The sequence below is a fragment of the Apteryx rowi genome, unplaced genomic scaffold (assembly GCF_003343035.1).
Source record: "Apteryx rowi isolate R43461 unplaced genomic scaffold, aptRow1 scaffold_5, whole genome shotgun sequence".
Lineage (NCBI taxonomy): Eukaryota > Metazoa > Chordata > Aves > Apterygiformes > Apterygidae > Apteryx > Apteryx rowi.
This window is the reverse complement of record NW_020450760.1, coordinates 283,011-408,327: the sequence shown is the minus strand read 5'-3', so window position 1 is coordinate 408,327 and position 125,317 is coordinate 283,011. Positions and strand designations below refer to the sequence as shown.

At 42.2% G+C, this 125,317-nt stretch overlaps 1 protein-coding gene across 1 annotated transcript; it reads left to right on the top strand.

The window, feature by feature from the left end:
* Positions 1–31,862: 31,862 nt before the first annotated feature.
* On the top strand, positions 31,863–97,408 carry KIF26A (kinesin family member 26A). The gene is made up of 13 exons (XM_026079581.1): positions 31,863–32,243; positions 49,690–49,856; positions 70,540–70,723; positions 81,704–81,913; positions 83,788–83,881; positions 84,364–84,626; positions 84,872–85,055; positions 85,351–85,510; positions 87,205–87,367; positions 87,935–91,319; positions 95,470–95,660; positions 96,511–96,661; positions 97,233–97,408. The coding sequence occupies exons 1-13, from the start codon at positions 31,878–31,880 to the stop codon at positions 97,406–97,408; spliced, it is 5,694 nt and encodes a 1,897-aa protein (XP_025935366.1). The 5' UTR covers positions 31,863–31,877.
* The last annotated feature ends 27,909 nt before the right edge of the window (positions 97,409–125,317 follow it).

Sequence of the window (125,317 nt, the reverse complement as noted above, 5' to 3'; positions counted from 1 at the left end):
GGGGGGCAGAGCGACTCAGCGGCGCATCCGCGCTGCTGTAGGAGCAGAGCGTGGCCGCGAAGGGGGCGATTTCCAGGCCAGAGGGGGGTTCTGCAGAAGTCCAAGGATTTCCCCTTCCAGGCTTTATCAAAACGAAACCGCGCTGTTGCAAGCTCCCCCTCGGTGTAGTCACCGGCTGCCAAAATAGTTCAGAGGGAAGCAGCGACTGGGCAAGATGAGCGGGACGGGATTAAGCGCGGTGCGGGTGCCGTCCAGGACACGCGCTGCGCCGAGCGCGGAGCCGCTCAACTCGCGCAAGGAGCTCGGGCGCCCGAGCAGCTCCTTATCCGGCGCTGCAGGAGCTGCTCTCGGTGGCCTTTGCTTCGGAGCCCTAGTGACACAGTTTCGGAGGCTGCAGCTGGGCTTTGCAGCACATTCATTCCTTTTATTACAAGCTGTCAGTAGCTGCGGCTCAGCTCCTCCTTCCAGGGAGGCCATAAAATGCGGCTGAAAATCACACACTCGCGTTTGGGACGTGCCTGCTTTCTGTCCCTGGAAGATGCTTTGAGAAGGATGGTTTCGCTGGGCTTTCGCCGTCTGGATGTTTGAGTATTCCTCACTGCCCCGTGAGCTAATTCCCGCCCTTGGTCCCACTCGCGTAAGCCGGGGCTGCATCGTTTTCCTTGCGTTTGTGCCTTGCGTTGGGCACTCACACGTAACTGCTAGTGAATGGATAAAATGCGTGAGCACCCCAGAGGTTTCACTTAGCATATGGGCAGCTTTATTTGTATTATCTGCACAGTTTTTCTTTATGTGTTTCTTTTCTGTATATCAGAGCTCTTTATTGTTACTTCCAGTCTTTCTTGCTTTAGTAAGAGCATGTGAAACAAAATTCTTAAAAGATGATACAGGTGAAAAAATGCACTGTCTGGATGCACTAGGCAGCTTACGAGATCATAAAGATTAGCTGACAGGGCAAAATGCAACAGAAAGTTGCGGTGATTCTGTTTCACGGCTCGCAAAATGTGTGCTAGGTTTTTGATAACATTTGGAAGTAACATATTGTTTTCTAAACAATGCTTATCTGGATGTTTGCAAGAATGGGGGGGAGGGTCTGAAGAGGAAACCAAACCCTATTGACCTTCATTTTCATTCAAAGAGTTCCTGTATGATCTACAGAATTCCCACTGAATCTAAATATAGTTTTGTTTGGAAGCGCATTGTGGAGCGGTGTCAGAAGGCACAGTGAGGTTTGTATTTTCAGGCCTGATCCAAACTCCTTTGAAATCCACAAGAGTTTTTCTCTTGACCTACTAGGTCTGGAGTGAGTTCTTATTTCTGCAGTGTGAAAGGTCACGTATCTCATCTCACTGAAGTCAGAACGGTTGGACCTTTTGTTTTCTGGGTTGCCATGAGCGGTGGAAAGAAGCTGAATTTCCCATTGGGAAGCGTGTGTGATATGCCCCTCAGCGCGGAGCGCACAACCCTGTTCTTATCCTCATGTGGGTCTTGGCCTCAATGGAAAGAATAGTGTCCTATCTGCAAGAGGATCTTTGTCATGGGAAAAAAGGCAGCGGTACAGGAGAGTTGGCAGGCCTTGCCCAGGTGTGCGGGTGAGGAGACCTGTGAGCAAAGGCCTGTTTGTGTGGTCTCGTTTCTGCAAGTCCCAGGGGGCTTCCTTGATAAGCACTTGATGATGGGTAAATTAAGCCTCCTTTTCTGCAGGGTTTCAAAGCATGCCTAGAGAAGTAATAAAATAGTAGTCATCACGGTGTCAAAACCTTGACAAAGTTGATCACAGGGTAATAGATACCTGGAGTTTACTTGCTGAGTAGCATACAGTAGAGTTAGGAGATAATTGATTTCTTTTTTTAATACATTTTCAAATAGTTGTGATACTCCTAGCCTAATTGCAAGGTCAAAACCCACTAGTCCTAGTGTAGTGAGCAGCTCTTCGGGAAAGAAGATGCAATAAACAGTCCTACTTATTGCCTTCGGAGTGCGAAGTAAGTTAGCAGGAGATAAGAGTCAGTAGTTCAGATACTCAGCTGCTGTGAATTGGCATTGCAGGGAGAATCTGATGCAATATGCTGGCAGGTTGAGCACTATGTAACGTTTGTGCCAGAAAGGCAGCTTGCGTTTTTCTTTCTTTCTTTCTTTCTTGTTTAATTATATAACAAGACATTTGAAAAAGCAGCTCCCCTCTGTAAGAGTTTCATGCCCATAAAGTAAAAGCCAACTTATAAGTTGTTCTAATGTACTGTCAAGCCAAGTGGCTAGTGGATGAGTAAACACCAGAAAGGCTACTGCTTGGAGTATGCTGCACGCTCAAAGGATTTGTATGTCCTTTGCCATAATAATTAAGGGATCTTTCAGCGTAGATTCAGAAAGATTTCCACACCTGGTTTAAAACTCTTTGGAAAGGTGGGTGGGTGCCTCGGAGATGAAAGAAGGGCTAGTTTCCTGCTGTTGATATCTTTACTGATGAAAGAGAGAAGTTGTATTCTTCTGCGTGGGGCAGCTGACAAGGGATTGAATTCCCATTAGAATAAAAAGCCAACATATTGTTTGTTGTCTGCAAGGATAACAAATCTAATTGCTCGAGAGGGCTATGATTCATGCAGTTTATGTGTTGCTGTCCTTTCAATTAAACTTATTTAAAATATATAAATAATTTGAAGTTTCGGTACTCAGATGATGTGCATTGATTACAGAAGGCTGTTAGTTGTTTGTGTCTGTGTAAAGTTCTCCAAATTTCTTTTGACTGCTGATATAAAGATACACCTCTTTGCTTATGTTAAAACTCTTGAATAAGGCTCCTTAATACAAGATTTACTGCACCCTACACTGTCAATTCCCTTCTCTTTACTGTTGTTGTCTTTACAGTTTGCTGCCACAGTGAGGCCTGTATGTGAAGCAAAATGTAATTTTAATCAAGCAAGGGTGGAAACAAGTAAAGTTTGATCTGAAATAGTACAGATGAGCATTTCCTATTGCAGTATCAGCATCAGTTACTGGATCATGTATTGAAATAGTGGAGGGGGAAAAAAAAAAAGGTGTCTTGATTTATTGCTAATTAAAAGTTTTGTATTTGTCTTGCAGGCTGTATGCCTGGGGAATCGGTAATGGGATATGGGATCTCCTACCTCTGGGGTTCTGGCTGGAGCTGAGAGCTGGTTGTTAGCGCCTGGAAGTTGCTCCTGTTTGGCAGCTGTTGGGTGATCCATGTGAAATGAGTTGGTGGTCCCCGTCTCGCTCCCAGTTGGCAAACAGCCTTGTCGCAAAACCACGACGACAATTATCACTAATTGGCATCATTGTTGGCAGTTTCACAAGAGAGGCTGAGGACTGAATGGGAATGTAGATTAAATTAGTAATAATAATACTTAGCACCTAAAATCTTCACAGTACTTCACAAATGCTAATTAATTAATTTGCGCAATGCCTCTGTACAGTAAGCCCAAACATGCTCTCATTTCTAAAGAGGTGTGTGTCTCAGAAAAAAAGGGGACAGGCAGGGACTGTCCTACACAAAAGATGTATTTTTGCAGCTGCATCTTTGGAACTAAACTCTGCAGTCCCTCTAGTGCAGGCACACCCATAAAGATATACGGCTACTTTAAGATGTTTTTAGCTAATCCTTAATGAGCAGAGGAGAAAGCTCTCTTGGCATGGGGAATGTGCACCTGATATATCCACAGAAGGGTTTTCTACTGGTGTAGCTATTTTGGCTTAAACAAAAAATCATACCCACTTATTTTGTAATAAAAGCATTTTTTTTATCAGTACTAGAAAGAGGCCAAGATCAGAAAGTTCACTTTGCAAGTGATAAAAATTGAAGAACATGTTTCTTCCAGCTCAGGAGTTCAAATATCTAATTTCACCAGCCCAATTCTTTGTGTTGTACCTATGACCAAGGCAGACAGGTGACAGATGCAGCATTATGGGGCAAAACCAAGCATATTGTATTATAACCTGAGTTCAGCTGAGTTCTTGCTGTCCTCGATTTTGGGAGCTGCTTTTCTTCACTGCTTTTTTTTTTTCCTATCACATCATCTTCACTGTGCCTTGCACGAGGGACACCACTGAAAGGAGATGAGGCTTCCAGGGAACTGGAGAAACAAAGGAGTGAGTGTGTGCGCTCTTTCTTGCTGATGGCATGTGCCATGATCTGAGGGTGGGCATGGAGAATGCTTTTCCTCTGATTTCTAGAAAACAGAGTATTCCTCCTATTCCCAGTTGACCCACTAAGTGGTGGTTGTGTATAAAGAGATCTCCTGCCAATCCTGACCTGTGGAGAGTCTGGGTACTTAGGACAGGTCGTTCTATTAGTTGCTAACGAACCATGAATCATTTGAGGGAGCCAAGCAAGTAGCAGCCTGCTGTGTTCTTGGCAGCTCTTCCTCCTTGTGAGGTAGGTCAGCTCTGTGTTATACCAGCTAGAGCTGGAAGAAGCCTGGCTTTTCCGGAAAATGGGGAGGATAGTGTTGGCTTTAGACATACTGTTGGCGTCGACTGGTGCAGAACGTGTCTCGACTTTACAGATGTTGTGAAGTGCCACGCATTACCCATAGACTGTGTAACCTCCCACTTAAATCAGGCTGCCTTAGGCTGTGGATGGGTTGATTTGAGAGGATACTGATGATTACTGGGCCTGGGTCTGAGAAGAGTGGGAGGAAAGTACCTCTTCCTTGTTTGGTGGGCAGTGTTAATGTCCGGTTATCAAGGAACTGCACTGAAACTAATGCTACTCCACATTTCCAGTCTTTCGTAGAGGTCAGTGGTTGCCTCCCCTCTGGAGTTTGGTACAGGTTTGGCCATCCCTGCTCTTGTCTGAATTGAACTCCTACCCCACACATTTCTTACCAAAGGGATGGTCTCTTGGTGCACCTGCATGTGCCATTGATTGCATCACCTGAAAGGGAGATGAAGAACAAGGTTTTGGGCATGGCATGCTCTTTCCCATGGGTTTCACATGTATGTTAAATAGTCCCCCCATGCTTCCATGAGCAGCAGAACTAAAGGAAGCATGCTTTAGGTGGATGAACAATTTGTTCACCTCCTTTGTCCTCCCTATCCCACCGCATTAGTCCCAGATGTCCCCCGTTTGTCCCCCAATAAGAGACAGCATGTTCTCRGGGTCAGTAAGAGCTACACACGTGCTGTTTGGCTGACAGTAAGCTAATACTCACTGGCTGTCCAGCTTTGGCAAAACAACTACTAATGGCTGGGTCCTGCCCAGCTGCTCTCACTGCCAGTTTCTGGATGATGTAGGAACTTACTCTGAGCCTTCTGCCTCAACTTCAGACGGTTCAAAAGCTGTTAAAGAGGGCTGGCAGCAAGAAGGACAAAGGAGGGCAATACAGTCCTCATTGCTTTAGAAAACCGGGCTAAAAGGATAGGACCGAGGACTGCAGTCTTAATGAGTGAGGGCTCTGGAGGGCCAGGTGCGCTTTGTTATTCCCACCTATTCCCTGCTCTGAGCTCGGATGTGGATTTCAGGTACGTGTGCAGTCTAATAAAGGGGCTAGCGACAACCCTGCATCAAATGTGTTGGCATGAGCAGTTCACTTGTTTCAGCCAACGCGGCAGTCCCCATGCTGTATGATAGGCTGCGCGACCTCATTGTAATGAGTTTGCTTTAGACATTTAGGATTTTCAAGCATGCCCTTTTAAAAGACAGGTGAGCAGGATTATCTTGCAGTACAGATGCCTGAGGCAACAGACCTTCTCACTGGGGGATCTGAAGTGGGGGAGCTGGGGTTGTGCAATTAGCTGAAGGTGCTGTGGTCTGCCGGGTAGCTGAGAGTAATTAGTATTGCTCTGGCTCTTTCTGTAGCTAATTCCTTCAGCACCCTGGCCTATTAGGGAAAAGGGAGGAAACACAAACCATTTGAAAATCCCAGGGGGTGGAAAAGAGCATCTGCTCCTAACATCTGAGGTTACTTTGAACCTGTTGAAAGATGTAGTAGTTGCTTTATTGTTTTTGCCAAGAGTTTCAACCTACAGTGATCCCAACCTCTGACTTGTTAAGAGCGAGGCTGTGGGAGGCACTAGTCATCCTCCTCACCCCCAGCCCGCAGCAGCTGATCGTGATGGGCTCTCTTGGCCTCACAGTGCCGTGGTTTGGAGCGGGAATGGCTGAAACCGCCAAGAGATTTTTCTTTCCCGAGACCGGGATCGCCCACGACTTATGCAGTTGCTGCATGGGTCTGCCACTGCTTGGCTGCCTCGCAAAAACTGCACTGTGTGAGTCTGAATCCTTTTTCGCACTGTGAAGGCGCTGACGTAGCGAGGAGCCAGCTAGCGCCTGACTGTTCAGCTGGTGATGAACATTTTGTCCTCAATAGAGAGCAGAGACATTGCTTCGCCCTGTCCAGAGGAGGAGAATCTTCTGTCTGGAACTGCCTGTGTGTCTGAAATGAAATATTTTTCCATAAGGATGCTGTTGCCTTTCTGCTGCCTGGGAATTGGATTACCTTCCTGATCTAGATCTATTTGGATATTGCTCATATTGAGTGCAGCAGACAGCTGTCTATTTGGGAGTATCATATCCTCGGTTTTTTATTTACCAAAAATCTATGGAATTTGATTTGTCTGAATACTCTCCGTGTCCTCTGACCTCAGACCTGCAGCACTGGAATAACTGTTTCATACTTATGTTGCCAATATATCCTAAAATGGAAGGTGTTTGGGGGAAGGCAGGAGTCTTCTGTCTGCATTGGCTGGGCCCGTGATCAGGAAAAGGCTGGTTTCTGTCACAAGTGTCTACTAATTTTGTAAGGTCTTTCAGAGGAGTAGCTAAGGAGAGAAAAGTTGGGCTTTACTTTGAGAGCTACCGYATCTCCCACTGGCTTTGTCAACGGGAAGAGCAGTGTCCCATTAAGACACTGGTTAAGAATGCAGGACCTGAATTTAATCCCTAGATCTGTCAAAGACTTTGTGTGTGAATTTGGGCAAGTGGCTTAATATCTGTGTGCTTATTTCCTCCTTTGTCCAACAAAGATAAAATCCATCCGTCCTTTGTCCGTTTCCAGTGAAAACTTATTTTGTGTGGTGGGGACTCTCTTGCTATCCATTTGTACAGCACTGAGCATCATGGACTGCTGATATTAGTTGGGCTGTCTGACTGCTGGGGACCTCAGATAATCCATGAAAATAGAAATAGCCCCAAAAATCTGTTGGTTAGCAAAGAGGGGTGTGGTGAGGCAGTGGAAGGGGCTGGGGTACTGCAGAGGGTGTCCAGGCGATGTGGAGCTTGCGCAACGAGCAGGTTTGTGACTAGCCCAGGAGGGTAGATGAGAGCCGTAAGGATCATATCTAGAAGGGACTCATTGCACACCGTGCCGTGAGGTCGTGTGGCGAAACTAGAAAGCTGCGTGGTGGCAGCGTGGCGGGTCCTCGCAGTAAATCAGGAACTCCTGAGTGCCTTCAGTCCCTCATGCTGCCGTTGAAATTTATGCCGAAGTTTGCTACTTTTTTTTTTTCATTAAATATGTATTATTTTTAAATGGAAAAAAAGGGAAAAATTTGCAGAGAAAGCTGAAAGCAAAGCATTCAAACGATTATCTCAAGCAAGGCGAGGATGTCACTTTGCAGCAGTAATACATTCTTCTTTAAGGTATGTGAAAGTGAATGTAAACTTTTGGTGTATAGTTATTTTGACTGAATTCTTTGCTTTGAAGCTGCATGAACGTCCAAGTGCCAAGGCGTCCAAGTGGCAGATGTTCATTTTCATGCTGGAAAAAGAATGTTTAACCCATACAAATATAACCATCTATTCTAGGCAGCTTAATACTGCTGTGGCATGTTTGTTTTCTCACTGAGAGTCTGGCTGTAGTGCGTGTATCACCCTAATGTACGGTGAATCAGCGAAATCCCAACGCTTGCTCACAAAAAAGGCTTAGGCACACACAATTATCCTTCTGTCTGGGTCCGGCCTTAAAATGAGCCTTTGATCCGCGCCCCTGGAATTTGGCAGGGAGCTCCGAGTTTCGGCTGGGGACAGGGGGAATTGCCATATGTCAATACCTGCGCGGGGTCGATTGCAATGCCGGACGGCTGTGGGAAAATGATCAATTTTCATTTAGCTCTTAGCAAATCTTCTCCTAATGCTGCTGAGGGATTTTGCGCTGCTCGGTGAACAGGATGGGAAGTTTTGCCGGAACAAAACGGGAACGTGATACCTCTAGCTAGGCCGAGCGTCGACTGGTTTGCAGCGTTAACTGTGCAAGTGAAGCATTAGCCCCAGTTTTCGCAGCATTCAAAAGATTACACTTAAATGTGTTTCCTGTTTTACCGCATCATGCGATTTGTTACAGCATGGTTTGTGTCACCATCCATGTGTATATATTGATCAGTGGCGATTATACTGTAAATGGGTAGCATTTGGCTTTGTGTTTTAATAGTCTTTTGGGAAGTCAGATGTGTTCAGTTTGTATGTACTCTTTTCGTTGCATGGTGTTGTGCCTGTTGTATTGTGTGTTGTATATGTATTTACTCTTGTTAGCATCGTTGCTCCTGGACCTCAGAGTTCAGCAGTTTCTTTCACCATAAAATGTAGCTTTATCAAGTAAAATTTTTGGCAGGGGTGGACTGCTTGTGCCTCTTACATGACTCTTGAGCAGTTCAGACGCAGCAGCTGTGCCCGGGCTGCATCACACAGCCCTTGGCAGAGCTGTGCTGCCGAGTTTTCTGCGTCTCCGTGCAAGGAAGCGATCCTGTGGGGTTGCGGACGTCAATGGCACAGGGTTGCCCTGTTACTCAGCCGATTCCCGTCCCAAGAAAGAGCAGCTGTCAGAAATATGAAGACATATAAGTGGCTTGTATGATCAGGAAATCTGGCCATCCTTGTTTCAGTTAATTTACTACTTTTGGGTCCTTCTGCACTGCTTGGTTTGGTATGGTATGGTGAAAGCATTCAAGCTCTTTCTGCTGTAGGGCTTGGGCCTTCTCTGAGTACTGGTGCTGGGACAGACCCTATCTTTAGCACCAAATTGGCTGGCATGACTAGTGTAAAAGCAATTGCTTGTATCTGCTGCCTAACTGCAGCTGGCTATAGCGAACAGCAGCCCAGTTTCCAGGAGAAAAATGGCCCAGAGCCAAACCTAATAAATGCGTTTAGTGCTCTCCCCGTGGGGGCTTTAGTAGGCCTTGGTGTTGAGTTGGCTCCAGAAGCCAAGAGCTTGCAGCACCAGGCCTGGGCGGCCAGTTGCCCAACCCAGACTGGGTTTATCCTGCACAGTTTGTTTCATGAAAATAGATGATTTTCAGCAGCAATAAATAGTGAAAGTCAGACGGAGGTGGCCTGTTTTCAGCAGCTGAAGTCTGACCTATGATGCTAGATCACCTGGCATCCACATGATTGAAGGAAGTGTGTGGAGATAGTTGAGTGAGTTAATCCCAGGTGGCCAGGGCAAAGGGGATTTTGCTTCCCATGTGGAGAGTACGCTTAGGATAACTGTAAGGAACATGCCAACCTTTGCCCGTGTTGCACTGTGTTGTATTGACAGAGCAGCAGAGATGTGCTGGTGTTTGGCCTGGCATTAGAAAAAGGGAAGTTTTGGTTGACTTGGATATTACTTGAGAAGTGTCAGCTGTGTTGGGATATTGCCTCAGTTTTGTGTTAAACACACATACATGTGTCTGTGGAGAGAGCTGGCTGCTCTGACTGTGGGAACTAGGACTCCAGGGAGGGAGAGGAAGCCGAGCTGGACCTCTGATGAGACCCTCCCGCTGTCCACATGTGCCCTAAAGTTGAGTGCCTTCGGGGGAAGAGAAGTGTTCTTATACCGCTGCCTGGCCCTGGGCCGTCTGGTTTCAAGGAAAGAGTCATAAGTGATGAGGAACAAGTTTGCTCTGCATTCCTGGTAGGAATCCACAGCGGCCTTTGAAGGATGGAGGCGCAGGTGCGTTGCGTTTCCCACCCTCCTTTCAGGGCAATGCCCCTGCTCCTTCACCAAGCTGCAGGCAAGTAGATGGTTTATCCCAAATATCACTTTTAAGATGAGATGTCTTTTAGCCTTGATATGAGCTATGAGTGTTGCAGAATTTCTGTAAACTAAAATATCTTGAAATCTATGTTGTGGATGAAACACGGGTCAGCATTTTCTTGTAGCTTGCAATTAAATATAAAGTTAAAACTAGACCTAGAATCTCCAGTTAAAATGCTCAGGTGTTAGTGTAGCTTCATAACTGTGAACACAAAAGTCAGCTATTTCACTCTCTTTTGCAGAAGATTTTGTTGCAAAGGAGAATGCATTTGACATTCCTCCAACAAGCTCTCACAAGGGTAATTTTGTGTGGATGATTGAGTGGCATGGAAACACTAAGATATTGTCCTTTTGTGGGTTTTGTAAAGAGGAGATAGAGTTGAAGTAATTTATAATATGCATGGAGTCTCAGCAGTCTGCTGAGAGAGCTTCCTTCAGCAATTACCTATAAGAATAAAATAAAAAGCATTTATTATTGATATTCACATTCCACATATTAAAAAGTATTTCTTCTGATATTGTTAATTTTTTATTTGTAGGCTCCAAAGGAGTGTAGAGTAAGACAAATGTGGAGAGGGAAGAAAAATATATGACTTAATGTATGAAGTTTACATATTTTTGGTTTGATGGATTTATGGTTTTTAATTACACCTTCATGTCTTGCATTGGGATCCCTCCCTGGGGGCCCTTTCTGAATTTCATGCTTGTGCTCTTATAAATATGAGATGCTTTAACCTGCAGCCTTGTGTATTCTTACTGCCATTTGACTGACCTCTGGTGAAGCTGCTTTTTATTCAAGAGCTTAAAGTTTGAGACTTTAACAAAGAGCTAAATGGCTAGAAAACTTTTTTTTGATTTGAAGAGTTTCTTGGGCTGATGTGTTGTACATGTGAAATATAGACTGGGAATAGCTTTTGCTGCTTTTTGGCATGAAAGGATGGGCTTTGCGCTTGGCATTTGCCAGTTTGCTCACGAGTGTGTGTAAATTGGAGCAGCACCTTGGCTGCTCTTAGCCTGCGGCCTCGCTGGCTCCCCGTGGGCTGTTTGGCAGTGGAGAATAGCCGTGTCTTTGGTAACAACCCTTCGGGGAGCCATGACTGGCTTTAGGGAAGAATATTTTCAACAATACATAGTCCTGAATCTGGCTCTACATCTTTACTTCTGTCTTCTGTTACATATGGCAGTTGATTTTCATTTCACAACAGTTTGCATCATGGTTCATTTATTGAAAGTGGAATCGAAAACCCATGTTAACAGGTGGAAAATGAAGGCTGTTGGCTCTGTGTAGTTTCAGTTGATTTACACTGGTGAAATGGGAGGAAATCAGACTTGCAGAACTCAATCCAGGAGTGTATTTCAAATCTCTCTCTGCGTAGGTGTAGCGTTACCTCTATGTGCTTTTTTCCAGCACATCCTCTTAATTTTTCCATTCACTGGGAATATGATCACCTGCTTGTGGAAAAAATTATAATGCCAGGGTCTGTTTGGTATAGCTAAGACATAGCTTATCCAAATCTAACAGCGGTTTATCTATGAAGCATACAACCCAGACTGATAATACTCAAACTTTCCAAAAGAAATTTGCCTTTGGACTGATGCCAAGCTTGAATATTCGGCCCAACCTGTGGCATTTGCAAACAGCTGAAATGAGAGAGAGTGAGTGCCTTTTGGTGCCTCCCTCTGGGAAGGCAGTAAAAGGACACCTGAAGAGCAGAGTTTGTGCTGTGCCAGTGGCATGGTGTTTGAGCCCCTTCTCTGAGATTTGTGCTGTATATCCTTCTACTGTCCTGGCCATGGCTGTTACTAAGTACACACAGTCCAGGAGCAAAATAGCTCTGATGTGTACTGCAAGAATTTAGTTGGGCTGCAGCATCTTGCTGACAAATCTTTTGATGACATGAAAGATATGTTATAGATGGGGCGGGCTTTTCTGACCTGCCCCAAGTTCTTCACCAAGCTTTTTATTACTGTGGGAGGGCTTGCCGCTTCTGGCATTGGGTGCAATGGAAAGTGTGTAAAGTAGACAGTTGAACTGTAAACACTTGACCCTGGGAAGTGAACACAAATGAGAACACAGGAGCCTTGTTTTCTGAGGTGATGCACTGGAATATCTGTATTTTTCTGTTTTCTTTTTGTAGCTTCCATTTTAATTCCCCTTGCTAGTCCAGGTTCCGTCTGATTTTCTTTCCCCGTGCCACTGGAGTGACAGCCCTGCTTGCCGGTGTTTGAACTAGTCCAGGTCATCCCCTCTGCTTTCCAAAGGCTGTACTCCTGCTTTCTTTGGAAGCAGTGAAAGGTCTGGTGCAGCAGGTCATCTCGTTAAGCATAACAGTACAGAAGCAGCTCATCCACATCTGAGGAAGTAGACTGAAAAATGTCTATGATTGTTCGACATGAAAAAATGTAAACCTACTGAGTGAAAAATCAGCTTCTTTCTTCGCCTCAACAGGATTCTTTAAGTCTTTGCAGGAGCACAAGAGTTAAGGTAATCCTGATCTCGCAGAGGTCTTAACCCAGGAGTCTTGTAGCTTGGTGGAGTACGATACAGGAGTGAAATCAGTGTGAGATTAGAATAAGCTTCATTATCTTCAAAGAATGTTTACTTAATGGTTTGGGAATCTCTGTGTTTGTAGGTAGAGGTAGGAAATGTCCTCAGGCAGGTGCTGATAGCATTAAACAGACCGCTAGTGTTGCTCCTAGAGCCTCCTTACTTGCGCGTGTGATTCTCCCACCCGGGTGCCTGCTGGGCCAACGCTGCCTTGTGCTTTTATACACCCTCTCCAGCGGTCTTTAAGAGATTGCCAGGGTGATTTTGGACAGCAAGGGCTGAACCCAAGCAATATCCTTGTAGCTCTTATGTTGTTTCTTCCATGTCTTGGCAACTCTGGCCTTTACAGGGTAATTATGTGGACAGTCTTCAGCCTCTGGCTTGTTTTCTTCATTGTTTTCCTGTAATTTTCTTCCAAATTCCTGTTAATTCTCAGGGAAGATGTACTTGCAGGATAGCTTCTGGAAGCATACCCTGAGTTAGTCTCCTCTAGAGTCTGTCTATGGGATGAGATGAATGGTAAGGGAGAAGGAGGTCGCTACCCTGCTTTCTGGTGGTGGGTTATTAGTGGCATGTCCCGCAGGGCAGCGCGGGGGGTGTCACCACGTGGTGCTGGTTTTGCGGGGAGGCACTTTCTGGCAGAGAACGGAGGCACGGCGATAACGGCCTCCATCCAAAACACTACCTGGCTAACAACCTGAGGAATCAACCTCTACAGATCTCAGGGCAGTATCATTTGTATTTTTCTTATAAAAATACATCTATAAATTTTCCTTAAGATGGTGGTTAGAGAAATTTTAGAAGTGCCCAATCACAGACAAGTTTGGTTAGTTTAAAATCTAAAGAGGTGAGCAGTGTTCTCTAACCTTGGATGTTTTATCTATCATTTGTAATCACATGGAGGACAATAAGCAGTTGGTTTGGATTTTTGGAGGATTCTCATGTGGGACTTGGTGCTTTTCTGTTTTTTCCATCTGTAGAGTTCCTTTTGATGGCAGTGAAGTTGCTTCTGATCTGCAGTACAAAGGGCAATTTGATGTATAGGCTGCTATGTAAAAACTGCAGTAAATTTCATTTGGAACCAATTGGGAGGTATAAACATGTTCCACATGCAAGTGTTTAGCTATTCCATTTTTCTCATGAAAACATTCGTGTAAAAACAGTCTTTAAAGCAAATTTATGCTTTCTTTGCATTTTTGGTGGAAGGCGGAGCATCAATGCAGCGTTCCAGACAAAGATATTTTTGTTCCAGGCTGCTTTGAATGCTTGTTTGATGCTGAGTCTTTGTTCAATCCAGTCCTATGTCATTAATGACTCTGGAGTAACTAGGTATGCAGAGCTGGAGGAAATCCTGTTTTCTATGTTCCTATTCTAAGAGAGCCTCAGTAGGGATAACAATAATGCCACTTAGTGAGGTAATGTGTAAACATAGTAACAAATAAAAACGTGCTTACTCCTTACCAAAGCAGAAAAATAGCTTATGAAGCATGATGTTTTCTTTGATATGTGTAGATAATCTGACCTGCTTCAGTCTGTGGAAAAAGACATTAGCTAAGGGAGCCAAAACAGTGTCTTGCAAAGAACCTGTCCCTCTGGTTGTAAAGGAGTTGTCAGCGAATGGTAACGAGAATTAAAAAGAAGTAGGAGCCCAGTCATAACCCAGTGAAGTTAGTTGAAAGGCTTTCCTTGACTTCAGTGGTCAGTTGATTCCTGTTTGAGGTTGAGGGTTGCGTAGCTCAGTTCGGTGTGTTGTCGCGAGTCCAAGCAAGGCTGCCGCTTCCAGTGAAAGCGGTGGGTGGTGTGCGGTAAAACTGGTGAAACCTTGGGTTTGTATCTGTCTTCTTGATGTTCCTCTCAAGATGCTGTGGGAAAGAGAAAATGAAGGTGTCCCCTGTTTTTTTCCTTCCCTTTGCTGAATGAAGCAATCTTTAAGAAGGACCAACATTCTCATAGAGGGTCAAATTCTTTTATTGAGTTCTTAAGGAAGTCAAAGCTTGGATTTAAAGCTTTTGATCTTGGTAAGTAGATGGACAGCAAGTAGAAAAATGGGATGAAATTTTGTAGCAATTCTGGGAAACTATTGACATTTTTGAAAAAAAAATATTTTTTTTCTTCAGCCAGCTTCCTTAGGAGCATGTGTGAGTGGAGTGAAACATCCCGATACCAGCCTACTGGTACTGTTTGTGCTGTGGACTTCCCTAGGGACCTAGCGCAAGCCAGCTAGCRTTACATTTTTTTAGATGTACTTACTCCATTTAGTGTACTCATTTTGCTCAGCATGCCTTTACAGACCGGTGAATTGCATGCATGTATGTCATAGCTCTCCTGTTGGCCTTCCTTATATATGCACTGTTTTTATGTGTATTACTGTGGTGCATACACTTAAAAATTATGTTGTTAGTCTCCCTGTACTATCATTGTTTTTGACTGTTAAACAGCAGTGATCACTTTTCTTTGAATGAGTAGGCAGCCATACTTGTGTCATGTTTTAAGAACACTTGGAAGATATAAACCTCTTTAAGTGGTGTGATTTATCTTGTTTTGCTTTATTTGATTCCTTAAATGTCAAACACTTTTAAAAGTTCCTAAGGTTTGCCTCTTTTCTTTGGGAAATGTTTGTTGAAGAGAAGCCAGCTGGTGTGCGGAAAGCGTTGCTCTCTGAAGATTTGGGTGTGTAATGAGTTAGCTGGGGAGAGAGCAGTGACAGTTGCCCTTGGCTTTTCCTCTTGTTTTTGTTTTTTTTTCTTCCCCCTAAAAGTTGCCACCTTGCTCTGTCGGTTCAGTGCCGCAACACGTTTACCCGTGAAATGCCCTTCAGGGAGCAAAAGATACTCGAGGAACAAGAGAAGATCCCGTGTGAAGAGTTGGCTGGCATTTGGTTGACCTATGCTGACGAGTCCCTACATAGTCCTGATTCCTGCCCCGTTGAAAGAGGCTCTGATGCACAGAGCTGCCATGTGGTGACCCCGTTCCAGTGCATGGGGGTGCGTGGGCATGTGCCCTCCCGCCTCTTCCAGGGGTGCAGCTACCTCCAACATTTTTTCTCTCCTCCTGCGCTTTTGGCGGGAGATAGCTCCACCAGGAGACCTTGGTGGGAGGGAGCCCCTGATGGTGGGAGGGAGGTGGGTTGGCCACGTTTGTGGAGGAGAAGGTCGTGTTGGCTCCCTTACGCAAAAGTGCTTCATAGTGGAGTATTTAGAGTGAGGAAGTGAAGGGGTGCATATGCATTTGGCATCACACGCTTTTAACTGCCTGGTGGAAAGTGCAAACGGGAGGTGACTTTGTAATGTGGATTTGAAGCATCTCCCTCCCTCGGATCCTCATAAGTACATGGCTCCAAAGATGTAGGAGGGAGGGAATCTACCCATTAACAGCTGCTTTCCAGAAACACTTGAGATTAGAGTCTAATGAGTATGTATCACCCCTAGTGTATCTTGCTTGTTTCAGGTTATATTGTGATGGCAGTCCCGATCGTTATCTCATATTAATTTTCTAGAGCGTGGTGTGTGTGGATACACCTACTGCACTCAGAGATTTCACTGCAAGATTAGAGACATGTTTAGGAAATTAGTAATGAGAGAAAAACGTGTAATTAAAAATGATTTCAGTTTGGAAGCTCATCCATCTTCAGCCAGCTTGCTTGAGTAAAAGAGTCTTACACAATGCTTAGCGGTGGGAAAACACACTTGGCTTTCTACATTTTAAACAGGAAGGAACTCTTTAAATGAAAGACTTAACAATAGTAATCAGGGCATTTGCTTGGGAACACTGGATTGCATATTGTAGCTGCACAGTGTTGAGGTAACCTGAACTGTATAAAGCTAAGACAGATCTTCTTATATTTGTTTTCTTTTAATGATGTCTCCAGACAGAAGAAATTTTATTTCTGACTTTTTCAGACCCTTTAAAAAAGTAATTGGGTTCTTGTTCTGAAAATAGCACTCACATTTTGAGATAGTCAAATTTACATATGCTGAGTATTGGTCATAGTGTTATGAGGTTGCACAGTTAGCAATTTATTTGTTTCCTGAGATGTGCAGCTTTATGTGAAATGTCTTAAATTCAGAGGCTGCACCAGAATTTTAGCTCTTCATTCCCAATGACCATTATAAAATTGCCATATGCCTAAAAATGTGCTCAGCACAACTGTGATTGTTCAGACTCTGAATTTCCTCTCATTTTACGATGGGATCTTTAGTTTAAAATAAAATTATTCTTCTTCAGCAGTAGGAGAAACACCATTTGGTTATATATGGTTCATTATAAAATGCGGTAACTTGAAGCATTTCAAACAGTGCACATGCTTTATTTGAGTTTTTATGCCGTTTTTGGTGAACAGTTAACGGTAACATGTTGTCATTTTTGTTATGTTATGTCCATAAACTCGGTTATCTTTCTCTTTGGTCCAACTTATAAACACATAGAAAACCTAAGCAGATGTCGGAGCAATAACCAGGTGTACATTGTAGTACTTTGCAAAGTTTTAATTGCTGCAGGGATATTCTCTAGTTAATGGATCTGTTCATTAAGTGTTTCTATCTGTTGTGTCTTATACAGGAGCTTTTTTTAAACGTGGTAYTTTCAGGCTAAATCTGGCTATTTAGTCTAGGGACAGCCTCTGCGTAACCTTGCAGAGGGAAGTACTTTTTGGCTGCAATGCCCATAGCAGTGTAGCTGCAGAACTGCTGAATCGCATGTTGTGCAGTGCTCTGTGTAATTTGGGATTTTGATAAACTTATTGAATTTTTTAGGTTTGTAAGTTTGGCAGGTGGTGGCCTGAGTCCCAGTTGGGCCTTTGAATAGTACCAGTATATAAATATTTACTCTTGCCTCTGTAGTCACTTCGGCATAAGGCCAAGCACAGAAAGGGCGGCCTCGTGGTGTGCAGGATGTCTCTGGCTTCGGCTGCAGAGTCGGAGCAGACGCTTCTTTCTGCCTTTGGGTGCCTGTTGATTGTGGCCACTGTGTGTCCATCTTTGAGGAACATCAGCTGTTGTTTTCTGGGTGGTGGGATGGTGGGCCAGAAGGGTATGGCTGGGATGACTTAGCAAAGACCTGCAGTTCTCGCCAGTGGTTGGAGTGGGGAGCCTTGAGGTTGGTGGCCAAGTGACACCTCTTGTCTGGGAGCTGGAAGCTGGCTTCTGTGGTGGAGAGCACCAGCAGATCCTTGGTGTTCCCTGTACCACTCGTCCACCAAGAATTGGCTTTCCTTGAAGGGGTGCGAGGGTGGCTCAGTCTCCCGTGATGGTCGCTTTGGGGACTGCACTGCCAAATGCGGTGTGCGCCCTGTGCTTACTGCCCAGAACAACCACGTGGTAGGAAGAGAAGACTCCTGGGTTCGTGTCCCTTTGCTGCACCGTGGATTTGGACCTAGGCCAGGCCATGGAGCCAGGGCTGGGTCTTTTATGAGTGATATTATGTATTGATGGAATAAAGAGAAAATCTTTTCCTCGGAATTAAATAATTGCTTCCTTGATTAAAGGACCCAACATCTGGCTCTTGTGCTCCGTGTATTTTGTCATGTAGATGTAACTGTTTGCTTTGTTCCTTGCAGTAATGTTAACTTATTAATGTATGAAGCTGTTTCCAGGTCAGTGGAAAACCACATATAAATCTTTATTACATGTACTTGATTGTCTTTAACTCTTTATAAGATATAATTAGTGTCCGGTAATCATATTGTGGTACTGCTGCTGTGATTACACTGGTAGTTACTGTGCAGCGCAGTTCTAGTTTTATAGAGTGAAGCTAATGTTAGCTTGATTAAAATAAAGGATAAACATCAGCCTGTGTTGTTGGCCAGTAAATTTTCTCACCTTTCAGCTGCTTGGTTTCATTGCCTCCTGCAGTTCCGAGATGTGACTGTCTGCCAAGGAGCGGGCTGTGATTAAAAAGCAGTGATTTTTAATACGTGATGCTTCAGGGTGAAGTGCAGACACTTTCAATAATGGTGTCTGCGGTGGGAGGGGAGAAGTGGATTACAGCAGGGTCTTCAAGGACAGTGACTTGGCCCAAGTGTGAGTGCCTAGATATGTTTTGATCCTATTGTAATGAATAGCTGCTGGTTCCTGTTGTTGTTTCTGTTTTGATTGAGTGCCCAGCCTACGTATGGCGGAGATAGGATGTTAGGGCAGGGAAAGGAAGTAACCGTCAAAAGTGCATCTCCCTTAGGAAAGCAAGAATGTGAAGGCATGGTAGAATTGGGGTTTAAAAGCACTTATTTTTCTTTGGTTTTCATAGCGTGCTGACTGTATACAATTTTCCGCATGCTGGGTAATGGAAAGTTGGCCCCAGAGGAAGTCACTTTGTAAGTCAAGTTTGGGATTATAAAATCAATCACTGTTGGGTCACTAATTGGTGTGGAAGATAGGAATTTCCTATACAGTATGATAAGTTCGTTGGCTTTTTGGCAGTGTGTGCAGTGAGCTGTTTAGCCAAGGATATTCTTTCCTGGTTCTGTTGTTAACTCAGGAAAAGCATCAGGTCATTTATAGTTACACCCAGCTCGCTGGTAGTAGTGAGGAGGAGGGGGAAGCTCCATGTCGTATAGAAACTGCATGTGTTTTATGAAGTTTGTTTTCATCCCTCTGTGGCATGAGAGCGAAGCTTGGCAGCCACATGGTAATAGGGAAGATGGATTGCTCTTGGTGCTAAGCATCTCGCATCTCTGAGTTTATGTCAACACACGCATTCTTCCAGCAGCAGCATCTGGCTCGTTGGCAGGATCTGCGGACAGTTGTTCGGATCGCTCTGGAGGTGCCTCTGGCTGTCATGCGGCTGCTGGCTCGGCCGAGCTACTTTGTTATTCTAGCTGGTCCCGTCCTTATTTATTTATTTTTGGGCTTACCTTTGATTGTGATGAATTGCTTCTGCGATTGTGGTCTTGAACAAATCCTGCTGAACTTTTTCATGCAGGGACTTCCATGAAATGCTGATGTGAATTTGTAGCAGTGTCGAGCTGCTGATTGGAGCTGGAGCGGTAACATCCCAGGCTGTGCCTTCTGTGCAGGTTTTCCCTGTGAATCACGGCAGCAGTCTTGTGAAGCAAAACACACATTTTTGAGCATATCCTGCATAATGAATTTCTCTGAGACTAGAACTGCAAGCATAAATCAGATTTTACTGGTACAGAGTGAGTGTCCGGGATGGTGCTGTCTCGTGAGCTGAGAGTCCTGGAATCAGCCACTCCGATTTCTCAAATTGATCAGAGACAGTAAAGTTTCTGGCGCAGCTGATATAAACTGGCGCCGGAGCAAAGCGTAGTGCGTGTCAGCTCTGGATTTACATCATCCGAAGTGCTGTCCCTCTATGTTTGATTGTATGTTTTTGTTCATATACTTGTACTTTAAAAACATGATTCTTTCGGAAGTAGAGTGGCTTTGGAAGATATGCACATCAAATGAAAGTGAGTGTTTCTTAAAATGCTACATCTGTTTTCATTAAATAAGTCTATGGGGGTCAACTTCTTCTCGTTGAAATTAGCAGGTCTGTGATCTGCAGGAGGCCGGACAAGACAGTTATTTTTGTTGACCTTAAACTCTAATGATCTGTAGAACCGCTTCAGCACCATCTGCAGTTGGAGCTGTTTGACTTGCTGTCAAATTTTAAAGTATGTTAGCAAGGCACGATTGCACACAATTTCCTTTTTTTTTTAAATGTGTATTTACATTTATAATAGCAATATAAAAGCAGTAAGAAACACTGGATGACATGCTTTTTTTTTTCCTTAATGATTTACTGCAAATTTGACACAATGTTACCTAGTGCCACAAAGCTTCATTTTTAAAGTGAGAAGAAATTTCCATATTAATTTAGCTCATCACCTAATAACTACAGACGTGTTTTTCATGGACACTTTATGCAATGAAGAGACAAGGAGGTGAAAGAAGAATGCTCATTGTTGATTTGAAGCTAGGAGTGGAGATGCTGAAGCTCAGAGGGTGAAATATTGACTTTGTACTCAGTCTGAATTTTGCCATGGATGCCTTTAGGGCCAGAATGTCACCCAGGGGCTGTAGTTTCTCTTTGTAGAAGAACCCTTTCCTCCTCAGTAACTTGTCCTTTTCCAGCAGGTGAGGAGACAGCCTCTTTTCCAAGGTCACAGAACACAAAATAAAAACAACCTCTTTTGTAGTAACTTCAATTGCACGGAGACATAAATGTATGCTATGATGTTAGGCATTGTCTGCATTTGTGGAACTTCTATAGAAGTAACAATAGATACCATAAACGTTTAAAAGCCCTGTAAGGGTGAGGAGTAGAGTGAGCCAGAGCCTTTCATCTCTCAGTTGCTGGTTTTAATAGGATCTGGCTTGAAGGATGTTGAAAGTTGTTGCCAGGTATTTGATTGCTCCCCATCTCAGGAGATGAGGCTTTTTTGTGAGGAGGCTGAAAGAGTTTACAGAGGTGTTTTAGCAAGCCATCTCTGGGCATGCCTACGTGTATGGGTGTTAAAGGAGATACAAGCTCACTCTGACCATGTTTATAATGTGTTTATGCTCTGTGTTGTAGCTGAGCCTATTAATCGTATTAGCATGGCTTTCAAGATGCTCTGAGCATGGGTAGAGTGGGTCTGTGTCTGCCCGTGGGCATAACCCCGTTGATTTATGTTGGTAGAAGAGAGACCTTAGGCAAGGGGAGTTGCTGCTCTTTGATTACACCAGCCCTGTGCGTGGGGAGAGGTTGCACAACGTGCGGGTTTCACGGGACCACTGCAGGGCTTCTCGCTGTTCCTGCAATAACTGCTGCGCGGGGGCATTAATCACAGGGCTGTCACTGTCCCGCGCACACCTATGTGACCGGCTGCGCTGACACAGGAGAGCAGCTTAAAAAAGGCAATATTTTGCTTGATATTTAGGTTGCCTAGAGAATGTTTGAGGCCTTTGTGTACATCCTGGTCAAGTATTTTAAGGATTCAAGGCTGGTTATCTGGTTTATTGTGCACAGTTCCCTCCTTTCTTCACCTGCTGGGGAAAGGAGCAAAGCAAATGACTGACCTGACATAGGACTATTAGGAATTGGTTGTTTAGTAGAAAAGGGCTTTCTAATATTGTTCAGGTAAATAGCTGATGAAGAACAATAGGAACAACAACAAAAGCAACAAGAATATCTTACTACTAATAATCTTGTTCTTACTATGACACTGCTACCACCATCACAGGAGCCTGGTTCATGGTCCATGCTGCACAAGCTCAGGAGAAAAAAAAGGTGATCTTTGTCTAAAGAGTTTATCATCTAAAGAAAATATTGAAATAGGAGAAGCATGTAAATAAAGTATTGTCATAGAACACACTGAGCTGCTTTAAGTTTTGGAAAATCTTTAAGTAACTAGTCCTTATCATTCTTTGTTTAGTGTATACATTTCAGTGTTTGATATCTCTGTCCATTTGTCATTGTGTGGGTGTCTGGGGGAAACCTTGTTTTTTTGTTTCTTTTTTGTTTTTTGGGGATTTTTTTTTTTTTTTTTTTTTTTTTAATTTTTTTTTACTCCTGAAAACCTGATTGACATATCTCTGGGTCAGAGGAGCAACAGGTTGAATGGGCAAATTTTTATGAAGAGGCTGTGAAGTTTGTTGATAGCTGGGTCTCTAGAAGCATCTGGGCAGATAAGCCTGCAGATAGCTATGGATTCATTTTTCTCATGCTACCCTGTTATCAGCATTTCTGGTATACCATCAACAACCCTGAGATGTCTTCCACTTGTAATCTCGTCTGGCTAGTTTGCATTCCTTCACAGCTCTTTTCAGTTGACTTTGCAATGAGTTCTTTTGAACCTTTGGAAGGAGATAATCTGGTTACTGTGATGCGGCTAGTGCTCACTATTTTTTTTTTTCCCAATTCTCATTTCTGAGATTTTCATCAGTCTTGATTATTATCTTTAATTCTAGAAAGTCATGGACAGATGGGAGTGGTTGGGACTAACGCCATCTAATTTAGGTACCTCACTTAGATTCCTAAAATCATCCTCTGAACCTGTAGGGAACAATTCCATCCTTTTAATCTGTAACAGTAGATTGAAAGACAAATATATTAGGTTATCATAAAGAATGTTTGGGGGATAATGATGATGGGCTATGAGTATTTGGCAAAAGAGGAATTATTTGAGGTGGTACTACTAGGGCAAGAGGACAAGAGTTAATACAGAAATGATGCAGGTTGGAAAACTTGCTGGGATTAAGACAATGTAGATCACTGAACAGTCATTAAGGAAAACATATTTTCTATTTTCTTTGTCCGTCTGTGACACTTGAATCAAAGCAACAAGTCAGTCTGCGAGTATGTTACTCATCTTTCCAAACACTAGGATCAGAGGAATGTAGGGCTGGAAAGGACCTTCAGACCTTCAAAAGGTAGTCCAGTTTCCCCCAATGAGATGGGATCACCTATCTCCAGATCACTTCCCACGGACGTTTCTCACCTGCTCTTGAGAACCTGCAGCGAAGGAAGGAGATTTCGCAACATCCTTCTTTAACCCTTACCAGTATTTACACATCTTTGAAAGTTTTTCATTGTACTTCACCTAAGGTGTTCTTGCTGAAAAATAGTATGATTTCTTCTTTTTCTTTCCAAAGCAGACACAGAGAGGAATTGGTCACCAATCTCTTTATAACTACCTTTTGTGTACTGGAGGAGTCTTCTCAAGTCTCCTCGCAATCTTCTGTCTTCTAAACTAAACAAACCACAATCCTTTAAACTTCCTAAATCATTGCTTTCTAAACTGCTTATTTTCCTCTACACATTCTCCAAATGGTCTGTCTGCATCTCCTATTTGGATGGCTGAGATCATACTTCATCACTAATGAGATTTCGTAGGAGGACTATTTGATGCTTTGGGCAGTGTCCCCCACCTGTAGATTCCCCCTGAGGAGCTGCCTATATACCTTTCCTTTCTAATGCGAGATGGGGCCCGCAGTATGGGGTCAGCTACTTCTGTGCATCAGCCTCTTAACTGAAACCAAAGGAGAACTTTGCTTCTCTTTCCAACACATGGTTATGGTGAAGGCCTGAATTTACTTGCTGAAGTTCCTCTGCTGCGGAGTAGGATAAAAAAGAAACTGGAATCCAGCTTAACGCAGATGCTGTGGGATGAACAGATTAGAGAGAGAGGTGGTGTCTCATACATGTGCCACCGAGTAGGCAAAGAACTGCACCAAACTGTTGAAAGCCAATGTGTGACCTGCTTGTGACTGAGGAGTTAGAAATACCCATCATTTCTTTTCTATCCAACCCTATTTAGAAGGTTTCTTTTTTTTTTTTTTCTTCTTCTTCTTTTTCCTCATTTTTAATTCCAAGCAAGGAAGAAAAGGAAGAATTCTAACCCACTACAGTACTCTCTAAATTCAGATGCAAGCCCAAGACTTTTCAGCCAACAAGTCAGTTTTTGGTGAAGCAATTAAACTGAAGCAGTGGCATTTTAATTAAGATGAAGAATAAATGTAATCCACTTTGTTCTTGGGGACAGACTGCCTGGTGTGCTAACTATGCACTATATGCAGCAATTTGTAGCTTGTAGGAGGAATACACAAAGGGCAGCCCTTTGGTTCTAAAAGCTATGTCATTACTTTATGGTCCTCAAGTATTCATTTACTAAACAAATAATTGATAAAATGAACAAGTGAAAGAGACACTGAGAGGGTGTGATCCAATGCCAAGCATTGGTCTTCACAGTTGATTTTAAATCTGCATTATGCTAATGGTGTTCATTTGGAAAATGTGTCCACTCCCTAACTTCTGCTGCTGGGCATTTTTTTAAATTGGATTCAGATGGTTGGACTGAAACAGTTCTAGGGTTTATATACAGATGTCCTGAGTGCTCCAAGTGCTTTTTTCCCAGAGAGTCCTATCCAATTTTTCTAAGCTAATGCTACTTTCGCTGAGGCTGGGATCCAAGCTTTCTTGAACTCCTACGTTTGTTAAGAATCTGTCTGATACAAATGGGCACCGTTTTGCTGAAACAAATGCAGTTATAACCATCTAAACATGCTGAAGGTCTTGTCTGGAGCATTACTCCCCTCCTGGTTCACTGGGCGGTCTGAGCTGGGTTGTTGGTCTCTGGCCAGAGCTCGTCTATGAAGGAGTCTGTCTCTCAAGGCTTACCATAACAACTGTGATTCTGAAAAGAGGGGCTATTGCCTGAATAAATGTAATAATAAAAGCTGCCTTTTGTTCCTGATAAAATGATCTTAAGAGGTGATGGTTTTGAGGCATTTTGACAAAGCAACATATCCTGTACATAGTGGATGCTGCTATCAGATTGTCATGCTGATGCTGAAATCCAGGGCTACTGTATCATTCAAGCAGCTTAACTGAAGTTGGACTGTATGTGCAGTAGGTGGCATTCGATGTGATGAAGGTGTTCAAGACATCAGTTTCCAGAACAGTCATTCTAGCACTTGTCATAAGCACTGAATTTGCTTTAAAGAGGAAAAAAGAGTAGTAACTTTTCATGCAGTCTAAGCAGGGTTTCTGTAATCTGAGTTACCATGCTCATAGGCTAATCAGAGTTTAAACTCCAGCTTCAAAGGAGGAAATAATTAAAGATGGAACGCTATTCATCTTTTATTTGAAAGTGTCTAATTTCTATCAAAATTTTTTATCTAATTGTGTTTCTAAAAGGGATATGCAAACAAAAGCTTTTCAGACACCAAAGTATTGTGTGATGATGGCTTTGCAACTATTTCCCCAAACAGTTATTGCTATGCAAAATGATAATACTGTGATGAAGGCTGAAAAAAAGAGAGAAAGAATAACATAATGGGTATTGGAAGACCATGTTTTCATATGAACAAAATCAGTACTGAATCTGCATTGTGAAGTTACAGTAAGCTACAGAACCAAGAGAAAAATTAAAGGATTACTTAAACTCAACGATAAACATGCAAATTAAAAGTCATCATTTTTAAATGAAGTCAGACACTATTAAAATAAGCACAAAATTACATACTAGTTTGTATGTGTGGTTTATAGAATATACAGAATGTTAAAATTGAATCAAATTAAGAAAAACATTTTCCAAATGCAAGTAAAATATCTGTTTAATTAGATCGTAAAGAAAGGAGATTAAAAGTAATATTTTGTAATACAGTAATTACTATTTTTCAGAAGTAGTCAGGTTCCTGTGTGTTGATCTAAATTTAAACACGATAGCAGATCTCTTCGGAGTCCTTTGTTTTGTTTGTGCCTTTAATTATTTTAAATCACTCCCATTACCTTTATTTTGCTTCCTTTACGCCGAGCACGCTGCACGGCTGTTTGCGCCGCCGCTCTGCCTGCTCACGCACGCAGATCTCGGAGATCAGCTCCTACGCTCTGGTTCTGCGAGGTTAAAAGCCAAATCATTGCAGGGGACTATAGGGCGAGATAAGAGGAAAGGCCGCTGAAACCGTGGGGAGGTAGGCTGAGGTGCTGATGGGAGCCTGAGATGTAAATAAACCAGATTGCTCTCATTTCCTCTTTCCACTGTATTATGCATTCCAATAGCACTATTCATCTTTATGACAGACACCTATTGCTTTAACTTTACTGCGGGCCACTGAAGTACATTAAAGTGGGCAGGAAATGGAAATAAATAGAGTTCAGCGGAGGCTTCAGAATAACTAAACACACTGCAGTCATTTTTAGTGTGGGGTCATGTGTTTTTTAGCAGATCTGTCCCATTTCCTCACTTTTGTTTTAAAGCTGGGTGCTATTTAAAAGAGATGCGACATACTTTTAAAATAAGTAAGAAAATGTGCTTAGATATTTTTTTTGACTCTTTGGGTTGCCAAAGATGAAAAGCAATTGGCTTGTGTCTCAGCTGGGGTGTTAAGGGGGGATGTGTCTGTGTGCTTTAATTCAAGATGTGGCTAGAAACAGAGTAATGGGCTTCGGGAGCTGGAGAAATTTTACTAGCCAACAGCATGGGAGGAGGACCACAGGTTTTTGGCTTAAATTAATTTTCTGCTTAAAGGTAGTAAAACATTCCAGCAAGGAGGCCAGATGGAATTTGGCCTTAAAAATGCATCTATTTGTTTTCTAATTCATGCCCATTTTGCCCGCCGTGAAAACGTGCAGTGCTCTGCTGCTTGTTCAGAGGGCTGTTTCCAAGCCCAGTTAAGTTACGATTGCAAGTTCCAGCTACTCTTAGACTTTTAAAAAGATGGGACTTCTCGTGAATTCGATTTCTGTGAAAGCTTTGCATGTTTGTCTTTCCCTGATTGTTTATATTCTGATAAGATATAGGTCAATAACTGAATGAATTTACAACATGGATTACTTGAAGACATTTAGCGCATATTTTTACTCCCTTGAGATAGTTAACTATATGGCAACTTCTTTCCCTGATTACACTGAATGGTCTCTGCTTTTGCTGAGTACGATGTTCTCTTTTTCTTTTCCTTTTCTGACAGTGACTAGACAGTTGAAAGCAAGCATCAGCCTTCAAAGTATTTGTCAGTATAGAAGATATTAGTGGATATTCCACAATGTCATGTAGGATAAAAACTAATTTGTAAGCAGCACAGCAGAAATCTGGAAAGACAATTAAGACAAAAAATCATTAACATTGATCCTTTTGTGCTGGGAAAGTACATTCCTTTCTCCCAAAGCATCCTGTAAAAATGTTGTGTACCTAGGTCCTGGTTTAAGGAAATATTTCAGTGTAACATTTAGCATTTCTTTCATTCTTTTTAATTATGTTTATATCAAGAATTTCATTTAATTCAGAATACTGCTCCAGCTATACTTGCATTGCACAAACTAGTACCAGGCAGAATTGCAGGTAATTACTGGGGATGGCTGTTGGCAGTTTGACTTTTCATCATTTGTTCGTCATCGTTTGTTCGCACTCTGTGGATAGTTCCTCGCTGAAAGGATTAGGTTACAGATGGGTGGGTATTACTTCAGTGACTTCTTAAGTGAGAATCCAGATGCGTTTCTCCGTCCTCTCCTGTTGCTGAGCTTGGGAGTTAGCAGTCGATAGCTGCAGGTAAGATTAAAGTTTATATCTTTATTTCTCTTTTGCAGTGGAGATGCTCTCACTTAGTCCCTGTTAACTAAGCAAAAGATCTAACTGAAAACCTTTAAATACTTGGGAATTTACAAATAGAGACAAAACTTCCAGAAAATCTAAGTTTTGTTCTTTAAGTGCACGTCAGAAGAGTTCAGCTCCATCAGGGTGCTTTGGTGTTGCTCCCTTTCACAAACCTGGCTATTATTTTGGTGCCTAAACTGGATCGGGGCATTTCTGAGATACTGGTCTTTGGGCACGTCGCAGTTGGCTTCAGTATGCCTGCAGTTTCAAGGGCAACTGTCTCAGGTCATAATATTTTACCGTGGTGAAATGTAGGGTTTTGCTCGAGTGCCCCACAAGCAGCACATCAGTGTTAACTAAGTAGCGGGAAAACTGACTTCATCCATGCCAGATTTCACTGGGAGGAAAGGCAGCCGCTAAGTTACATATCGGATAGAGACGTGTGAATTAAAATGACCCGTTTCTTCTTTTGGTTATAAGTTGCTGGATGTGTTTTCAAATTTGAGCTGGTTGTTTTCCCACTGGGGGTTTCAGAGGAAAAGCCTGAAGGCAAACTCCAGGCCGACTGCTGCCCGTACTGAACTCGGTGGCTGTTTTGCCATATGTTCAGTGGGAGCACAGCCCTTCTTTTCCAAGCTTGCCACCTTCCCTGGGCCAGCGTGGGTCTGCGTGCTCCTACTTGTGCGAGTCGTTTGCACGCGCGGGTGTAATCTCCCAGGGGTTTGCGAGGTTTCTTGTGCCTGTAAGAAGCACTTGCTGAAAAGGCTGGTAAAATCAGGTGTTTCTGAAAACTCTTGCTCACGTACGTAGAGATCATCGCTCGTCTTGGCCTTGTGCTGGGCTCTCTAGTGCAGTTGTCCCTGGTGGGACTGTAGATTTTACTCTTAACAGTTTGCAGTGTTTGAATATCTTAAAATTTGTACGCCACTAACAAGCTGAGGGTGAAATTAGRGTTTTGGTTTCTGCAGCAAGAGGGAAGCTCTCAGTGTTACTGCGCCGCAGCGTTTTGCTCGTCCCGCCGTTCGGAAGGCAGGAATAGCATTTGGAAAGTAGGTGTGACGAGCACAGCATGGTTGAGTTATGCCGTAAAGGAATAAAGGGATCTTCCTCCTTGCAGCACAATAGACTGCAGTGGTTTTGGAGTGCTGCGTTGAATAAAGGCTTGCACGTAGTATGTCTAATTTTAGCAGAAGTGCCAACCCCCCTAGCGACTTGCGTACCCGCCTTGCCCCTCTGTTAGCAGAGCCGGAGCAAGGATCCCTTTAACCTCTTCCCCCCTCCCTCATGTGCGGGTAACACATTTGGTCACTTGCTTTTATTTCTCCCCCCGGTAAAACATGAGAGCGTAACTTCCACCCCAGGCTTGTTAGAGAGCGAGGCCGCCGAAACAGGGGTTTCCCGGCACCCGGCATCGCCACCGGGTAGTAAAACCTCTTTAATGGGGCTGGCTTTAACTTTTAAGTTACGGTTAATGTTTTTAACAGTACCTTGTGTTTCCTCTGCCCTTCACGCCCAGCCATTAGCCAGGTGTTTTTGTTGCACAGAGTGGAAAAATAAAAGTAATCTAACGGCCCAGCTGGTCCCTTGGTGAGGAGCTGGAGGGGAATGGCCACAGATACAAACAAGTGATCACAGCAGTGGGATGAGTGGCTTAAATGGCTTCTTGTAACTGCCTGGCAAAATACAAGCGCTGGAAATGATTTTTTTTTTTTTTTAAATGAAAAGGTTTAAATCTGAAATACAATGTGCTTACATGATTTTTTTCTGTGAAATTTTTAAGTAAATATTTTTCTCCCTTTAACATGGTATCCTCTCAGTTTCCTTATCTGCAATATGGGCCTGACTCTGGTCTATCTTACGCTGTAAACTGTGTTTATGGAACTAGAATTGGGGTCATTTTTTTAAATTTTCTTTACATCAAAAGAAGTCGTTTCTTTTAAATGAGAAGCTTGCTTCACCTAGTAATTCAGTTTAATTGCTTATTTGAAACTTTCGACATTTGATAGCAATTTAAGCATTGCCAGATGAGCCTCATGCAGTCGGGACCCGCAGGTGCTTCCTTCTGTGCCCAGCTTCAATCAAAGGAATGAGCCCCGTGATGGGCCTGGCTGTGGCCAGGGTGGTACGGCCCTGGGCACGGGAAAGGGGCGTTTTGGGGGGCTGTTTGAATAGATGCTGTGTGTCAGCATCTGCAAGAWTTTGCTCAGAGGGTTCTCTCTTGGAAAGGCTTCTGTGGACTGCAGCGCTATTTGTTTTTCTTGGGAGATAGACTGCATGGTCTTTGTTTTGCCTGAGGCTTAATAGTGCTTGCAGCACTGCAACTTTATATTTTTCCGTCTAACTAATACCACTTTCTCCTAAGAGGCTAGTGGGTTAGAAAAAGGTTTCTAGAATGCTATTTTTGCCTGACTAATATTCATTCATTTAGTAGTATTGTCTTCGGTGAGATTTGGAGGGAAAGAACTTTTGTGCTTAGGACTATAAGCAAATGCTACAACTTCAAAAACAGTTTACCAGGGTCTAAACCTCAATAAAGAGAAAAGAGACAAAAATTAAACTGTGCCTTTCATTTGAGTCTGTAAACCAGTTCACTAATGTGAATGCAACTTACTGTTCAGTCAGCAGCAGGAGTAGCTTTCTTTCACCTCAGAAGTGACCTTTTTTAAAAGTCATTAAATAGACATTAATTTAGACTATTGTTAAAAAAGCAACTTTTGTCAATAGTTTTTGGCTGGTGGAGTGATGTGATGCTGGAGGTACTCATAAAGGTTTCTGTCAACACAGTACTGTATTTGGGGAGGTCAGTTTAAGAAGCTATTGCAGGAGTAGTCCAGGAGCTGAAAATGAAATAAAGTCCATGCTTCCGCTGGAGAAGTTAAGCAATGTTTTAGGACTTTCTGAATTGAGAGCAAAGGGAAATAGCACAGTTGAAAGAGAATAACAAGCAAAGCCAAAGTACCAGCGCCAAGACTTCTTAAAAGAGTTTTATTGATGTGTGTTATAATTAAAACCAGAATTAGTTAGTTTTCTAATAGGATACTCATTTCCTAGAGAGCAATTGCAGTTTGGCATAAAGTAATACACTTTTTAAAATGAGTGCTGATCTGGGGATACCCTGAGCGTGTGTAGTATGGCTGCCATACTAGCTTTGCCTGCCCTCATTATTAACAAGCAAACTAAATATTTTCACTTAAAATAATTAAACAAATAAACCTTTTGGCTGCACTGTGATTTCATTAAAACCTTAATTGTTTGGAGAGCTCAACAAGAGTGTGTGAAGTTGGTTGGTTTTACTGCCTGGCATTAGTCTTGATAGCAGATTTACAACACAGCTGGATTTAATCTCTTGACTAATCTCTACAGTAGCTGGTTGGGGATGGGAAGGCATTTGTGTGTTTTAGGAGATGGGTAACTCTATCTCTGAACTGGAAACACAGTGCTGGGTTTTAAAGTGTCTGGGCAGCCTTAAAATGGACTAGCCAGGGGGAGGGGAAGAAAAATTGCTTTGTGGAAACAAAATAGGTGTTGCTTTTAAATCAGCTTCTTGGTGTGCACATTGTCACACCTTCACACATGGCTGCAGGCTCAAATCTATTTCTCATCAAAGCAACTGTAGCGGAAGGGAATATTGCCACCATCTGGGTTGCAGAGATCAGAAATAACGGCCTTGCTAGCAGAGGAGCCAGCTGTGGGCAGTACCATGTAAACTGTTTCTCATGCCACTTGATTAGTCTCCTCTGAGGGTGAGGACAACGAAAGGTTTACCAGGTCATGCACTAATTTTTTTGAATACTCTGAGGTCTAATATTCCTGGATTTAAAATGGTGGTATGCGTTTGAAATGCGTTATGATATTTGTAGGGTCAGCATCAGCACTAACATTGTCCCTGTGCACGAGAAACACGGGCACATGTGATGTCTCAAAAGGAGAGTTAATTAGACGAATAAGTAGTTAGCAAGCGCACCACAAGCCCCACTGTGAAATTCTGCTGATAATTTTCATGCTGGGCCTCATACAAATGAGGCTGCTTATGATTTATTAATCAGCTGTGACCTGTGAATCTTTTGGGGTATTCAGAGAAACCTGAGAGTTACCAGGATAGCTTTCAAGGACTTTGGTGGGTGAAGAGCAAGTCACAGAGAACTTTTTCTTCTTTCTCTTTCTTTCTTTCTACTCAATATTGTTTTTTCTTCTGCTTCCCCCCCTTCTTTAGGACCCACGATTATCAGCTTTAATTTTTGACAAGCTTCAAGTGCCTGACTATTTACAGAAAAACAGGAATGAAGGAGAGAGCAGATGTGAAACTTGTGCCACTCACTTGAACCAGCTGAAGCAGGAAGCCATTCAGATGGTCCACACCCTCAGCCAAGCCAGCCACCCYGAAATGCCCGACCTGCCGCCGGGCGCCGCCGCGGTGACCAGCATGGTGCCCCGCATGGTCGCCGTCTCTTCCCAGAGAGACCTGCCGCTCATTGCTGGGCCAGTGGGCAGACAGTCTGGAAAATCACCAAATCTCTTCTCTGGGACAGAGAGAAAGAAGGGACTCGGATGGCCTCAAGGTGCGGGCAGTTTTCCAAACTCCAGTGTTCAAGTCACAGTGGCCCCCAGCGGTCTCAGCGGTGCTCTGAGCTCCGTGACCATCCAAGCTCAGCAGTACCTGGAGGGCATGTGGAGCATCTCCAGGGTGAACAGCTTCCTGCCTCAGGCTTGTCTAGTAAGTAGCCATATGTACGTGTGYGTGTGTATACTGAGAGGTAAAGATAAAATTTATATGTGTACATATATATCTTAGCAGGAATCAGCTAATCTCTTTTAAACCACGTTTCAAGAACTGAGGAGTTGAAAAAGCGCTTTGAATGATGTTCTCTCAGATGTCACGGAGAATTTGCTTTCTTATCTCAGGTGGTGAGATCCTTCCCTCAGATGTCTTTGTACCTGTTTTAGCTTCATGTATGCAGGTGATGTTGTTTGGCTGTCACATACCTGATGACCACTTCAGAAAACATAAAAGGCCAGGTTTGTCACATGAAACTCTGGGAGCTGCTTGGAAGGTATATCAAAGATGAACTCGACCCTCAAGTCTAATGCTGAATTTCTAAGGCTGTATTGAATTTGGTGGATTCTGTTGGTATACTGTGATAGAGAAATTTAATCTTCAGGTTAAATGTGTTGCAAAACAGTTGGCTCTAAAGAAGAAGGATGTTCAAAAGGTTACTACAAACGGCATATCTCTGTAAATGCCATTGCAGTTAGATTGCAAGTGTTGTGGATATTGGATCAGTGTATTCTGTATTCATCGTATGCTTTAAAAACAGATCATCCCTGCGGGGAAGCAAAAAGCTTTATAGAGGAGCATGTTACCTTAAGAAGCAAGTTCATTACAGATTTGTGATTTTCCAGATCTTTGGAAGGCTGCTAGGAAGAAGAAGATATAGTGATCCTTTTTGACTAAGACTTTTTCCTAAACTGCTTTCCCATGACAGTGAAGAGGGAGTGTGAAGAAACACTGCACTGCTGCCGTTGCTGACATTCAGATGACATGTACAAATAGAAGTTCTCTGCTTGTCATTAAAAGACATTTGTAATACATTTTGCAACACCAGGGACATTGGTGCTAGGCAGCTTTAAATTTGACATAAATGCCTTATATACAGTTTCATATACCTAAAATTGCTTCATAGCTTTGAGCTGACTGAGCTCCAAGATCGTCTGAGATATTTAAGAGTGCTGTTGTGTAACACTACTGCTCCAGGATGGCGGTTGTGTTTGCTTCCAGTAAAGGCTTGGAGAACTGATTCCTCCTTCCGGTACTTCTCGCTTGTATGGAAATATGTGAATGCACACGTATCCCACCTCTGAAGGATCCCCACTTAAATCCAGTGTATCTTCACAGATGTCGCATTGCTCTCTGATCATATTACATTGAGAAAAAGGAGGAAAAAATGGTCAATTCAACTCTTCATAGTATTTGGGGAACGGCTACAATGAGTGGTGTTCTGTAAAATGCTACTCCATACATTAGGCATCACTCTGGCCCATGTAAAGCATGTGACGTTATGGTATTTTTAAAATTCTGTGTATATCACAGAAACAGAAGAAATTGGAAAGTTACTGGCTTAAAAAGCCTGCACTCTCTGGAAGCAGTATTTCCATTTCCCTGCTCAGTCCTTGTCTGCCCTTACTCTTGTCTTAAATATTTCACTAGCACCCAGCTCCAGATTTCTTCCTGCTTAACCATACTGACTGATAGATGTGGTTTCCCCTAACCACTGCATTATTCTATGATAAACCCTGTATTTAACCCCTGTGAAGAAAAACCACATGTGTATAATGCAACAGAGCTTAAGTGTGATCTAGAAACGGGCAAAAATCAGTAGCTTGGAAAACAGTGACCTTTAATTAAGGACAAACACCTTTAGACTGTGAGTGTTGGAGACTGCTTGGGTGTGATCCAGTTAGCTGCAAGGACGATGTAGATTTAGAAACAGTTTCTGGAGAGAAGCTAGGATTTTTATTTATTTATTTATTTTTTTAAGTCCAAATGTGGTTATTAAAGACTGGTGGGCAGAATTCTGTTTTCTGTGCCTCTTTGAATTGTCTTACTGCCTTTTTATATTATTGGGAACCTCATGTCTGATGAAGCTATTTGGGTAAGGCAGAACATGCCCCCCTGCCCAACACTTTTCCCATGAGGAATCACAGGTGTCAGAGGAATCAGGCCTGGGAGGGATTTCAGGGACTGGCTAGTCTAGCCCTTGCCTAGGCTGGCATCCACTGCAGGACATTCTTGTCCAAAGCTTGTCTCAGCTCACCTCACAGTTTTGCAAAGATTGAATTTTCACAACTTCTGCTGGTTGTCAGTTCGGATGTTAAACTTCCTTTCTCATTAGAAAGGTTTTCTTGATTTCTTTTTTTTTTTCTTTTTTAACCTGATCTCCAGTGCTGTAATTTAAACCCGTTATTCCAGTTGTCAGTTGGTGGACACAGAGAAGAGTTTATTCTGTTCCTCTTAATAGCTATACTTTATGTATTCAAAGTTGGTTATCATGTTTCTCTTTAGTCTCTTCTATATTTAAAAAAAAAAACAACCAACAACTAAACCTTCAGCCTTTCCTTGTTGGTCATGGTTTCTAGACTTATGATCAGTCTTGTAATTTTCTCTAAATTGTCATTTGTTGGCACATATCCATCTAAATAGCAGTGCCCCAAATTGGATATATTGTTCCAGATGAGGCATCACCAAAATGAAGAGGTTGGTGGACACCCAGAGAGAGTTCTGAGTTGTTCTTCAGACTCTGGCATTTCACTGGAATCAAAGAAAACCTCAGTGTTGCAGTTGTGGAGCAAATCTTCAAAATACAGCACCAGTGTAGCTAGTAGAAGACATAAGCTGGTCTATTTATTTCCATTCATGCTTACATACATGATTTTGGCCATTCTTTCTTCAAGTTGCAGATAGGATTTAAGTTTAAGATTAACCCTGGAGAGGGCTGTGGAAGATGCATGTATTTGGAGGTGTCCTTCCTTAGCAATCTGTCTCCTCTTCTTGTGGGGCAGGGCTGGTCTGCCTTGAAGAATTCTGGAGCAAGGGAAACAAAAGTGGTAAAAAGGATAACACTGAATCACAAAGAACATTATGTATTACGTGTAATGTGATTGTGTCTTGGGAGTCCTCAGCCCCTTTTAAGCAAGATACTGCAGACAAAAATGATGGCCCCTGCCCCAGGGAGTTTATACTCTCAGTTGTGATGTTAGGTATTTTGACTACTCTGTAAAAACTGCTGTTTCATTCAAAATCTATAACTGTCCCTTGTTTTCATATGAGAGAGTTCTTTTCAAAACAAGTGTTGAATAACAGTTTCCTACCAAGGAGTTCAAGTACTTCACATCTCAGTGATTTAACTCCGTGCTGCGTATGAAGTAAGCATGACTCATCTTCTAAAGACTGGAAGGCAGACGCAGATAAAGGCTGGGATTCGTCTCATCTATTTTTAGCTGCCAAAAAGACAGATGTTTATTTGAAGGTAATTACCCAGGCTTCCTTTATAGCTACGGGAGAGCAACAGGCACCTCCACAAGGCACTGCATCCTTCTTATCGGAGACGTCTGTCTTGGCTCGACTTGTCTGCCGAAGGTGCTGTTGCTGCGTTGGTGCCGGTGGAGCCTGGGTGGGCGAAGCGGGGCAAGCCCTGCTCTCCGGCAGCCGGTGCTGGGCGGCGCGGCCGCCCCGAGCTGCCTCCCTGTGGACTCGCAGAGGGCACAGAGCACCGCCGTGTGCGACTGCCATGCCGCAGAGGACCCAGCACGTGCAACCATTTCTCCAGGGTCCATATTTTTTATTTATGGATGGTTTTAACAGTGAAGGTGGTGGAATTGTTTGCAGATAGAAAAAAATGACCAGATTTCTGCTTTTTTCATTTTCCTCCCCAAGCTCGCATGTATTACCTCCTAATGCCACTCAGGATTGCAAAGTCACTGCTGGGCTGAATGCTGGTCAGGAGCGCAGAACATCGTACATTTTTGATACATGTTTGGAGCTCAAGACTGAAAATCCATTATATAGATTATACATTTTTGGAACAGGAACGTGTCTTTGAAGTGTAGTGTGGGTGCTGCTCAAACCAAAATAATAACTGTGGGCTTCAGGAGCCATTAAGAGGAACAATAATTAAGCATCTGGAGGAAGGTCCAGGGAGGGGAAGAACTAGGATCACAACCAAGATGCAAAAGGTGAAGAGCGTAATCAGCTACTTTACTCAAGTGGCCTGTCGTGAAAAATTACTAAGAATAATAACCAGCAGCACTGATAAGTAGTTTGATCAGACAGTGAATGCTGTGAAGGGAAGAGAGCTGATATAACTCTTGTGTAAGACAACTGATTTGTAGTGGAGCACTGACAACTTTAATTAATAAATAGTTTTTTATATCGATGCTTTTAATTCTAGACCTGACAACTGAATGTAAGGTTACTACTCAAATGAAACACAACATGTGGTAGCAGTGCTCAGCATTACCACTCAGTTTAATACAGAAACAGAGAGTTACAAGGGGAATTTAGACTTCTTAGTTACACCGGAATTTGGCTGAGATGTTAAAAATTAAAATCATTGAAAACACATTGTACACATATTAGAAGTATCTGCATGTGTTGCTTATTGTGGAGAAAAGAGGTCCAACAGTATGTTTTCAATTAACTGTGTTATGTAGTATATAATACTGCATACTAATAAAAGTGGTAATGTAGCCATCCCATGTGCCGGAAAAACGCTGCAGTGAAATAGAGCTTGTTTTGCAAATTGCTTTCTCTTTCATCTTATGCAAAATGAAATCCCTGGCACACTATTTTTCTAATTCACATATAAACAAATGGTATTGGTTATAAGGCAAAATATTGTGGCTCCTTAGCTCTTTACCAGTTTCTAAGTTGCTTTAAAATATTAAAGAATGTGCTGTTAGGAAATTGGAAAAGTTGGAATACTAGAAAAAATTACTTAAGTAAAACTTTTAAARCATATGTATCTAAAATTTATAAATTTATCAGCATTCCAATGTATGTCCCTTAGATTATTCACAAACTTTAAGTTACGTGTACATTTATGGCCTGATTTGGGGGGGGAGGGCAGGGTGAGGACCACAGTACATGTAAACTGGTGTGTATGCTCTGAAATTAAAAGTGTTATGTTCATTTATTTTTATGTGCAAAATCTTTGAAAGTTATTTTAGTCACAATTCGAAGTATCCTGTTGTTCTTAGGAATAAGTCTTCTACTTATCCTAATGTAATCCAGATGGATTTATCTGAGGGTACAGTTCAGCCCATGTTAACTTTCTCCAAATCTGCTTTGTTTGTTTATAAAGAGGATGACTTATATTTTGCTTAGAAGATATAATAAAAATGCTGACTGTGGAAAACAGAAGAATGACAGAAGTTACTTTCCAGCATTTACCTTTTTCCATTGATAAATGTCACACAAAATGGATTTTTAAATTCATTTTTAGAATCTTTCTTGATAGCTTTCTCAGTGACCTTTTATTAGTAGAGTGCGAGAAATGTACTTGAGGATCTTGTAACGAAACAAATTAAATGCGGTGCTTTGGCCATTAATCTCATCCATGAGTCAGTTGGATGACTGAGCACTGGGACATTTCTGTGACTCCACGTATAAAGCCTTGGCTTTGCAGAAGTCAGTAGCAAACCCAGGACTGTCAGTGGGGCCGGGACTCCACAGAGGCTTTTCTGTTTTCCCTTTAGCTTTAGCTGCATTGCTGTTGCCTTGCATAGCGCTGTGCTGCCTTAGCAAATACAGAGGAGAGGGGCGATGAGGGGAGCGGTGCTGATGCCAGTGCCTTGCGTTCAGACTTATCAGTGAGACCCTGCCCCAGCCACCGCATTAGCAGATGAGATTATGAAGCCTGCAATGAAGCAAGGTTACAACTTCAGCCTTAAACATGCACATAAAAACATAGCCCTACATTTTGTTTAATTGCTAAAAACTCCATGCTCTTTTTACTTTTTAAAAATCTTTTTAATTGCCCCCAGTGCAGGATTCTGACAACGAAAATGTTTTTTTTTTTTTTTTTTTAAGTAAAACCCATGTATCACAGTGAGCTGGGCTAAAATGGTAAGAGTTGTTTTAAGGGGCATTGGCAACAAGATGGAAATGAATATTTTCTTAGGTGAGGGTGTGGATTTTATCTCTTTATGTCGTGTATTTGACACTTCTGCCACAGTGTCAGTTTTACCATTGTGGGACAGGGTATGGATAAGGAGTATCCTCAGGATTCAGACCCTCTTGTGGCTCAAATTACCACCTGAAAACACAGTTCTTCTGATCCTTCGCTCCTCGAGGCTAAGCAGTTATTATTATAGCTCTCGCAGGGAAACAAGTCCGTACTAGCCTTTGTTGACAACTGAAGTCAACAAGCAATAATAAAGAATGTTGGCCCAGACTTCACCTGTACTCATCAAGGGTAGATTTAAGACAAGCAGACTTTAGAGGTTATTTGCAAATGATAATCTGTCGAATTTACCTTTGTCGTGTCTCATCTTCTCTCAAGGCCTGTTACTGAGGCTAATTGCCTTCAAAACTTCCAGAAATGCTTAGTGTAACTTCCTGAGCAATGCCCTGAAAATACCATGGGAGTGCAAATTTTCCTGTACAAAGTAGCAGGGGGAGGTAGGTCCACAGGTCTTTCTCTCATCCAGCAAATACTTCATAACATACCCTTTAAGATAGAAAATCTCCTTCTTTTTTTTTTACTCCAAATATTTAATTTTTCTACTGTCCCTCTTGAACTGGTTTCTTTGTGATGGTCTTGCCTGTTCACCCAATTCGCTTCAGTTTCCTTACTTCCTGCTAGTCCATTTATGCTATGCATATGCTCCATTCTGAACTCTCCAGCGAACTAGTTGTTAATCAGCGCACCCCACTTTTTTCCCCTTTTGGAAAYTGCTGTATAAGAAAGGCTCTTAGTTTTTGCCTGGACCTCAGAAGTGTCATCAGACATTTGAGAAAGACTCTTTTTTTGTGTATCTAATCCAGAAATGCTTTCATAAGATCACCACTGCTCTGCACTGGCAACCGTGGGTGTTGCTGGTGGACTCCAGCAGAATAATGCCTTGTGATTTCAGAAGTGAGTGCAGCAGAAAACCAGACAGATGAGCTCACTTGGTTATGTGAAGGCTGGTGGAGGAAAAGTCTTTCACAACAGTCCTGTGTATACCAAATGGAAAGAATTGATTTACGTGGCTGCACTTGAAGTGAGCATTTCCCAGTTGTCCTACCTGGGTAAAATGGGATTGACCATCACACATTTTTTGGAAAGCACTTTGAATTTAATATTTGCTAGGTAGGCTGAGTACTAGAATGGTGGCACGTCCAGATAGTGGGACTYGAGGTAGTCAGAAGAGTAGACTGGGTGCAGTGTGACCATTGCCAGATGCATCTCCCATGGTCTTGTGGCATGAGTGGCTGTGCACGTGGCAAATATTGATGCTCCTTGTTATTGGAACTAGAATCATCAGTGAGTGTAGCTTTTGAAAGGAAGTTTAAAAAGCATCAATAGAAAATGTATCTATATTTCTGTTTCAGCACTTGGGTGAGAATTTATGATGTATAGATGGAGTTCATAGATGTTTCAAGCATTTCATATGTGGGTATTTAATGGAAATGGATTGCCACTTTACTGAACATAGTATCAAATCAACTCTGTTAATTGAAAAAGATTTTTCACATTATTGCTAATGATGTGGCACAGTTTTGTTAGAGATGGTGCATAAAGTACTGCTAGTTGAAATGGCATTAATGTATGCATTTAAATTCCTTTTTTTCATTTATGTGCACTATTGATTTTATTTCATTGTTGGAAAGGTAATGGATTTATAATTAGAATACAGTCACCGTAATCAATGATGAGATTATTAAACTTATAAATAGAACTTTAAGACTACGATGAGGTAATTTCCCAGTATAACGAAGGATCAATAATTAGAGGTTTGCTTTGAATCTTAAAGTAGTACTTGTAAGATTCAAGTATAAAACACTTTTAGGGAAGTGAGTCTATATAAATTGTTATATAAACTGATGTTGTGGTTAGGCATTTTTCAAACTTGTCAATTAAGCTATTTCCAAAGTATTTATTTTTCTTTTGAGTTTGGTGCTTTCAAGGGTTTTTCCAGCTTTTTAGCTACTGAAGGTGCCCTGAGTGCTTGTGAGTTAATACCCCTAGGTTTGTATAGCTGCCACAGTCCCAAATTTGGGTGAGTTTGTTCTTTTCTGATCATCTTATCTGAGGGAAGCATTTAATGGTGCCGTAGGCAGGAGGCCACCGATGGATTTTTTTGGTGCTGTTGAGGAAAGGTAATGGATCTGCCATCCAGAACCTCCCCTTCCACTTCTCAAACTCACAAAGATAAAGTCAGGCAAGGCTGGTGTAAGAGGTAAGATAGATAGTGGAAGGATGAAGAAGGGGAGAGTGGACCCATGTAATGACTGGCTTGGGAAGAGCCTAAGTTTACCCTGTCCATGCGGAGTAGCAGTGTGAGAATCCCCTTCATGCTCTGACCAACCTCTCCTGATGACTTTGAAATACTCACAAGGGCCTRTGGGAATACCCCAATCTCCTGTTACTATGTTAAGCTAAAACTCTAGCACAGAGATCTGGTGGGAATGATAAGAACATAAGAAACATCCTCCTGGGTCTGAGCTGCAGTCCATCTAGCCCAGGGCTGTGTCTCCAGCAGTGGAAGTTGGAGATGCTGTCAAGGGAGAGCCCTGGAGCCTGGCCACTCTCTGCAGTCTGCTCATATTCCCCAGCACTGACAATTGGGGGGGTGAGGAAGCACATCCCCATCTATTCCCTTTAGTATCTGTTTTATGGACCTGCGGTCCATGGATTTGTCTAGTTGCTTTTTGACCTGGCTGATACTCTTTGCCTCTACAACCTCCTCTATCAGCGAGTTCCAGAAGTTCACTACCCCAGTGCAAGGAAGTACTTAGTTTCTTTCATTTCTTTTAAACTAATACCCTGTTAGTTTCACTGAATATTCCCTAGCCCTTATATTGCAGGTTTGGTGAAAAGCAGTTCTGCATTCAGCTTATCTACCACCCTCATGACTTTGTAAACCTCCGTCAGATGCCCCTCAGCCTTCTCCTCTCCAAACCAGAGCCCCAGCTTTTTTTGTCCCTCCCCATAAGGCAGCTGCTCCATCCCCTTGATCATTTTACTTGCTTGTCTCTGTTGTTTCCCTCTCCACTACCTCCGTCTTGAGATGCAGGACTAGAACTGCACTGGTACTCAGTATGTGAACATCCTTCTTGTTCTCAGTCCCTGCCTCATGATGCCCAAGATTTGTTTGGTGTTGTTGGCTGCTGCCACCTGTTGAACTGATGATTTCAGAGAACTGTCAGTGACTCTTAGATCTTTCCTGAGTTGTAACTGCCAGTTCCAAGTTCAGCAGCATTTAGGTGTGGTTTAGATTATTTTTCCCTAAATACATAATCTTTATCTATGTTGAACCTTGAGTGGGCACTTCTTTGCCCACTCAAGTTTGGGAAGTTCTTCTGGAATTCCTCATCATTGGAATGGCATTCGACTACTTTAAAGAGCTTTGGGACATCCGCAAACTTGGAGATTTCATTCCAGTCACAGTGAATCATGACTGCTATGTGACTTTTGGGTGGGGAGTAAACAGCAGGTCAGCAGTGAACAGCAGCAAGGGAAAAGGAGTAGCACAGCACAGCTCCTTCCCTATATTGGAAGCTCGGTGTCCTTCAACAATTATCAATGGTCTGAACTGTCCCAGACTTACACTGCTCCATGAGTTCACCTATCATTGAGCCTTGCTCTGTAGATCTGGGTGTATTAAAGATGCAGTTCACGCTTCATATAACTAGGGCTTATACCATTTCAAGCAAGATACTAGTCAAGGGGTACCTTGCACTTGGTAGCTGACAGGCAAATTGGTCCCAAAGGGTGTTCTCTTTAAAGTAGTTACATTTAATATACAGGCATTTGAAATAGAAATTAGGTATGACAGTCTCCATCCACCTTTGCCTTTTATTTGCTGGCATTATATTACAACCATTATAATATAATAATTATAATAAAATTATAATAACAAGGACCTGTAATCCTTGGGAATGTGATTAGCCCATTTTGCAGAATGGAGAAAGCAAGGCACAGTGAGATTTTAACTGAGTTGCCTAAAGCTGTAGAGAAATTTTGTTGCTGTCAGGAAGATGACACAAGCTCTCCTCATTCAAAGCTCTGTACATGTCCACTGTTTGTCTTTTGTTCGAAGACACATCTGGCCATTGGAAACTGTCCTAATGGAAAAGCATTTGTCTCCTCGTAGGAAAACAAATCCTAAGCTGATGGAAATTTGCATTATTATGAGCTTGTTAATGAATTCCTTTGCCTGCTCATATCAGGGTTTGACAAAAAGCAGGGATTCAACTGTATATTTGCCGTTTGATTAAACAGTTCATTTTTAATTTTGACCACAATGGTAAATTGAAACACCCTAAGCAGTAAACAGCTATATTTTTTGGCTCTGGCTTTGGAGGCTGTAACTATTGTAATACATGTCAGCGGGGAGGGTTTAGAGCAACATTTTCTGATGCTTGCCTGGAGGCATTAGAAGAAACAGTTCCTCTACTCGGGCTGTTTTCAATACACAGCACATAAAAAGTCATGATTTGAGAGTGCTTGTGTGTGGCAGGAACTACTTTTTTTTTGATACCCCTTTTTCATGTTACCCTGACTTTCCAGCTGGTGGGTTTACATGTGCAGCGGGGAGGGTGAAGTTTGTGTGATTAGTGGTCAGATAGCTGTGAGGGAGAAGAGACGGAGCATCACTTGCTTCCTCTTTGGTGTTGCTGTCCCGAGTGGCTGAAATGTGAAGTCGTCTGTGTTGGTACAGAAGCTCTGGATGGCGAAACCTGCTGAATCAGAGAGGACAGGGTCACTGTAAGGGTGTGAAATGGCAGCAAAGGGGCAGCAGGTTCATTGCTGCCCCACGGCATCTTTGCGCTCTCCAGAGCCCTGGCTGCAGAGTCTTCCCRGTGCAGGAATCTGGGCAGACTGGAGGAGGGAACAGGCACGTCGGAGATGAAGAAGGCCTGACCAAGACCTGCCAGTAAATCTCTTGGGGACTGAGGAGCAGAAAGTAGGGGAGATCTGAGAGCTGTTCTCCTCTGGTCCGGAGTGAGATCAGTAGTCCCTTGACAGGGAGGAACAAGCTGCCTCTTCTCTGTCCTTGTACCGCCCTGGATATCAGTGCTGGCTGCAACGGGCTGCAAATGCCGTGCAGTTTAAGAATAAGGCCCAATCTGTGCATGCTGCACATACTGCTTGTGATTTTTGGTGGTGAAGATCCAAACCTTTAACCTGTGTTAGTAACCCACATATTAATCCAAAAAGCRAGGGCCCTGAGATTGCCTGTGAATCTCCTCTGTGGCATTCATTCCTGCCTGAGATAGCAGGCTGGCCCTYGATTCTTCTTTAATTTTACCTTTCTGCGGCTTTCTCCTTCTGCCACATTTTCAGAGTTTGGCAATATGCCAGGCATTAGCAACTCTCTTAGCTGAAACCTTGTTTTGGGGGAAAAGGATATAATGCTCTGCATTTGGTTCACATTTAACATGTGATGCACGTAAAAGTCTGAAACTACAGGTTTAGGTGCAGATTACTAGAAATGGTATTCTTGTTACCACATTGCAGCTGCAGGTTATAAAGTGACTACAGTAGTGTATTTTAGTTATAAAATGCCCTAATATTTTATAATGAGCCCCAGCAGAAACATTGTCAAGTGGTAGTAAAAAGTTTATCCAGAACATGTTTCAGTTCAGCCTGGTCTATAATGCCCTGTTAACTTTACATAATGCTATTCAGTGTGAGAGGGAGACGTTTAACGTAGAAGATGTATGCAGGATTTCATCCACGCTTGGGGAAAAGGAGGGTTGTTAGTGTGAGCTTTATGCAGGTAGAGATTTAAATCGTATTTGTTCCAGTTAGCAGGAGCAGGTCATAGAGTTTTAGCATGAATCATTTAGGGGGAAAATTATTTATTGTTATATAATATACAAACAGTAGCTTTAATGTATTCTAAAATTGTTGCACCAAGCAATTTTTATCATTTAATTATCTGTGACGTTCTAGTTTGAAAATGAACAATGGTAAGTTAGAGCAAATCCTCAAAATTTTGTATTGCTGCCTGCTAGTCATAATGGTACTTAAAAAAAAAAAAAAAAAAAAAAAAAAGAGCCCCAGTACAGGCTCTAGCAAGACTTGGTCTTGCTAGAGCTCTACATGCAAGTCACTACTGAAGTTCTGCTGAATGCTTTCATTATGGGACCATGTGTAGGAAACAAATCATACTGAATTCTCACTAATTATGTGGATGTGTATCAGACACATGGATGTAACTTCATGGATGTTAGTGGAAACGGGAATAAAGTGCTGATGCTTTTGCAATTTTCTCCATTCCCTCTTCTCTGAAGCTGTTCTTGATACTTATGTTTAGCCATCATATCCGATTACTTTCTTTCGCAACTCTTGCAACTTTCTTGTTTTTTTTCCTTATGGTTTTTTTTTACCATCACAGTGCTATTCAGGGATTGATTTATTTTTCTCCATGCAGGTTTTTATATTCCAATTTTTTTTTTCTTGCTTGTCACCAAGCTCATGTTTTGCATGAACTACAGGGGCAAGGTGGCAGCGCTAGCCTGGCTTTTTTGGCTCCCTGCACAAAGGTCAATGTCCAGAGAGTAGAAATATTCAGGAAGCTGGAAACATTATGGCTTAATTTTTGGCTTTGGACATCAAACTTGTTAAGAGCTTGTTAGGGTTGTAATTGCCCTTTAGGAAGGGAATGGTCTGATAGAGCATTGTGTACCTGGAGATTTCATCTATGGCAAATTTATTGACAATGTAATTTGGGACAAGCCCGACTTGTCCAACCTGTGCAGATGTTTCCTGCCGCTCGGTCACAGTGGGGAGTCCGCGCGGTGGGATTCAGGGATGGGGCAGGGCGAGCTCCTGGCTTTTTYGTTTCGCACCTCCCGGCATCCCTATGCAGTGAGGGGATGTAGGGCACTGTCGGCTTCTCCTGGGATGGCGGAGGTGAGGCCTTAAAAAGCAGTTCTGGAAATTTGCCCTTTGAGGATTAACTGGTTTCCAGAGGGTTAATGACTTCTACTCCCCCCCCCTTTTTCTTAGAAAATTAAGAACCATTAATCTCCGCATGCGGAGGCCTATGACATTTAAAATATTCAGTGCAGTCAGTAACACTTCATAATGACAAGGCTGTGATTTCTGTATTTGATCATGAGTGATTTATGAAAATACAGTAAACAGCGAAGCAYGGTTCCCTCTCAGGAGCCTACTGGCATCTTCTCCCTGTGCTGACTTGCGTGCTTTAAAAAAAAAAAGGTCCTGCAAAGTTGCTCCTGTTCCTCTGGAGGGTTACGTTTTCTACGCGCAAGCCCCAGAAGAACACAGTGTAGACTGAGATGAGGGAAGCGCATGAGGTAATTCCTGCATTTAATTTAAAAACAAAGCCCCTTCGTCTTATTCTTAACCCTTCAGGAGCTGTGAGTGAAGCAAGCTGAAACTGCTGTGTGACAAACCGGAGCGTACAGGAGGGTCCCACCATGTGTGTTTAGTTTTCCTACCTCAGGGCAAATGACTTGGACCTGGCAAATTTCCTCATACCTGAACTGGCTTTTCTTGAACCAGTAGCAGTTCTGGTCGGCGGCTGCGAAGACGGACGTATGTGTGGAGCCGTCTTTCTCAATGCTTTTGTTTCCTCCCTGTTTTTCTCTCATCTTCTGCTTTCTCTGTCTCCCCGGAATCGTCTTTGCTCTTCCCTTCTGCCAGGGTGCTGCTGGTTCCTGGCAGCAGAGGTGCGCCAGGCTCGGCGGTGCTGGGGAGCCCGGGCTCCTGAGCTGCCGGCGCTGGTGCCTCGGCGCCCGCGACGCCCAGTGTGCACGTGGGACAGTGCCCACAAACAGCCCTGGCTACCTTTCAGCACTGACGGTGCTTTAAACTTGCCAGAGCCTTTCGGAGCCTGAGCCGAGTGCAGCGATCAGGTTGTGCACGGACATCAGCAGGTGACACTTGAAAATGCATTTTTAAGGCATTCTCTCTTAGGTGCCAGAAGTCCCATTTTCCAGCAGTGCTGGAAGGACTTAGGAGCCTAAAGTCAACGGGGTGGTAGCCTGTGGGCGCCCCCGCCATGGGCACGTCTCCCTGGGCAGGGCAGGTGGCTGCGTGCCTGCGGGGCCCCCGCGCCCCCGGGGCTGGCTGCCAGCCAGGGCTCTGCTGAACCTGCGGAGCCAGGGTAAGGTATGGATTGTCTGTACCTATGCTAGTCTTCTGATGAATTTATCTTGCATGTCTTTCTTCATATTTTTACCCTTTCCAAGAACACGTGCCTTCTCCTTGGATTCCCTCATCCTCCTCCGATGTAAATTTCTTGCACAGAGCTGAGAGTAAAATTTCTGAATTCATCCAGAAATTGCAGTTTGAGTTTTCCGAAGTGATTATCGATTCTAGGAATGGCAACTTAAGGACATCTGACTTGAGATACCTTGGGTAGGAGACCGGTGTTTGGAAGGTATTGAGCTGCTGCCATCTGAAAAATCACGTTTGACTTGGATATTTCAAGTTAGATAGCTGATAATACGTCCAAAACTACTAGTTTCTTTTAGAAATGTAGGCTTTTAAGTTCCCATGGGAATAGAAAGTGGAGAAAAAAGCATGCGTGTTATCCATTGCTCACATTTTTATTAAATGTGAATAGCTTTTAAGGGAATAGAGCTGCCAGAAGATGAGCAGAGTGGTTACAAAGAAAAAACTGGTCTGGGTAACAGATTCCGGTGAGTTCTCACAAATCTGTTACACTATGCCATAAAATTCCATGAAGTATCATGTTAACTCTGCAGAGTTCACCTTTACCTTTAGATTATGAGGTTGTTATGCTGAAGTATGATTGCTTAGAAACCCCTTCCTTCTTCTGTATTTTTTTTTCAATATTTCGCTTCAATATATGATTTTCTTTGTTTCAAAATCCTGTTGTCTAACATAGTCCTGTTGAAAGTGAATGGAAAAATGTGTCTTGGGAATTCAGTTTGATGTTGTGATTTTTAATATGAGGYGACGGTGACATGACCCAGAGGGTTATGATTGTCATCTTGGCAGAATGTATGAGAGTATTCAACTGCTAATGTCAGCCCATCTGGGGCTGCCTGTAGGACTTCCCTCTCTTATGGCCACTATGCCACCGGCCACTGTGCGCGGCTGCCCCTCGGTGTGCCGGCCTGTGAGCCACAGGTGCCTGCCCCAGAGTGTTTCTCATCGCTTCTCCCCGGGAACCGGTCTCGCTCAGCCTTGCTTAATCACTTTGCTCAGTTTAACTCTCATTTCATCACTTGGGTTTCTTAATGAGGTGAAGCATAGCACTGCGTGCCAATAACCACACTGGGCAGCGTGGCGTTACAGCTGATCCGGCAGCTTAGGCCAAAGATCATAAGTCCGCCTTTTCCTCATAGACGTTTGATCGTTTCCGTGACATTGTGTCACGCATTCTTCTGTCAGTTATACTCTTTTATGCATCTGTTGTAGATTTCTTAATCCATCAATTGCTTAAGCATGTAGTAAGCTCCATCCATCATTAGTGTTGTGTATCAGTTTATGTCACATTTGGATGTTTCCTAGGCTGCATTATTTTTCTGTGCCATACACTTTCCGTAGCTGGTRTAGGTGAGACTGTACGTTTCCTGCTTCAGTTTCTTAATGCTCAAGTACCTGCTTTATCCAACACTTGTCTTCATTACTCCATCACCTAGTTTTAAGCACTTAACTACGTAACCAAATCAGATCCTTTTCCAGGCATCTCAGTTCACGGCTATTTGTTTCATTGCCAGTGGATTGCAGCTGGGATAGACGGGCTTCCTTGTTTTGTAAGCCTGTGTTGCTGGCACACCGKTTTTTTGTACTAGTCTTGACCTCTAGTGCTGCTTGGCCTCTACCCTTTTGCCTGCATAGTGTAAGAAATCTAGTCTCCTGAGACTTTGATATTACCAAGAAGAGGGTTTCTGTGGGTGGTTATTCAAAGTTTCCAGTTAGACTTCCAGGGAGAGTAGCTTCACTAGGGTTAAGTTAATCTTTGAGAATATTCCCCTATGTCATGGCCTCAGATCTCTTCGGTGAGGTCTGTAAAAGTATTTTTTTCATGTAAAAGTCTAGAGGAAAGCATTAGTCAGCCACTTCATAGCACTGASAGTAATATTAATCTTTAAAGAGCAGACCTCTGGAAAGCTGAGCCTACTTCCTTCTTGTTGACTTCACTGGAAGCTGKGAACTCAGCACTCAGAACCTGTGGGAATGAGTCCAATGAAACTCCAGACAGCTTTTCATATTTCAATCAAGCATTGCATGGTTGGCAGGGTTTTCTTTTACTTGATACCTAATAACTGGGTTGCCTCAGTTCTCATGAGAAAAACTCTGTTTGGATTTTCAGTGTATGAGAAAGTTGAGGGTGTGTATGTGACTGGGAAGGCCCTATTACCATGTCTGCATAKCTGTAGTTGTAAAACATGATCTATGGCAGCACAAACTTTAAAATTTGGTGGCATCCCAGGAAGCATTTAATTGCATTTGTGCTTCATTACAAGGCTGTCTCCTTTTCTGGAATTTATTTTAGCTAATTAGTTGGAAATGTCAGAGTAGTATTTCAGATGACAGAAACATCATATATTATCATACATGAAGCAATTAACTCTTTTGACAAATATTTATTGCAGTGTCTTCTTTAATTAAGTTTTCAGTGCTCTTAGACATAGAGCAGGTTCTTCCCTAAAAGGAGACCTTCCCAGCACTGTTAGTGAGTATTTGACTGATGTGACTTAATTGAACTTGGCACTGAGAGAGTTAATGGCCTAAGCATGAAGATATCAACATGACACAATTTCACAATACAGATGTCTGATATTTTGGCAAAATCTCAAAACAATCGTCCCCTCCAAACCTGCCTCAGATACCACAGATGCATTATGCTGGAGAAGATGCATCTCCAGTCACTCCTGTTTTTCCACTGGAACTATTCGCAGGAGACAAAAATGCCATGTACTTGTGCTACTAAGATAGATAATGTTGAAAAGCAGGCCTGTATAGACGTTTTAGAAAAAATCAATTTTTTTTTCCTTGGTTCTTGGGGTTATTCATGTGGAAACATGTTACAAATGTGACTGTTTGGTTAGTTCCTCTTAAACAGATAGGTCTTGTAGATGATGTGCCACTGAGAAATAATTCCTGACAGTTACAACTGAAGCAGATAAACAGTTCTACCAGCTACCAAATAACACTGTGAAACAAAAGGCTTCTGCTTATCGTTTTCCATTTCTTCATGCCTGTCAAACTATTTAACTGTGCAGTCCCCATCACAAAGGGTCTCTGTGCCATTCTGCTTGTCTGCTGCACTCATGGTTTTTACCTTCTCAGTTGCAGGGCCAACTGTGGTACGCTTGTCCCGTGGTACCACTTCTCCRCTACCGCTGAACTTCGTGTCTGCCCTTGCAAAGACACGCTTTGGAAGTGCCTCTCTAAGGTTCATTCAGCAAGCATATCAACCTGTATATGTGTTTTATTTTTTTTCAGGCGGAAACAGCACCAGAAAGTGGACGGGATGGTCCTAACATGCAAGTCACCTCAGGGCAGAACAACTTGGACCCAGCCGGGACAGGCAGCTTGCCGGCCTCGCAGAGTTTGGTCGCTCCTGCCGGGGTCTCCGCAGGTACCTCAGCTGCGGCTTCATTCTTCATAAGGTAGTTTTTCACCTTTCTGGTTTCCATAATTGCTAATGGATGTTAAGTGGTTGTGAAATGCCTTTGAGATTTTGCCRTGGGTAAGATGTGTCACATGTGCTGCCAGCGGACAGCAGAGTCAGTCACTCTGCCCTGGCTGCAGATTTCCACCACCCTTGGGGAGCAGAGATGTGTTGGTGACGTGCTGCTTTTCTCTCTGGAGACCTCGGCTGGGACCTTGATTGACCAGAAACCAACAATATGTATGGTGGTCTCTGCCAATCCTTAGCGGATATTTCCACCTGTAACAAATCTGTCCTTCAGCAGGTTTCTGTGGAGCCGAGGCTGAAATAACAAGGTCTTTCCACTCAGATCAGGTCTGCACCAGCTGAGCAAAGGCGAGAACAGGTGCCCTCTCTAGCTGTCTGTCCTGCACATGCAGTTGACATCTCTACGTTCTCAGAAGAAATTCCTCTAAAGAAACACTAAATTCACCTTCATTTGTTGATGATTGGCTTGACTGGAGCTAGTGTTGTTTCTCTTACCAGTGCAGTTATTGCACGAGCATGTGAAATGTTTGCTTGCATTTTCCAGAACACTTGTATGTACTTTCTCCTCTACAATCAGAGGATCCCGCCTAGGAAAACTTGTCTACTAAACAATGGCAGAAAACGATGCATGCACATTTGGATATGTTTCCTTCCTATTTATTCAAAATGAGGGTCAAAGATGATTGTCTTTGACAGCTCTATGATCTGTTTGAGAGGAATAAAAATAAGATTTGTTCATTTTTTTTATCCAGTAGCATGGCTTACATGTGCAAACAGAAGTTTTTTTCCATTCCTGGTTAACAACAGTTAAAACAGTATAAAGCAGTCATTTCTAGCGGGAGCCTGGAACATTTTTTTTTCATTCTTGGGTCTTATAATGAAAATGATCTGTTAGGTTTGTTTGTGAAATGTTTGTTGTAATTAGCAATGTTGATTAAATGCAATACACTGTCAAGCAGATGGTATTTAAAACAACAAAATACAGGGCTTTGTACTTCCTTTCCAAACTCCTTTTTTAATTCATAACTGAACATGTTTTGAGACAATATTGAAAAACGTATGTCTACGAATGGCATTAAAGTAAAATTTATGCACTGAGAATGCTTCTTATCATGTAATAATGTAGAAATTCTATTGTTTCCTTTTCCTTGATCTTCTCAACTTGTTTGCAACATTAAAAGAATGCCTTTTAGTATAAATTAACTTGTAATCTGACCTTAGAAGGAGCTCAGCTTCCCAAGTCCTGTTTTTAAAAGAACTTAATACAGTGAGCCTGTGGCATTATATGGCTACATAGCTCAGGCTGCCTATGCACATGAGGCTGGGCAATGACAGCCCCACGTGTAGTGTTTGGAAGTTAGTAGTTTGTGTCTGAGCCAAGTCCTGTAGGTTTCTTTTATTGTCAGCACAGAGAAATGGTTACCTACAGAGGATGATACGTTTGAGTTTTGAGACAGGTGTTTGAAGTTGGTGGAAGTATAGAGCAAGGGTATGGTGAAAAGCCCAGTTAGACATCTTTTTTTTTTCGTTATCTGGTTAAAGGCAAATGAATCCACTCCAAAGTACCTAGACTGGATAACAGCACATCTTATATTACTGTATTTCAGATTGTGTGTATGAATAGTCTTATTCTGATTTAGCTTAATCTATTTTGAATTTATTTCAGTGTATGTTTTATGCAAAGGTAAAGACTACAGCTTTCCCTGGAGAATCCAGAAAACAACAACAACAAAAAAAACAGAAATGAGAGAAAGAAGTCAGTGTCTAACAATCTGAAATAAGATCCAAAACCTTCTCTTCACAGTTATGCTTCTGTCATTGTCAGTGAAACTCTATTCTAGTTTTACTGTGATGTGACAGATCCAGATTGTCATTGGCTTGATTCAGAGATTTCTTGAAGTCGACAGCAAGGCTGCAAATGACATCATTGGACTTTGGATCAGGCCCTAATTGCTTCTCATTAATCTGTCTTTGCCCTGAGTGAATCAGTTTTATAGCTTTAGCAGCTATGTGCTAGCTAAAACATTTTACAGCCCATTAGTACATTGCTTTTTCCCTACCCATGTTTCCCCTGTTCAAAATTGATTCTCTTCAATTTTTTTTTAACTAAATAACAACATTGGTTGAATTTTTTTTTTCTTTACAGAAAGCACTTTGATTTCTTTTTATGTGTGTGGTTGTTGTTGGAGAGAGAGACTTAAGCAAGAAATGACAGCTGATAACTGTTAAAAGAAAATTATGTGAATTAGTTCTGCAGTATTTTCATGATGTTTTGTTATGTTGCTGCTTCATGTGTTGTCCGCGTTCATTCTCAGTATTCCAGAGCCTGTCTAAGAAACCCTTGTTCCGTAAAAGAAAGCATTCAAAAAACAAGTTCAGTTATGACTGTGATTAAACATACAGATTGAAATGCAGAAAATTTCACAAAGGAGGAGGGAAGAGAGATCCATTTCAATCCCTGGCAATCATAAACATGTTCGACAGGCCCTCAGGTGGATACCATTGAGTGGACCTGGGCCAGTCTTCTCCATCCTCATCAGCCCCCAGTCCCAGGAAAGGCTCCCTCTCCCCACTGCTCCTCTTCCTCCTCCTCCTCCTCCTCCTCCCATGGAGACTGACTGACCCAAGTTTTGGCATTACCTCTTCCTCCCACCCTCTGCGCCCTGCAGTCCCTGGCGGGAGGGGAAAGAAAGGAGATCTTCAGGAATGTGTCAGAGAGATACTGGTGGGAACTGGGGTAGAGAAGTGGCATCCCCAGGCACTGCAAGTATTAGGATATCACTAGTTCCACCTGCTTCAGCTGCTTTTGTTCAGTATTAATGGGATATCTGGCTGCAGCTGACTGCTTGTTGCTCTGGCCTTCCCGCTGTCATCTCCTCTGTCCCTTCACACCATCCAGCTTTCCACGCTTTGGGGGAGAAGGTTGTCCCTGCCTCAAATCCCTTGCGGCAGCATCCTCTTCTCTCTCCTCTGTCCCGTCCTCTCTCAGCAAGCACCCTGAAATGGAAGAGAAGTCATGGCACTAGCACTACGATACAGTCCATATACCCAGGGTTTTGTGGTCTTTTCCTTATCATGTTTTTCTCCCCAGCCATTTCAGTTGCGAACTTCACAGCAGGGCCAGTCTCTTACTCTGGAGTTATGCAAAGCTCGGCACATTTTGTTCCTTGTTGCCTGCTGGAATAAGTACAACTATTATATTGATAGTTATGCACATGCACGTGCACACACACACATACATACATTATATATATACTTTCTAAATCATTGCCCTCTTTTGATCAACTCTTCTTAGTACCTCCAATTTTTTTCAAAAGTCCTTTTGTAGAAGGGGCTGTGACTGCGACTTAGGGTTGGGAAAAGGCCTGTTTTGTCATAGAAATAAAGCAGCTAGGCAAAAGTAGGCATGTATATTAAATTTTAGTGTATTGTGGTGCAGGGTTAGTTACTTTGGAAGTTAAAGGCTTGGTAGGGTCCTTGTGGAAATTGCATCTTTGGTTGATTTAGCAGCAGCAGTAGTAGATGTGGAATTTTGCACATGAATAAATGCTTCCAGTCTTCTTGTTTTTTGGGAAACAGCTTTAAGGGTGTTTGTACAGGTCCTAACACTCAGCTTTTGGGCTGTTGTGTTATTTCCTGGCAGCAAGTAAATGTTTTCTTTCACATTAAAACTAGAGTCTTTGTTCAGTGAAATAGCCCTCTTTGACTTGTGTGCTGTCTTGTGCCTGTGAAGGGAGGAGGTCTGTGTGTTTTTGTTCTAGTTGTGTGGTTTTTCTGTTACTCTAATTTGTTCCTCACTGAAAATCATAGCTTTGTGTTTGTAAGGTCACAGCCTCAGAAGGCAGTACAGAAGAGATTGTGTCCTCACCTGGAAAATAATGACTAAGAGCTGCAGCAAAATGTTTGCCTGGTGATAAGATGTATCCGTGGTTCAAGTGAAGATCCTTAAGATGGTGTTTGCAATGAGTGCATTGATTTTGTTAAGAATATATGCAGCCCAAATCTACATATTCATCCAAAGCACTTTCTCATTTGAATGTCTTATTTAATTTCTTCAAGCTTAATTATATTCTGCTTTTTAAAAAAATAGTATTTTATTCATTACCTAGAAATGCACAGTCTGGAGTGGAAGTGCTAACGATTCAAAATCAAAGCCAAATGTTATAAACTGGTAGAAGATTAGGAAATTAAATCAGTTTTAAGCTTTTATTCCCCCTCAATCTGATCTGTCATAGAAGGAAAAAAGCTTTGATTAACATATGACTGTGTCACACAAGCAAATTGCCAAACATTACTCAATGGCCATGTTACCTAAGGGCTACAGGATTTAGCAGAAAATGCATCTTCCCAGTAGGTCACTGATAGAATATGAAAGCCTTTAAGAAAGCCAGAGCAAAAAGTACAGCATACGRGCATTAATGTCTGCAAAGAGGCTCCCAATTTACCCTTCTAATGCAGGAGCAGCTTAGTCTTGTGTTCTTCAGGTTTAACAACAACACAACTGGGCACTGTCCATTGGCATGGACTGAGCCATGCCTGGCTGCAGTACTCCAAACTTTCTACCTGTTTCCAGGGTTTTTTATATAAACAACCTCAACAAACTTTATATTAGTAATGAAAATATTTGAGAATATRGTTACAGGACCATTCTGTGGGCTGCATCCTCTTATGCTTGCAACAAAAAAAAAAGATTTATAAAAAAGCTGGTATAAAGCTGTAATGAGCTGTCAGGTTTTTTGTTAGCTGGGCACCTGGGGAAGAGAGGAAGTTTTGCTCCCAAGAATAGGAAGGCRAAAGGCAGAGAGGAGGAGGAGGAGCTCAGGAATGGGAATGCACTTGGGAAGAGATAAATTGCCCATTTGCCAAAAGGGGAAACACCACTCCCTTGAGAGGAGAATCCAGGCCCCCAAAAAATTGAAGCCATCACCATCAGACTGTGCTTTCCACCTCTTTGTGGCTTGTGATGTCTGTGGCGGCGTCCCTGCTGCTGGTTGGGGCCGCTGTGTCGGCGCCAGCCTTGGCGCACCAGGGCAGGGTGGGAGGAAGATCCGAGCTGTGACAGGGCAGGTGCAGGAAGTCGTAGCTGATTCAAAGGAGTTATCTMTCAAACAAACTCCCGTCTTAAATTTTGATCTCTTTTGATATTGGATCGTTTCCTGTCTTTTCAAACTCGTTTGTCACGGGGTTGCATTAGCTGCCCCAGGACCACTGCCTCCAAAAGCAGGGAAACAGCTGTGTGGTTGCAGCTACCTTCCCTTGCACCCAGCTGCTTTCGTTGGAGCAGTTACTCTTTGAAACATAGCACTTACTTGAGGGAAAGTTTTTTAGGTTTTTATTTGCAGTAGTGTGCTGCTGGGCTTTGCTACTTTAAAACCATTTAAGTTAATAAATCTGGGGAATCAGAATGGTGAATCAGACCTATTATCTCTCCACTCTTTTCATATTCCTGAATGTTTAAGAAAGCTACGTCCATTTAGACATGGCATAAAACATTACATGTGATAYGCTTTCTTCAAGCAGCTTTTCTTAACAAGACATAACACACAATCTCCGAGTAATGTAATTGAACATCTTAAAGTTAAAAAAAGCGTGGTGGTCTTTTTCTAGATTCAGGATATTCCATCATATTTTAATGCCTGTGAGTTGTGGATTAAAGAATCTAATTATTCACTAATGAGCAGTAATGGTACATATAAACTAAGGGTCACTATCCTATTACAGGCACCTGATGGTTCACTGATAAGCATTTGGTCATTAGATTGACCATAAAATATAGTCAATAATTGAGGTTACTCATAGAGCAGACACCTTATCAGCTTTAGGCATGGTGGGACAGCTTGTCAGTACTCTGTGTCCTGATTGTGCTGTGACTGAGCATATGATTAGGGTATTGAAGCAGTCTGTATCTAATGAAACTGCAGGAAAGGCATAGCAATATTAGCACAACCACTAAATGACTAATGTGTTTTTGTTCCAAGCCTCAGACACTTCAATTAGTTCCAATAAACTGTGATCTAGTGTAGCGGTAGGCAGAGGATTCAGATATTTTGTGTACAAGCTTTCATTACACTAGTCAGAATTTGTAGTGTTTTGGGGGCAGATGAAATTTGTGTGGCTTTGCATGAAAAAATGATGGAAATAATAAAAGCTGTCATTACCATTTTAACTTCATTTTCTCGGTTTTATTTTCTCATTTTTTAGGTTCAGAATTCTTTCTGAAACAATAGCTGGTGCCTCATTTAAAAGATAAAACTGACAGTAGCAAATTAGATATCTACATGTTCTGCTTTAAGATCCATTCATGCAGTTCATATAGGCTTGCACAAATAGATCTAAACTTAGAATGTATTCCTTGGCATTTCTTACCATATGGAACATTAGTCAAATAGTCTCGTTCTTGAAGGCTGCTGTAGAGATATTGACTTTACTGTGCTTTAAACTGTTGCTGAGAAAATAACCTCAGAACCTATTTTTTTTTATTTTTTCCATGAGGATGCCTTAACTTTCATAAATTATTTAATACGGTGAAGGATGCAAAATGCCTTTTGTCTTTCTGAACTGCTGTTCAGGAGTCTATGATGCGACCTTGGAAAGTAACCATAGAAACATGTTAAAAGCATCAACCAAAAATCTGTAGTTCAGTTGACAGTGATGCAAATTCTGTGAAAGAAGATTACAATGTATTAGAAACACTTGAGGTATAAATTACCGCTAACCTGTTAAACCTGATTATTCCATGACTATCAGTACTTTCAGAATTTAATGCAGGGAAAAAAGCACAAAAAATGAAACGTACATTTTTTAAGTTGCCATGTTCAAGATGTTTGTAGCTAAATTGCTTCAGTCTGTCATTTTTTTGCTCTGTTAAAAGCAAGAATTAAATTTTTGCTAAGTTCATAATGTAGTTCACCAGTTCTCTGCATTTAATAGCTGTAAACTTTTACCCTCTACCCTGCTGGGATTCATTGGTATCCTGACTTTGTGCAGAGCTGGCATAATTTAAATCTCTTTGACAGATAAAGTAGATAACTGGGTTATGAGTAAGTAGTTCACCAGAAGGTGAAGAAAATTTGTGACTCATTGGATCCTGAGTTAGACCTTTTAGTGCTGACTTGTGGTAGTTAGGCTAGTTTGTGAGGCTGAAACAGAAGAGCTTAGTATAGTTAAGGGTAACCATAGTAAATTCTTGGTGAATGACAAACAAGTCAAGGGAGGAAGCAGAGTTGGTTGTTACAGCTTCCTTGTTAGGCATAGTCCACACCCAAGAAATCATATGTTGAGGTGATGGGGAAAAATTAAAATTGAATTAATTACTCAGAAAAGCAGCATACCAGCTCTTCCCAGTTAAGACTGTCTTGCTGGCAGGTATGTGCAAAAACCCATGTATGGTTCATCTCCACTTGGCAGTGTCATAGCAGTATCAAGGGAGATACAAGGCTGTTCTAGGGATGCAATGACTGACTAGTATTAATGCAGATTGACTACTGCTTGGAATATCAACCCATACTCATTAAATGCCCCGCAATGCCCCTGTTTCTCTTGCTGCCACTCAATTACTGTTGGAAGCCCATCTTCTTCCTAACATTAATACATAACCATGTTTACATCTGTACTGGAGACTGCAGCACGTATGTGTAAAGCCAGATGCCAGCACTTAAGGCTGCAGCCCTGTGTAGAGAGGGTGGCATGGAGCTGCCTTGTCCAGGGAGAGCCACACTGGAAACGACATCCTGCTAACATTAACCCTCTCAAGCTGCTCCGTGTGCCACAGGTTGTGAGGGAGGCGTGAGCAGTCTGCGGCTTGGGAGAAAGCTGCAGATGTGGTGAAGCGTCCAGCTGTTTCAGAGGGAGCCTTTTCTCCTTACTGAGTCTCTCCTCTGAATCTAATGGGTTGGAGCAGCCTGGTCCCTGCAGGATGTCACTCCGTGATGCTGGAGAGGCAGACGCCTTCCCAGCCCCCTTTTACTTTCCACATGGAGCGGAGAGAGCAYGAAAGCCTTTGCACAGATGTGCAAACGGAGACGGAGCGGGTGCTACCGAAGGGCTTGCCTCGTCTTGCTGGTGCCAGGCTGTGGCTCCTGGAATGTGGTTGCTAGCCATCCCCATGGGAATAACATGACATGGGCTTAGCACAGCGCTATGCAGGGACAGCAGACCAGGCAGGGTGTGTAGCATTGTGCAGTATCTTGTATCGTCTTAGGGCAGCTTAAGCTTTSCTAGTTGCTGTGGCAGCATAATACTGCCTATAATTAAGGACAAACAAAACAGTGTTTGCTTTAGGTATATCCCATTTCGTGTTAGTCCATAAGGAGGATAAATTAGAAGATAAGCCTGAATTTAGTAGGCTTTGTTCTTAGAGGCAGAAATGACTCTTAGGACAGTGCGTTTAAGAGCAGAACATCATTACTGATATCATTGCTAGTACTGCATCATACATTTACACAGTGCTTTATCAGCATATGATAAGTGAGGATCCCTGCTATGAACAGCTCGTCTGTGAAGACTCTGAGACTGACGGGACAAACAAGGATCAGACACAGAGCTGTAGTTCAGCAAAGGGAGGAGGTAGAGAAGTTGAAGTAATCAAGAAGAGAGGGAAGGCAGAGTTTTGGACATCGGCACTGGGGATTTGAGTCAGTGAAATCATGAAAAAAGTCCCAGAGGTTAACAGATTTGAGATCAGGAAATGGCTGAGTAGATCGGGGAGTGTTGAATGATCAGCCTTGGTGGAGAACAGACAGTGAGGATTTGAGAGACTCAAGGGGAGTTGGCTGAGAAAGTGAGGGTGGTGGTGACCAGATGAAGAAGCAGCATTGGGTATCTTGGGGCTGTTGGCTTGGAAAATGAAGCTACCCAGTGTGAGCGTTAGGGATTGAGGTGAGAACCAAGGTGAGATTGTGCAAGGCATCAGTGTTGGGGAGACAGGGAGCAGAGGTGTTTGGAAGGAGAGGCCTTGCCTGGAAGGCATGGGCCACAGAGGAAGTATGGGAGCAAGATGGGCAAAAAGGTGACACTGGGGGTGGCAAAATGAAACAAGGAGGGAGCCTGGTGCCAACCAGGAAATACAGAAAACCCAGGAAATCTGAAAAAAAGGCGATGAAAGAGTGAGGAGGGAGCTAGATATAGTGATGTAGGGATCTCATGGCCCTCATGATAGGGACTTCATCTTTGGAGGTAGAAAGGGAGGATGTCCTACATCTTTACTTCTGTTTCATAGGAAAAATGGAATCAAGGCACTACAAAAAATTTGCAGCATTTTCTGCTAACCAGTTGCCTTAAAGATCCTTCCCTGTGAGGCCAGTCCTGGGGAGGCTGATTTTCCTCAGCCCCTGAGTGCTGAGTAGCTGGACAATGGGTCATATAGGAGCTTGTGGAGCACCAGGAGAAGCCCCCAGGGAGAAGTGATGATTTTTTGAGCTGTTCTAGGTGGCTCAGTGCCATTGCTATTAGAGGCACTGTGCCTTGGCATTAGCTTTATATTCTGAGACATTCTTCATGTCCAGGAGGAAGAGCAAAGCAGAATCATGTAGAAATGGTGTGGCCACAATTACGTGGAAAAGGAGTATCTAAGCCATTGGAACTGCCCAAGTTTGAATTTACAGAGATGGAAAGGATCAATGGAGAGTGTGTCTGTGTGGGGGAATGTGGTGGTCAGCAGAGGGGTTTTTAACTAGAGAAAAGTCTGAAGTATTCATGGATAATCTTGACTGCAGTCCTGAGGATATTTGTTCTTATTTTGCCTTCTCTACTTCTCCGCTTTTCTCAACTTATTATCTTGTCCCTTAATTTAGGCATTTTTCATATGACCTTGTCTGTATTTTCTCGTTCATTCATAGCTGAATGCCCCCGCCTGATTCTGCGTTCCTGAATATGTAGCATTTTGCTGGTGTCTACCCACCTGCATGTCTCTCTCCCTTTGGYTTCTTCCCATCTTTTTGCCTTCCCTAACTTGTCAAGGGGAACATTTCTTTCACCTCCCCCCACTGCAGCCCTCCCAGTCTGCCTGCTTTTTTGGTTCTTTGACTCCCGACCATCAGCACTGGTTCTGACTCCTCTATTTAGGGTCCCTCAGCTCGGCAGCAGTGGCAGCTGCAGCTGGTGACTTTGCTGCAGGAGGAACGAAGCATTCCATAGGTAAAATGATAACGGTGACTTTCTTGCAGGGCTGTAATTTGACAGTTCGCACCTGTTTCTCTTAACTTTCTTGCTGACTTTCTGACTCTTCCAATAACTTATTTAACTAACTATTTTAATGCTTCGTTATGACAGACAAACTTAGCAGTCAAAATAGGAAGTCAGACTGATCCTTAATTGTTCTCACTGCTGACTTGCAGTCACTCTAACACTCAGTGTACCGTGTGTTGGGTGCAGGTTGCAGAGCAGATGGACTTTCAAGCGACGCTGGCTGTATTCTGAGCTGGCCTACTTTGCTTGCTTGTGCTAATGGCGAAATGAGACATCTCACATTATCATTTATAACAAAAAATGAAATGTCAGCCCAGAATAATACATCAGCATTATCATTTCAGTGCTTGACCAGCTGCAGGATTGCTCTGAATGTGCTTTTAAATTCTCTTTGAAATAGTGAATTTTGGCTAAAACTTCCYTCATCCTTCCTGTGTGAGGTTGGAAGATGTTTCTTTTGGCAGCATATTTCAAACAGCTTAGCCAGTACCTCAGTCAGCATCAGCTGGTGCTTCTGTGCACATTGTTGCAGAGTGGTGCTTTTGGGGTTGCTTTATGCTTTGTTGAGCTTTTTGTGTTGCTCAGTGGTGGATCTCACTTATTAAGAAATACTGCCCTATGGAGTTTTTACTGGAAGGAAATGACTCAATGGAAGTTAATTAGCATAAAATGAATCTAATTTTAGTGTTATTAGTGAAGCTGGTTGCAGTCCAGGGCAAGCTTTAGAATATCCTTTGGTAATGTGTCTTGAGCAGGTCTTCAGGAGGTGCTTGTTTCTGCTGAAATTCGAGCTTAGCATTTTGGGATCAAAAATATTGAAAGCTGTCTGGCGTAGCAGGCATGGGTTTGGAGGGGGGTGTCTGGGAGCAGCGTGCTTGCTGCATTTCACCTCGCGGGGGAGGCTGAGCCTTCTCTCCCCTCCGGAGCCTTTTGGGCAGGGTCCGCTTCTGACAGCCGTATCCTTCCCAGTGTGTCCACAGTGACAGCAGAACATGCGTTTTCCTGCTGAGTGCTGTTTTAAATGGTGCTGCGGTTTCAGCCTATTATACCTCTGAGAAGAATCGTTACAGAGCTGATGTCAGTTAAATAAATCACAGGAACACTGGGCTTTAAGAAAGCCTGTGTGTTCCTCCTCTGTTTAAAAATACTTCACTGTGTGGGCGTACGACTTCTGTACTTCTGTGATTTCCATTGCATCATTTAATGCTGTCAGTGCCCATTTAACTCGGTAACACTAGGCATAAGTAAATGTCCCCCTGAGAAGTTATTTGCTTGGCAGTATAGGTGTCAAGCCTTTGATTAAGCATCTGAACTAAAACCTGGCTGAAGCAGGGATGGACCCTCTGCAGATTTACTAGATACACAGTAAAATGTGGAACTGAGGGAGGTAGTGGTGGTGGGAAAGGTATGTCTGTGGGGACGGTGTGCTGGGGCAAAGGAAGGTAACTGAAAATCAGTCAACCCCAGAGCTGAACAGTAAAGGATACTTTATAGTCGCAGATGCTAACTTGTATTCAGACTGTGATATGTGACTGGGCATGTGGAAATCCTGGATTTCCCCCTAGTTCAGTCCCCCTCTTTCCTGCCTGATGTCTGCCTGAACCTCATTCGTGAGATGACCCCGTATTTGCCATGTCCTGCTTTTTTTCTCTTCTCCTTTCCCTTCACAAATGTGCCTGTTTCTTCCCTGGAGCAGCCTGAATGAGCAGAATGCTTTTCTTTTCATAGCAGATTGTTTCTGATAAATAGCATGGAGTGTAATATCCTTTGTAACAAAAATAATGTATCGCCTGATGAGTCATTTTGATACTGGCTTCTTTCTGTATATTGGGAGCTGGTATTGCAGGGCAAAATGTTAAGTGATCTATTTAAGTAATTACTTTAATAATAAATGGCTAGTTAGCACCATTGTTTCTGTTTCATTGCTTTGTAATTTAAAAAATGTCTTTATTATTTTTCCTGATAGAATACAAATGAGACTAAAATTTTATTTCCCTCAGCCTCCCTGTTTCATGAGTCTGTGTCTTGCTAGCAAATAAGCCTAACTTTTTTGCCTAGGGAGTGTGCTTAGATTGATGAGGTTCTGCCTGCTTTAGCTCAGTTAGTTCATGAAGTAGAGCGAGAAAATATTGTTGGCATTCAGGTAGCTCTGTTTTCAATATGTAGCTATCTATGCTGTGTGCAGCCCGGGAACTGACATATTTCTCTATTAGGTGTTGACAGTCTTGCTTACATAAAGATTAACCTGCACAGGTTTTCAGCAGTTTGTCATATGGTACAATTGTAAACAGCAAGCATGGAAGTACAGCGATATGTTCATCTGCTCTTGTTTTGTTCAACATCATTAGTGAACAGAGCTGGAAACGGTATGTGGCAGGCTGCAGTGACTAGTTGTTTTTCTGGTATATAAATTAATAAGTCAGTTCCTGAACCTTGGTCCTGGCTGCTGAAGCAGAGTTCTTTGACCAGAAAAGTGTCTTAAATCTGCAAGCTGAGGAGAATATGGAGCTGACATCACTCGTGACAATTTTGTAGCAATGACCTCAAAGGCTGCTCGATCTGGGAGGGCAGAAAAAAATGACTGGCGTGTAGCAGGCAGTGCTCCTGAAGAGCTGCCCTCTGGGGTTTCTTAAACATGGGGAAAAATTAAGGAGGAGAGCTGTGAAAATTCCTTCTTGGATTCCTGTCTGCAAGTCCCTTGAATGCTTGAAAGTGGGCTTGGTTGGTTGCTTCTGTTCAAATAATAATGTGTAGTCAAGAGATGGGATCAGCTCTTGGATCTGTATAGCGTAAGAAAATTCTTCTGATTTCAGAGGTACTCTGCAGGTTTATTTTAACTTGTCATCTTCCAGAGGTCTTTCTGAGTCTGTCCCGAAGTGGGTCTGCTTGATCTTTCTGTCTGGTGCCTGAATTCGGGTGAATCTCAACTGTCATTCCTCCAGGCATTAGGCCTTAATTCTGTACTTTCTCAAGATGTGACAGTCTCTTTTTACTGTATCTATTTTAAAATCACAGGTAGGAACAGCATCACAGATTTAGGGCCTGATTTTATACTGCTCCGGTCAATAAGAAATTTGATACTGACATAACYGATACCTGGAATATTGTAGTTGATTTTACATATGAAACTTGAAGAAAGATGTGGATCAGGAGACTAGAGCAGAGGGATTGCAACAAGGATGATCAGAAGCTCGGGAAACTTGACCTATGAGGAAATGTTGGAAGGACTGGGATTTTTTGGTCTGGAAAAGAGAAGACCGAGGGGAGACATGGTAACAGTCTTTATATAGATAAAAGCTGCTGCAAGCAGAAGAGAGTAAACTCATCTGCATGCCTGCTTGGGAGATGAGGGAAAACAATGAACATAAATTGCAGCAAGACAGGTTTATACAAGATATTAGGTGTGAATTTTCTAACAGTAAGAATCGTTAAAAGCTGGAATTGATTGCCTAGGGAGGCTGTGGAGTTGCTTTCACTGGAGGTTTCTAAGAACACGTTGGACAAATATATATTGGGAATGTATTAGATAAAGTTCATCCTACCATGGGGAATAGGGAAAGTCTAGATAACCTCTTAAAATCCCTTCCAGTCCCATCTTCCCTGCTCAGTTCTGAGCAGATGATATTCCTAATATGTCAATATAGCTGTTTTTTTCTGCCTTGCTGATTTTAATAAGAGATAGTAAGAGGAAAATTAAGAGGTCGCTTGACACGAGAGGCTAAAATTCAAGCCTGAAATGCAAGATTATGCTATGTGCAAAAGGCAAGGCATGAACTTAATCTCATGTTAGAGATACTTTCTCTTATAATGTTGGCTTGGTAATATCCCCACAATATTAGATGTGGTTTGACATTTTGGARTGTTTCAGAATAATGTTTTTCTATTGAACTGTATTACCATCACCCATTATAAAAATGCCGTTGTTTGAGGCTGTGCATTGTGCTCCAGATGAACTAATTATTTATCAAGGAAGGTGAACCACTGAAATAGGGAACTTTAATTGTTTGTTCTTCCTGGCAGTGCTTCTTGACAGCATTGCTGGGACAGCTAATGAAACAAAGGGTTGGTTCTGTTCTTGTGTAGTAATACTGAAGTGAGGAAAACCTTAATATCCTCCAGAAGCAATATATGCAACACGAGAGCCTAGTAAGCTTGTTCTAGAAAGGAAAAACCATAATCTCAAAATATAACATACACTTTATATGTGACTTCTTGTTCTGCGTTGACCAAAATTACTGTTAGTCTGAATGCCTGAATAACTCACAATGGTGTCGTGWGGACTAACATGTTAATGAAGTCAAGCTGCATGTTGAATATAAGTACAGTGTATGAGAGTTGAGGTATGGCAACTATCCTAAGCAAAGATTGTTGAGGTTTAGTTCCCTCAGGCAGAGGGAATTGGGATGGAGCAGTCCAAAAGACTGCTAAGCAGGGTTGGATGGGCCAACCCCTTTAAAGACTAATAGCTTGGCTTGAGATCTTCAGCAAGAGAAATTACAGGGCAGTGAGGGACACCAGTACAACTTTGTTGATTTCTGAGAATCTGGCCTTAAATTCAGGAAACTGATAGTTTGCAGGAAGTGTAGGAAGAACAGGCTGGATGAGTCTGGCTTTGAAGAGTTTTGGAAAACTCCGGCTCCAACTATATCCCTCAGTTTGACTGCATCTCTCTTCAGCTTTTGATATCCTGTCCACACACAATTGCTGCTGAAATATGGATGGTGTCTGTCCTTTCGAAACCTCCATGATACAGTTAGACATTCCCAGCTTTTCGTTTAGAAATGGCTCTTTCTGAATRGGATTTTATTTTCTAAATCTAGTGCTGTTAATGGAAATTGATACCTTGTGTTTTTAAGCTTGCATGGAGTTTTTGGTAGCAACTGTACTGCTTCATTGTGTTACCTTTCTAATTTTAGAACCACAAATCAAACAGTAATAGCAATAATAAAAGTAATAATGCCAACCAAGTTTATTTTGTGAGTTACGGAAGGCTCAGGGCAGAGTGCTGGAGGGTGTATTGTAGGACATCCGTCTATTTGTTGTCTGTATTGACGAGTAATTAAGGAAACAATAACTGGAACTGCAGATACAATGACAGACTATGTGACTTTCCCACCGCTTCCTTTCAAGTTGGTTTGCAGTGGGAAAGGGTTGTTAAGTTGGTTATGTAACATTGCAGTGATGGCTAAGTTTGCGGGCTGGGAACTGGGAAAGTTCGGGAGAGTCTTTCTTTTGGATAAAGATTTCTGAGCTATCCAATGTAAATGTGCATCCAGAATTTTCCAAGCATTGCAGAGGGTTCAGAATCAGCAAAAAAAAATTGCTCCTGGCAGTATCTGTCAAGATCATACCAAACCCCTTGAATAAGCCCTCCAAAAAAGTAGGATATTTGAAGCTTGGACTGTATTTAAGGCTTTGGCCTTGACCCTCCCAAGTGAAGCCCATAGCCAATCTCACAATACAAGTAAWAACAATGATCTCTGAAAGATAAGGCTGGCTAATAATGCTAAAAGTGTGTTAAAAAAAGCAATGACTCATGTTGAAATGAATATGCAAAAATTGTGTTTTCTTTTGTTGTAATTTTTTTGTAATTTTTTTGTCAGTGGAGTTTAATAATGGGAAGCAGGACTCCCACTTCTGTTTCTTACTGATGTTGGTGGTTTGTCTGTAAACCCATCATATCAATTAAATCTCAGTTGACTCATTTCCCACAGTATTTCTCATGTCACTCTTCTTTCTGAAGCTTAATAAATATTTGCTTAGCACTTTGTGGAATTTTATAATTTCACATAGTTCCAAAAGTTTCAATTCTACTTTTCTTTTTCATGAAGAAATTATGCCCAGAAGGAACAGCTCTTAAGGGATTTAAACTGTGCTGTTTACTTTCACAGCTGTAATGTGCAGAACGTGTAGTGAATGTAGGTTGGAAGAAGCTTGCTGTATGACTGAATATCTGAAATGTCAGGTTAACTTCACAGGCACCATTTTAAAAAATGATCATATTTTTCTTTTAATGGCCAGGCTTTGTAGTTACTGTTGTTGCATAGTCATATTCCCCAGATACTGAGCATTTTATAATTGATCTAGTCATGCTTTTCCTCRCTAGTCTCATCCATGTGTGGCAGAAAAGCTAGTAATCTGTAAACTGTGTGGGGGAAAGAGCAGGTTAGAGACTGTCCCTTGTCATTTGATATTTGAGTGCTCCTGCATGCACCATATATTAGTTTTATTTTCCACCATGACACCTAGCTATGAGGAAAGAACTCTCCAGAGCATCTTAAAAGACAACTTCTATTAAAGATGAAAAGAGTTAAGCAAAATGCAGACAGTAGATCTCACAGCTAGAGGTAAAAATAATATACACGGGTGTCTCTAAAGCTTTAATTGGACGAGAGGTGTGAGAGCGTGGAGTCCCCTGCAAGAACGTTTCTTAGACTGCTTGGCATAAGTTGAATAGGGAGAATGAAGATAGGTGGAAAGCATACACCTCTGCCAAAGCTGTGACAAAATACTTGGAAAATGCCCAGAAAAATAAATGACTAACTCTAAGGTTTCACACTGTACACCCTAGGGGACATAGTTTTCCCTGTGAGGAAATAGAAGTTCAGATTGGTGAAGGGCAGACAGCCCACTGTGGTGCCGAAGATGGATGTAAGGGCTTCCTATGCAAGATTAAATTTGAGAAGGAGAAGCAAATCCGGAAATAGGCATGGCACCTAATTAGGCACCTATGGGAAGTGCTGTAATATAGCCTGTGCATCTGTCTTTATGGTACCTTGCTARACAAAAAAGGCCCAGTTTACAAAAGCTTAGTCTTCCCTTTTTTCATGGGACAAAAAGAATGCTGGAGAAAAAAGCACTGAAAACTTAGGCATAAATTCAGTAATGAGTTGTTGGATAAGGACTGCAGAAAATCCAGCACCCATGAGTGTCTCAAATGGCTCTCTGAAAATACACAGACTGCCATAAATTTTACAGAAGTAAGGTTTGTGAAGTCAGGTTTTGTTTTATTTGGTTGGGCCTGCAGCCAAACCAGCCTGGCCTGTATTTTGGCCTAATGAGTGCTTGGCTGGGGTACCACCAYGTAGATTGCTGGTGCTGGAAGAAATGCATGAGGACTGATGAGTGCTTGTGTCGTACTCTCTGCCTGGCCTGGTCGAGGAGCCCAAGCACAGTATGTGAAGGGTGCTGCCCAGCTGTCTTTGGTGATAGTTAAAGAGCTGACTGCACTTTTATAGGAGTTGAGGACAGAGGTTACTTACCTTTGCATTCAGGCTCTAGATTTTGATAGTTGCATTTCATTTTGCCTATATTGCCCAATTCTTTCCATTAGACTTTACTTTTTTTCCTAAAAGGGGAAAGTTAAACCATTTGCTATTGCTATCTGGGATGTTCCTACTACAGAAACAACATCATTTCAATGTCAGGCAAAGTGATTCTTGCATACAAACGCACAAAGAGGTATATAATTAAGCTTTGCGCAGTGCTACCTGAGGAAAGATGCCTTTTAAATGTGGACCACATACATCATTATTAGTGCAGCTGGCCCGTTGCCCATCAAAGCACTGATTATTTTCTACAACAGCTACTCCAGTTCCTCTGCTTTTTCAGTTTCCTGTTATCCCATGTGGACATCTGCAGTCCCTTTGCCAAATTTCTTAATACATCATGGCTCTCTAAACTCATAGGAAAAGGATTTATCAGCACTATAGCAGTTAATTGCTCTCGCTAGCATATGGCACTGTCCTTTGAACAGTGGAGATGCAGAAAGGGTGCGAATGCTGTTGGAAGTRAATCAGTTTGAAAGTTGGTCTATCTTGGTGGGGAAGTTAAGAAAACTAGTGGTTCTGTYATCTTCCACCTGCTTTTTGAAATGAGAGCTACTGTACTTCAATATAACTGACTTATTTGTATATTTTGCTTAGCTTGGCCTTTCTGGGTGCATTTACTTATTGGCTGTTAGTGCTTAGTCTAGGTGCTTGAGTAAATGTTGCCTGAGAAAATTTGTTCTTTGTGTCCCATTCCCTTTCACATATGCTTCCCAGAGGAGCTCCTTCARCCAGATCTATTGAAGGAATAATTATTTCATCAGGATTTAATGTATATCTTGATTGCACTTTGAAGAGATTCTCTTGAGCTGTTTTTATCATTTTAACAAGGAATCATAGCATGTAAACAAGGAAATAAACATTATCTTTCATATTAATCAACAAGATGATTAAATAATAACCGCAACTGTTAATTGGTACTTGGAGACAGAGAGTAATGACTGTCTTGAGTTCCAGAATGAGAGTACCAACAGGTAGAGACTCTTTTCTGCACAATAAAGCTGCATATTTAGGAGTCATTACAGTTTTAATGTGCAGCTGCAAACATAGTGAAGTTGTGCAACGGTTTGTCTGGTGTCCTATTTCAGGCATATGTTTTGATACTGACTGGGGTTTCAGCAAGGGGATTTGGGATTTAGGCAGTTAAATCAGTTCGCATTGCCACCGAAAATCCAAGGCTTTATGTAYGTCCATGCTTGCAGTATTTTGCTTCTCTGTGGGACACGGTTCCTGCTGAGTTCAGGATGCAGCAGGAGTCAAATGCTGCTGCTTTCCTTAAAGGCAAGAGTCCAACTTGTCCCTCACGAGACAGTGGCTTATGGCTCCCTCTGAGTTTGGAACAAGAGCCAGATTTTTTCCTCACTTGAGTCTTTGTCTTTTTCTAAATACCACAGTGTTTGCAGAGGGAGAAGGAAGCCTGTGGGAGGTCTACATCTCTCCAAGTTGTCGAAGGAGAAAGGTTCAGGGGTTTGAAGCACAGGTTTGGGCATTTAGAGCATAGGACTATGAATTTTGGAGATCTGTATTCTGGGTCTTGCCCCTAGTACCGATTGCCTGTGTAATCTCAACCCAGGTGAGTCATTTTGCTCCTTGGGACGCAAACAGTACTTCACAGTGTAACTCATTTGAAGCAAGTACTGCTGCTGGAAGAAACCATGCAGCCCTCCTGCTCCCAGCATTCATTTTAGCTTCTAACATCACCCCCAAATAAGCAAAGGCATAATTTTCTTGTCTGATCAGCTTACTGAGTTGATTCAGCCTGAGGCTGTCTGATTACTAGGTTGAAGGCAAGGTTAGTGGTCCAGATTTACCCCGAATTAGGTGTGACAGCAAAGCACTGCCTTAGTTTCCCCATATGTCTGTTGCCTACAGTAATTACTTCACAGCTGCTGAGGCCAGCTCATTCTGACTGAGAAGTACTTTGTGATCCTGGGCTGAAAGGCATGATAAAAATATAAAGTAGCAATTGTATAAAGAGACTTTTTGTGGTCACATATACTAATGTAAACATAAACTAATGTAAACACAAATGAATGTATCCAAAGCGACAGACCTTTGTGTTGCAAGTGTAGATCAGAAAAGTACCATGGTTTCAGGTCACAGACGCTGGCAGTGTAATACTTTGAGTCTTTGGCGTCTTGACAGTCATTCGAAGTAATGATAGAAGATAGCATGCTGGATGTTTTTACGACATGCATCTGAGGGTGGGCTATCTACTGACAGCCTGTGGTTCAGGTTGCACCTTCCCTATTCAGTTGGAAAAACTTTTCCTTGACTTTGGCAGAGCTGAGATTTCACCACCACCCAGYTGTTGGTGGTTCCCCAGCATGTGCTCGCTAACTGTATTTTTTCTGCTTAACTCTGCAGGCTGATTTTCCTGTACAGGTTTTGATGTAGAGTTGAGTTTGTTTCTTGTTATACTGTTTAGTGTTGCTGTTGGGAAGCAGCAGAAACACTGGTTATATGCCTATTTTTATTCACAAGGAAGAATGTTGCAATTATAATCGTATGTTTTAATTTTTTCTTCATCTTTTCTGTTTTGAAATTCTGCATTTCAAAAGCAGGATCATTATCATTTAGAACATTAAAGCATGTCTCTTTAATAGCTTTCCCTTTTAATGTGGAAAAATGGAATTGAGGAGGAAAAACCAATCTGTCTGGAAGGAAATTATCTAATGATTTCAGTGCAGCCAACAATAGAGTATCTTGAGCTCAGCTCACTTGGAGTGTCATTCTCTGTCTTGAGTAACTTGTAGAATACAAAACATCACTTTCATAATGTTATCACCAGCAAAGTCCGTCTGGTCCTGCCAGTGATAAGGGAATTATTTCAGCTTTTTATGATGTCAATGAGATTTTAGCATTTTAGGATTCAACTGTGAAGCTGTTGGGGGAAGAGGGGAAAGTTAGATTACAATTGARACTCTGTTGGGGAAGAAATTAAATGAATATTTTGCCAGTAATTTTTCTACCCATATTTCCTTCTGTTAGTCTCCTGATGGTGTGTTCTTATGAAATCTGATTAGAATGAAGTGACTCGATTTGTTAAACAGACAGTGATCACAATGAATTTGTTTGTCTGGTCCAGATTGCAGTTAACACCCAGTAACATTGTCCTTTCTTGCTATTACTTTTATACAGAGCAGCACAGAAGCTTAACCTGTCTTCGAAGAGAAAGAAATWCCATCCTCCCCTGCCACACACACATGACTTCTCCATCTATGGCTCTAACTTTAGTGGCATCCTGCAGCTCTGTCCTCCCCCAGCACCACCATGCCTTCTGAGAGCTGTGTCCAAAATCAAGGACAACCCTGGCATTGGAAAGGTAACTTTGGATTTCAATTATTTTTAAATTAGTTTTCTAGATTAATTTTAACAGATCTGGAAACCTTCAGCCTAAAGGAGGGTTGGATAAGCTCAAGGGAATGGTTGTGAGAGAGAGATAGACACGTCTGTGAATGCGCATGAGAGCTGTTACCGTTTGTTGGCTCAAGAGCTGGTAGCCTCACAGCAGATTCACTGCACCAGTGTCGGCTTCACTGGAGCCAGTGGACATCACTGGCAATGGTATTGACAAAGGCTGTTTCGACCTTCCTGCTATTAAGTAAGCAGCAAAATTTTCCTTTGACTTCACTGATCCAAAACCAACGCACATATATGGGCTTCACCTCTGGCAGAAGTAGTCTCTGCATTGCCTGCAAGGCTCAACCGCTGATGCTGATGCTGTCCGTCTCCTGTGGGTTAAGGTGACGCATCGAGGGCATGTGGCTGAATACTTATTTATATAGGTTACTTGGCATTAGCATTTGAAGMTAGAATTGAAGTACTTAATGTGCACAGGAGAGCTAAAATATGCATCTTCAGTAACCGTACAACACAGCATTAACAAAAAGAAATTGTCAGCCTAAATACCTATAACTGATACTGTTGTTTACAGAGAATACTTTGTATTCTCTTAAGACAGTGAGTTTGCGCTAAATGGAAAAGAAAACAGTCATTGCGTTGTTTTATGAACTCACAGATGAAAATATGGTTTCTGCCACTGTTTTTCTGGTATGTTAGAAAGGAGGATGCAATATTGTGAAATACAGTAAGCATGGCACAGTCACTTAGAGATTCTCAGGTGGCAGAAGAATTGAATAAGGAACACCCTTTCTGTGCATATATTTTAGTAGAGCCCGTTTGCTGTGCCTGCCTCTTCACTTAGCTGTGGCACTAGGGAATGGCCTTAAGAAGACTCTTTAAGTGTGTTTGCATCTCCTTGTGCCTGAAGCTCAAAGAACTGTTTCTCTGCACCTCACCTCACAGCACTTCTGTGCCTMCACCTGTGTGTAGCCAAGGGACTTCAGCCTTTTTCCTGCATTCTCAGGGTGGTTAGTGGAGCCAACCTGCATAACTTGTGTGTCATAGAAAGCTCTGGTTTATCTGATGTCTTCAAGTAGATCAGCAAAGTCTAATATAGATCAAGTGCATGGTCCCAGATGGCAGGAAATTATACGTCTTGGATCATGTGGTCTACCTACCTTTTTAATCAGTAAGCACAGCAGAGGTCTAATCAAAGGGAAGAGSTCTACTAGAATGGCTGGGAACATGGTAGGACCTTGAGCCAACCCACAGACCAGGGTTGTGCCCACCTGTTCAGCTGAAGGAGCTTCTCCTCCAGCATGGATATGGAGCATTTTGGCAATGTGGGTGGTATCTGTCCCCTGCCTGACACATGACAACAAGGGTTTCCAGAATTTTTGGATTGACAAGCTGCTGTGGACCCTCAAATGTTTCTTGTTTAGCTCTCAGCTGAAAACATTGTTGAAGATACTGTTTGCTTGGGCCCAGGGTTCCAGCTGTGGACTTCTCACCAGGTTACTTGTTGACCGCTGTTTGGAAACCCCCTGTGCTGTGCTGCAGAGGATAAGAGCTCTCTGCTAGCAGAATCACCCCTACTCAGTTCACTTGAGTTAAGATCTAGACCATCCAAATGTTGATGGGGTKTGCTGGCTGTTAGTCTTGCTCTAAGAAGAAGACAATTAGGCATCTTCTCTGACTCACAGTTTAAAATGTGCAGTTTCTCTTAAATGACTCTGTTAACCCATCCCTCCTTTGCAACTTTTTAAATTACAATTTTTAGCCTTAAAATCTCCAGCAATATAGCACTTTGTAAAAATCGTGAGTCAGCACAAATGAAATTTCATTTATCCTAATTACAGCTTTTGGTCAAAGGAAAGGTGTCAACCCTATATAGGTGTTCTTTAGCGCTGAACGGTCATAGTTTCACCTTTTCTGAGCAAATGCTAGTGCCAAGTAGCTTTTGGTAGCATTTATTGCACAGTGGGATAACATTCTCCATTATATTTTTTCCTCTTCACCAGCTTCTGCTGGTCAATCTTAGCCAGACAGCATCTCCTTATGGCGGTGATGCAAATAAAGTAATTACCTTTCTTCCTCACTGCTTTAAGTATCATTGCAATTGAGAGAGCAATGAGCAAATGCTGGCAGAAGTGCTGAGGTCCTCTGTTAACTTCAGTCTCTTCTAACAGCTTTTTACTTTAGACTCTTCCTRATTGTCTTCTTCCTCAGCTTCTTCTTGCAGCCTGACCAATAATAAGTACGATGTCCACATATGGGACAGAATCCAGGTTGGATTCTGGAATCAGTTTCTCCTACAGCAGCATCTGGGGCTGTGGCGGGCTCTCTCCCTGGTTTCTTTGATCGTTCCCGGGTCAGTGGTGTGTCTGGCCCTATTATTACTGTGTGATTACAATGCATTAAGCAGCTGGTAGGGCAGTATTTTCCTTCCTCACCTCCCAGTTTGCTGCTGTTTTGTCATATGAAGTTACTTGTGACGTGGAGGGTTGGTTCCTCACCATTTTCTGCTGTACACATGAGAAACCACTGCTTTCTCATTAGTATTTTTTCCCCCCAACCTGTGCTCAGTGTTGTCTTTTAGATGGTATTCAATACATTATAAGCCTTAGAGGAGTAGAAGGTGGAAAATGTGATGTCACTTTGGGGCCAAAAGGGGGAAAAAAGGGCTGTGGAGGGAATCTAGGAAGTATAGACTATTAAGGCTGACTTTCATCCCAGACAAGGTGGCTGAAACAATAATRAAGATTGAAACTAGTAGACACATGGATAAATATGATATAATAGGGATTTGTGATGGAGCTTTTATTGGCAGAATGTATATGCTAGAGCTCTGTAGAAGAGTCAGTGAGCATTTGCATAAGAGCTTGTTCTTAACAACATCATCCCCATGCATGTCATGCGGTTCTGCTGGTGAAATTGCTGTATGGCTTTAATGGGCATTGAATACCTTTGTTATTGGCCACTTACTACAACARTGACCCTCTATGTATCTTTTGCAATTTCTACTTATAATTTCTCATTGTTTTCAGTACTCTCTGGGAAGGTGGAAAATAAATGTCTCATTAATTCCTCTTACRTTTCACAAATGCCAATTTTCCCTTATCAGAATTTCAGCAGGAGCATGTGGATTTGTCCCGTGATAAGAATTTCTAATTAAGCCTTTTGCTTACTCTTCTTCATGAAGAGTGTAAAATGTTATATACTCCAACAGGTGCTAGCAGGGGCCTTAATATTCAGGAATACCAAGCAGGGAAAGGTTGAAACAAATTTAGAACTGTAGGATCTCTCTGGGGCCTGTTTCATGTAATCAACAGTTATCAAACCCTCACGCACAAAAGAAAATCCCATTACCATTGGCAAACTGTATACTGAAAGGAATTTTGCTTACTACTGATAAATGTTACATAGTAAATTTCATACCTTTCTCTCCAATGTGCCAAAAACATCAGAGTCCAAATCATTTTGCTGAGTCCTACTTAAAAGGCAATGATCCACTGCAGTATGATTCTTGTAACTGAATCATTTTTGTGGTCTCTCTGGGTGTTATTAAATTTAATGTCAGAATAGGAGGAAAGACGTCTGAAAGCCATTTAATATTGTCACTGGAAAGAAGTTAGATTATGCTCAATTTCTGACATTAATGTGCTACTTAAGATAATTTATCATATTGTGTTATTAAAAAAGACATCCTTTTTACAGTGGCTGCTGTGTAGCATTCTAATTTGCTATTTTTCTTAGCATGGTAGGAAGCCTTTTTCATGCAAAATGTTTTTTCTAGGGTTCTATTCAGTGCTCTTTATAATGCTGCATCACTTACAACAGCAACTTTAAGTGCTTGTCTCTTCCAAAGATCCTGTCAATTTTTTATGTCAGAATGACAGAAGCCTTCTGTATGAGACAACTGAAGTGGTGCATTTAGAGGGACCTGAATTGCCAAACATGTTTCTTGGACAGGTATATACATATTAGTCTCCACTTACAAGTTTTAAACATTTACTTTCATTTATTCTTTTCCAAGCCATAGCTAAGGTACTGCTAATATGATTTACTGATCATGCAGGGTTTTCTTAACTGTGTTGTATGTCCCATTCACTGGTTCTTATGATAGCTTGATGACGGATAACAAATAGGTACTTAATTTTGTCATCTTTATGGCTGCTTGTTTCCTAATGACTAGAGTGTTATTTCTGATATAAATCATGTATCATACTAAGTACTCTTCCATCCATGTATGCAGGCCTGTATAATCCGAGGAACATATGTGCCTGCTGCAATACCTTGAACAGCTTAAGCAAAAATGTGAAAAATTAGATAAAAATACACAATTTCTTCTACTCTGTTTCCACCTTTAAAAACGAAACAGTTTTCTTCATGTCTCCTGGGAATAGAGAATCAATTCTTCCTTAATAGAGTACAATACAGAAGTGATTTTTTTTAGGTTCTCCCAGGGGAGCTAGATGGTCTATACTAGCATAGCAATTTTGCATATAAATTCGCCATCCATTGGTAGTGGCAGTATATGAAAGGCTTGTAAGAACTACACACAGTAAACCAATTTAGCAAGGGTTATATATCTGTCAGTTACAATTAAATCCATGAAAAATATTGGCTCTGAACTAGGACTTTTGTCATTTGATTTACACTGTAGTTGAAAAAATAAGTGATTTCATTGGAAAAGGGCCTTTATTCAACTGAACGTGAATTCTTTGTAATTTCTTGGTGAGAAATCTTAATTCAGAATGGTGGATGTCTAAACATAGTTATTTAATTAACCCACTGTTATATGGCATTTTGTGAACATTGGACAAAATTAGCTTCCTGGCTGGGTGATGCTTGTCAAGGATGTTTGTTTCCAGGGAATATTTAGTGTCCATTCAAATTTGATATAATGACATTTATTGCTAAAGACCAAATTGCTTGTTCATTTAAGGATTATGATCCTGCTGTAACGCAGAATATGACCAGCATTTCTAGAATGGATTCCAGTATAGTGCCAGCACTTTCCCAAAATACAGACAGATAAAGTCATAGTTTATTTTAGCAACAAAGGCTCAAGCTTATGTATTTTAAATTTTTACATGCTTTTTAATATGTGCCTTCTATTTTTTCCTTCTCGTCTGTTTAATTTTAATCTCGACAAGTATATAAGCATCAAATGCTAACAAAGCATCACTATAAACACGTGATCCCTACAGATGCATTGATTTCAAAGAAGGTACCATATGTTATAGTTATGCCTGTGCTAACATATTTGGCTGGGTCAAGGTCTTAATTTCCTCAGCATTCAAAATGCCATGGAGTCTAGTCATTACTTAGTGAATTAGTGGAGTATTTTCYGTCTACATGTCTGCCCGAAATTAAACTATGTAGAGTGTTTGGCATCCTTCACTCCACTGAAAGGTGAATGCCCAACTTTCCCATATATAATAGTTTTTGTATTTATCGCCTAAAAAATGGGCTAGAGGTCTGTGATAGTCTTAGGCACAGAATCCAAATCATCTGGTTCTTTGTGTTAGGTGTGAGACAGTTCCTACCCTCTCTTTGGTCTTGGTGTTGATGGCCCTTCCATCTCTTTTGATTACGTGGTAATAACTGATGTGGTCCTGACTGTCTCAGTCTCCTGGCTGTTTCTGTCTTACAGTGCAGAAGATCCTTTTTAATGACTCACGGTGGGTAATTCTTTGTTTAGATCTTTCAGCTAAAATTGTGTAGGGTTGTGTCATTGTCTCTGTTATCCACTGGCTCATTTCTCTACAAATTCAGCCTTGGACGTGATTTCTTCTGAGATGATGCTTGCCTCAATGAGCTTGGTGGAATTTCATGTTCATTGACTTGTAGCTTTGCTGTAGCTCCCTTCAGTTCAGCATATCCAAAATACATGGGCTTCATTAGACAAAACTACTAGCTTGTCTCTGGCCATCAGTCTCACATTCATGTCTGCTGTCAGAAACAAGCCTGAGAGAAATTTGGAATTTGGGATTTTTCGGACTSTCTCTTACTTTTCCCAAACCTGCTTTCTGACACTTCGCTATATCCCTGATGTTTTGCACTATCTTGACCGGTTCTGCAATGAGGCCATTGTTTTGGTTGCTGTGACTCCCTTTCCCTGTTCTCCTCAACTCCAGCCAGTTTGAAACCAGGCGGTGTGGAGGTCAGAGAGCAGCCCGCGCTCGGCCAGGCCATGCAAAGGGCAGCGCCTGGGGCCAGTGGTCCTGCCACAGTAGCAGCGAGCCTGGCAGGGCACCAGGTCTCTCCTCATGACCCTCGGGTGCCAAACAGGAGCCTGTAGCAAGGACCTGTAAGAGGAGGACGGGCTGGTACCAGCTCACATGTGTTTCTGAGATGTTTCAGTGTTTAGGTGCTAAGCATGTACCTAGATTTGACTCTCAGAAGGGTCAAAGATGTCCAGGTCTAGCGTTTTGGTTCACGCCTGTGTCCCACAAATTGCTGATATTTGAGTGTACTCTCTAGATCAGTGATTCTCTAATGGTCTCTTTGGATGTTTTAAAAACTAACTGGGGTCTAGCCATTTCCATTGTTCTCCACACAAAGGGTTTTTCTCTCTCCGATTCTGGAAGTTACATTTTTTTGCAGAAATCTGCCTTTTGTCRGTTTGCCTCCCTTAGAACTCTAGTGATGTGTGCCTAAAACAGTGGTTTGACTTTTATTTTTATTTTTTTATGCTACAAGCATCCATCCACTGGGTTTGCCTGCCATGGCTGGAACAGGTGAATTGTAACTTGCAAATGTTTGTTTTTATAACCTTTCTTTTCCCTRATTTCTACTGTGGGCTGACAGATAGATAAACCTAAAAAAAGAAATCCCTAATTACTGTGAATCTCTCTTATCCTTGCCAGTTATGGTTGAAATTACACCCACTGTTGTGTGGGTAGGTGGGCCTCTGACCTCATGCCCTTTTCCACAGCTTTTCCAAATTATATGCTATTATGTTTATTTATTAAATTCTTTATCTTTTAATGGTGTATTCAGGATGCGTTTACCATCTTCTTTTCCCAAACACTTTTGATTTTAATAGGATTTCCTTCAGCGATTCCGCTGACCTCCTGGTTCCTGCAGAAACATGAATTTGGAAAGTTCAGCAGTTGTGTGTTAACCCCCAGTGTACAAAACTCACAAGACTACAGAGCCAGTTAATTAATGAGATACTTCAGTGATTTGCATGATTCAAGATGGCTTCAGGCCCTGAGAAAAATATTAATAATGTGCATGTATTGTGACGTTTTTGTTTCTTTTAGTTTTATTTGCAGAAATTGAACTCAGATACAAACCTCTCCTCTTTGTCAACGCACTCATTAAAATTCATCCTCCATCCAGTATTCAGTGTGTGTATTAATGTGTGTGTACCAATCCCTGTATCCTTTATAGAGCTTCCACCTATAATTCTTCTCCTTACTCTGCATCTTTCTGTGACATTGAAGAGAACAGTTATGTTTYAAGGGAAGAAATACAGAAAAGAGAAATAAAGGGAGTTACTAAAAATCCCCTGTTCTAAAAGGAAGGATCATCCCCATCACAGGAAGGATATGCCATCTTAGCTCCCTTTAAGGGGTCTAAAAGTGGTCAGGGTGCAGATGCCTGGAGCCTGAGATGACTTTYCTGGAACCACTGTGTTTGTGTGGTCTTTCCTTTCTTTTGTGTTTGTCTCTTCTGTGTCTCTCTTTTTCCTCCTGTTGCCATTCCTTCTCTGTCTCTCCTTTTTTTTCTTTCAGACTGGTTTTAATTCTGTTTCTTCATTCATTCTCCTCCAAATTCCTTCTCTTGTGTTTTTATCACTGCCCACAAAGTGTTACCAGTAGCTGATATCGATGCAGTATAGATGCACATATCTTTTGTGTACTGAGAACCATGTGCATGCACCCAGGATTTGCTTGCAGTTACGTTTTGCTGTTTCAAAAGGATAGATTTGAGCAATCTTTTTTTCTTGTAGTACTTACATGGGCATTTCCACTTTATTTCCAAGTGAAGTCAGTGTCCAGCTCAGCATCAGAATGCTAAAAAAGGAGCTCCCTCCGGCCCCTTTTCTCTTCTCCCTCCCCTTTCCCTTGAAAGCTCACTTTCACTGGAAAAATGAACATGGCCTTTGAGGCCTGGTAAGAGTTAGAATCTGATGCATTATGGGGAGAGCATTTAGTGTCCTCCAGCTTCAGAGAGATGGACTCAAAAAGCTGATTTGACACGAGCTTTTTCTGGGGGTGAAGCCATCATTGTGTTAAGGGGAGCAGTGCTGATGGAGGTAATGCGCTGTTGAGGTCAGGGGCAAACCAATTTTCCTCTTATACTAGCTCTGACTGCTATAATCTAATAATAGGCATAAGAGAGAAAAGAAAGGACTGTTTAGAGACACGCTTTGAAAACAGTGTGTATTTTAAACATTCATTTTAATTGAGTGACCCTGAAGTGGGCATTTGTATTGGTGTATATATTTATTTATTTACTTATTTTTCCTGAGGAAGGTTATTTTTCTGAGCCCCTTGGTAGCATGTCAAGGTTGAGGTAACACCACACAAAGCTGGCTTCGTGGGGCTTTTATGGGGAAACAGCCTTGAGCCTGTCACCTCTGATGCATTTTTGCTTTTGAAGCAGCTGTTTCATTTATTTTAAGGTTCGTTTATTTTCTGAGACGGTATTTTCATATTCATATCAGTATGCAAGAGGAAAGAAAGCAAAGTGCTGAAATCAGGGGACGGCTTGAGTCAATGGGTTGGAAGAATTTGGTGCTACCTTTGGTGGAGCCTCCTGTAGCATTTACTGGAGGGGTTGGTTGTTTCTTAACCTCTCTCTTTGAAAAAATGGGGGGAAGTTTTCATGAGTCGCTTTCGGAAAGTGCTTCCTGCAACAGTGCTCAGCCGTACCCCGAGTGACTGTGCAGGGATGCCTGCGTGCAGYGGAAAGGAGGCTTTGGAGAAGCAAAACAGCTGGGGATCTAAATGAAATCTTCAGATAACCCACCGTCCCCAGCGGATACAGGTGGGACGGTTCAGTGTGGTGCGTCGTGCTGCTCCCGCCCATCTGCTGTGAACCTTCCTGGCGCAGGCAGCACGCTTGGCTTGCACCAGCCATGGAGGCCACCACCTTTTCACCATGTCCTGGTATGAAAGGGGGTCCCTGCAGGACGGCTCAGCCTGCTCAGGTCTCTGTCCATGGCAGTGCCTGGAGGCCTGCTCTTCCCCCTTCGTGCTTTGCTGAAGTAGATTTTCACTTTTGGTTCTTCTCTGGCTGTTATTTCTCTGGAACTGGGAGCGATGGGGAGGTGCTGACCACTAAGTGCATTGTTTTGTAGAAACAAAATGAGTCAAATTGTGTCAGCGGAATAAATGCACAACATTTTAATGAAAAAAAACATTCTTGGAATGTAGTAAGCAAGAGTCAAATTGTTCTGGGAGATTTAAGGTTAAATTCAGCAACAGTAAGTTACTGGAAAAGTGGATCTTTCTTCATCAGAAATCCATGCTTTCTAGCCCGGCTTCCCCACGCAACACGTGACTCCGTGCTAGAGCAGGGCCTGACTCAGGTCAGCAAGCTGCTGCACGCTCTGTGCTTGCGGGACTCGCCCGGCAGATTTGCAGCAGAGGGGTTGCTATCTGTCACTCCACTTGTAAATCGGATGGAAACGCTGTAAAAGGAGGAGCGTGTGTTTGGTAACGGTCAGTAGGTGCATCGCAGAAGGTGAGGCTCATGATGGGCGCTCTGCAGAGTGCGGGGGTAAATTGTTCCAGTTCTGCTGGCAGTAGTGGATTACAGCCGCTGAGGCTCTTCCCTTAGTATCTAGCTTAACACTGGTGAAGCCTAGGATCACAGTTGCTGTGACGGTGCTCCTGTAGCTGGATAAGGACATAATACTGTCATTTAGCTTGTTACCGAAACGTTTCATACTGGGCACAGAGAGTCACTCTGGCAAAGCATTGCTTTTCTCTAAGTTTGAATCTGCTGGACAGTACAGAATTGAAGATCTGCAAAGTGATTCCCTGTGCCTGGTATAGTCATTTACTTCAGTGCCAGGTGCATAAAATATGCTGGTTCTGATCTGGGAGCATTTCATAAGGATAAATGGTCATAAGTGGGTGTGAGGCAATAAATATCTCACACAGTTTTCCAAAACAAGAGCCTGATTTCCAGGAGGTTAAAGGAAGCAGGTGTGCAGCCCCCGCTGAACTTCAGTGTGACCCAGTCACTTGGCTCCCCCTAAGCAGCTCTGGAAATCACAGCCAATGTGTCTGAGCTCTCTAAAAATACCGTCTCAAAATGCCACGTGTAGGAAACAAGCAGTAGCACTACTGCAGTAGAAATGTGCTTTGTGAGTGGTTTGTTTTGAGGCTTCGGGACTTGTAAAATTTTTTTTTCTCCCTTCCTCAAGACTTCCAGTAAATCGGTAGCTAACCACTGAAGAGCCTAGCAATGACAGTGTAAAGGCATCTGCCCGGGAAGGCTATCAGAGAAGCACCTTCTTGTTAGAAGAATGTGAGCAAGGAATTGAACGTTTCCAGGCTTAGTTCAGTTTGAATGCGCTAGTTGTCCGAGCTTTGCATTATTCAGACTGATTTTCAGAGTGGAACAGTTTGTACGTTTGGTCACATTAAATATATGAAAGGTAGGAGACTAGAGTTTCCTTTTCTTTAGGCACGGTATTACACCTACAGAAGATTATACCTACAGCTCAAGTATTTAGAATTTGAAATGGTAAGATCGGAACAGAGTTAACTGGAGGGGCAAAAGCGCACCTTTAAAAGTAAGTTCAGTGCAGACCCCAGGGTGGAAGCCAGTCTGGAAAATCTGGCTCTGGTTATGTCTCACTGTTGTTCTGACACCTAAATATTACAAATGATCATGTCTTGGGAGGGGGAGTGGGTTTGGGAGGAATGCTTTGCATGTGTTTATCTGTAGCTGGAAACTAAAGTTGTCATCTCCTTCTAAATACTTGCAGGTGAAGGTGATGGTAAGGATTTGTCCCTCTCAAGGAGCACATGAAACATCTGAATCCATGTCCTTCCTAAAGGTAGATCCACGAAAAAAGCAAATCACGCTTTATGATCCAGCTACAAGTGGGCCTTCCAATGTAGGTCACAGGAGAGGCGTTGTTGCTGTCCCAAAGATGTTTGCTTTTGATGCAGTATTCCCCCAGGATGCTTCACAGGTACTGCAGAAACTCGTATAAACCTCCTGAGTCTTTTCATGGCCACTGCATTTGATTGCCTTAAGAGTTCTGGTTCTGGGGAATTTTGAATGAGTTGCCTTAATGCCTGGAAAAAAACGCAGTAATTAATAGATGAGTGGTTAAATTCCTACATTTTCAGTTTAGCTGAGATGTAAAATTAAGGAGTAGTAGCTGGGGAGATGGATTTGCTGACTAAATTATCTTCCTGCATTTTCTCTTGTTACTGAAAGACACACAGCCAATTTGAAATTTGCTTTTCCATTCAGTTAAGTTTTAACCCATATGATGTCACTGAAATGAAGTCCTTCCCCACTGCTTTCAATGGGAAATGAGCGTGTGCTTAAAGTTAAGCTAAATGCTGTTGTTAGGAGAAGAGATACAGCTCACCCCATGGGATTGCTGTACTGTAACAGATSGGGAGCTTTTGTATTTTCCTTTCCTTTTCCAATTTATTTATGCTGTGTATTTGACCGATTCTTTTATCTTGATGGTGGTKCTGATGGTTCATGTCATTCTATTGCCCTGCAAAAGGGTATATTTACTGGACACCTGAAACTCCCTTCCAAGCAAAATCGTGGGTGCAGAAAAAAAATTGTAGAGCAGCTTTAGAAAGGAGAACAAATTAAGCAGAGTATGGAGAACCACTTCAAGTTTAAACTGCCTGGAAAAAAAGGGTTTGGTGAAAGAAAAATAAAACACAGAACATTCAGAGTGAAAATGGTTTATTAAAGTTGAGAAAACAAGACAAGATCGAGTTCAGAAACCCATCCTCCAGTCTTCTACTATTATTTTGTTTTCTTTTTGGCTCCCAAATCAGATACATGAAAACGTCTATTTGGTCTAAGTTCAGCCTTAAAGATGCAGAATAATGGCCCTCACAGACCCGTGCGTAAGGCTGCGGCCACCTCAGCAGGAGCCTGGTTTTAAGATACTGGATAAGCCAAACGGTGTCTTTGTGCAGGAATTCACAACGCTGATCTCAGCGTTAGTCTGGAACTGGACATGGCTGTTTCTTATGGTTACTGAAGGTCCCGTTGCCAGCCTGGCTGCAAGGTGGCCCATTGCAGTGTGCTGCCGTGCTGGTTTTGGCACCCATCCTCTAGGTTTTTGACCCCAGCGTGGGCTAGGCTCTTTCAGGTTCTCGTGATGGGCCTTTCCAGGGGCCCGTTTGTGGCATGTCTAAGTGATGCCGGCCAGCACAGTGACTTTGGTGCAGGTGTCATCGCTCAAGGCATGCTTTCTGCTGTGCACCTGCAAACAGAGCCTTATCATTTCACTGTAGTTACATATTCTCTCCTCCCCCCATTACCATTCTTAATATATCCTATTGTATTTGAAACTTTCACGGACGTGGATAAACTGGTTTTAGTACACTCAAGTATTTTAGCGAGTTCTCTTTACTGACAATGATGTTTCCCCTAGAAAAGGAAAGCGTGATACTATGAAATCCTATTCAAGGATCTTAATGCATTTTTTCCAGTATGAATATCTTTTTAATTTCTGTGAGCACTCTTGAGTAGCTTAATTTCAATGGAGTTGCTACTATTGCTGAAAACCCTTGGCTAAGCTATTACACCAGCAGGAAGCCTGGTTGGATAGCATTCAGTTTGCTACATTAGTCTTAGAATCAATATTCCAAGAGAATTGGTTTAATAGAATTGAAAACTATTTTAGGCTATAGTAGTAGATTTTATTACTTTTTAAGATAGCATAGCTACTAAAATAATACGACTGATGCCATAAACATGGGGAGAGTATTGTGCCTCAAAAATACTAAGTCATTCTTTTCATGTAGAAGAATAGCAAAACCCATAGCAGTATACACTCTTATTTGTCTCCAATCTTTCTTTCAGGCGGAGGTATGCTCTGGAACAGTAGCAGAAGTAATCCAGTCTGTTGTGAATGGTGCAGATGGTTGCATATTTTGCTTTGGTCATGTCAAGCTTGGTGAGCTCCCAAATTCGTTACAGTTAATTACTATGTCAGCCTGGTAATTACATGCTGTCAGCTCCTGGAACAATAAACCTGGAGTATATGAATAGATTAGAATTTCTTTTTAATTAGCTTTGCAAACTTATCATGGTTTATTTCTACACAGGGACTGTAAGTTTTAATTTGAAAAGGTAAAACGTAACATCAGATTAGCTTATTCAGGAGCAAGCTTATATAGGTGTATTATGATGAAAATCAAAAGATCAAAGATGTTCTTAAAATTTAATTTGCTGTGGGTCTGAGTTACAAAAATGGCAAAACTAGTTGAATAAATAGTAATGGATTAATAATTAAATACTTTGCATTTTTGCATCTGTTATTTCCCATTGTCTGTGCAGCACCTGTCATCACATAGAATGTGCAGTGGTGACAGCATGAAGAGAAACTGTCTTGTACATGAAAGGTGAATTAAGTTCACTTTTGTCTTTCCATTCTAGGAAAATCTTACACCATGATTGGGAAAGATAATTCCACACAAAGCCTTGGTATCATCCCCTGTGCAATTTCTTGGCTCTTCAAATTAATCAATGAACGTAAAGAAAAAACTGGGACTCGTTTCTCTATTAGAGTATCTGCTGTGGAGATCAGTGGCAAAGATGAAAACCTTAAGGATTTGTTAGCTGAAGTAGCCACTGGCAGCCTTCAGGATGGCCAGTCTCCTGGGGTTTATCTGAGAGAAGATCCAATATGTGGAACCCAGGTATAATGGATATCACAACACAGATTTTCTGAGCCTGACTTTCTTCCATGTTTTATTTCCTTTTATCTGACAACAACTACAACAACTTTTGAGACAGTAAAAAAAAATTATTGCTTTTAATTTGTAAGCCCTGCTCCCGTGGTGTACGTATTTGTTTCTTTTAGCACCCTAGAGATTTAGCCAGTTCAGCAAAAAAAAAAAAATCGCCCCTGTGCTAATTAGTCATTTTCTTGTTTATATTCAAGCTCCAAAACCAAAGTGAGCTAAGAGCCCCGACAGCAGAGAAAGCTGCCTTTTTCCTTGATGCTGCAATTGCTGCCAGAAGTACCAGCAAACCTGAATGTGAGGAAGAAGATAGGAGGAATTCGCATATGCTCTTCACTCTTCACATATACCAATATCGCATGGAGAAGAGTGGCAAAGGAGGAAGTATGAATCATTTTCCCAATTGCTTGTTTTTAAATGGCTTGGTTTTGGGTTAGTTTAATAATAATTTGCAGTAAACTTGTAAAGAAAAAATGAAGTGACCCCTCAAGCCAGTCAAGAGTCACCTTTAACTTTGGTAGCTGTGGCTAATATCTGGTATCCCTGCCATTAATATTTAATTTGAGCATTACCCCATGCTGCATTCATTATTTTCCTCATTTGAATATGTTTTGAATACTCAGTCTGGCTTGGGTCCATGCAATCACATGATGTACAAATGTTCCCCTTATTGTTTTAGTGTCTGGAGGACGCAGCCGCTTGCATCTCATTGATCTAGGGAGCTGTGAAAAAGTGCTGAGCAAGACCCGAGATGGAGGAGGCTCTCTGTGTTTGTCTCTCTCTGCCCTGGGCAATGTAATTTTGGCCTTAATTAATGGTGCTAAGCATGTGCCATATAAGTAAGTGAATTATTGCATGCATTACCTTAAATATGTGGCTTGTGTTACCTGAACAGTGAATTGCATCAACAGTGTACTCTTCATATAAGAGGAAGTTAAAGGAAGTTTTATCAGAGAGGGATCTGTCTTCTTTCAAGATCACTTATGATTATATTGCATATTTTTAAAGGTCCCATAGTAACRTGAAATCCTTACTCAGCTGACTAAAAATCATATGGATATTGTCATATACTTAGTTTGGGTGAAATGTGTGTGTGTTGGGGAGGGACTGATGTTTGAAAAAACAGAGAGAAATTGTCAAAATATTTTCTTTTCTGCTCCCTCCTCTCTGTCTCCTGGATTTGGAACTTATACCAGTCTCAGCCAGCTGGACAAAAGTAGTGAATATTTTCATAAAAAATTCATAGGATTTTCCCTCTGTTTTCCAAATTTAGAAATTCTATTGAAATTTCAGAAAATACCAATGAGCTATATGAAGTATCGTCATCAAAGGGCTGTTAATCAGTTTGGTTTTTTGAGTGATACACACATACTAATCTTTTCAATTAAAAAGAAGAGGAAGACCGTGTTATTCACTTGCACATTTGTTTAGCAGAAGCGAACATGTAGGTGTATTGCTTCGTGGGAGTGTGCTTGACACTAATGTTATGTCAAACACACCTGCGGGGAGCCCAGCCTAGAGACAACATCCACATTGTAAACCCCCCAACCAGAACTTGGCCTGCAATACTGAAAATTTAATTGCTGCTTGTCTTGATGCATTAGAACTTAATGCCTTTGTTATCAATCATGTCGTTTCACTTATTTATCTAGTGTGGCGTCTCAAACAGGTGTCCTGTCCTTGTGTATGAGACAGAAAATRGATAATTTTCTCAGGCTACTTGCTAGGTTTGTTGATGGAGTAGATGATGGGTGGGTAGTTAGAACAGAGAAGGGTGGTTTCTCAGGGGCAATCCCTTTGTCACCTAAGCTGGTTTGGGGAGCAGAGACACAGTGGCAGTTCCCGTGTGTGTGGGCCAGCTCAGAGGAACSGGAGGGAGCAGCCCCCAGGGTGCTGTGGGGTCCCCGCTGGAGAGATGTCTTGGAGAATAGCGGAGGACAAAGTGCAGTGACTTCTCAGTTTTGCTGTCTGTAGCTGAGGACTCACGTCACCAGGAAAGCCTTCAGAGAGGAAAGTCAGCAGGCAGAAAGGAAACTAGATTAACTGGGATGGAACTGATAATATATTTCTGATATCTAATGATATATTTGTTTGGGATCTTTTCACTATTTCTGTTAACTTACTTTTTTTCTTCATATCAAAATTGTTTGCATATAACTCACAGAGTTTGTATGTCCAGATACTAAGCCTGCCCAGATAAAAATCTAGCACCCATGTGCTGTTTGGGTAATACGAGCTAAACCTGAGATAACTAAACTAGAATTATATCATTTTAGAATTGTCTAAGTAACAAATAAAATGACTTATCATACCGCAACTACACATGCAGATAAATTATCAAAATGATGGCATCTTTGTATGGTACATTTAGACGTGTTTTACATATGGTCAAATAATAGCAGCATATTTCTTATCCACATGTACCATACATGCATATATCCTATGATAATGAAAGCACAATATGTGGTGCAAAAATCTGCAAAAAAGATTGTAATTTCTTGAAACTATCCCAGTGTTCTCATTTGTTACACAGGGACAACAAGTTGACAATGTTGTTGAGGGAATCACTTGGGAACATCAACTGCAGAACAACCATGATTGCRCATATTTCTGACTCCCCAGCCAATTATGCAGAAACTCTCACAACCATTCAGCTTGCATCGCGAATCCACCGAATGAGAAAGAAGAAATCCAAGGTTGGTGCACAAACAAGCTGCAATTAGTTCATCTGAAAATGAGTTTTCTTAACCTCTCGGTGGGGGAACGTGGGATTTCTCGGCAGTAAGAAGTAATACAAAATGCATAAAAGCTCAGGAGAGAAGTTGACAAATGGCTTGGCACAGAGCCATCATCCCTCCCCTTGATCATTAATCCTGAAATTCCCTTTCTTTTTGTTGTAAACATGTATTCTTTCATTGCTTATATGTGGAACTATCGCAAAAGCTTCAATTTGTGTTAATTAAAAACCCATAAGAAAGGAACAGAAAACTGATGAAGAGAAAGACAATGTATAATATTTAATGATAATTATCTGAAAAGGTGTGATTGTTATATTACTCCTGATATAGTAAAATATATGTAGCATGACCTTGTTATTTTAATTCACACTGTAACATTTTTCCACTAGATGTGGTTTTGATAGTACACACAAAGCCCAGTATATTGGATACCTAAGTTTTTTACCAATTATGTGCACATCCATATAATTACATACATATACTTCAATTAATATTGATAACTTTTTCCTTACTGATCATTTACAGTATGCATCCAGCTCATCTGGAGGAGAGAGTTCATGTGAAGAAGGACATGTCCGAAGACCACCCCATTTGCGACCATTCCACCCACGAACTGTTGCCCTTGACCCTGACCTTCCTGTCCTGAGCATATCTAGTGATCCTGATTATTCCTCCAGCAGTGAACAGTCTTGTGATACTGTCATTTATGTTGGTCCCAATGGTGCAGCTTTGTCTGACAGGGAATTGACAGATAATGAAGGTCCTCCAGAGTTTGTTCCCATAATCCCATCCCTAAACAAGAAGAGAAGTAAAGACAATTCTGCTATTGGTAGAAGTTCTGACAAGGATCATTTTAAATGCAACACTTTTGCTGAATTGCAAGAAAGGTTAGAGTGCATTGATGGAAGTGAGGAACCCATCAAATTCACTTGTGGAGAAAACTCTGTTGCATCCAATTGTAGTCCAGTCCCTGGAGGTACAGAAAATACACAGTCTAAACTGATAAAGGAGAAGATATCTTCTCCTTCTGGAGGATTTAAGAAACCAGTTCCACCAGAAACTGCATCTCCAAAAAAAGGATATAATCTTCATTTCCAGGCTGTTACGCCAAGGGTTGGCAATTGTCATGAAAAGAGCACACCTCACTTCAAAACAGAGCATTCCAAGCAGCAGAGCAAAGTTGATGGCAAAATAATAGACTCAGTACTGGAGGGAGAGAAAGAGAGAGAGACAATCACAGATTCTCTGAAGTCCTCAAGCAGTAGCCCTTCAAGGAATCAGGAGCAGAATAAAGCCACAGCTGAACCTGTCAGTAAAGAAAAGTCTCTGTATATGAAGAGACCCTTGCCAAGCCCAGCACCCCCACCTCCCCAGCAGAAAGAGCAAGTGCCAAGCTCGAAGGCTGAGAGTTTGGAGTTGGACAATAGCAATGCAGTTCGGACTCCTCCTGTGGGAATGAGCAAGCAGATGGCTAACAAACCTGAGCAAAACCCAATAGGAAGCACATTTCTGGTTGGTAGCAACACCCAGAATCAGTCGGGTGCTATAGAGGTACACAGCTTCCGGTCCGCATTCAGAGGTAAATGCTTTGATCGGGATATATTAACCACCACGGTGACTTTGCAGCAGCCTGTTGAGCTGAATGGAGAGGATGAGCTTGTTTTCACAGTGGTGGAAGAACTATCCATTAGTGGGATTTTGGATAATGGAAGACCTTCCAGTATCATTAGCTTTAACAGCGACTGCTCCCTTCAGGCCCTTGCATCAGGTTCCAGGCCAGTTAGTATTATCAGCAGCATAAATGATGAGTTTGATGCTTATACCTCACAGGAAAGTTCTACTGGTGTAAATATTGATATCGTTGTGCCCTTTGCTAAGGATCCCTTTACCAGCAGCAGACGTTCCTCCATCAGTTCATGGCTTAGCGAAGTCAGCATCTGTACAATTGAAAGTGATGGAGCACATTCTAGTGACAGTTTCATTGCACAGTCATCTTACAGCTGTAATAAGTCTGAGGAACCCTTCAACTTGGATTCACCTAATGTACCCATACCACTGAAAAGTGCTCTGAATGACAGTGGGTTTTGCTTCTCTGAGCTGGAGAGTGAGAGCATGAGTTCCAGCAAGCTGTCCTCAGGCATCAGCAAAAGTCCCCAAACCCCAGAAACTACCAAAGCATCTCAGATAAAAAGTGCTTTTTGTGTCACTGATCAGCCCATAAAAATAAAATCTATTAATTCTCGAGATACGCCTGTGATAGAAACCATACATTCTAGTCTTCCTAGGAAAACAAAAACTACCTCGTCTGCAATCCACCATAATACTGTCCTCAGCTATAAAGAGCTGCAGAGTCCACATTGTATATTTGAAGATCCCTGGCTCTTGCGCACGGATAATCAATTGGAAACAAATCCTGCAGAGCCAGTGCTGTCTCCAAAATCTCACACATTTGGTACTGATAAGCAGCCAGGAAAAGCTGCCCAGTGTTTCAGTACAGCATCCAGGCCAACTAAGTCGCAGACTATGCTTGCCTGTTCTCAGAGAGTTGTGGATGGTTGTGAAATGGCCTGCAAATCTTCCAGCGGAGCTGCAAAGAAGTCAGAAACTGCAATGAAGATGCCACAGCTGAAGAGAGGAGCCACCACACTGGGTGTGATGCCGGTATCGCACACTAACAGTACTTTGTCAGAGGCTGTGACCAGAGGGAATTTAGATGCTCCCTTGGCTGCTGGCAGCTTGAAATCATCACTGGGAAAGAAAAGCGTGCCCCAGAAGTCAAGCGTGTTACCTAGGCCAGGTGGGCCAACACCTCCAACACCTCCTGTACGCAAATCGAGCCTGGAACAGAAACCTGTTGGTCTGGGTAATGGTGGGGGAAAAGCTGCTGGCCTGGACTTTGCCAGAGCTGCCACCCCAAAGGCTGAAGAAGAAGCAGATTTGCGGTCAAAAGCTGGATCTTGCGTCAGTGAAAGTGCCAGTAGTAAAATGAACCTGAAGGGCGACCACTCTTTGCCTAAGATGACGTCAAGTTTAAAGACAAAGGCATCGAAGAGCGAAGCTGTCCACCGTTATGGAAGTCACATGTCCCTGGAAAGGTGCGACAGTCTGACCTCAGTAGGATCCAAAGCAAACATGGCGAGGGAAAACGCAAGTGCTAATAACAGCAGGGCAGGGCGCTCTGTCCCGAGGCTGGGGGTCCCTCCTGTTGCTTCTAGTGTGACTTTACCGCAGTCCTTCACTGCCCCTGTGGCCTGTAAAAACAGCCAGGCAAAAAGCACAACTAACCAGAAAGTCCAAGCCAATGGAAATAAAAACCGGAGCCTCTCCACCAGTGGCTCCCGGTCTCTCAGTTCCTCAGTAAAGTCCCTGACGCAGCCCGTGGGGAAGAGCTCTAGCGCTGCTCCGAGCGGGAAGGCGGCCCCCCGCTCCGTGCAGGCGGTCAGCAGCAAACCCGGCAGGGGAACCATTATGGGGACCAAGCAGGCCATGAGGGCGGCCAACAGCCGCGTGAACGAGCTGGTGTCGGGCGGCTCTGCCAAGATGGGGCACTTCCGAGGCTCCACGGACTCCGACAGCGGCAACGACAGTGGCATCAACCTCAGCGATGAGAAGTCACAAATCCCGGTGCTGCCGTCTCCTTACAGCAAGATAACGGCACCCCGGCGGCCTCAGCGGTACAGCAGCGGCCACGGGAGCGACAACAGCAGCGTTTTAAGCGGGGAGCTGCCACCGGCCATGGGAAGGACAGCTCTTTTTTACCACAGCGGAGGCAGCAGCGGCTACGAAAGCATGATTCGGGACAGCGAGGCGACGGGCAGTGCCTCCTCGGCGCACGACTCCATGAGCGAAAGCGGCATGTCGTCGCCGGGCCGCATGAGGAGCCTGAAGTCTCCCAAGAAGAGATCGACAGGTAAGGAACAAACGGGACGTGGGGCTTGAGCTCCCCGAGATGCGCTCGAAATGCGGCRGGGCGGCGTCCCCGGGGACGTTGAGTTTTCACGGTGCCTCCGGCGGCGAGGGCAAGGTTGTTTGGCTTGAGGAAGACGCGGTGCAGAGCTGAATGTGTCTGCATGCATTTGTGGTGCAGGCGTATACGCGTACAGAAGCCACTTGTCAGTATTTATTTTACTTCAAAGCCACCTCGCGGCTGCAGGTGYGACCCAGGTGCTCTGTCTCAGAGGGCAGGAAAAGCGCAGTGTGCCCCAAGGTGCTTTCCATCTCCCTGCGAGGGAGGAGAGAGCAGATGGCTGCGGGCAGATGGGGGAGCCCAGGGGATGGGCGAGAGCATGTTCCTCGGCGGGATCGGCAGCGATCGCAGCACGTCAGCCGTCTCTGTGTTCTCAGCGTTGTGCAGCATGACCAGAAAAGGAGGKTTTTTTTCACATGACAGGGAGCAGTGAGGGTGCTGGGTGGATCTTGATGAGTTTTTACGAGGAAGAAGAGAGTGTGCCTCTGCAGGCTGGGTAAAAAGTGGGGAGAATGGCAGTAAGGAGAGGAAGAGTTGCTGTTGGCTAGACATTTATGAGGGAATTTCAGTGAGATGTCCTGGGACTTTAGTTTGAAAATGGGGAACAGGCCTGAAGAAGAGAAGAGGGTTTGTGAATCAATGAGGATTGCTGGATTTGCATTAGATTACCCAAAGGTAAGGCTTAGGAGGAAGAGGAGGTAAGGCAGAGGAGGAAGGGTGCATATACAGGATGCAGCAAAGCTTAAGTTAACACTACCAGGCAATTACAAAATTATTGTATTGTAATAGTGGTTTTGTAAGGAAATTTTAAAGTGGACATGTAGATTCTGTAAGCAATAGAAAACTTGTTGGGGGGGAATCACTTAAAAGAGGTGGCTCCCACTCCTACACTGTGCTGAGGTAGACACGTCCAATTGTACCACACAAAGGTGATCGTGCAAGAGCCAAGTCCCCTTTTCCTGGTCTCCAGAGCCTTTCTGTGTTGCTTTCGCAAGTGGTGCTCATGTCAGTGCTGCTGCCTGTAGCCAGCTTCAGCATCAGGTTTCTATGACTGGTGTTACAGAGTCATTTTTACTGGTCCAGCTTGGAAGTGCTGTAGTATTGTAAAGAATCTGAGACAAGGTGTGAGGTGCAGCTGCTGGCCAGTAGTGTGATTTAGCAACCTAAGTGTGCTGACTACTGGAAAAAGAGTATGCACTAATACCAGGAGTGTGACCGAATCTGACCCTTTGGTTGAAAGGGGGTAACTATTACAAGCCCTGTAGACACACATGATGCTCAGTTCTGACAGTAGATTGAAATGGGTTAAACTGAGGTACATTTCATGGTGCTTTCTGGTCAAAGCAACTGAATTGCTTCAGCAGGTGATAAATTAGTTTGGAGACTTAGTGCAACATTTACTACAGTTTTCTTTCCATAGGATATCAACCTCTTAAACCTTTCCTACAAATCAATATTAACAGCTGTATAAGTTGCACATGTATTGAGAAGGTATTACCCACTGATGGATTTGTATTTGTTTTTGCCCCAGGAAATGCTTATAAYGTCTTTAAAAATGACAAACTATTTATTTTTTCAATTGCAATTGCTCTGTATCAGTAAATTATCTATTACTTTTTCAGTGCTTTACACTTTGACACACTAATGTATTTTATACATGAAATGAGGTTTCCTAGGAACTTCATTAAATATTTCTTACAAGAAGGGTTTTGTGTAGACCCATTATTGGCCTAAAATATATTGTCATCATTGTAAAGTTTTGGACATATTCTTGGAGTAGCTTAAATTGTCAAGCTGTGTTGGAGACTTGCAGTCTCTGGACTTAAGGAAGCTTTGGAAGGGAAGCCCGTCCTGGGGACAGAACCTACTTCCACAGATGTCAATGGAAACCTTTTCCCCTTGTTCTTTAACTTCATCTCCACCTTAAAGAAATGATATTGGCCTTGGCTGGCTCAATGGAATGATATGAAGTTAGTCTGCTTGGTATGTATGTTTGACTGCATCTGTTCGGTATCCTGTTCAGAGGGGTCCTGCAGGTTACAGGATCAGAGTTACAGTGGGTGATTTCAGCAGGCAGGACTGTATTTGTGATTTAGGCTAAATAAATTGGAGTGGTGGCAGTGATGAACAGGTGAAGGCTAACACCGCATAGATTCACTTTTTATGGTCCAGAGAGACTATTTTTTAGATCTCCCTTGGGTTGTATCACAGAGTCACAGAGTAGTTGGGGTTTGAAGGCACCTCTGGAGATTATCTGGTCCAACCCACCTGCTTAGGCAGGGTCAGCTAGAGCAGGTTGCCCAGGACTGTGTCCAGTTGGGTTTTGAGTATCTCCAAGGCTGGAGACCACAGCCTCTCTGGGCAACCTGTTCCAGTGTTCAGCCACCCTCACAGTGAAGTATTTTCTTGTGTTGAGGTAGAATTTCCTGTGTTTTAGTTTGTGCCCGTTAGCTCTTGTCCTGTCACTCTGAGAAGAGTCTGGTTCCATCTTCTTTACACTCTCCCATCACATGTTTGTACACATTGATTAGATCCCCTCTGAGCCTTCTCTTCTCCAGGCTGAACAGCCTCAACTCCCTCAGCCTCTCCTCATATGAGAGATGCTTCAGTCCCTTAATCTCCAGCCTATCAAGGTAGAAGCAGGRTCAAGTCTTCCCCTTTCCAAAATGTTTCCTTTGTGATTATTGATGTTACTTAGAAATTAACAGGGAAGCAATTAAGAATAAGGGATTTATTTCTTAAAAATATGTAAACCAGGTAACTCTTCAGGTATCTATGCAGGTGTGTTGCTCTTAGGGGAATATGCTGGGATTTTGTCTCTGTTTCTTCTTGAATTTTATGGCAGGGCTGACCCGACAGCCTTCACTTGCACTTAACTCTCCTGTAAAGGTCTCAGAAGTTATCTCAGGAGCATCCTCCTCTGAGCAGCACTGACTTGTCTGTATGACGTACTCCCTATTAGCAATCAGACCAGAAAAAAAAAAAAAAAGAGTCCTTTCCTCTAAGTTGGTTTTCCGTAAGAGGAGGAAAATTTTCAGGCACTAAATTTACTGTCACCTGTCAGCCAGAAGCTGCTTGTACATACTACTACCACATGACACTTCAGCTTGTTTCTGGTGGCCTTCAGCCTTCCTATTTACCTAAGGTTTGGAATGCAACTTTATAATATTGCCTGAGCAGCCCTATACATATACTCATCCTTGATAGATGCAGCATAAAGGTCAGCCTCTCAGAAAATGGAGAGAGAGACTTACAACCACAAAAAATCTTGGACACTGAAGTGCCAACCATTATATAGAAAATTACCAACATTTTTGAAGGACACAAGTCAGTCTGTGCTTCAGGAAACTTGAGTCCTAGCAGATGCATCATGGTGACAATTTGCTGTTTGTTTATAAATCTGTAGCCCTGTCGTTGAGGAGTAGATGAGGTCATGCTCTGACCCTTTGAGTCCTGGTGCAAATGGGCAGTGATATGCAGACAATAGAGGTGACTCAAGTTGCAGCTTGGCTGGTTGCTGCCTTCTGAAGTGCCAAATACATCCTAATCCCACAAAGTAATTGAAAACTGCTGGTAGTTAGCACCTTAAAGCATTGATAGTGGTCCTGGAGGGAGCTGTTTGTCCTTTGGAAGAGGTAATACAATGAGATCTTATCAATGGGATCTTACCTAGCTAGCCTTGCTTGTCTTTAACTGGAGGAGGAGAGGATTTTCAGATTCTTCTGCCATTATCAGTATTGGTTTGAAATCTATTCACTATCTCATTACCATAGCAAGGTAGTGAATGCCATTATTGCCCACCAAAGAGAAAATGATCCAGGCAAAATATTTTTGGAAGGGGAAAATAAAGAACTGATGCTCAGACATCTGCTTTGGGAGAACTGCTGTAACTCCGATCAGTAAGCCAAGAGGAACATACTTCATCAAGACAGTAATTCAKTTAGCAGCCTGACTGTATTTTACTAAAAGGAAAAGATCAAGAGAATCTTTTCCTCCTAAGCATCCTGAGAACCTAGATCTTTAATTTGCTGCAGTACCTTCTGCAGTCTGTTAGTCCTCTGAGTCTGAGGAACACTTGTCTTTTGTATTTCAGGTCTCCAGCGTCGCAGACTGATTCCTGCTCCGTTGCCGGATGCTGCCTCCCTAGGAAGAAAACCCAGTGTCACTGGCCAATGGGTTGATCTACCACCTTTGCCAGGCACTTTAAAAGAGCCCTTTGAAATTAAAGTTTATGAGATTGATGATGTGGAACGATTACAGCGACACAGACAAGAGGAAACTGAGGTCAGCACATATTTTACAAGAACTGTAGACAACTTAAATTACAGTATACAGGCAGAATCCTTGCTTGAATGCTGGAATGGTGTTCAGGAAATTGATTGCAATTAAAGCACTATAATTATTAATTTTACAATTCATATGTTGGGGTACCCKTAACACAGAAAATGAAAATGATTACTGTCTAAAATTAATTGTGTTTAACATGACTGATGGTGTGAATGGAAGTTACCAATGAATACATTATGAGAAGACTTTATAGTCTTAGCCTGCCTGGCTGATGAAACCTTACAGCCTCTCTCAACTGTAGGGTCATTAACTCTTTATGTAAATGGCAAGATTCTATTACATCAGGGATGCACTGAGTTTAATTTACTTGTAATTGGAAAACACTTCCACTAATTCTATTTTGGAGACCAGAATTCTATATTCTTCTGATGCCTTTTTCCTGTTTCTTTCATAATAGCCTTTCCAGGATGTTGAGAAGGTAGGAGTGCTTTTAAGAAAATAAAAATTCTTATGGCTTAGTATTAAATATAACTCATTATTATTAGGCTGTGTTTATCATTTGTGCTACTGGAAAAAAGAAATCCTCTACAAACAGTAGTAATTACAGAATGTACTAGAGATGTTTGTTAATTCAGTAAAATGCAACAAATGCTGAAGTGATGTGGCATGCTGTTCCTCTAGATTAGAATCCATTAATGTACACTTCAAATTAAAAAAAMCCCAACCAAACAAAACAACCCACCTGCTAACTCTTACAAGTAATGAGCTGGGATCAATTTKTGTCAGACTGTTGGAGGTCCGCTCATAACACGCAAATTCATGAAATTGTCTTTCTGTGTCTTAAAAGGGTCTGATGTATTTCCATACGAAGCTGAAGATACTAGAAAGGCGCCAGCAACGAATCAGAGAAGTAAAGGCAAAGCATGAATTTTTGAAGGAAGAGTTGGAAGAGACAAAGTGCAGGTTGATGATGGATCCAAATAAGTGGAAAGAAGATTGTAAGTGTTTTTACAAAATAGCAGTATTATCAGCATGTGACCAATTTTCAGCATGTGACCAGTCCCACTGACAAAGTTAAGCACTTGTTTAGATTATTGGCTAAACTGAGCTCTGTGACTGCATGAGCATTGCTGTGATACAGGATTTGCTTTCAATGCTGAGTAGTGCCAGAAATGAACAAAAAGCTCAACCAGAAGAGGAAGTCGAAACAATGCAGAGACTCACTGTGATTATTATTATTATTATTAAATATTTATATAACCTTTATAATCCACTACAGTGGATTTTCCTTCTTTCCAAAGAAGGAAAAAGTATTCCCTTGTGGATGTTACAGCTGGGAAACTGAGGCGTGAGATTTGTTCACAGACTGAGTGCTGTGCTTGACTGGAGTCTCTAAAAGTAGAGTTTTGCTTCTGCTGAACCCAGTGACAAAGCTCCTTAGTTCAACAGAAATGAAATTGTACTCCACATGATTTTCTCCCTTGTGATGAGACACAAGTTAAATTCGGCCGGTAGAATAATGTTTTATGGTGAGCTGTTTCTCTTACCCGCTTTTTTTTTGGCTGACAGTTGAAGTGGATCCTGATCTYGATAAGGAGTCACAGGAGTACCTGGAGGCACTGGAACAAGTGACAGAGGAACTGGAGCAGTGTGTTAATCTGTGCAAGTCGCATATCATGATAGTGACGTGTTTTGATATTGGAATAACAGACACGCAGGATGGAGTAAGGGAAGTGGAGGTTTGAAGAGAGATTTTCAAGGGACTGAAGGAAGTGAAGCTGAATCGTCTGACACGAAGAAGAAAAGAGAATAAGGAGCTAGAAAGTGAAGGAGGAAAAATGAAGACTAAAAAGCAACAATGAATGTTGTAGGAGAATGAAACAGCTGAGGGATGGGAATGTTCATAAATCATTTGGTGCCTCAATGTGACCTGAACTGTACAAAGATAAAAGGAAAAAATATTGCTTCTACCAGAGGGAAGTGAAGAAATTTAGTACAAACCAAGACTTTAAAAAACAAACAAACAAACAAACAATGGAAGTGCCTTTAAAGTTCATTTGATTTTCATTTTTGTATTTGGTGCTAGAATTAAAGCCAGCAAACCTAAGCAGACCACAAAATGTATTCCTATGAAATATTTTATACTGTATAGTGTATTTATGACTATATGTAAAAAACAAACAACATTGTAGCAAAAGCAATAAGTAAATTATGTTTTCATACCTGAACTTGCCTTCTTGTTTCATAGAAAAGCTGTTTTATGTAGCAGAATTAAAATTGTATTATAATTGTTTTCTTGGTTAGGATTCAAGATATTTTTATGAACATTTATCTATTGAAAAGTTGTATTATGGCATTTTGAGATGATTCTTTTACCTTCAGGTTTTGTATTATTACTTTTTCAGATCAAAATAAATGTTTGTTTTCCATTTTATATATACATATATAGATATATATTAACTGCTTACCTACTTCTTTGGTTACTAACCTCACCTATCACAAACCTGGTCTTCTTGGAGTCGTTAACTTAATGTGAGGAAGTCTACAAAGGGCACTGTGGTTTGTTTTGTTTTTTTTCCTCTCTGACTGCAGGAATTGAGAATTATGTTTATTACCAAAACCATAAAACAAGCAAAAAAAGAAACAAAAAGTTTTTGTAAATGTTAAGTTAGGTCCATATTTTTATATAGTTTTGACTATAAATATAGCATTTGCATTTTGAACTTTTAAGACAAATAGTATATCTTTTTACAGTTTTTCTAAGGAAGGCAAACCCTCAGGATCAAGTTTATACATGCTGCATGAGATTTGTGCTTTTTTGAAGGAGGCCACTTAAGTGTGGAACTATTGATAAACTGTTGCCAAACGAATACTTTTGAAAAGGTTTAATAGTGTATGTAATACCACATTTCATAATGAATCATATTTTCTGATCATCTTCCTTTTTATGGTTTTTTCAAATCCTTTGTACAAATATGTATTATAACAGCTTGCTTCAGTTTTTATCTGTGAATAAAAGATACATCTATTGTTATGATTGCTCCGTGCTACGTATGTGATTTTAATGCTCTGAAGAGAGAAGATGGCCTGTGGTACACAGTATTAAATGTCACATTATATTATTTCTTTGCCCAAGAGAGATAACTGTGAACTGAATTTTGACATTAGTCATAATAAACCAATCAGGAAAGAGAGACAAAACACCAAAGGGTAAAATAAATAGCAATGATAATACTTATATTCTCTTAGCACTTCACAGAGTTTACAGAAAAAGGACCTGAGGCTCAGATACTTGTTTTCCCTGATGGAACAAAGCAATTAAAAACGGGGTTACAAATACAAGAAAACTTTAGGAACTGGAATCAACCATCCATGGATAGGTCCATCATAACAAGCCAGCAGGTTCATTTCTCTTCGACACTGTTGCATTTGCTGTCTGGTTAAAAGGTATCTGTGCCCAGTCCTCATCTCCCACTGATGCCAGCTGCTGTAACTCCAGGCAGATTTAATGTAAAGCTGGTGCTTGTAATGGCATAATCTTGAGTATCTTCAAGCTATTTGGCTGAACAACCTGTAATATGTGATTTTTTCCACTCCCTCTTTCTCTCTTATGTGGCCCTTGCAGCATAGCATCCAAGCACCAAGAAAGTTCTCTCACCCTCACAAGAGTCTTGTGAGGMTGGAAACGCTTTTCTCCTCATTTTGCAGCTGGTGGTGTGGGAGAGTGAGAGCAATATTTTGATACTTACATATCTTCATGACTTTGTATATGTCACACATGAAATATGGCGCTGAACTGGGAAGTGAGCTGAATCCAGGTCATCTAACTCCAAATTCAGTTTTGCTACCTATTATTTAAAACATGCTGGATGAAATGGTGGTTCCTCTTGGAGACCATGGTAACAYTCACACAAAGTGGCTGCCACTCATTAAAGAGGCTTTTGTGCTCCAGAGACAGTGGATTTGGGTACCTTCCTGATGTTGTATCATCCTATTACCTCTGTCCTTTTAAGTCATCAGTGGAGAAACTTCAGGCATAAGGACTTGGGTTTTAGACAATGCTGTTTCTTCAGCTGTCCTTGTTTGGTCTTCTAATTGCGCCTCCTCAGAGTGAGGAGAGTTAAACACAGTCCTGCCCTCAGATGGCAAAACTGGTGATGAATCCTGCCGAGGGGAGCCATGTGATGATGCCTGCTTTATCTCTCTGTGGTTTGCCCCAGAAAGGGCACACCTCAGGTTGCTTATCAAGTATTGGTACTGCATTGGGTTGTATGCATGGGGATATGGTGTCTAGAATTTCTGTAGGACCCACCTGCTGATACCCTTGATTGCCACATATATTTATAAAGTTGTAAATGCCTGTTTTATTTTTTGTGTGTGTGTAAAGTCACAGATAATTCAATTCTTCCAAAGAGAAACTAACCCATGTAGCGATTCAATACATTGTGAGGTTTTTTTTTCAGAGCAAGGGTCAGATAAATAAATACAATTAAAATAAAAAAGGCAGCAGAGTGCTGAGAGACAAGTATGTGTTAGTAAAGGGGAAAACCTCCAAACAAGAGAAGGCCAAATGCATTCAGGGGGAGCTCTGCATTTGGCAGATGAAGTTACCTGGACAGGAATGGTGAAARGGCTGCAGCTGGGCTGCTGGGCTTGCCTTGTCTGGTGGGGAGCTGGGTTTGGTGCTGGTGCTGGTGCTATGGGACTGTCCCTTAGAAGTACATGTCTTAATGGGGCTGCTGCAAGGTGGGTTCTGCAAAGGACCTGTGGTAGGCTCTGACCCCTGGGCACAGCAGGGCTGTATAGTCTGTGAATCCCTCTTGAATGGACACAAGGGTTTTTGTTTCCCTTTTTTTGCCAGCCACTTCAGCCTCTTCTCAAAGGTCTTAGTTATGTCCCCCTCCTGGCAATATTAAAAGCCTGTAAAATAAAAATCAAGCCACTAATTGCCCACCCCGCATTATATAAACATGACAACTTGTTTAAATGCTCAGCTATATAGTGTTTATTGATCAGTCCTGCACTGTATGATACTTTCTCCTTAATTTTTAACTATGGTTATGTTTTCCACAAAGTAGCAGAAGAGACATTTCAGGGCTGCTTGGTTCCATGTCTACATGGCACTAGCATACAAATTAAATGCATTTAGCCTCTGGTTCAGTGACACAAACAAGCCAGGGATGCAAATAAGGTGAGGCACTGGTGGATGAAATAGCAGACTTCTCCCTATGCAAATTCTATTCTTTATCTGTAGTTGTGGAGAGTAAGTTATCTTCCATATCTCAAGAGAAGTTCTCAGATCTTGTAATTCTCCTTTTTTAGTTACTTTTGCAGTTGTATCCAGTTAAAATTTATACAAATGTATGCTTAGCATATGATTCAAGTCTGTTTTGCCAAAGACTTAATTATATAAACTTACAAGTGATAATTGCAAAATGAGGCTGGATGCTTTATTTCATTAATTTTCCACTGAGATTTAATGATTTAAGAGAGCCATTAAATAGTACACTTGAAGAACCGATGTTTTTCTATTTGTTACAGTATCAAATAAAACCTTAGAAATCTACCAGTCCTGGAGCACTGTGAGTTCCTTTTTGCGGGGCTAATTCACACTAGAAAGGCCTCCATTTCTCCATATGCCCCAAAGGGCTCCTTCCCTCCCTTGGCTGCAGATCTTCCCATGAAATTTCTTCCTCCTCCTTACTGGGGGAACACTTTCTGGCTCCCTTGGGGACCCAAGCCACTGAGCAGGCTCACATTACGCTTAGCTCTCAGCAACAAGACTGGGTCCCCTCAAAAGTGCCCTAGATTCTGGAGATAGCCTCCAAGCTTAGTTTTGGATCTTCCCACCCAACAGTCATGGGCTCATAAATAAAACTACTCCTGGGAGCTGTCAGAATTTGCAGGCTTGGACGGACAAACAAGTCAGTAGTCACTCCTGTAGCTGCGTTGTTGCTAACCATGTACTAAGCAGTGTACATCTRTGGGGACCTTGGTTCAAGTCTTTGGAAAGGCAGTTGTTACAAATAGGTTTGCTATAGAGCAATCTTACAGTGCGTATACAAAACTCATTTAATGTATGTGTAAAATCTTTTTCCTTGCAGTGCTTCTGGTCTAACCAGTTCCAGCTACGGTATTTCTAGGACACTCTGAACTGCAGTATTGAAACATCAGCACTAATAGAGAATGCAATAGAAATATGAGATTATTTGTTCTTTTCTCAGCATGTGGAAAGCGTTTCATTTATTTCTATTTCAAGATGCTCATATATTTTGTTCCTAGTTATAAACCCATGTTTTCCAGTCACTTGCATTTTATTTTTAAAGTTATGTGCAGAACATAATTCCACAGGCAGCTGTTCTATATTGTGGCTATAGGCAGGGTTTAAGGCAAAAAATGTTAGCTATAAGATGACCTCTGTATCAGATGTCCAAGTTGGCAGAARTGGACACAGATTAAAAACATGGTGGTGTATATGGGCCCAAACTTGCTAGACCATTTAAGCACCTGCTTAAACAAGTGAGTAAATCTGGTTTATATCCAGCAAAACATTCCAATTTTGGCTTATATCCCACTGACTTGGATTTTGGTGTAAACTGCTTTAGCAGTGGTTCAGTGGAGTTATGCTGACTTTCACCAGATGAAGATCCTGCTCAAAAAATTTTATCAGTGGTCTTTGGAACAAAAAAAAGAATAAGTCTGTTGATGTGCAATGATATCATGAGTGCAAATTAGAAAGCAGAAACTGGCTCCCAGGCTGCTCCCATATGTAGCATCTCATGGCTTCATGCAGAATTTGACTTATAGAAAGCTGTTTGTAAGATACATAGAGTGAGACATAACTCTTGACAGTGTAGATGTTCAGCGAGATTTATTATCAGACCTGCAGGGGACTGCCTGATGATAGGGTGTGTATGGCACCACCGTAACTTTACAACAGCTTACTTAGGAACACATTATTTCACTTATCATTTCTTAGGACTCTTCCCACAAGCCGAGGGATCTGCAGGAGCATGGTGGTGAGGAGGTGAATCCTTCAGAGCAACCCACATGGGGACTCTGGGTGACGTGCACTTCCCCAGCAGCCTGTTTTTCCCTGCCTTTTCTAGATCTGTTGCTTCTGACTGTTGCATTCAGCTTGAAACAGGATATTCCTGGGCATATTCCTGCAGCTCCCAGATGGGTGGGATGGGCAGCATTCCCTTGGCTGCAGCTCACTGGGGGACAGACAGTAAAGAGATGCTTATATATGAAACAGCCATTCCAAGTAACATTTCTACCTGGTCTCCACTGTATCGACACCGATTTACTAACTTAATTCGCTCTGCTGTACACTTTAGGTTGATGTGTGCTATGAAGATTAGGATCTTCCTCAAATCCCTCTGGTAAGGAGCTCCCTCTCTGCTGGCTTTCATTCTGCTGATTTGGCTTTGAAATGGGCAGCCCAGATCCTGGCATGGACCCATACAGCTTCATTCTGCAAAGGTTTTGCTTTTTTTTTTTTTTTTTTTTTTTAATTAATTTAGTGTAACCATTTCCATGGGAGCTTCCTATCAGGTCTGGCAAAGGAACGCAGCAGCTCGCACTGTGCTGCCTCGTCTCCCTGGGATGGCTAATGCAGCTCGGCCCGACTTTTGAAAACACAAGCCTGTCTTTTACTGGGACTAAACAGAGATTGGCTGTCGACTTCAGTAAGGGAAGAAGCAGTCGTTAGCTAACTTCTGGCAGGGCTGATGTTACTGCAGTCTGTGTATTAAGTGGCCATCAGGGGCAAAGCCTTCAGTCCCAGGTAGGTGAAACACCAGGTTCATGCCTCCGCGTTATTGGCCTCTCCTACCCGAGGACACCGGATCRCCTCTGATTCTGCCCTTTGGAGCATCAGGGACCTAATCAAGCCTGCAGAGCTCTTGCCACCGCTCACGTGACTGGATTTAAAACACTTTTTAATTGATCTGACCTTGTACGGGAACTACCGGTAGTGTCCTAATGTGCCACTCTCTGGGAGGCACATGCAATGCTCCGGGGCACAGGCAGCAGAGGAATAAGCAGACATTTTAGAGTTTGGCCTTTGACTGGAAAAACTGACTTTTAAACACTGGCTGACCTAGAGCTCTGCCTGCATCTGTACCARTGACACTCCATTTGTCAGCACCTGGCACAGATATACCTACAAACGTCTCTTGTTTTGAAGGGTGCCACTCATTCCRTTGTACATTACCATTTAAATGAGTTACATTTGTACCTAAAGGCTTCAGTCTCACGGGGCTAAGTGCTGTACAAACACAATTTTTTTAGTTTAAATAGGGTATGAAGGGGAAGGACAAAGTGTGTTTCCCTCCAAACTGTGCGTGTAACAGTTCTTAAAAATATGTCTCTCACCACGTCCTTTACTCAGTGCTGAGGAAACCCTTCAGACCTGGCAGCTCAAACACTGCAGACAGGCTCCCGTCGGTTGCCATTTTCAAACCGCTCGGTTTTCAAAGTGAAGAAATGTTATTTATCTCAGCAGCAGGAAATAAGAGAAAACAAAGCTTTCCCTTCAGCTTTTTGGGACAGAAACAGAAAGAGAAAAATGTAGTAACATATACTCATAAAGAAAGAAAATGCCAGAGGCCAGACTGCATTTCTTTGCAAAAGCTGTGTACCTACTGGGCAGATATAAAGGGGTGGCAAGGACCTAGGGCAGCCATGTGCTGTCCCCCCAACACTGGTTATATCCTTGGTCACATCAATGTTCAGCCTCCTCCCGACTGAATCCTTTGCAAATCCTACGTGTAGCTTTGATGCAGTAATTTTATAACATGCTTTGCAAATTCAGGGTTTCCCTGTTCTCGCCTTTTCCCAATTCTTAGTTTGCTTTTGGGCATCTTCTGTTCTTCTTGCTGTGACTTCTTTGGGTGTCTCTCTTGGACTCTGGTCTGCTCTTTGATATCTAAAGKGGTGTTACCTTTTCTTCCAGTTGTACTGCTAGTATTTTATACAATATTGCTATATATAATATTGCCAGTATTCCAGCTGTAAACGCACTTCACCATTAGGTGCTGTGCAGATTTTAAGTATAAGCTAGCCCCTGCCAGGAAAGCATACAGTAAAGAAGGCAAGGGTTGGCTGGTAAAGGAAAGAAGTCTTGGAGGTGGAAAAACTGGGAATGGAGTTCACCTCTAGGACTCAAACACTCGGCTGTGATGAGGCCAGTGGTTATGTTTAGAATCAGCCCAGCAGTGACAATAGGCACAGCAGACACATATACTAGTGATCTTCAGGTATTATGGGTTGGAATTTCTTTGCYTGAAGTCCACTGAGCTATGCTTGTATTTGAATTGCATTTGAGAACTGCTCAGAGTTTTGTGCCATACTCTCATTACGCTGTTGGGTGTAGACATTAAGTTATAATGATTACTAAATCCAAATTAAAAAGATCAAAGCTTGAACTGTTAGGATTTTTTTTTTAGATATTTTAAAGCAACTGCTGAATAATGCATATGCACCACATATTCTCCAAAGAGCTCCAGCAAGACAGCTACTCATTGGTATGGGATTTCTCTGGAACATATCCAGTAACCTGCTGAATGAAGAGTGTTGAATGTGGAAACCTACTGCTTTTCTTGGTTTACATGTTCAGAGCTTATTAAATTGCTTTATCAAGCCACTCTTTGCAAAAAAAAAAAAAAAAAAAAAAAAAAAAGCAATGGAGCATCAAACTAAGCTCCAGTATATTCCTGGGGTGCCCTGGACCTCTCTTCAGAAGTCTGATGACTTTGGAAACATTTATCTTCTTCAGTCAGGGTGATGAAGCTACTTAATGGGGTTGTCATTGATAGCCACCTGATTGAACACAAACCAAGTTCTGAAACAGAACACCTTTTTCCTCTTCCTTTTCCTTTAAAGTCAGAAAATACTGGAAACTATTTGGACTAACTGTGTCAGGAGAGATTTCCAGATGTATTGACAACACACTGGCTGGTTTGCCATAGAGACTGAAGATCCCTTTTCAGATATATAAATTGTAAATGCAAGTTGGAGAGTTGCATACTCCCTGCCTCCAGCACAGATGTTATGGATATGACATTTGAGCCTTTGATGCCATGAAATTACTTAATATAATAGATATGTCTGTATCTGTTGGGAATATGGCCAGGGATTTCATCTTTCTGTGTACCAGACTGTTCCACACCAGTCTTCCTCCCTGCACACAGGAATGCAGCAGTGCAGTCCCTGCCCTCCAAGGCCCGTCCCCATTAGCAGTGTTAATAATCCAGTTGAAAAGAAGCATAGCACGCTGACAGCACCATATGCAAACTAACTGGGAACGTTTGATAATGCTAACGTCCTGCCTTCCCTTCTCTCCCTTAGGAAAATGTGTATCCACTGTCACGTACTGCAAAAACCTCTCTCTGCCCCTTGTATATATGTGGCAGCTAGTTAATAATTTTCTAGCTGATGGTAAATGAGATCACATAGGGCTGCTACCAGGCTCTCTAGGACCCATACAAGTTGTTGCATGCATTTCAAGTGGCTTCCACTGTGTTGCTGTTTGCATAGAGCTCCTGATACTTCACAGGGTGTGATTTAACTGTAATCTCCCACAGCAACAGGCTTCACAGACAGTAGTTTTATTATTTGCATGTAAGCTTAAAATGTGGCAATACTTTAACAAAGGCAGGGTGGCTTTGTATTTACAAATGTGTTGCATCAGCCTTGCATTTGTTGTGCTATCCTTGCATCAGAGGGAATTACTGATGTGTTTTGCCAGCCTGCAGTGCATTGGCACATACCCATCTAAGGGACCTGTTGCTGCTTTTTATTTATGGAGTGTGTGCTTGTAGGCTGAGGAGAGGGTCAGTGCATGACTGCGTAGCTTCACTGGTTGGTGGAAGCATTTGTGGTAACTAGACTATGATTCAAGTTCTCCTGGTAGGTCCMAGTCTTTGGAAAGTCCCAGGCCTAGTTTAAACAATGTCACTGATTTCAGCGCCAGTGTGGCAGGGCCCTGTAGGTCACCTGGAACCTTTCCAATTTTTGTTCTTACTGCACTGCAGTTGCTGTACTCGTACCTTAAGTTTTAAACAGCTTGATGTCAAAATGGGTGTTTCGTTAGCATTAATATGTATCAGATTGCAATCACTCTCATTGCCCAGAGGGAGGTGAGACCCATGAAGAAATAACAGACTTCACCGTGCATTTGGAGCACGGAGTGAAAAGGCTGTAGTCGTATGCAGCTCTTCTGCATTAGCAGAGAAAGCAGTAGGGGCGTGTGGAATGACCCAGAAACGTATTGCAGCCAGTTTGAGACAGCCCTGGCAGTGTGCTGGTGACTCACCACACCTACCAATCCAACAAGAGCTGGAGATTTGCTCTGTGTAAAGACAAATTGCTCTTTTTATTTGCTTTATGTTGATTTTTGCCTTTTCTAAGATTTGCCATGAACCAAGGACAGCAGTAAGCTTTTCGTATCTTAGCAAACTTTTTTTCAATTTTGTCCAGACTTGAACTTGTTCAGAGGCCTTTGAATAGAGACACAGTAACAGTTTGCTTTTTATATTGGGTGTTTCAGACATGTTCTGACTGCATCATAAAACAATGATAGGAAAATTGCAGGACAACTCTAACAGAAGAGAACCTGTGGCTATTAATCATCTCTGAGTTTACTGTTCTTACTTAGATCAGTACCATTCCCACACACTGCAGTATTAGAATATATTAATGCAAGAGAGCTTTGTCCCATGGTTTGGACTTCAGGTTGTGCATGGTATCTGGCAGTGGAAACAAAGAAGCCTGATTTCTTACCCTTTTATAAACACCTTCCCTCCATCCCGTCCTACTAAACCCAAGCTCCTGACACCTTCCTTATGACAACCTTGGCAGATGAAAGACAACATGGGCTGTGTCTAGTGCAGAGCTATTCAGGTGCTGGCTGGCTGTCCAATGCCACCAAAGGGACTGCACAATGCATGAGCTGTGCTCGCCTTTTGCTTGGTGGAAGAGCTAATTTCCTCCTCTATCTCACCGCCAGTTTTCATGAAACCCTCTGGGAATGTAATTATCACTGAGATTTCTGCCCCTTGCCAGATTTGTTTGATGTTGGCCAATGCTCTCCAAGTTGCGAGGGATAAGGGGGAGAGTGGTGAGAGGTACTGTGCTGTTGAATAAAAATGGTTCAGCAGTTAGAGAAGTTCCTATGTGCAGTATGAATCTAAATAATTTGCTTTTAAAGCTCAGCATATCATTAAAAGAGAAAAATATGTAATGAGGCTACATACTCCTGAGAGTGATTCAGGGACTTCTAGCCCTAAACCTGAGGTCGTCTTCTGTAATGAGATACATCTGATAGGGATTTACTTCTCAGTAAATAACTCCTTTCACTGCTTCTGGGAATGAATTGAAAGTAATTGAGAAGAGAGAATATTGGTACAGCTGGTAGATCTATGTTCAGTAGGGCTAGAAAAGCTGAAAATAACTCTGCCACAGAATTTGCTTATGAGGATTTCTTATAGCTCCAGATCCTGGTTACAGATTACCTCAGTGCAGATCTAGAGAAAGTACACTCAAGTGAATTTAGTTTGTCTAAACTTACACCAGCACTGATGAAAATGTGATCTGGATTGTGGCACCTGTGTTTGGAAAGGGTGCTTACACTCTGGCTTAACTTACCACTATGCTTCAGCAAGCACTTTGCTAATTTACRGGCTTCATGCCCCTTATTGAATGGTAGTGAATTAAGGGGAGGTGAAAACAATTCTAGCACATTTCTTCAGCTGCTGGCAATGGATGTAACTCCATTGTCCTTAATAAGGAGTGCTAATTTTACACCTGTTAAGGACTTGATAAAGAGCAGTGCGGCAGTGCTGTGCCTTCTGGGGTAGATAATGAGCTATTTTGTGCCTCTGAGTCCCTGCTTTCTCACTTGCTGGCTAGAGCCTTATGAGAGCGAGATGTGGGTTTTATTTACTGTCTGGCGTGCTATATTAGTCTTCTACCTCTTCTGTGCTGCTAGTGGCCATATGGGTGACTCTTCTGGGAACCTGCAAGCATTGTATTTTGACGTACACTCCTATGTAAATGAACTGAATGGCTTTCTTGACCTGTGTGACAATGCGAGGAGAACATTTAAAATTKTCTTGGCTCGTATGTACCTTTGTCTCTTGAAGTGAGGCCAGCCATGTCTTAGCTCTGGAGGAGTTTTAGTCAGAATTTTTTGAAGTCATTAATTGTAGAGGCCATCTGCTGCAGGGGGAGGGCTGGAAAATGCTAGGTATTGTCTTAAGTGTGTGTAATCCAATTTTTTTTTTTTTTTTTTTTTTTTTTTTGGTGAATGCAGCGTTTAATCACCAGGCTTGCAAAGTGAGGCATCTGTTTCTGAATTTAAGTAGCTGAGACTAATCAGACTAATTCAAGTTTTTCTGCAGTAGACTTAACTGATCAACCTAATTTCTTTGCAAAAAAGGAATAATTGTTTATTTATGTTAGCTTTTGCAGAAAGGAAGATGTTGAGTCTTTTAATCATTTTATGTGGTAATCTACACTTGAAAGTTGATGTAAAAATTGTTTACAAAATACACCTGTTCTCATTTGTTGCTACTTCAAAGCCTGTATTGTGCTAAAGGGAGGAGAAAAAGTGCTGATGTGTGTATTTCCTACTAGCGTTGTCTGTTCTCATCAAAGTGCAAAAAGTTATTTTAGTTCAAAATACAGCTTAGCCTGGAGTGGATGTTAATTTTCCTAGTGCAAATTGTAAGTCTGAACTGAGGCATTTAGTCTGAGAAGGCACTTTCAGTTAAATTGTTTCTTATGTTTTTCTGGTGTGCTAAAATACCTGACAGTTCCAGAGCTGCGCATTCTGCTGCAAAGAGAAGTTATTGGAATTTATATTTATGGTGCAAGGTGCCTAGTACTCAAATCTATTTTACAAACATCAGTTGTTAAACAGCACCAAGACTTATGAAGCAAGTGAATATTAGAAGAGTGCTATTGATAGGTAAACTGAGACACAGAGAAGGTACTCAAGTGAGTGAGGCTAATAAGTAGGAGATTCAGCTCCCTCCTCTTTAACCTGGCTATTAGAAAATACTCCTCAGTCTAACATTGCCCAAACATGTTGAATCAAATGTGTAACTATTTACAGGACAAAAATGAGCTTCTGAGAAACGGATGCTCATCCTGTCACTGTAAAACTAGCAAATCTGAGTTCTGCTAAACTTGCCTCAGGTAGGAGTTTGCTGCTATTTTTAAAATTGGATATTGTCACATTCCTGGGGAAAGCTGATGTGGACTAACCGATTCATTTTATTATACACACACAGACATACATTCAGGCAGAAAACTGTGGTAACGACAAAATTGCTTTGCTTTGTGAACTTGTTAAAATAAGGTCTTTTATTTGCTGGTGTTGAAAGCTGGAACAAGTCTTCTTTATAGCTCTAGATAAACCCTGACATTTCACATAGGCCCCAACCTTGGGCAGATTATTAACCCTTGAGTGAAGTTGCCCTTGACTTCAGCCTAATACATATGGTGAAAGTTATTCATATACTTAAGTCTTTATCTTGATTATCATTTGCCTGCTTTATTAGGGAGCTATTTCATGTGCCAAAGGCACAAACTCTAGCAAGGGCCTGTGGGGCCATACCTTTTTCTTAAAAGGTACGACCTTCTTTCTGTTGTTCTTTTAATGGTACCATAAAAAGGGAGGAAACTATACTATTGAGCATAGTAATGAAATAATGCTCATTGTCTGATAAATCTTTAGTGGAAAATAACCAAGGGAAACTGGTAAAGTAAGTTGGTGAGAGTTAACTTACAAAAATCTGGCATTACACAAAGTAGGAAGCACATTACAAATTCTAACTCATTTTATTTCACTTAGTTAATATTTTGCAGAGTGTTTGCATGTATAGTGCTGATCAGTATTAAGATCTAGTCCATCTATTTTTTTTAACCAGGTAAATAAAACAATATCCTCCAAATTGCATTTAAGAATAGATGTTCATCTTGACTTCATCTGTTATTATGAATGTTTGTTACAACTGTTCCCCCTCCTTTCCTTTCATGGGAACCAAGCCATTCCAGGCATGCTATATATTCCTCTCTTACAAAGACAGTAGCATAAAGTTTATAGGATGTTTCAGATGTTTCTAAACTCCCAAAAGAAACTCTAGCACAAGTAACTTCATTGGTATTACTTTTATACACCCTCTCTACTAGTTCCTTTCTATAATGTAACCAGGGTAGCACTTTGCTACCACTGCTGTGGGAGAATAAGGTATCTTGGCATTAAAGGTGTTATTGCAGGGAGACATTTAGAACCAAAGCTAAATTTCAGCACTTAGAGGTAAGTACAGGGATAGACTTGGACATAGTCATGATGCTTTATTGTGGTCTGTCCATCTGTAAGTGATAGTAAGCTCAGTGGTGGTCTTAACTGAGATGCTAACTATAATGGCCAAGCAGGGATGACTCACTRGCTTAGCATGGATGTGGTTCAATGCACTTTAGGACTCTTCGCTTACTGTGGTGCCTCATACACAGTGTATCAGGAATGGGACAAGCATGAACTTATTTTTCCCATTCTGCCAGCTAAGGAGGTATTTTAGGCCTATTTTACATCTCTTCTGCTGAGGTGTGAAGATGGTAACTACCTAGAACACCACTTGAAAGCGTACACAATGTGGAGTGTAGCTAGTAACCCTCAGTGTCTGAATGTAAGATTTTGTTTTGCCAAAGGGAAGGAGACTCCAGTTTTTGTACTGTCAAAAAGACTTTAACCTTTTGAAAAGGTCATTAAATGCAGAAGTCTGAAAATTAAGTTCAGTTACTACATGTGTTTGCTGCTGCCCTCAGGAAGGTGATCTGCGCTGTTTTTTGTTCTGTTTTGCTTTTTTCTGAAGTACTGAGCAGGTCCCATTGAAGACAGTGGAGTTTCCACTGCTAGAGGAAGGCTTTGTGGAGGCATGTGGATGAAACTACACAGACCGATTGGACATTCAACTAACTTGAAATTTTCTGCCTTAAAAAGCAGTAGTGGGCTTGCGCCAGTAACAGCTAATGGGAGCACAGTCTGTTTTGTTGTTATCTAATTGCAGTCTCTGCTGTGACCATGGTTCATACTGGAATGTGGATATGAACAGGAATTTCAAACAGGCAGGACCCTTTCCACCCTCAGCAAGAATCTGATGCTACTATCCTTCCTGAGAAAGAGGCCAAATCATTGTATTCTCCTTAACTCAGCAGCCTGCAAGAGCACAGGATAAGAAGCTTTTCTCACTCTGAATAAATTATGACGTGTTTTGAAAGTCAGCTCTGTCTAAAATTGCTATTTCATATCTATTTTCTGGTATACAGCCACTTGCTGAAAAGTAACAGCTTTTGTGACACAAAGTATGAGAATGTCTAGTAAGAGCTTGTAATGTAGTCCTCATCCTGCTTCAATACTGATTTAATAATCTTTTGGGGCCCAGTTGTGATCTCTGACCCAGAGCTGCCAAGATTGGAATAATTTTGGTGTATGAGAGCAGAAGCAGTTTTACACTGAAAATTCTTGTCCTGCTGAGATTTTTGCAGTCTCTCTTAAAGCAAGTTAAGGCTGCTATGTATCTCTAAAAGAGATGAGCTTAAATAGAATTTAAAAGAAAGTGAAGTGTTCTAGCCTTGCACACCTTATTCAGCCTGATTCATCTGCAAATACCTGAAGTAAGTATCTGTACCCAAACTTGTTATTTCTGATAAAATTACTTTTTTCATCTTGGTTGTATTAGCTTTCAGTTAACCCCATGAAGGGTTAACTATGGCAGCCATCCAAGCCAAGAGGCAGCAAAGGCTGGCTAAATGTGGGAAGGTCTATATCCAAGAGGAGTGGTTGCTGACTTCTGTTAGTCTAGAATTTTCTAGACTTATTAGTGGACCATTCTGTGTCTGAGAAATGATATTAGGCAATGCGAATGACCTTGCTTTTTGAGTGCTTGCAATAAAGAGGTAATGCAAAATGTGTGGCCATTCAGATTTCTGAGGGTTTCAGGTCTGTTGACCCAAAAGCTTTAGGAGCCATAGTGCTAGCTAGGCCATACATGGAAAATAGCGTCCTGTGACTGTGCTAGTGCTTAATCATAGGGAAGCTTCTTACAAGGGGGGTCCTATGGCTATAGCTGGGAGAGCTGATATTTTTACCTTCAGCTTCTGTTACTTCCCTGGTTTATGGAGCCATATGTACAGCCAAATTGCAGAGGACGTCAGCTGGCTCTTCTATAAAGATCAGTCCTACAGATACTGCTCTATTAGCCAAATACAGTATTGGATGGAAGCATGTGGGAGATAGTTTTTCCACCCTTTAAAGCTCTTCAGTACTTCAAAGTTTCTCCTAATTGTTCCTGAATGACACCAGAAAGCTGTTGGCTTATTTTTGGTCTGGAAAGATAAGGAGACTCCTGAAAATAAGTCAGTAGTGTGGGATGTGAAATAATACTTTCAAATTTGTTAGACCTGATTCATGAAAAAGACTTGATTTTGAGTTTGTTTTTTCTACCTGTGCTAAGCCAATGGCCTATTTGGTTACCCCTATATATTATTTATGCAAAGTGTAACATCTCTGAAATGAGGGGCTGAGGGAAAGAAACCTCTCAGACCATCAAAAGTGTAGTGCTCCATTTAGGTAGCTCAGGGGACTAAGAATAATCTGGCTTTTCTGGATCTGTTTTTCTGTTAACCAGAAGCTTCACTCTGGCAGAGAAGGAAAACTTTCTGTATCCTTTTCAGCTTGACGTTCCCAAAGAAGTTTTAGCTTTGACAGATTGATATTTTCCAATGGAAAATGGGAAAAGGGTTTGCTGAAGGAAAAATTCCCAGGCTGCTCTAACCTAGGTATCTTTTCATAAATCTAGTACAGTACCCTGCCCTGTGTCTGCAACAGCTAAGGCTCATGAGGCTTTTTTCTTCTCATATACTTGTGTTCGCATGCCATAGATTAAGATCCCGGTATTCAGGGTGTTGCAACACCCACATACTTGCATACTTGATTACAACATGTGGTAGAGTACATGATGCAGAACATGTGCCCTTTGCCCCATGTTTTGCTATGTCCATTGCTGATTAAAGCTGCCCCTTCACTACCAGTTCAAGTCTACAAAGGTTAGAGTGCTGCACGCATGCTTAAAGCCAAGACTGCTTCTGTTTCATTTTATGCAGGTTAATTCATTCCAATGTTTCGGCCAAATTGTTATCCCAGGCATTTGTGATCCTTCCCATGTAGAGCTTAGATGCTGAACTCTTAGTGAAAAGCAAAACCTACATTCAAATGCTGGGTTGATTTAAAACACCCTGGTTTGAGGAGTGTTCCCTGATATTTTTGCTATGCTTCTAGTTGCCTTTTTGGGTACCATCAGTTACTGGAAGATGCTTTTTTCCTCTCTAGACTGCTGCTGCTCTCTACCTGGCTGATACTACCTTTATATGGGCACACCTGTTGCATTTGGACTCATCTAGGAGTGCCAGTGGCTCTGGGGGATTGACCTTAATCTTTTTTTCTAGGGATGCTGAGTGTCTGTTAGGGACTAAAGGGAAGCAGAGATGGCCTTGAGACCTTAAGGCATTCCTTATGCTGGAATAATTCTGGCATTAAGTGGAGAAGCACCCTAGAAGGACCCTAACTTGTCTCTCTGCTTGAAAGCTTTGAGGGCAGGTAAAGCAACTGGGGAAGTATTGGGACTTGGGGACACTCAGTCATGTCTCCATCCTTGAACACAGACACCATCTTCAGTTTTCCCTTTACAGGAGAAGTGTAGATGCTTAAGCTGTGTACTTGGTGGAGGTAAAGCAGCACGGATTTACTGAAGTCAGACTAACACTGCCTCTGAAGGATCTTGCCTTCCAGCTTTAGGTCTTTGCATCACTTTGAGCAAAACAGGTGTGCTTTCATCTAAAAGATACTGCATCCTCTGTGGAGCCTCAATGATGAGCAAAGAGGAATCTTTCCACTTAAATAACTATAATTTATATTGATGATGTTAATATGCTCAATTCTAAACCACTTCCATCTCTCAGAAGGATCTTAATACATCCTTGAGTCTTGGGAGGAACAGCATTTCATCTGAATGTAGAAGATGGATGTAGATGTCATGGGGTCTTTAATTTTCACTCTTTAGATTCATTCTCCCTTTTTCTGATTAATTTCTCTATGGGGTGTCTGCCTTTTACATCATGGCAAATGGAGTGCCAGGGGGAGAGAGATGTAATGTTTTATTAGCAGCCTCTGTTTAATGTAACTGTGCTAGTCCTGTGAACTAAATATGCTATCAAATGTAATTCCCCTGTGATGAACAGACCTACTGATACTTACTTGGAGAGCTGTAGAAGAACATATATAGACTATAGGGGAAAGCTTGAAAGGCTGAATCTTCTCTGTGCCCTTTTTTCCCAAGTCTGGCCTGAGGGTCTTTTCTGTTAATTTTAAGATTTTGCTTTATAGTGGAGAAGGAAAGAGATTTCAATATATAGTAAAACATTACAGCATTTGATAGCTGATTGAATGAAAAGGTTGAAGCTAACACTTACGAATTGTGTTGCAGTGGCCCTAGCAACATCTCAAAGGATGAAACCAACACTGTATATTAGAAACCCGTATGTATATGATACATATACATCTAAACTTGCTTCAGAAGAGACTGTAGAATAAGTCTATTGAAGCATAGTACTGAAAGGATTATGAAGCCAAAGCCTATATCGCTCCATTATCTCTCCCCTTTTCCATCCTGAATTGCATAAAATTGAGATCCAAATTGCTGCTTCTGTAAATGGCAAGTCATTGTGTCTCCCCCAGTTAGTGTGAGATTAGATAGTGTTATTTGCTGACTCTGTGGCATGATTTACCCCTTCTGCTGTGTAATGATGGAAGTTAGTGATATGGTGAACTTCATGATGGTGCAGTGAGTCTTCACGCAGCTGGAGCTGCTAGTGCAGCACAACTTCTCCGCATGCAGTGTGCATTGTCACCGGTGCTGAAGCACTTTGGGATGAGTACTTGTCCTGTAGCTTCTCTCCCCTTTACTGGGAGAGGTTAGTCAATCCTGTGGGTGTTTTCAGGCCGAATAGTCTATGTTCCTACCTTGGACATCACAGGAACGTCTTTGCAATGACTATGCTGGGAACCAGGGTCTGGCAACCCTGCAGAGTAAATGGTTCTAATCTTTTGCTCTGTTACTTGCTAAAACTTTGGTGTGGTTGCTTTGGGCCTCTCTAGGAGGATGAGCATAGCATGTGTTAATTTTTTTTAGCTAACTGTAGCTAATATTTTTGAGAAGGGGGTGCTGTATCTGCTCTGGAGTACAGTGCATTGATTCAAATATGGAGAGGCAGTGTGGAGCTGCTGCCAGGAGTGTTTGCAGAAAGGTATGTGAAGCACCTGTCTTCTGTCCAGAAGGGTATTAGAAACAATATTTGCCTGACTAAGGGGGCAGCAGGAGTGAAACCTGCTACAGTTGGCCTGGGACAGCAGAATTGGCAATATATGTGTGTTCTCTGTACACTACTGGCTATGAACTGTAAGTAATTGCACCATGTTTGCTATGCAATTATGTAGATTGTCTGTAGTATAATCTAGTCTGGTGTACGTTGTTTTGGTGCGTTTGTGTGTTCAGTGAAACATGCACTGTGCTTGAATAATAATTACTTACTGATGATTTCTTATCCAAGTGTCTTTATAGTTTGGTATGCCAAAAGATACAAGACCACTGAGTCTGAGCATGCCCAATGGATTGCAGCAAAAGCTTGAAAAATGCAGTACAAAGTGTCGCTTCTGGGTAACTGGGTCAAACAGTGGTGCTGTGCTTTAACATTTATCAGGATTAATTTCAAAGGGCCAAATCATGATTTTATGTAAATGGCTGTCAGTGGAGAATGTTTAGTGAGATCAGGGCTGGGTCTGCTAAGTTCAGGTTAAGTTGCCACTGTAAATGAGAAAAAGATACAGTTTGTAAGACCAAGGTTTTGTTTGGTGTGAACCGGTGTATTAACATTAGTGAAATTACAAGGATTTGTGCCACTCAAGGATTTGGTCCAAATTACTTTTGCTAATTGTTTTGCAAGCAGAATTTCTATTCTAAGTCCTCATTCCCGCCTGCCAGTTAAAGTAAGCCTTATTCTGTGAACAGCCCTGTATAAATTGGATGGGGTTATTTGTGCAATGCTGTATGGTTCAGTGTGAACAAACTGGAATTTCTGTTCCTGACTAGAAAATAGTGACTTTTATTGTCAGTTTTGTAACAAAAATATCTGATTCTTGAATGGCTCATTGCCGAGTGTGTTACAGGCACTCTTCAAAAGAAAACTGCTGCCATGCAGAGGTAGAGGTCTGTGGTCATGGCTGCTTACACTAATTGCTTTTTGTCATATATCCATTTTTCATCCTTGGAATTGCTTCTTCTGCATTCAGCATCTTGGCCTTTAAAGCTAAAAGCCATGGGGAAAATGTCTCAAAGTTCTTCCTCACACACAAGATTTCATTCTGATCTAGTGGTTCTTAGCCCCTTGTATATTCACCCCTGCCTCCACAGAAACCCCTTCTGACTTATCTTGGGTGCCCTCCTGAGTAGGGTAACACCAGAAAGGTGGAGGGATGCTCTCTTCTTGACACTTCCAGAGCTCAAGCAGTGAGGGTGCCCCTTCTCCTGCAGTCAGATGGCTGTGCCTTGAGGTGGGACTAAGTGACCATCCCCAGCACCTTTGCCTGCATCAACACCTGTGCAGAAAGTCAGGCCTYGTGTGACTTGTTTCTCTCGGGGTGAAATTTGACCCTTAGTTCTTCCACACCCATCCTTGAGCCTGGGAGCTAGTGGGCTACCCTGGTATGACAGTGTGAGGGGCATGAGTGGGTTTAAGGAGTGGGGCTGCAGTGGTGACCTGTGCGGGAGCAGGCCATGAAGGGCTGTGTGCTGGTCACAGCTGTGGGTGGCCACCTCTGAGGCAGCTGTAAACAACAGGGTGGAGAAGGAACCCACTGTGTGCCAGAACTTCAGCCGGTTGGAGAAGCACATGGTGCCCCTGCTCAAGCATTTAAAACAAAATTTTTATTTATTTATTTTTTTTGGAGGGGGGAAACAGACCATGGCACAAAGACCGTTGTGGCAGGAGGAAACACTGCCCTGGTGGGGGGCTATGTGCACCCCCAAGGGCGGCCCACATGGGGGCACGGGTGCCCCACACGCAGGTGTGGCCTTCCCTGAGAGGACCATGGACAGCCTGAGGTGCAGATGCCCTGGAGAGGACAGCCTGAGGCATAGCCACCCCTGAAGGGGCCTGCAGGTGCCCCAAACCTGGGAACAGGTGACCATGAGGGAACYGTGGGCCACAGGTGCCCTGCACCTGGGCGTAGCCACCTGTGAGGAGACTGTAGATGCCCCTGAGGGGCCATGGGTGCCCCACACCTGGGCACAGGTGACCCACATCCAGGCGCTGCCTCCTCTGAGGGGACTGCAGATGCCCCTGAGGGGACACCACGGAGCAGAGCAGCAGAAGCCATCGTCTGTGCTACTCGACCTCCTGACACCCCACTGGAGTAATTTTGACAGACCGAGCGTAACCTGCTGTGAAAATAAGGCAAGCTGGGTCTGGCGAGTGGGCAGGAGAGGTGTTTATGCAAGTATTTAATTGCTTGTGTCCCTCTTTGTCAATGCTCCAAATTGGTGATCAGAAGTTTGTATTATTTAGCAATAAATTAAGCAAAAAAACCCACCCCCTGACTTGAGACCGTTTGACAGACAGAAAGGTTAAAGCTGGTAAACTTTTACTTTAAAAGCGTGTTCCCAGATCACAGGTGTCTGGAAATTAGGTGAGCTCTCTGTGTTGGTGTGCTTAGAGGCAGCTTTATGAGCATGCTTTTGTTGAATAGCTGCTCTGATCTTGCTTATTCAGTCCTGAAATTAATGTGTAAAAGATGCCATAAGCAGCCAGCAGCTGAATTGACTGTGATTAGATGGATTATTACTATTACTCAGCCCAACAAGTTGCTATATGTTTTGTACACTCAAGCAAATTTTGCAGTGCAGGCAAGTGGAATGATATGCATGTGGGCTAATATAAAATCCCTCAAAAGGCTCCAAGATTAGACAAACAGACTTATGGAGCTGAAATAAGTGAATTGCCTGTGTTCCTAAATTAGGGGCTTTCTGGCATTTACATATACTAATAGTTCCTGTCTCAGAATATTGTGTTTCAAACAAGCATCAACTCAGTTGCTACTTTTCTCCCCTGCTAAGAAATAGGAGCCGATTTATCAGAGCATCAAACTGATTAAGAAGAGATTATCTGCTGAAGGGGTTCATTTAAAGAGGTCTCAGGACTCCACTGAGTTGCTGTGTTCGGTTGAATTCATTCTGCACAGTAAAAATCCAGTCTCTTGGCTTTAAAAATCCTTAACTCTTTCTTTCTCTTGCAGTCAAACGGCTAGGAAGGGTTTAAAGTTTTGAAGCAGTGTGAATTTCAGGAGGCTGGAAGAGTCCCTGGAGATAACGTAACCCTGGAGGGCCGGTGTTACATGGTAAGAAACAGGCTTCAGGATGAGGGTGATGTGCCAGGTCCCACAGCCCAGCACTCCTTATCTGTGTGGCTGGCTGTGATCTGGGCTCTGAGCCCGCACTTGCCTTAGGAGAGATGAATGCTGCTGCTGGTGGACAGGGCTGAGCTCAGCCTTGCCTGCCTGTTGTAAACTGTCACCTAGATGGTGCCTGTTGGGTTTAAATGTAAAGCCCCCCTGGTTTCCCACTTTCCAGAGAGCTCCAGATCTCAAGTTGAGGTAGGAGTTCAATGTTTTTTKGGGGATGGTAGGCAGACCTGTTTTTAAAGCGGAGAGAGAGGGGGAAGAAAAAAGGCGGGGGTGTCTAGACCCACTGACTTGTCAGCTGGGACACAGCAATTGTATTTTCACCCAGGGAATTACAGGAGTATGATCAGGAATAGATACTAGGAATGAAAGAGGAATTAGGAGGTCCTATGGCCCTCTCTGTTCCCGCGGAGCTCCTGATGACTCCATGTCCAGTTCCTTTTCAGATCCTTGGTTAGGCTGACAGCTCTAGATCTTATTCTGCTCTAAAGATTGTGTTTTAACAGCTAACTGACTTTTTTCAGATGCCAATTTATCATTCATTGTCTAGGAGGAAACAGATAATTGATGCCCTTACTCTAAGACTGGAAATAGCTATTAAGACAAATCCTTATATTTCATTGTTTCCAGGTGTTCTTTGGGGAAATGGTATACAGCAGGAAATTCAAACCATGAGTCAAATAGTTAAAACACAAGCAGTATTTCAATCAAGGGGCCTTCTTGTGAAATAATCTATACAAGAATAAAGGAGAATACTTTATTTCCTCTTTAAGCTGTTGTTTGGGAAAGCACTTAATCATTTTAAGGCTTGCTGACTTGGCAATGTGACTTACACATGTGCAAATGCTTTGAGTAGAGGTATATTCCCAATGAGAGACAAGCACTCTCATTTACTATGTGCCTTGCCACACTGGTCTTCTATCTAGTCCAGATTTGTACTTGCTACTACAGTATAGTAACTTGTAATATTTTGGATTGGTCAGGGAGAATGTATCTGATGGCAATTCCTTCAGTGTGTGATAGCTGAAAATGAAAGAGGCAAAAATTAAGTGAAAGCATGATAGAAATACAAAAAATACCACAGCACCCCACAGCATATACTGATATAGTGAAACTGTATCACACTGTTACTAAACTAGCATCCACTGAACAGGTAGTAGAGGGCATCAGTGTAATGGCGATACTGTCCTTTTCCAGTGATAGTTTCTTGGGAAAGGGCAATTTCATACTCTGAGGAAGTCTCCTTGTGAAAGGAGCACTACTTGTTTTGTGATCAGGGAGTGGGTCTGGGGAGCTTGTGTGATCACACTGTCAGCATGAATCTCTAGTACCAGAATGGTTCAGTTGTCAAAGGATCCCTTGTGACCTAAGGCAAAAGTAGTGTCTCTTGTCTTGAATAATTTTTTTTGTTTTCCCCTCCTTGCTGAGGTCAGAGTATCGGTCAGGCAGTACAGATGGGTACTCAGAGARGCACTAGCAGGTCCCTGTATCTCTGGAAAAACTGTGGACAACTCTGGTACTTCTCCAAGTGCTCTGATGCAGGGTGACACATCTTATGAACTGCTGGGCCTTGGCCATGTGTGAGAAAAACATACAGATTCCCTTCCTCTCCCTTTGGTTGTCCTGTTTGCCAATTATGGGGTCTGTTTCTGTTGTGGTAGCTTGCAGTGGCTTATTCTGATTCTGGCTGTAAATAGATTGTTTGTTTAGTCTATGTCTGGTATTTGCTGACATACCCAGGAGCATTGCACTTCTGCTCCTTGGTGCAACTTTTGCTGCCTGTCTTGGAGATAAGCTCTTTATTGAACTTGTCAGCCTGATGCAATATTTCCTCCTCTTTTCAGTTCCTAGACAAAAGTTGCTGACTGTCTTTGAGCAAATATGTATTTAAAAAAAAAAAGTCAGGCTGACTTACTGTCGGAACTCAACTTATTGACATAGCTTAGCTGCAAAAGCTTTAGGTAGGAACCACTGGAACTCTGAGTGAATCCCTGTCCATGGGCTAGAAATTGTGTTTTGAATATCTGTCAGAAGTGCTGAACTTAGTGTTGTGTCTCAAAACCATATTAAAATACAGAACTCTGTTTAAATGATGTTGGGGAGAAAATTCTGCTGGCCCTTTTGACATTGAGAGTGCAGATGCTGGCAGGTTTTATAAGACTTGTGTTGTATAAAAGTGTAAAGCTGTGGGAGCATAAGGCAGATCTAATGAGATGGGATGAAGGACCAGACCAATCCTCTTTAGTACAAACTGAGCACTGGGATATGCTGCTGCTGCTGCAGTTCCTTCTGCAAGATGAAGAAGGCACATCCACAGAAGTGAAGATGTTGGCAGTTCCCTGGTACCAGGGCAATCATGGGGCTGCCTGTGTTGTGGAACTAGCCTTCAGGAAAGGAAAACAATGATGTTTATTTCCTGAGGATAAAGTCACGATGCTTAACTTGTGCTGCCTTGACTTTCTCACCCTGTGGTATAACACTCTCTTCCAGAGTTTTCCTCACTGTCCTGTGCTTGGGAAGGCCCTTGCAGCCCAGGCCGCCTCGGGCTACTGTGAGTGCTCAGTGAGGAACAAGACTGAATCAGAGTTTATAATCTAAGTAGAGCAAACAGAGAAAAGGCAAGAAATGAAAGTGTGGCATGACACATGCAGCGTCATGGATCAAGTCAGTGACAGGTGATCTCTACCTCTGTTTCCAGAGCCACTGGCTCAGGCCTCCATGGGCATGCCTGGTGTGCCTTCTCTCCAAGCCCTTTCCTGTGCTAATCTGAGCTCTGATTCTTCCCTAATTTCAAACACATTTCACCACATGTTGCATAAACACAAAACCAAAGTCTAGGCAAAAGATTAGGATTTGGCCCAGAAGAGTGTGACAAACTGAAATTGGGACCTTCTTGCTTGGATTCTCTCTTTTAACATGTTAGTGTGGTTTGGCATGGTGATAAGGATACTAAGCCAAAACAAAGACAAATGGCACCTTCACAGCCTGAAGAATATCCATTCCGTGTGTAAAGACCAGCTAATGAAGTGTGTGAATCTAATGTCTGAGTTAATTTTCAATCAGATTTATTTAAAATTTGCAGGTCAATATATTTTAATCACATTGCATGCTATCAGTCAAATATAAAAACAAACCGCTGCCTTTAAAAGACAAATTCCGTTCATTTGCAAAAAATACACTTAATGTATAGGAATTCTGATTTTTGAGAGCTCTCTGAATGTTCATTTAAGTGAGATTTCCATTTATATTACATTAGAGTTGACAGAGGGGGGGAAAATGAACAGCCATCTGCTAATCAGTTTATTTCTCATAAYGAAAACAAATCTGCAATTTCACTAATCTAAAGGGCACAGAGCACTAACTCTGCAGGGAGTTAGCTACTTGCTGTCCAGGGAGTTTGCTTTCATCTCGCAGGAAGTAACTGTTTGCGGAAGACCTTGGCTGTAAAAATGCTTCGGTTAAACTCAGCATGGATTTGTCCTGCTTGAAGCCAAAAATAGCCCTTGGTTTGGATTCCTATACATACAGATATCAGTCAACATAGTGTGATGCATACAGCTCTGTACCCATGTACCAAGTCTGCTCCTCTTTAAAAGCCATGCAGATGTTAGTGAACCTAATCTAATAAACCCTGCTAAGAAGTAGTGTACAGTACACTTAAGTGATGTGGTAGCGTGGATATGGAGTTTCTGGAGCTGTAGGCAGGCTCCAAGTGAATGAGGGAGTCTCAATTTCTTTGAAGATGGAAAAAAATTTACAGGTTGATTCTCACTTCAATGGTAATTTGTCTATAACGCTGTAGAAAGTCTGTACTGTACATTAGAAGCTGTCTGTCGTGCCAGGCAATGTCAGAGGAGTGTGAGTTAGCTCTTGCAATTCTTTTTTTTATTTACAGTATAATGTGAAGTAGAAGTAAATTTTTTTCAATCTAAATCTAGTGGTTTGTAGCAAGTTAGTAGCAAAGCTGAGAATGTTCTTGCTTCAAAGTTAAAATTATGATATGGATTGGAAAAGAAAGTTGATCTCAATAGGCAGCATGTGTCAGTGACAAGCACATGTCTCCATTAAGCAAGCCTTAACAGCACTGAAGTGACTGTGTAATTGAATGGTGTACAGGGTATAATATATCTTGAATTTAAACTTGAGGTACAGCAAGAGGAGGTAAAGCTCAGGGGGAAATGCTTTTCTTGGTGGCTTGGAAAGAGTCCTAGGGACTCAAACAGGAAAAGCTGTTTGTAGTGAAAGGTGTGTTCTCTCACCTTTTATTTGCTGAAGGCTATAAATACCTCTGGCTTTGAAAACCAGGGTTTTGTCCTGAATTGCTCTTGCTGTGAACTGTTTATTTTTAAAAGGCTCAAACTTGGTGTGAACTTTATGCCTTCTCCAGTTGGTCTGTTTGACCACTGGCTTCCAATGCTAGCCAAATACTGTGGCATCAGTTCCATTTTACCTTTAACTTGTGTTCCCTGTAGCTGAACACAACAGAAATACTTGAGTGGCAGATTGGTCAGACCCTTGGTGCTGCTCCCCTGCTCACATGCTGGGGCTCCAGCCTTGGCTTTGCTGCTGACCTTCCATCTGACCTTGGGCAAGCTGCCCTCTGTCTGCTCTGCCCTCTCCCAGTCTTCTCTTTCTGGCTTTCTGTATAGGCAGGGACTGTCAGTCACTGTGCCTGAATCTGGCATAGTACAAGAGGTTTTGCTCTTGGTGGGATCCTTGAGTGCTGCTCTACTATAAATGATTTGCTTAAAGTCTTTTGGGTGCAGTGACTGTCCAACTGGAGGAAAAAATCCCTTTTACACTGCGAACAATTAAATGTATTTGAAGTTCCAGCTGGCTAGAGATTAATCTCTTTGCATAAGCACAAAACAAAGCTAAACCTATGCTCTCTTAGCCTATGTTCTTAACCTCATGGTCAAATGGTTCATGTGCCTAAAGATCTGTCTGTATGAAGGCATGAGTGAGGAAGATGAAAATCTATATATTAAAATAATCCTTAATATTACTTACCTTATCTAATTAAGCTGGTGTTGGAAGATTTCAGTGTTACTGCTGGGGAAATAAAAAATCTCAGCCTTGAGATACTTATGGGCTGTGTTAGGCTGGCCAGCATCCTGATGCAAGGAAAACTTCCAATCTGAAAGCACTGGTGTGTAAAAAATTTTTCCTTGCCAGCACATTGGTAGAGGAGAACACTTTCCTTGCCAGCATCCTGGAGAAAGGGATTGTTTTCTGTCTGTGCAACTCCTGTAAACATTATACTTCAGTACAGAAAACATGCATGCTGAACAGTGACAGTCATGACCTCTTTTATCGCTGCTGCTGCTCTCCTCAGGCAGAATCAAGTGCGGGAACTGACAAGACATCTTCAGATGAATCAGCCCATGAGTTGTGGCTCAGATCCTGAAGAACAGCTGCAAAACTTAGACTACCTGGAACTGGTGTTTGTCAGATCTGTGTTGGTCCATGGTTGATTTCCAAGCTTCACGCAGGCTAGAGCAGATGAAGGCAGTGTGGGCCCAGGACCTCATTCCTGCCTTTAGAGAGAGGGAAGATTGTGGCCACTGGGTGGGAGGTGGGATCACAGACAATTCTCCATAAAGTTTTGGGTGCAGAAGTTGTGCTGCTCTTGCTTAATTGTATGCTGTGCTGCTTGCTGCTCTTGAATCTTTCTGCTGTGGATTGGTAAGCCTAGTTTTCTGTCGGTTTAGCATGACGGTGGTGACTACCCCAACACATAAATGCCTGTGGGAAATATAAAGCCCTCATAAGTAGAAAGGTGCACTGAGTCAGTGTTCATTCTTTTTTTCTCCCCTCTTCTGCTCTAGCAGAAAGCTAGTCTGTGGAGCAGGGATAGTAACTCATGTCAAAGAGGCAGTAGCTTGGTGCACCAAGCCTATGCGAGTTTAGCAGTGCCAGCTGGATGTGGCCTGCTCTCAGAAACTGGCCAAGACTCATTTTGACTCAAATGGAGAAATAAGCTGTCAAATTGGAATAGAAATGTGAAAGCCCACTCCTGTATTGAATGTTTTTGGAGCTGCAACTTTGAGATGAAACTAAATTTGAAACTGGT